Raw genomic sequence first — 142,635 nt, 5'->3', positions numbered from 1 at the left:
TTTTTTCCAGGAGGGGGAATTTGTTTTGCAGTACTTGGGATTGGATTGAGGGGTGCTCTATCACTGAGTTAAGTTGTGCAGCCTGTCCTCAAACTTGTAATCCTCCTGCCTCAGTCTGCCAAGTAGCTAGGATTACAAGACTATGCCATGATGTCCAACTATTGGCTCTTAAAGAGTCATGTTGATTTCATTCATCCAGGAAGGCTTTTCTCACCTCCATTATTTTATTCACATTGCCCAAGATTGAATCAGAGTTACAGTATCCCTCTCTGCACTCCCACTACCCCCAGAGATTCCTCCCTCTAAACTTACCTGTCCATATGGAACTTATAGGTCCATTTTTCTGTAGATACCATCTGTAAACACAAGATATGTGCCTGGTATATGTCTGGAAATATTTAAAAATGAATATTTTAAAAAATTCACTTTACTAACAAAATGAAGCAATAAGTCTATCAAAGTCTAGCACTTAAAATTGGGCAATATCTAAACAAAAATACCCTACAAGAGGAAGGGATATCTATGCTAGGTCTTACAAGATGGGTAGGGAGATGCCAAGAGGACATGGTGGCAAAGGCACTCCAAAGAGAAGAAACAAGATAGACAAAGATCCATGGGTATGAAAATATGAGAAATTGATAATGCCTTTCTTTCCATGTTTCACTAAAATACATTCAGGTTAAGCATGAAGATTTGTTCTTATGTGTCAAGCAGGATGCTCTCTCTCTCATGAACCAAAAGCACCAACCCACACTAGCTTCTACAACGAGGAAATGTATTGGCTCATGCAGCCGGAAAGTCCAGAGGTCAGAATGGATTTGTTGTTGCAGCAGCTCAATGACTCTTTCTCTTTCCATGCTCTTCTGTGTCTGGTGATGCTTTTCTATCAAGGATGGTTCCCCTCCCACTTGAAGGGAGCTGCAGATCTCCTCTTTCACACTCAGTATAAGAGAGAGTGGGCATCTACCTGCCTTCCCATCTTCCTCAACATTCCCTTTCTGAGATCCCCTCTGATTGGCCAGTGGTAAGGAAAGTGCTGGTTGCCTTAACTCAATCAGGGCCCACACCTGGGCATGGGAGGAGGTCAGCATGCCCAGTGTGCATGGATTAGGTGGAGAAGCAATGGATACTTATGTGAGAACAAGAAGTTGTCCTCCTGGTTCTCCTCGTGGTGGAAGAATGGATCTGCTGTTGGCTGAAAGGGGTAATGTTTGGGGAGGAACAGGTTTGGGAGGGAGGTCAGAATGTCAGTTTTAGTCACATTACACTTGAGGTATTCACCAGACTTCCAATTGGCCATGCCTAGTGGGCAGATTTATACACATGCTCAGTGTTAAGAATATAGGATTAGTTAAATAGGTAAACTTTGGCATCTTCAGTGTACAAATAACATCTTTAAAAGCCCCATATTCATCTGCAAAGAGATTGGCACAATGCTCTCCACATGTGAGTACCTAATAAATGTTTACTAGTAGCCATGAGTACCTCATGTAAATATTCTGCAGCATTAATAATAATGATGATCAATAAAATCAATGAATAAAAGTGTTACTTGCAAATTTATTCAAGTGATGAAGCAAAGTTATTTAAAATAATCCAATTTAAAATACATTTACTATGAAGAATTTTCATTTTATGAAAGTTGTTGGAATCAAAACAGATTCACTTTTATTCAGCTATAACCACAAAATAAATAGATGAAGCCAGCAGGCTATAACAGCGGAGTGTCATGAATGCATGCTGATAACTAGAACTGTTCACAAGAGGCTCTGCCACAATCACAACTATGCTACCTCACACGTGAGGACATCTGCCCACCACCTGTCTGCTTTGTCTGGGACATATGCCACTCTTGCTATTGATCCATGCAGCCAATAATTATTGTTTCAAAATATCTTATGGAATCCTCCTCATTTTACCTTTAAGAACTTCCCCCAGGTTCATCCTCCTGGATAACACATAATTTTATAGCTTGTGTCTTCCTCTTTCAAAGCTCTGTTATTCCCAAGTAAATATAATTTTCTCTGAAGCATCTCTCTTTGATTGTAATTTTTGGACAATTTTCATCATAATGAATTTTTTTGAAAGGCATTTTTTTCAAATGAATAATTTTTTGTCTTTTTCCATTTATTTATTTATTTTACATATACATGGCAGATAATATATTTTGAAATATTATACATACATGGAGTATATCTTATTCTAATTAGGATCCCATTCTTATGGTTGAACATGATAGGGAGTTACACGACTGTGTATTCATATCATGAACATCATAGGAAAGTAATGTCTGTCTGATTCATTCTACTGCCTTTCCTGTTTATATCTCCCCTCCCTTCCCTTCATTCTCCTCACTCAGTTTTATTTTCATTTCTTCTTCATGAAATATTTGAGTATGTTTTGTAGTGTGATCTTTCTGGTTGTGAATTCTTTTGTTTATCATGAAAGTTTTTTATTTTGTCAATTCTGAAGCTTAATTTTGATGGGTGTAATATTCTTGATTGGCATCCATTTTCTTTTAGAGCTTGGCATATATTATTCCAAGATTTCCTAGCTTTGAGGGTCTGGGTTGAGAAATCAACTATAATCTGGATTGGTTTCCCGCTGAATGTGACCTGTCATTTTTCTTTGGCAATATCTTGATGGACACTGTCTATTCTGTATGTAAGATATTTTCATAATAATGTGCCTTGTTGTGGGTCTGTTGTAATTTTGTATATCTGGGGTATTGTAAACTTCCTATATCTGATTTTCCATTTCATTCTTAAGGTTTGAGAAATTGTATAATAGTATTTCATTGGGCATTCTTTTGTTTTGTATCTCTTAGCCTTCATCTTTCCTGCTAAATCTTCAATTGTTCTTTTCATGTTACCCCATATTTCTTGGAAATTCTGTTCATAGTCTCTTAAAATCTTTTATTCATGGCCAGCTTTATTTTCAAGATTATATATTTTGTCTTCATTGCCTGAAACTCTGTCTTCCAAGTACTCTTATCTACTGATGATATTTTTCCATTGAATTTTTAATTAGGTTTATTGATTCTTTCATTTCAAGGTTTTATGTTTGATTTTCTTTTCAGAATCTCTATCTCTTTATTGAAATGATCTTACATTTTCTTTATTTTCTCTCTGATTTCACTCCTTACATCATCCTTTACCTCACAGATCAGTTTAACTATGAACATTGTAAACTCCTTCTCAAACATTTCTTTCACTGTAGTGTTGGAGGATACTGTTATTGAAGTATCTTAGTTTTGGGTGGGTGATTTGTTCCCTTGCTTTTTCATGTTGTTTGTGTGGATCTGAGGCAGTAGAGTTTCTACCCTGTGTAAGTATATTGTCCCTTAAGGTTTCCAGAACCTCACCATTTAGGAGGAGACAAAGAATAACAACAACCAATGCAAACAATATACAGCATTAAACCAAATAGTTCCTGCTATGACATCTACAATATTAGTTGTCACAATAAACAGAAATGATGTGATTAGTTATCACCCACAGTCATAATAGTAAGTTTGCAAAAGGGTTTGTAGTTTTGAATGGTGAGCAGGGAGAGAACAGAAGTGATGTAGAGTGTGATGATTATGGAGGAGGGGGAGAAAAAATAGCAGTAAAAAATTAAAGGAAGAGTGAAAGAGAGAATAATAGGGATTGGCCATTAACAGAAGAAAAGAGAAAAAGGGAAACAGATAGGTGAGAGAAAAAATATAGAAAGTAAAAATTCTAAACTTAAAAATAAAAAAAAATTCAAAACAAAACCAAAATATAGTTGGTTCCATGTTCCAAGTTGTACGTTTTCTCTCATATGTGGGAACTAGGGAGGAAAGGGAAAAGGAAGGGTTAGGGGGTGGATCTCATGAAAATTGAAGGGAAGCCAGTAGAGGAAAGAGACCAAAAAGGAGGAGAGAAAGGAGAGGGTAAATAAGTAACAATGAGTCCTGCCATTATAAAGCACCAATAAAAATACGGCAGGGAGAACAATGCCTCCTCACATTTCCCAGCCCTGAAATCTACTCTGAGGATAAAGGCAAATAAAGCCTATAAAGTGCTCATTTGTAAATTACCCTTTTCATTAATTCACAACCATTTTAATGTTGGGTTCTAAAAGTTGGGAGTAGAGCAGTGGCCCAAACAGGTGAAGTCTCTGTCCTCTTGTTAGTACATTCTAAATGGGAAAAACACAACTGCTAATAACTAGGCTGATAAATAAGGAAGATCATGATAACTTGGGTCAATTGATCTGAAGGAAACAAGGTACTGTGGACAGGGGTCTGGGACCAGCCAGTGGCTACAGTGGAAGGGCCTTAGAAATGAAAAGTAAAGACCTCACTGATGAGATGACATGTAAATTAATTGTTGAATGACAGAAAAGAGCCAACCCAGTGAAGGTCTAGAGTTCAGAGTTTTAGGCTGTAAATGCAGAAGCCCCAAGGTGGGAAGGACTTGGTCCTTGGTTGGACATCAGCATGGCCACTTATAAAGAGTGAAAAGAAAAACAGTAGAAAAGATATCCAAGAATCAGATGGACCTCAGACATCTCCTGCCAACTAGGCTCCCACAAGTCTCTTCTGGTGTCCAGCAGGCCATGCCAAAGGAAAACATAAATGCCTTTGACTTCACCACAATCTACAATTCTCTAGCACATTCCCAGACTACAGGAGCTGACTTCCAAAGCTTCAAAACATCACTAGACTGGTCATCCAGATGGCTCAGTCCTGGCTGAGTTTAGGGGAATTCTATATTCTTTTTTTTTTCATGGTTTATATAATTTTTTCAGCATTACAATTTTTATTACACATACAAAGCACAATTTCTCATATCTCTGGTTGTATACAAAGTATATTCACACCAATTTGTGTCTTCATACTTGTACTTTGGATAATAATGTCCATCACATTCCACCATCATTTCTAACCCCATGCCCCTCCTTCCCCTTCCCACCCCTCTGTCCTATCTAGAGTTCATCAATTCCTTCCATGCTCCCCCTCCCTACCCCACTATGAATCAGCCTCCTTATGTCAGAGAAAACATCTGGCATTTGTTTTTTGAGATTGGCTAACTTCACTTAGCATTACCCTCTCTAACTCCATCCATTTACCTGCAAATGCCATGATTTTATTCTCTTTTATTGCTGAGTAATATTCCATTGTGTGTATCTGCCACATTTTTTTATCCATTCATCTATTGAAGGGCATCTAGGTTGGTTCCACAGTTTAGCTATTGTGAATTGTGCTGCTATAAACATTCATGTGGCTGTGTCCCTGTAGCATGCTGTTTTTAAGTCTTTTGGGTATAGACCAAGGAATGGGATAGCTGGGTCAAATGGTGGTTCCATTCCCAATTTTCCAAGAAATCTCCATACTGCTTTCCAGATTGGCTGCACCAATTTGCAGCCCCACCAGCAATGTATGAGTGTGCCTTCTGGGAAGTCCATTTTCTACTGTGACTTATTCTACGTAAGCACCTCCCTTCCTCTACGTGATTGAGGCTCGACAGATCTTGTTGATGACTTGCTCAGCATAACAAGTTGTTCGATATCCAAGAGCTCTTGATTCCACTCTGTGCAGCCTGGATCCAGATCCCACCTCTTCGCCCATTGCCTGTATGACTTTGTAGGCAATTTATTTCTCTCTTTGAGGGGGGGGTCTCCATTTCCACATCTGTAAAGGGAGACCAGTACTCACCTGGTGTGGCTGCTATTGCACTTAAATTAGGTAATGCAACTAAAGGGTGTGGAACTCTGGCTGTATTTGGTGAGCCCCAGAGACTGTGGCTGTGCTGCTCTTCATTACTCTGGGGAAAGTTCTTTTCATTTTCTTAACAGGAGGGCGCTTAGGCCTGCCACCCCCCACCCCCCCCACAGTGTTCAAGTTATTCAGAAGTGCGACATTTGACATTGAGGCATATTTAACTTGGGGGTGAGGAGGGTACCCTCAGTGTTTGCCCTGTGGAGGCTTATCTTTCTTGTGTGTGAACTGGCCGGACTGCACACAGATGTGCAGATCTGTGGGTGAGGCATGATGGCCTCACAGGGGCTGCGACTTTCCTTCAGGTGTTCAGTCTATAGGACCTGGGAAAACGCAACAGATGTGACATTGGACTGCTGGTGTTGGCTTTGGGGGGCTCCTGAACCCAACTATTCAAATTATAATGAGACAGTACCATGATTGATGTTGTTTTTAACCATTATGATTCAGATTGTTTCCTTGCCTAGTGATAGTTGACCGGTAGTAGTGGGGAGACTGTGGGGCCATTGTGAGGGCTGACAAATCTGTCTCCAGAGTATGTGCCCAGGTGTTGCCAGTCTGCCAGAGAGAGAGAAAGAAGGCAGGTGGGGCTGAGGGGGGGGGGTGATTTTCTTAGACACTTTGCTTTGCTTTCAGCTATGTGGGGGCATTTCCTTCCAATCTAATGGAAACCGACCACCCTGGGTTATTAGGGTTTGCTGCTTGTAAACAACTTGGTGATGAAAGTCTATTTCTTAGAAAACAGAAAAACAGGACCTACTGGATGCACAGGTCCTTACAGAGCTGCAGAGGCACAAAGTTGGTGACTTTCCTCCCCCTTTCATCAAGTATTCTTCTATCTTCTCAGACTTGTGGGAAGACTGGCCGCCATTACTAATCTCGTTTTGTGTATTTGAACAGATATAAATATTAAGTACACACGGCATGTGCTATCATCACTCCTGTTTCTTGTCCAAATGATAAGGCTGGAGTATAAAAGACATCCCGGGGAACCCAGGGGAAGGGAGTGCCTGGATTCTCAGACAAGGTAAGCCACTCCTGCATTGGGGTCCCTCATTAGCTGAGAAGTGAAGAGTCTTTGCTCACTGCCCTGAGCCTGAGTGTGGTTGAATTTATTGTAGATGATGATCTTCTGGACAGTCACACTTTTCCTGCTGGGAGCAGCCACAGGTAAGAAATACCTCCCCTCCCCTGTGGGAGGGGCACAAGCCTGGGCTCTCAGCACGGGCCAAGGAAGCTCTAGCCCTGCTGGGCTTCAGAGGCTGTAGGTTGCTGCAGGTTCCAGGAAGAGGCAAGTGGGGCGACACTGCCCAGTAGGGTGGACTGGGCAGTGTGAGGGGGACCTGCTTCAGAGCATGCCCTCTGCCCTGCCTTCGTGCCCAGGGTACTGTGGCCGGAATTTTCTAGGAAAAGCATTAACCAAAGGCTCCATTGGTGTCCCTGTAGAATTCATGGGGACTGGGCCAGGCCCGTTGGTGAGCACGAGGGGCAAGAAGAGGGGTAGAGGTGGTGCATTATTGTCTGCAGTCTGCCCTGAGCAGAAGAGGGACACCTGGACCCTGGCCTTTTCTCTTTAGGAAAAGAAGTTTGCTATAAGGACATTGGGTGCTTTTCTGATTCTGAGCCTTGGGCTGGAACTGCAATCAGACCCCTGAAAATTCTCCCCTGGAGCCCTGAGAAGATCAACACCCGTTTCCTGCTCTACACCAATGAGAACCCAGACAACTTTCAGGTGAGACCGTGGTCCACTTGGCATCCCTAGGACTGAGTGAAGGGCTGCCCCACCCCATAGATCAGGAGTTCCTTATCTCTATGTCTGCTCTTTCTACCCTGCCCCCTCCCAGCCCTCAACTTTCTCCCACTTGGACCTGGTGACTCAGAGCAAGCCTCCAGTAGATGGTGGCTTGAGTGAGAGACGGGCTCAGATGTGCAGATTCTCTAGCTGGTTATGTGGTTCCGGGCTAAGCAAAGGGCTTACTGTCATCCAGCCAGACCCATGGGAAAGTAAGCCTGCAGCCACAACCCAGATCCCATGGAGGCCGGGGAGAAGGACTTGGGGAAAAGAGGTTCATGGAAGAGGTGGCTTTGTGCTAGCTGTGAAAGGCAGGGGCACAAAAACTTGCGGAGGTTGGGAGGTGGGGGAATGGGCTGAGGGCCGGATCGCAGAGCCATGAAGCACTCTGCATCTGTCACAGACGCTGCAGCTCTCTGATCCATCGACCATCGAGGCATCTAATTTTCAAACGGACAGGAAGACCCGGTTCATCATCCACGGCTTTATAGACAAGGGCGATGAGAGCTGGGTGGGAGACATGTGCAAGGTAGGAGCTGGCTTTGACCCCCGCCGGCTGCCGCTTTCCACTCACTGACTCTCCGACTCATTTTACCCAATCGCAATAGATAATTCTGATAACAGGAAACCCACGCGTATCTGTTCTCTTTGTGCACTCAAAATGCTTCTCTTCACAAACTTCAAATTCCGGTGTTTCCAGACTATTTCTGCAGCTGGAAACAGTAGCATTTGCCATGTGAACAAATAGACCCACTCTCTCGTTTCTGGTTAAGCAAGGCTCAGTGTTTTCTGTTTTCATGTTTAGTGAGTGTATTTATGTGTTTCTGCAAGTGAGGGATTAGGTTCTTTCCTTTCAAATCTTGCCCACATCTCCAGGAGTCAGAAATGTGTTGCTGGAACTATCTACTTGAGATATGGAAGACCTAAGATCGACCAAAAATGGCAGAACAGAGACAGCCACAATTACATGTGAGATAGCATCTGCTGGTCAGAAGGACAGCACCAGGAGAATCAGACAGGTTCTGCACACACGTGCACATGCACAGACACAAACACACACCTGGACATCAGTGCACACCTGGACATAGGCGCGCGCGCACACACACACACACACACAATATATCACCCTCCTTTCTTTTTACATGTACTCTGAGATTCAATCTAGCTTTCTGTCACTGAAGAATTTATCTCAGGAGTCTGCCTTCCACACATACATTAATAAAACATCAACTGATAGTGTCAACAGGAAAATCACAAACCCCCAAATCACAAACCCCCAAATCACTCACTGTGCATTTGTCCTTGGTTTACCAAGCTTTTAACTCTTGGCACCTTTCCTGTCATTAATCAGCATCTTCTCAACGTGATTTATACCCCCAATTTTCCAGGTTTTTAAAAGATTCCTCAGGGTCACTTTACAAGTAAAAGTCCCGAGAAAAAGGAAAAGAAATCTCGGCGTGTCTCTGCGTATGTGATCACACATGTTTGTAACATACGTGTGAAACAGTTCCATGTGAATTTTAAATTTATAGTTCTAAGTTGGTCATATGACTGCCTGGCAGAACTCCTGAGGATATGTCATTTCCTTTGACATCCAGGGAGCTTTTCTTTCAGAATTTTTTGATCTCTTTTAATCAGTGAAGTTCTTTATTTTTTATTTTAAAGTCTGCAGTATTTTCCCCCAGGAAATGCTGTGCCATCTTGACTGTAAAGAGGGAAGCCTCCCTCCCACTTTAACGTTCAAGAGATGTCCAGTAGGCTGAGGTGTCACCAAGAGGCGAGAGGACCCCTCAAATCCATAAGGTCATTTAGACACCAGCCACTGGAGACTGCCTTTGAGACTTTCTTTTTTTTTTAAACAGGACACTTCAGCCAGGTGCAGTGGTGCATACCTATAATCTCAGTGATTTGGGAGGCTGAGGAAGAAGGATTGCAAGTTCGAGACCAACTTTAGCAACTCAATGAAGCCCTAAGCAACTTAGAGAGACCCAGTATCAAAATAAAAAAATAAAAAGGGCTGGAGATGTGGCTCAAGTGTTGAGTGCCCCTGGGTTACATCTCCAATAACCCCAATCCCTCAAAAAACAGAACTCTTTGAAGGATGCAAGTGTTTTATCCCACCAGATAGATGTTACCTGAATTTGATTGAAGAAACAAGAAAGTGCCCAACTTTTAATTAACCTGCAAGCTAGAGAGGGAACCACTTGCCCTTCTCCTAAGGTTCACCCTGGGGGACAGCCCCTGCTGGACTGTAGGATCTCTGACAAAGTCTAGTTCATGGCAGTGCCCCATGTAGGAGAAGAGAGGGTGGCCCTTTCTGAGCCCCAGTGGAAGGGATTTCTGGGTCCCCGTGATAACACCTGGCCTCTCCCCAACACCAGAACATGTTCAAGGTGGAGGAGGTGAACTGCATCTGTGTGGACTGGAAGAAGGGCTCCCAAACCACCTACACACAGGCTGCCAACAACGCGCGCGTGGTGGGCGCCCAGGTGGCCCAGATGCTCAGCATCCTCTCGGTGAGTCAGCAGCGGGGGAAGCAGGGCTGCTGGTCTCTGTTGAGCCAAGGAGCAGCCGGGAGCTACAAAGAAGTGGTGTTTGTCTCAGGGTCTTGCTTTTGGAACTCTGACTATTGCCTCAATGTCACACCAGGGAAAGAAAAATTAACAGCTATCACTTAGAAGGCAGGGGCTTTGATTATCCTCTTCAGTTTGCGGGTAAGGAAACTGAGGCCCAGAAAGGTTAACTGGTTTGCTCCAAAAAATTATAGAGCTGATGAATAGAAGAGTTTCCGTTGGGGTTCAGACTACCAGCACCAGGGGCCATCCTTGACACAGTTAGGCTGTATTTGGGGGAAAACATGGCGTGACCAGGGAAAACCAAACAGAGCCAAAGGCCAAGTGTGCAGTTGGCAAGCTCCAAAAATGTCGGCCTGCGAATGTGGATCCTATTGATTCTGGGAAATTTCTTCTTCCATAATCATTCCAGTTGTTTCTTCCTACCCTGGTCTTTCATTGTAGCTAATTCTTTACGTCTTTCATTCTTTAAGTTAATTCAGTAATTCTTCATGATATTTTCCATACAAGGCCAAGATTCCCGTCATTTCTATCTTATAGCTAACAAGTCTACACAAGAACCAGTTGGTTCTAGCTATTTCTGCACCCCTGCAGAAATCAAAAACCGTGGTGTTTGTGCAAGAGGCATTGCAGACCAATCAATGAGAGGCATTGGGTGAATATCCTCGAGGCCAGCCTGGGCAAACACCTTAGAGGTTTATTGGCTTTGTTTGTTGCGCTCAAGATTTTTGGAGGATGGTGTCAGGAGCATAATGAGATAACCAAGACAGATGAGGTCCCAGGCCCTCCAGGAGCTTACAGGGAAGATTTGCAGTGACAGTAGTGTGAGTACTGGAGATAGGGACAGCGTGGGCTTTCTGGGAGTCCATGAGACAGGGAAGCCAGAGTGGTGTGGGGGTGTTGAGACTCCTATGTGGGGAGCTGAAGGCTATTTGATGTTGGCTGGGGCAGTTGAGCAGGAGAATGGGAAACAATGGGACTAACCAGGCCCAGAGGTCGGGGGTGGGATGTATTTGAGGGCCTGAAAACTCATCAGAGGGTTCGGTTAGAGAAGAGGCTGGAAAAATAGCTGATGAGTCAGGAAAACTCAGAGGCTCTTCATGGTGAGTTTGGGCTCAATCCCAAGGGCAGGGGGAGGCATGGCAGGATTCCAGCAGAGTAGTGTCACCATCAGGTGGGCATGTTAGAAAAACCAGAGCACAAAAACGTCCTGAAAATAAAACCGCCCCTCTCCAGACGAACTACAGCTACTCACCTTCTCAAGTCCACCTCATCGGCCACAGCCTGGGAGCCCATGTGGCGGGAGAGGCTGGGAGCAGGACCCCAGGCCTGGGCAGGATTACTGGTAAGGTCCCTGTTGAGGCCCCAGGGCTTGTCCTTGGTAGTCCCAGAATGTGGTCACAATCTGCAACCCATCTTAGAGCCACCCAGAGGGAGGGTGTCCCCTACAGCATGGCGGGGCTGGGTGGAGCCTGCGCAGATCATTTTAGGAAGTCCCCAAGAAGCTCACAGGCCATCTTGGTGGCAAGGATGGTGGTGATCCTGTTCCCCTTTGCTTCTTCTACCTCCATCCTGGCCCCTCCTCTGTACGTTCAAGTTCAGTGATAGGGGTAACTTGGCAGTGCTGGACACCCAGGAAAATGCATAATAAGGCTAGTATGAGTATTTGCAAAATATGATTTAAAGGGAACACATTATTACCCCTTTCCCCTTTTCTTTGAAATCCAGGACAGAGTAGAATCTGAAAATTGTTTTCCACTTTCTCTGCTGATAAAAAAATTCTCAGTCACAATCATTGTCAAAGCATCCTTTAAACCCTAGGAAAATCCTTGAATTATAGCCACAACAAAATATGTTCATACAATATGATAATATTAGTGCTATTATAATTTGGGCAAGCACAGATTCAGTGCCTGATTCTCCCCAGTCCTGAACACTGCACTTGACATTTCTTATTTAATTCTCAGAACTAAAGTAATGGGCCCAGGAAGCCCTATCTTTATAAGAAACATCCCCTTTTCTATCAGTAGATGGCCATGTTCATGTACATACCTTTTCAGCTGTTCTGACCAAAATTTCAAAAAACTACTAAGAAGTACAGGATCCCTGCCAAGAAGGAGATACATTCAAAAGGAAATAATAATAACTAATGTTAATATCAGCTAGTATTAATAAATATTAATAATAACTAATATTAAATTATTAAATTAATACTAAATAAATATTAAATTAATATTAACTAATATTAAACACCCATGACTACAAACAGGCACAGTGCTAAATGCTGTGTACTAATTTACTTAATCTATAACAACTATATCAAATAGATGCCGTGTTACCTTCATTGTATCAAATGGACAAACTTACACAACAAAAGGTTGGGTATTCTGCTCAAGGTCATATAACTTGCCCCCAAAATAGGAATTTGGAGCCAGGCAACCTAGCTCTAGAATCCTTGTTCAAACAAAATCTAAATTTCTTTACTCATCTGCACGCCTCTGTACTAGCCACCAGAATTCTCTTATAATGAGCGACATTGGAACTTTATGTCTCCATATTCAGTACTCAGAGCCACAACACTGCACCACCTCAGAATGTGCCACCCTTTGAGTTGGGTAGCATATAGCCTAGGCAACTGGATACTTCTGTCCTTCTGGTGCCAACAGTCAGGACTGTTGTTCTACACTGCTGCCATCTCTTTCAGGATTGGATCCCGTGGAAGCAAGTTTCGAGGGCACTCCTGAGGAGGTTCGACTTGACCCTTCGGATGCTGTCTTTGTGGATGTGATTCACACAGATGCAGCACCCTTGATCCCATTCCTGGGTGAGTCCCACAGTGCTCCTGCTGCAATCCTGTGCGACTGTGTCTGAACCACAAGAGCTCCACTTTACCAAAGATGTGTTGCTGTTCCAAACATCACAGGTTTTGGAACAAACCAAATGGTGGGTCACCTTGACTTCTTCCCCAATGGAGGAGAGAACATGCCAGGGTGCAAGAAGAATGCCTTGTCACAGATCGTGGACCTCGACGGCATCTGGTCAGGTAACATCATGGAGGGGACATAGGTAGGGGTAGTGTCAGGGAGGACATCCCTTCCCTGGGGTGAGCAGCACCTGCCACTGAAAATATAAGCAATGAAAACACTTTTTCCTTTAAGAATATACAACCCCTGCCTCTGGACCTGATTTCTGAAGAATAGAGCATATCTTTGTTAGAGTTCAGCTCTACTGTTTTCTATTTCCTTAAAGTGTTGTCATAGATGTCCTTGAATGCACAAGCAACAAAGAACTACAAAACTGTTGATTAAAGTTGTAGCTCCAAGAATCTGTGGGGAGCTGCCGAGCATGAAAAGGAAATGTTATATCAGTAAACATCCTTTGTACACCTAAGAGAATTTTCCTGCATGCTCTGTCTTGGGAGTTAGTGATATGGTTCAAACTTATCTCACCTCAATATAGTGGCCATGGAAGAATCTTCCCAGTGGCTTCCATGACAAAGCCATTAACACCATGAAGGTCACTGAAGCAGTCACAGCAAGGAGGCTGGAGGAAACCCATCTCTCCTCATTGACTAAGCACACCTGGCATGAAGGGCATCTTTCAGATACTGCTCTGACCCTCTATCTAATGAGCTCAAAGGACAATGACCAGGTGCACTTTTCATCCAAACTCATCATCCAGTGTCACTATACAGGTTAAAACTTTTAATGGTCTGACCAAATCTATTGAGTATAGATTTTTATTGAATTTGCTCAAAATGGTTTGGATGTCTTCAAAGCGTATATTAAGATAGGACATATGAGGGTTTCCATGGAAAAGAGTGGCCCAGACTCTTTTATCAGTAATAGCCAAGCAAGTCCAGACCAGGTCTGGAAAGTGTGCTGTGACATGTGTCCCTTGGCATGAGTCTCAGGGAGTAAGATGGTGTGGAGACAATGCATAGATAAAGCCACCCAAAGCCACCCAACCCTCCATTTTATTCGTGTAAGTGCTGGTTTTGTCACTTCTGGGAAGTCACATCACATCTGGATGTGTCTTTGCAGACTTCCAACCTGATCCTGGGACACAGAATGGCACAGAGGTTAGAGGGACGGCTCAAGCACCCGATGGGCTTGGGTTTCATTACAGTTCTCTCACTTACTCACGAAGCTTGTGAATCAGAGGCTGTCACCTATAGCTATATCTGTAACAGGGACAATGTTCCTAGGAAAGGTGAGGTTCCACGGACAATGCCTTTAAAGTGATCAGAGCATTGCCCAGTCACCCAAGTTCCCTCTACATGTTCACTGCCATTATGTGACTGGATTTGAACTGAAGTTCTGAAACTATGACCCTACTTTGGAACCATTCCACTTGTCAAGAACACTGTAGAATCTGTCACAGCCTGCCCCCATCCACCTGTACAGACTCTCTCCTTTTCCTCCCCAGGAACCCGGGACTTTGTGGCTTGCAATCACCTAAGAAGCTACAAGTATTACTTGGACAGCATCCTCAGCCCTGATGGGTTCACTGCGTACCCTTGCACCTCCTACAAGGCCTTCGAGTCTGTAAGCTCCTGTTCTCTGTGACCTGGGCACTGGCCCATGGTGGGCCTATGGCCTGCTTTGTTGAGGATTTGCAGTGCTTCTCACGGCATGTTTGCATTTCCCCTCGAGTTCATGGTCCTGCGGGGTGAAGGAGGGGGAAATGACTCTAGGCAGGAAGTGGCAAAGACTTAGAGCAGAAGAATCATACAGGAGAGGAAGACCCCTCAGGAGGTCAGAGAAGAGCAGACTTGGTCCACATAGTCTAGAAAGGCTCCAGCAGGAGGCCACTTTGGCTCTGACTTGCGAGATGACAGAGATTAGAAGGAAGAGGGGCCGCATTTCTAGGGAGGGCAGAGAAAGCAAAGAGGACCTTGGGAGGGGAGCCAGCCACCCACCCACAGGAAGGGAAGGTGGTGCTGGGGGCCATGTGCCAGGAGGCCACAGGGAGAGACAGAAGAAAGCACCCCCTGGAGCCTGCCTATTCTGGCTCCCCAGGGCCACTGTGGGCATCCCCCCCAGCTCCGTGTCATCACGCCTGCAGGCTGAAATTGACCAGGACCAGAGTTTTTATACCATCAAAACTGGTAAATGCTACAATCAGGACTCTTTGTCCTGGAAACCAGCTGCTAATCATTCACCAGCCTGCTCCTCTACAGAAAGTGGCTGATTGAGCCTGGGCCCAAGGCCTCAGTGCTTTTTAAAGCTCCCCAAATCAATCTGATGTGCTGGGCCTCAGGGCTGGGAATCCAGTCAGAGATGGAGGCAGTTCAGAGCTCATCTCTTCCATCCCACCTTCCTGTTACAAATGAGGACCCGGGGGCTGTAGGGAAATTGAGCATCACTCTCCCAGCTGGTCTGGTCCTAAGAAGATGAATTCTGTCTCCTCACAATAGAACAAGTGCTTCCCCTGCCCAGATCAAGGGTGCCCACAGATGGGTCACTATGCTGATAAATTTGCTGGCAAGACGAGTGCAGAGCAGCAGAAATTCTTTCTGAACACAGGCGATGCCAAGAATTTTGCACGTAAGTTGCCCTTGACTACTTGCCCAGGTAAAGAAAGTGCCGTTTCTGTTACAAATGGAGGGTTTTCCTTTAACCTGAAATATGTGTGGCTCATCTTGAACATCTTACAAAAAGATGCATCCACTCAAACTATCCCATATGAGGCCCAACTCTGGCATGAAGTGGGTGGTGGCCAATAGTATGATTGATGGGATTAAGGCAGTTGGCCTGGCTTTGCAACCAACTCCCTGAATTTTCACCACTCCACACACAGTGTACCCTCCTTTTCCTTTTTAAGATCATGTCAAACACACCTAAGCAGCAAACTCATTTGGTAGTAGCTCTTTGCCAGATTGAATGGGCCCCTTAAGAAGTCTACCTGCAATCTCCCTGACTTCCCCCATCTGTCTATGCAGCCCTGATGCCCAGAGGCTGCTTCTCCAGTGGAATGGGGATGGGGGTCCAGGATGATTTCTTTCCAAAGCATGCTGAATGGACTAGAATGTAGGGTAGAGGTCAAGTGTGTTTGTGCCACTTTCTGACAACCTGCCCTTTGATAGCTCCATAAGGTGTTGCCAAAAAAACAAAACAAAACAGATTGTGTTTTATGTAAATATAGTATTTATAATATTAAGGCAAAATTCATCCTTTTAGTGCAAGGTTCTATGCATTTTGACAAATGAGTAGATGTGTAACTACTTCAACTATCAAGACGCACATGTTCATCATTTTGTAAAAAGACACTGACTAATCAAGCCTTCTACCAGTGTAGTGATGCACAAAATACTTGCTCATATTTTAACAACAAAGTAAGCATTCAAGAACCTTGCACTTATTCCTTAACCAACAGTTATTTATGGACCACAGATATGGGCCACTAGACCCCTGGGGATGCAGGGATGAGCAGGACACTCCACTCACGAAATTTATAATTCATCAGAGAAGATGAAAACTGAGCAACTACAGTGGTGTTGGGCTTGGTGGGTTGCTGCTGTAGCATTATGGGCAGGGGAGCTAGCCCTAACCAGAGGGGAGGACAGGAGCAATGTCTCTGAGGACATAAAAGATGCAAAGGAGTTAGACAAAGGTATGTTTCTGTGTATTTATATACATATGTGTGTTCGTGTAGGGGTGTGTTTATTGTGTATCACTGTGTGTATGGAGTGTGTGTATGTTTATATTGGTAGTGTGTATTGAGTGTGTGTTTGTGTGTGTGTAACTGTATAGTTTACATGAATCTGTGTGTGTGTGTATGTGTGTGTGCAAGTGTATGTGCCCTTGGATGGTACTCTGTGCACCTACTCGGTGCTGGAGGCTTCCTGGAGCCTGGAGAATACAAAGATGAGACACAGACCTGGCTTCAAGGGCTCTGCAGGCTGCGCTCCTGAGCAACCTTCCCACATGTGGCTTGGACCCTAGTTCCTTTCCCACCTTGACCCACAGCCCTGCAACTCTAGCGTGGAGCTGTCCCGCAGAGCTTTGTGTGATGATGGGCGTGTTCTGCCCTGTGGGATCCAGAAGCCATTCACCCACCTGGCAACTTAGCACCTGAGGATGCAGCCAGTGAGCCTGAGAACTAAAAATTTAATTTAATTTTAATTTTAGTTTTCATGAAGCAGCTACCTGTGTCTAGTGGCCACCTTCCTGGGCAGAGCAGGTATGGAGGGGGCCACTACTGAATGCATGCTCCCTTTAAGGCCTAGTTTGAAGTGTGCACTAATAAATAGAATTGTTCATGCTTTCATGCCTCTGTGTAAGGATTAGGGCAGGATCTGGAATTTGGGTCACCTGTTTTGGGTGAAAAAAATCAAACCCTCGCATGCTCTGTGCAGGCTGGAGATACGGGGTTTCTGTAACACTGTCTGGAAGAACAATCACTGGTGAGGTCAAAGTGGCTTTGTTTGGAGATAAGGGAAACACTCGCCAGTATGACGTCTTCAGGTAACCCTGCTTAATGCCTCGTCTCATTCTGTGCTACACATGGCCTTCACACCTGCTCCCAAACACTGTCATCTCATTCTATATCGATGGGTTTTACTTTATGTATTGAAGTTAACCTCAGACTTCTGCTAATGATTTTTATTTTCTCTAAACACAGCATTTAGTTCTCTCTCTCTCTCAATAGGGACAAATTTAAAAAATAAAAATAATAAATTTAAATTACCCCAGAGATCCTGTTCTCTGATTAGCATAATAACACAATGTTAAATTAAGTGGCTAATTTATTACAATATAAATAATTCTTCTAGAAAAAAAAATAATATGAAGAAATTAAATCATTTTCTATAGGAAACTTTTGAAGAGAAATTAACCTGATTTGAAAAACAATCTTTAAGTAGTGGTTTGGGGCTTCTGGCATATAGTCAGGTTTTGCATTTCTCCACCCTTTATTTTTAAGCTAATTTGTAAGGAGACTTTTATTTTTATTGGTGCGTTATAGTTATACATAACTGTGGGATGCATTATGCTATATTCGTACATGCAGGTAACATAATTTGATCAATCTCATTCCCAAAGACTGTTATTAATCTGAGGTAAAGAAAAGACTTTAGCATGACTGTCCCTGGCCATTACAGTGCACTTCCATGAATAGCTTCTACTTCTCGTCTCAAGGGGGATCATCATGCCAGGCTCTACCCACTCCAAGGAGTTCGATGCAGAGCTCGATGTCGGAACGATTGAGAAAGTCAAGTTTCTTTGGAATAACCACGTGGTGAACCCGACCTTCCCCAGAGTGGGTGCAGCCAAGATCACTGTGCAAAAGGGAGAGGAGAAGACAGTGTATGTACCTTTGCCGGCTGTGTCTCAGGGTGTGCCAAGGGTCATGTCTGTGATGGAAACTCACCCCCAGAAAGTCAGGTGTGGTCTGGCCAAAAAGGCCAAGGAAATCTGCCCATCTGCAGCACTTTCTCCCCAGCAAACAACAGCTGCCAAGAGCAGGAGGCATTTCTGTTGGACGCACTGCACAGGGGTTCTTGGCACTGGATTACCTGTGGCAATTGGCAGATAGCATCCAGCCTTTGTGGAAAAATAAGAAAGTTAAATAAGGAAATCATTTCTAAAGAGTAAAAGTTTCTAAGTGTGGACTGACGAGCAGCTACATTTTGAAGAGGAGAGGACAAGTGAACTTTCAGGATAGACGAAGGAAAAAGAAATCAGTTTTAAGGAAAGATAATAGAAAGTTTTGAGCTCCAACAGGAGAGCACTGAGATGGCAGGACTTGAGGAGTGGAATCTGACCTGAGCCCCCTTGCTGTGTGCCTGCATGGGCACAGGGCCTAGACTAGAAAGAGAAGGCAGTTGATGTCCCTCTGAGAGGGACACAGAAAAGCTGACCCCAAGTCTGGCCAGCAGGACATTCCTGGTATGGCTTTGTGGTAAGGGAACCTGAGTTCTCAATTGTGATCTTGAAGCTGGGGAGTTAGATGGGGTCACCAAAGACAGGGCCCTAGGAAAGTCACTCCCCCAGGTGGGAAGGGAGAATTGGCAGATTGGCCCTGGGGTAGACACATGTGTCATCAAGATGGATGACCTCTGAGGTCCTTCCTGTCTCCACGAGGTGGGAGGACAGAGAGGCTGGCCCAGCAGGAGAGCCAGCAGAACCAGAAGTCCTCTCAGCTGGAGCACAGCAAGGAGGTGGCCAGGCCTGGCTCTTGGGGGCCCCCAGCTCAGGTAGCAGACCCAGCCCAGGGCTCCCTGTCAGTCCCAATGGAGGACACAGCTCTAAAGTCAGTTCCAGGGTCATGTTGGGTGTGTCCCATGGCCTGCATCCTACGACAGTGTGGCTAAAAGCATCAGAAGAAGGTGGCATAACTGGAATATTGAAAATGAGAGGTACTTTCAGGAAATTTCTCACAGGTAAGAAATATGAGACCAGGGCCCGGAAGCTTCCAGGTTGATAAGCAGCAGGGCCCAGCAGCTTCCAGGTTAATAAGGAAAGACCAAGGCCTATGAACTATCTATAGATGAAACAGATGGAGCTGAGTTCACCCCTGAGACCCTGCACCCATGGGCTGCCTCCTGAGCACCTCCCATAGCTGAGCCCATCCTCTGCATTGGACCTAGAGAGAATCTTTGGAGAAGCCAGATGTCAGATACCAGGCTTTTAAAATATAGAAAGTTCAGCAACAGCTTCAAACCTCACCAACTACCTTAGGGAATAAAAGAATCTCAATTAGTCAAGTTATTCGGATTATTTGGCGTTATGAAAATAGCCACCAATGTTTTCTTAAGTAGCACTAATAATTGCAAAGTTAAAGAAAATCAAGATTTGGCTCCCCTCAGATGCTTTAGTCACCTGGAGAGGGTTTCCAGGGCTACCCGGGAACCTGAAGACTAGAATTCCCTCCAGGGGCAGGAGACCAAAAGAGAAAAGTAGTTCTCCCCTTCTTCGCTTCTCCAGCCCCCTTATCCATGTCAATGGGCCTCTGTGAACGACCCCACTAGGTACCTATCCTACACCAAGCAAGTAAGAGGGGCTGAAGGCCTGAGCCTGCTCTCAAGGAATTCACAGTTCAGCTGTGGAGAAAAACCAGACTTAAGGCGCACGTGAAAGGTTACGTGACTCACCATGAGGGGCCCATGTGGAAGTGGCCCCCCCAAGGAGGAAGTGATGGGAGGAGGGGCCCACAAGGCTGGGGAGATGCAGGGGGAAGGAGAGGAAGGGCAGGGAGAGGAAGTTCCGGGAGCAGGAACAGGTGTGCACAGGGCAGGAGGCGGCCAGGCCCTGATGACAGGGCTCAAGGTGCAGGAAGCCAGGTTAAGGCTTCTAGGAAAAACAAATCCAGAAGAGAACACGGCAGTGTGTCAGGAGGACAGGAGAGGAAGGGGACAAAGCTTCAGAGCTCAGAGGTGGTGAGGCCACAGCGAGGCCCTCAGTCCTTGAATAACCGTAACTTATATCTGCCTTGTGTCGGTGTGCGTCAGAACACCTTTCACATTTATTGTCATGGGATATTGTCAGGGGATTCTCAATAGTTGCATGAGGGAGCCTCTTCTGTAAGGAGGATAGTTTCAAGTAACAAGCTGCATCTGTGATAGGAGGTGGAAGGGGCGTGGGGAACAGGAGAAAGCCAGGCCAAGGTCAAGGGAGGCCTGACATGGGACCTGCTGTAGCAAATCAGGACTGTGGCATCAGGTGGGCTGTATTTGTCTCTTGGTTCTTCCTCTTACTAAGAGCTCTCTGTGCCTCAGTTTCCTCTCCCTAAAGCAGAACTCAGGCTTAGACCTCCTCAACGTGTGGTGAAGGTGGAGTTCACACATGGGGACTGTTCAGTGTTGTTACAGCTAAGAGAATAAGGCAGTGTATGGTATCCACCCTCACCTTCAGATGGGTCCCTAGAGTGCAGTGTCCCCTTGAAACCAGGCCACTGCATTCACAGAGGCCCAGGATGAACCTGTGAGATTTAGAGAAAAAAGGGGTGCCACCTCCAGGAGCCACAGTCCTGACACCTGAAGGACCAGCCTCAGGGACATTCCAGGGTGACAGCAGACCTGGTCCTGGGCCTGGTGGGCCTCTCAGACTGGAAGCCCCAGTGTCTGGCTCCTCAAATCTGAACTGTAAACCAGCAGCAACCTTTGATGAACAACTGAGGTCCCCATGGCTTCCCCAAGGACACCCCAACATTTAACAAGCATTCATTTTTCTCCACAGGTACAACTTCTGTAGCAAAGAAACTGTGAAAGAAGATGTTCTGCTCACTCTCACGCCCTGTGAAACTCCAGACACACTGTAATCCCGTGTTAACACCAATAAAACCCTCTGCTGCCTCTGTCAGTGTACAGCGCCTGTCTCAGACGTCAGCCGCCACCTTTTGGGATTTGAACATTTAAAAATCTCATGAGCACTTCTGCGTTCTTGGGTCTCTTGCCGTTGACTTGGATCCCACACCACCATTTTCCCCACCTTCTTGGTCCCTATGCTCACTGTCTTCCTTTCCCTGATGGGATGGAGATTAGCAGCACACATAGACAGTGATGGGGGTGTCATGTCCAAGCCCAGCTGGGCCAGGCCAACAGGTAGGTTGTAGACAGGCCAAAGGATATGCCCAGAGACAGCGTGCAAGACATATGACTTATTGGGGAAAGTTTATGAGAGATCAGTGACTGCTCCAAGACAGTGGTGACAGGCTGAACAGATGGCATCCCTCTCCCCATCCCTGGACATGCTTCACCAAGCAGTGCTTCCCCTCCCTCATGACATTTTGTCCAGTGCTGGTCAGCTGGACAAGTGACATGCACCCTTTCCACAGTGCCCTCAGTTCCACACCTGTCCCATGGAGAGAAGGGATTTATATGTTGGGCTGCAGAAGCAGTGACATCATCAGCATTAGCTTGCTTAGTTAGCTGGTCTGAGCAGCATCCAAGGAGCAGCGGTCCTGGCAGTGCATGCAAAAGCACAGCTTTCTACAGATAACACCAATGTGTGCACGAGAGAAGCCAGCGTCCTTCAAGATGATCTGGACCTGGACTTTGCGGCCCAGGCTTGCTCTTATTGTTCCCTTAACCTGGCTAGGTTTGGGGGGAGAGCTGGGTGCAGTGGCGCTTGTGTGTAATCCCAGAGGCTGAGGAGGCTGAGTCAGGAGGATCACAAGTTCAAAGCCAGCCTCAGCAAAAGCTAAACAACTCGGTGAGACCCTGTTTCTAAATAAAATACAAAACAGGGCAGGGGATGTGGCTAAGGGTGAGTGCCCCTGAGCCCAATCTCCAGTATACTGCCCCAACCCCACCAAAAAAAAAAAAAAAAGCTCTCAGGGGCATGGTATTTTTCTGTCCCCCTTTCCTTTAAGAATGACACAAGGGCTCTCAGCAGGCCCACTGTCTCCACCCCTCATCTTGCAGGGAGAAGCTGAGGCACAGAGTGGGGAGTTGGTCGTATAGACTTCCAGAGTACATTAGTGTCCCTATCAGGATGAGGGCCAGGCCCTGCCTGCACTTTCCATGCTCCTCCCTGACTTAGCTGGTAACCTGGAAGGATCATGGAAAGGGATCGTGAGCACAGGTGCATAGCACACCCAGACTTCCAGGCCCCAGGGCCCTCTTCCTGTCTTCCATGTAGAGGTTGTCCCAAGGCAGGGCTGGGGCACTCAGGAGGGGTCCTGGAGCGAGTCTGAGGAAGGCACAGTGCGGGCCTCTGCTGGGGCAGGACTCCTCTGTCATCCGATTGACCAGAGCCATTGGGGAGCCCTCAGCCAGTCTCACCACAGGCCCCACCCACAGCCAGCCTGGAAGGAGATTGTGTTTTCAAAGTGGCCCCGCCTGGGCCAAGATTGTCTGGGCAGGTCACTGCCTCCCCAGCGGTACCGCTCTTGGCCTCCAGGCCCCACATTCCCCCACAGCGGTTAGAGTGAACCAGCTTCTGTTTCTCCCAGTGGTCACGTCAAGCTATCATTGAGCTTCAAATTTGAAAGTGGGTAGGCTCTGAATTGTCTCTGGACCGCAGTGCTGTGGTGAAAATGGAAGGAGTGACCGAATCAGAGAGCCCCACCGTGTAACCGAGGAAAAACCTAAACAAACCCCTAGCTTCTCTGGTGTTCAGTTACTTGCTTGTAAAAAATCACTAATGCTGGAGGTCACACCGCCCAGTAATATGTTATTAGATTCCCACCTGGGGTGTGGGTTCTGAGGATGATGTTCACCTAGGTTACTTGAAGTTACTGAGACTGCTAAGGTGGAAAGCACCAGCTCTTTGCCTGGGCCCACACCTGAGGGTGACTAACGTGGAGTGAAAATTCTGGTATCTCTGCATCTATGTGATACCTGTCTCCTTCGCCATCTTAACCTTTGGGTCAGACTATTTCTGCTCAACACTGCACAGACACTTTAGTCATTTAAGAAATGTTTGTCTGGACCTGGTAGGACAAGGCTACCTTATCCCAAACTTCCCGAGTCTCTCTCTTCCTCCTTCAAGGCTGAAGACACCAAGAAAAGAGTAAAAAAGATATTTCCAGGATTTACAGGGGCATCATGATGAGCAGATTACCAACCATCAGGTTTTGTAACATCCCCTTCCTGACTACTATAGAAGGACTTGGAAGTGTCCAGTCACCAGTCTTTTCTGCTCCTGGCCCCCTGCCTCCCCGCTTGCTTGAGGATAGAAGGAGCTTGACATCTGGACTGAGTGAAGGTGGTCATTTTCAGACATCAGTCCACCATTTTACCACTGTGCTGTCATTCCAAATCATTTTCCTTGCCACAATGACTTCCCCATTCACTTTTCAAATGGTGAGCAAACTGACGTGGGTTCAGTAACAATGTCACAGGACAAGGTGAGGGCTCAATAAGCCATGATACGGAAGGTGATAAAGATGACAGTAGTGATAGAGTCACTCAGCACTCAGCACCTTGGAACCAAGCGCACCAAGCAAGAGAGAGCAGAGTCCCAGGGTGAAGTCAGAGCTGCTGAATCCACACAGCCCTTTGCCAGTGTAAGCCAGCATCGGCCCTGAACCTACACCTGGGCAAGGGGTACCATATTAGCAAAAGAAGTCAACCAGTGCAATGTAGATTCTAGAAACACTTACACACCAGGTCTGCTCCTGCCACTTGCCAGGCACTGGGGACAGAGCTGAGGCCACCAACCCTGCCCTCAGGAGTATAAGAGGCAGGGAATTCTGCACCCAAATCAATAGCACCATACTGCTTTCTGGGCACAAAAAGCAAGGTATGTCCCCCAACAGGGTGCCCAGAGCGGGAAGGAGTAAAGGCTCCACAGAGGCAGTGGTTCCAGGGCCAGGCGTCTGAGTCTGCAGCCTGGGAGGACAGCGACGAGAAGTTCCTGGAGACCCGTACTCAGGACAAGTGGGGTCCTTGGTGAATGTGATGAAAAAGAATTTCAGCACACGCCACTGATGGGTTTATTTAGGAAAGCAGACACACTCAAGGAAGAATGTGGGTTACATCAAGGGAAAGACATCTTTTGGGGTAAAGTAAGAAATACACATTCAAGGGAGCATGCAGGCTACCTCCAAGGGGAGCGACAACTACCCCTTGGCATAGGGTGCTAGTATTTATAGAGGAACAGTAGTTAGGAACTGGACTAGAGGTGGAACCAGGGCAGAGCAATGCAATTTCACTCCAGTTGTTCTAGAACTTGGGCATTGCCTTAATGTTTCTTCTTGCAGGTCAAGGGTCAGGGGTACAGGCCAAGGTCAAGGGCTAAGGACATAGGCTGCATTGCTCACCAATGCTTGTTTTGCATTTCAAAGGTTCATGGGAGTTTCCTGAATTCCAAAGGCTCCTGGATATCTCTTTGAGCCTCAGTATACCTTTCCTTTTCTGTATCCTCTAATTTGTATCTCAGGAAGACAGCCAGGAGGAGGCAGCCCCTATAGATATCCATGCAGGAGGGCATAAGGACCATCTGAGGTGGGCAAATGGTACCCAGAAAGAATGGAGGGGTTGTGGCCGGTTGCCCCCAGGGTGACAGCCCTGCCCCCTGGTCAAGGACTGCCTGTCTCAGCTTGCTCACCAGACTAACAGGTATGGATGATGACTTGGGTAAAATGCTTTAAAATAGGGAGGAAGCTGAGAAGAGTGGGCAACTATAAAGGGACGAAGCCAGTTGAGAAGGCTCCCCAAGATGTGGGCCATGCCATGCAGCCTAGACATTGCCCTGAGCCTCAGGGTGACCCGAGGTGATCTGGGTTCCAACCACAGGTATGGAGGTTGCCATGTGCTCCAGGGGAAGAAGAAACAGCCAAAGGGACCTCAAGCTGGAACAGAGCCAGGCCTCTGCCCTCTCCTCCCCCTTCCTTTCCTGGAACATGTGTCCTTGTACCACACATACACCTGGAGAAAACCCCAGCAAGGCAAGAACAGCAGGTTCCAAGATGGCCACATGGGCCTTGACCACTAGTCAGCATGGTGATCGAGCACCCACTTCCCGGCACCACTGGGAAGACCAATCTCAGCCCCATAGATCCATGCTCCAACATGCTGACCTAGGGAGGCGGGAAGGCTGGGACTCTCTGTGGTCACTCTGGAGTAGACCTGCCATTTTGCTGTGGCCCTGGACAAATATGGTAGAGTCTCCCAAGAACCACTCCCAAGAAGCCCCTCCTCACACTTTAATTAGAGCCTACTTCCTGCGGAGACTTTCATTCTGATCAAGTAATTGGACTTTAATAATTTTGGAACTCACTTGCTATGTGCTCAGTGTCCCTGGTCTGCCGAGGGTCTTCTCTGGATGGCTTGTTCTTGCTACTCTCTCCCTTTTTAAACTTTGTGAATCGGAGAGACGTTCTCTTTGTATGTCAATAAGCTGTGGGGTTCGAGAAATCATGCTTTGATCATCTCTTTCTGTCCACCATGCGTAGCACAGATTACTCTTCAGTGTATTAACATAAAACCCGGATTTCTCAGGCCTCTCTGTTCCAGAGGGTGCAGTGCATGGTTGCTTGGCCCTGTGGTGGCACAGCACATCATGGCAGGAGCAGTGGCAGAGGAGGCCTGTTCACCTCATAGAGACCTGGAAGTGAAAAAGAGAAACAGAAAGGGGCCAGGGTCCCACATCCCAGTGAGCTCACTTCCTCCCACTGGGCCCCAGTTCCTACAGGTTCCTCACCCTCCTAACAGTGCCACAAGCTGGACACCAAACCTTCAACACATGGGCCTCTGGGGGACATTTAAGAGCCACATTACAGAGAGCACAGAAGGACACCAACACACTGCAGCCACGGGAAAATGGACAGGCCTGAGCAGCCCCCAGGCCTGAGCAGCCCCCGTGAGAATCACGCATCCGAAGACTGCGGGGAGCCACCGACGGCATTAAAACTGAGGAGGACCTTAGGAGGTCAGGAAATGCAGTGGCCCAGGAGCAGGACACGCAGGGCCTAGAGCCAGGTGCTGCCAGCCAAAGAAGGGCAAGGGCAGCAGGAATGAAGGGAGGGGACAGATGTGGGACAAGTGCAGGACAAGTGTGTTTAAACGGGCCTTCAGATGCAAGAGAAGGCGGCCCCAAGTCACCCCAGCCCTGGGCAGCTGCTGTGCCAACTGGCAGGGCTCACCAGCTGGCCCTGCTGCCTGTCGGCCATGTGGTTGGCCAGTGAGTTTTCCCACAGGTGCTGGCCTTCACTTCCTTCCCACTGTGGCTGAGCTGACCCTGCCAAGGGCACGCAAGAGGGGGCCAATGAGTGTCCCGGGGACTAGCTGGCCTGCAGTGAGCCACCCTGTGGAAGAAGCCAGGCAGCCTCTGGACTGTCCCAGAGCACCCAGTATGTCTTCCACCAACCACTGGTGACTGTGGCAGGGGTTCCCACCCCACTTTGGAGGTAGCTGAGTACAGAAACCATGTTCCTAAATCAGCTTAGAGTCCATCCGTTGCACAAGTCAGCAGATTGAGACGTGAGAGGAGAGCAGTAGCCCACTGGGAGGTCATGGAGTCCTGAGATCAAGGTCAGGCTCTTCCACGCCCCCTGTACTAAGCCTCTTCACCTTTCTGGGCCTCTGGGTTTCCAGCTGTAAAATGGGAATAAGCCAAGATCTCCATTTTTGAGCATTTTCCAAGGAGTATGGATTTGATGGATGCCATCTTTCTGAGGTCAAGTTTTGCATCACCAACACCTAGTTCCTTTCCCATGCTCAGCTCTCTCCATGGGCCCCCATACCTGTTCTTGAGATTATGCTCTCCAGATATATTTGTTCAGCCCACTTCGCATTACCTTGAGCACCAGGGCCTCTTGGGTGATTTCTTTTCCTCTTTAAAAGTGGTTTTTAAAGGATGTGCTCCTTGGGGATGATTTTCTTGAATCAAAGGGTGGCATCCTGCAGCTTCCAATATTTCCTGCTGGATCCCAGATTCGAAAATGACCTTGGAAGTAGATTACCCAAGTGAACACCTGCTTGAGGCTTGATTTTTACCAAGACAAAATGTCACTCAAGTGAGGCAGGAACCTCACTCTGCATCAGCAAAGCTCTATTCTATTTTTTAGTGAGTCCAGCCTTGGACAGTGCTTTCTTAGTGGAATAGACCTGCCTCGTGAGTCCTTCAAGAGCAGGGTGATGATGACCTGCCACTGGCATTCAGAACAGAGGTGGTGACCCAGAAATAAAAAGAAACACTTCTACCCTAAAGGAATGAACTGTAATCTCCTCCTTCTGTCTAATTCTGCCCTCTGAGTGGTGTCGACCAGATAAAGCATCTCTAGTCCCAGAGGAGAAGCTTTCTCTGGATTTCTTGATGAATCTATGGCAAGAACAGGCGAGCATGCATGACAGAGAACTTGCAGATTTTCTGAAAGCACTTAACTAAACCTTTGCAAAAGCCACAATCAAGTCACAGAATGGACTGACTGCTGTGAGGATGAGTGAGCACACCAAACATCAAACAACTAATCCAGTAAATACCAATAATACAAATAATCCTAATAAAGACGAAGTCCTCAGTAGAAATAGGGTACAGAATCAGGAAAGTGAGGTGCCCAAGCCCTAGCTAATCCCCCCAAATAGACCACAGGATCACCTGCTCTCAGGTCATGTCACACAGGGGGTCATCAAAAGGGCTGCTTACAGAGGGGTAGACAGAGCTAAGAAGCCGATAAGTAAGGTGATGCTGCATCAGGAGGCAGCTCCTTCTTCCTTGGGGCCTGAAGCATGAAGGGAGGGTGCAGTGATGGATCTGAGAAGATCTGGGGCTAAGGACTGAAGCACTTGAGAGGGCTGCAGCCCCGGGAGAGAAGTAGAGAAGTGGCCCAAACAGCACAGAGGGCGGGAGCACGGGTAAGAACTCCACCTTCTTCCTGCTCCTACCTGCTGAGTGGCCAGCGTCTCCTATTGGCTGAACCCTCCCATAAGGACAAAGCCAAGTCACCCGCAGGCAAATGGGAGATACCAGCTCACCCATCCATGGAGTCTCATCTCTCCACTCTTATAGCCAGCAATATTTAGTGATCACCTACAATATGCCAGTGCTGTGGGCTCTGGCAACATGGCAATGACTATGCAGGCCTGACCCTGCCGCCAGGCAAAGATCTAAATAAATAATCATGGAAATAAAATTATTATTTGATATTTTTGGAAGAAGAAACAATATACAAAGAGACAGGCAACTTCCAAGGCGCTACCTGAGTTTCCTGAGCAAGGGAAGGACTCACAGGTGTGTCTGGGAAGGAGGCCGATCCTGATAACACTGCACCCTGAAGGCCACAGTGAGGAAGTGGGATGTTTTCCCAAAGCTACAGGCAGTCCCAGGTACCATGATAAGGGCCTAAGTTCATTCTTCCCAATTGGCCATGTCAATTCCCTCCATAGGGTCCCTAATGTCAAGCCTTAGGCCTGACCTCCTTCCCTGCTGCTGAACACCTCCAGGGAAGCAGGTGGCATTCACTGAGGCTCAGGTGACCCCATGCAGGTTTCCTCATCACTCTATCAGTTCCTGGAGCCTTGGTTTCCTTAAGCCCATTGGAGAGAGGGAGGTTTATTCCTTAGCTTCCACCAGCTCCCCATCGTTGGGTGCAGCCTCATAATTCTGAGAAGGAGGTTTCTCACATATGCATGCAGACAGGCCTGTACTCACCCACTCACACATATGTTCTATACTTGAAACCCTCGGGAAATTGCTGGCAATCTCTGTACTTCTGAGACTGATTAAAGGGCAGCTAGGGAATGTGGAGCACCCAGCCAACAGCTGCTTGTGGAGACGGCACTGTGTAAGCGCCCTGGAAAACTATTCAGCAGCATCTGCTAAAGCCAGTGAGTGCATGTGCACCCCATGGCCCTTATAATTTCCCCGGGTATAAGTCCAAGAGTCATGAGAGCATGGGTTCCTAAAAACCTGTCCTAGACTAAAATGAGGCCTAGTGGTATCATTCATAAGAGCTCCAAACTGGAAAGAACCCACGTGTCCACAAACAGTAGAATAGATACATACATTGCAATCTCTTTCTCCAAGAATTCCAAGAATTTCTCCAAGTATTTTACAGACATATATTGGTTCTGCATAGCAATAAAGAATGACCCAGCTACTGATACGTGTAACAACATGGATGAATCTCAAAAATGTTTTGTGTGAACAGAAGCAAAGCTCTCAAGAGCACATGAGGTATCTCCATTTTACATAAAATTTGAGAACATGCAAAATTAGGGATAGGAAACAGATTACATATGGTGACAGAGCTGATGGTAGAAGAGTCATGACAGGAACTTCTGGCTATGGAAATCTTGATCTGGGGCATGTGCATATATTGTCAACGTGCATTGAACTGTACTTAGTCTGAAACTTTAAGATCTATGCACTTCCCTGTATCTGCAATAAATGCCAGTTTAAATTGTGGCAGTGCAGCACCTGGCTATTCACCCAGGCTTTCCTCTTAAGAGTGAGGGAAAGAAAACACCTCCACTTCTAATCTCCAGGTCAAAGTGCAACTGGGGCAATTCGCAAGCACTTTTAAAATAGACTATATTATTCCTAGCAAGGCTGTGTGTGAATAGCATTCGTTTTGTCCCTGTGAACATCAGTTTTCAGGGCTGTCCTCATTTTACAGACTCTGTCTAGGCTCACTGGGACCAGGGGGCTGCTCGTCACCCACCCTGTCCCTCAAGTAGCCGAGGTGCGTGTCTTCACAGACATACACTCCTGCTCAACAGTGAGTCCTCAGACTTCACCCTTTCACAGTCTGTCAACAGCAACAGGGAAGTGAGAGGAGTTTGGGGTCTCTGTTGTCTGAAGAAATTTGGTCAAGAAGCCCCCACAGCCTGATGTTCCCCTGTTATCATTTTGGAACAATCTTTTGGCAACTGAACTTGTAAAATCAGATCAATAGGGTCCTTTACCATCCCCAAAGTTGGTTTTGCTCTCCTCCAATCCTACTTCATGACCAGCCCCTCTCCCGGGTTGAGCTGGCTCTATGTGTTTATGATAACTAAGGTTCAAAGCGCCCACGTGAGCCCTATCTACCCTGCCCTGGCCTTTCCCCAGAGGAGTCCAAAGGATAAAGCCTGGTTATAAAAAGCCACGGCCAACCTGCTGGCCGTGAGTAGAAGTCACACCGTGAAGCCTGCAGGGTAAGTCACAGTGCCACATGGGCAGGTGGCAAGTGGGAATGAGTAGCATGGGCTGCCAGGGGATGGGCCCCAGAGGGTGAAGCTGCTGCTGGGGAGGACCCTGAGTCTGGAGTCCCAGGGCAGCACCACCTGACTCCCTCTGCCTTGGGAGGCCTCGGCCTCGGTTTCCCCACCCCAAAGGAAGAGCCTGTGCAGCCCCAGCCACGGAGTTTCTTTCTACTCATTCACCATCGTGGGCACATCTAGGGTTCCTGCCCTGTCTGGGCTCTTCCCTGCCAGCCTTGCACCCGTGCCCATGGGCGTGAGTGTGTCTGTGTTCTCCCATGCAGATGCTGCCCTCCTGGACCCTCGGCCTTCTCCTGCTGGCTACTGTCAGAGGTGAGGATGCTGTCACCATCCTTCTGGCCTGTGCTAGGTGTCATGGAGATGCTGAGATGAGCACCTCTGGGCTACAGAGCTCACAGGCCCTTGATAAATACTTGATGTTAGACGATACCCGATGTGGAAAAGGCCAGCTGGGCTCTTCCTGCACGAGACAGTTTGAAGGCCACTGGTTGTAGACACGTGATTCCCCAGCCTGTCTGATGATGAGGGTCCCACTCCAGAACCCTCTGAATAAGAATCTCCGAAGGAGGGCCCAGGGATATGACATACATATCCATCCAGAGCGCCTGGAGACACTGACTTCTCAAATGAAGATCAACCTTAGCCAGCCCTGGGACCCATCCTGGAGTCTCCCCGGATGGACATGACATTGCTCCTTCCCAGAACCTCATGAGTGTCCTGTTTGTGGCTCTTCCTACCCCAGGGAAAGAGGTCTGCTATGAACCCTTTGGCTGCTTTTCCAATGATGAACCTTGGGCAGGGACTCTTCAGCGGCCTTTAAAGATATTTCCCTGGTCTCCAGAAGACATTGACACCCATTTTCTTCTGCACACAAATGAAAATCCGGACAACTACCAAGTAAGAGTGGGGGTGGAATGACATCATGGGGGAGGGAGGTTGGGGCCCCACACGGTCACGTGGATTTCTAGAGCACAATTCAATTCACTGCCCTGGAACTTTCCAGAGGCTACTGCACCCCTAATGTTAGACCTAGAGCCATCTCGACTGTAGAGATCATGAATCCCAGAGTATCTGGTGAAATCATGAAGCCTAACCTAGAAACATACTCCTTCACACACACACACCACTGCATAGATCTGCAGGGCCACCCAGAAGGAGCACCCTGTTCCCTGGGAGGAAGAGTGTGTGAGCAGCATCTGCAGAGAAGCCACGTGTATCCCAGAAAAATGGGCAGTGGAGGGATAGAAGCCCCTTAGGTTTGGATGTAAGAGGGTATAAATCCTTCCTGAGGAGCAAGAAGACAATCAGAAAGGGGACGATTAACCACAAAAGAGAAAAAGTGGCATCCCTGGAGCAAACTGTAGTGCCATAAGGTCTGCCAGGTGGAAGCAGGACAGGCTTGTTCCAGATGGTCAGAAGGGACCAGGCGACAGTTTCAAGGAAGACATTGCTAAGAATTCATGCAGTTCACAGCTCTAGTCCCCGATAGAGTTTAGAGAACAGGTGTCTGTCTCTAGGTCCCTGAGGTCATTATTGTGGGATTCTACACCACAAATTCCCCACGGGGTGCCCTCAGCCTGGAATCTGTTTAGACGTGGTTGTTGTGTCACTTTGATTATGTGATCCTTCTGGTGTCTGGTCCTGGTGACTGGTGGAAGTGGGCCTGGTAAGAAAATAGAAAAAAAAAAAAGTAAGAACTCAAACTTTCTGAATTCTAGCCATAATCCCAGGTCAGGAACTCTTTCTAGTCCCATCTGGGTGTCACGGGAGTTGTGTCTGTGATCTTGGACTCTCCAGGACTGGCTGTAGCAGTCTTGGGCACACAGGTGTCTTTCTTATGTCTTGTGGTTCCACTGAGCTCCGTTGTCCTCAAGCCTTGTGCTTATGGCCAGGGTCCTTCACTTTTCTCATCCAGGGACCTCTTTGGCCACTGGGGGAAGACTAAGAACCCCTTCTCAGGACAATATTTCTAAATACATAAAATATATTGGATTACAGAGGAAATAGTTATGTTGAAAAGGACTTATCAAAACATTAAAAAATATATAAATATGGGTAGTATATATGGTATATGCTGCTTTTTTATTTCACTAATAACAAGATCTACGGGTTGATTTATTAACTATTATAATAGTGAGTCCAAATGACACTTGGGGATATATGAAACAACTTTCATGTGCTATAAAAATGTCTGTGACTTCAGTTGGGGACAGAGTCACAGGTGCTGCTAATTCCACTGTGGTTTGTTGCTTGGCCTCATGAGTCACAGAAATGTTAGATTGGGTTCAAGGTTCATGAAAATAGAAAAAAAAAGTAAGAACTTGAACTTTCTGAATTCTAGCCATAATCCCAGGTCAGGAATTCTTTCTAGTCCCATCTGGGTGTCATGGGAGCTGTGTCTGTGATCTTGGACTCTCCAGGACTGGCTGTAGCAGTCCCACAGCTTGGGAGGATTATTGTTTGAATTCATCTTTTCTACTTTTCCAGCTGATCACTGCTGACCCAGACACCATTGATGCTTCAAATTTCCGACTGGACCGCAAGACACGCTTCATTATCCACGGCTTCATAGACAAGGGGGAGGAGAACTGGCTGCCGGACACGTGCAGGGTAAGGGCCCACCTTCCTCACTTGGCCACTTCCTAGTGAGACCAGTACCCTGTACACACATTCAAACTCTGTACCCCTGATGCCCCTGAAACGAGGAAAAGAAATACTCCAGAGAGAGAGGGATCTTTCTAAAAACACCCAGGAAAACATGGTTATCTGGGTATTCATTGCCAACTTCTCATTATCCATCAATTTCTAGTCTATGAACCCTTCTGCGGCTGAAGAAACCCAGAGTCCAATCAAGAAGTCTCAGAGTGAAGGCTACACAACCACCCACGAGTCAAGTAGCCCATGCTGTGTCTTTGATGGTTGATGTAAAACCCAAGATGACATTTTAAAAAATGATTAAATTTGACCTCTAAAACACTGCTATCCCATAGAATGTTCTGTGATAACAGACATGTTCTATAGTTGTGAGGTCCACATCAAGAGCCACTTCCTACTTGTGGTATTGAGTACTCCATATGTGGCAAGGCCAACAAGGAACTGAGTTGTAAATTTTATTGGGTAGTAGTTTACTTGTACTTGATCTAGGAAGTGACCTTCTGGACCTGGCTGTGCCAATAACCATCTGAAAAATATTAAACAAGACACTTGCCCATTTCAGGCCTCAGTGTCCACATATGTTAAGCAGGGTGAGTGTGTCCAGTTCATAATGCTGCCCTGTGAGTCAACTTAGGACACAACCAACCGGTAGGAGGAATGTTAATATCTGACATCAACCTGGTACTTGATGGACCTGGATTCATATCTCTGGGGTGTGCAACTTGGAACTGTTGATAAATTGGTCAGAGTCTCTCTCTCTTTCTCTCTCCTCTCATCTTCTCCAGAAAATGTTTCAAGTGGAGGAGGTGAACTGCATCTGTGTGGATTGGAGGAGAGGGTCCCGCACCACATACACACAAGCGGTCCACAACACTCGGGTCGTGGGGGCCGAGATCGCTTACTTAGTACAAGTGCTTTCGGTAAAACCCTGTCTGGGCCGGTCCCGGGGGTGGGACAGAAGGGGGGTCGGGAAGCACTCCACTGTACCCAAGGCAGCTGGGGACCCGCAGATAGGGGCTGCAAGAGAAGTGGCCCAGGTTCTCAGTCTCTTCCTGAAATCTGGCTGCCCCCTTCCTCCCTTGCTGATTGTCCTAAAGACGCAGCACCCATCATTTCCTGGCTGCGGAGTCTGGGAAAGCTAATCTCTTCCAACCTCAGTTTCCCCTTTCGAAATACGCCCTTCCTGAAAGGCTATTCTGGGAATTGGAGAGCAGCCTGGGCTGCCCAGCAGTTCCAGCCTCGGGGAAGATGAGTCTTCCTGCTCCTGCAGCCCGCGGGCAAGGCCCTTTACACCTGCCCTGCGGCCGCTTCTGCAGGAATCCGAGAGCCGGTTCCCACCCCCTGGCGCCCGCCACCGGGCCAGGGACCCTGTTCTGCAGTGGGCGCTGGTGGTAGCCGGCGGCCAGGGGCGGCTGCAATTGGCGCGGCGGCCGCTGGTCAGCACTGTTGCCGCATGCACCGTCCGCCTGCGGGACTCAGGCTCCCTGGCTGCGGCCCCCGGCTGTCGCGCTGCCCCAGGCCGCGACCTCCAGTGGCAGGTCATTCTTCCCCAGTTCTGAGCTGGGTCTTATCACCACCCGCCCGCCACACTGGCAGGGACCTGAGTCCCCTGCCGGATCCACGCGTCCTCACGCGGTCCTGGGGTCCCCTGACGCGCTCTCCTTCCGCAGACGCAGCTGGACTACAGCCCCGAGGACGTGCATCTCATCGGTCACAGCCTGGGCGCGCACATAGCCGCGGAGGCGGGCAGGAGGCTGGGGGGCCACGTAGGCCGAATCACAGGTAGGGGTCATGTGGAACGACCTGGGTCCCAAGACCCAGGGTGTGGGCAGCGGGCAGAGAGCAGCGAGCAGCAGAAACCTCCATCCCAGGCGCTTCTCTTGGTGATGGTCACCCTTACTGGTCCTCCACTAGCCAACTCTTTTTAAGTGATGCCGCGGACTTAAATTTTAAAATGATCGTCCACGTATCAGAAAACAGATGACTGCAAATTAAAATGAATTTGTAAAACAAGAAAAATGTAAATAGTACATTAAACCAATGATTCCGGGGTTATTATTGCTAGAGTATGACAAAGTTGGGGGAAAAATTTGAGATGATTTTTTAAAAAAATATTCGTTGGTTCCACAAACAGTCCTTGAATATTTTTGCTGTGTTTGGCACAGTCAGGAAATGAAAGTAGGTAGCTGAGACTTGCCACATAGGAAGTGCTTAGTAAAGAATGAATGAGTGAGTGAGTGAGTGAGTGAGTGGACCACTACCTAGAATAAATCTACCAAGAAAGATAGACACTGACAACTATTTATTTTGGGCAGCCAAATTAGTGTGTAACTCGGGTTGTCAGTTTGATTCAACATTAGATGAGTGCCCCATTGCTCAAGGCACTGTGTGAGGCATTGAGGGAATTATGGCAGGGTGTTAGTTAATAGTTATACAGAATTTTTCAGGTTACAAAATCCTTTCCTTTATACGTTTTCCCGGGGGTTTCACAATAACCCTATAAGACAGATGTCCTTATTCCCACCTTCTGGATGAGGACAGACATTCCACCTTTAAAAGAACCAGGGCAAGAATATAGGTCACTGTGTGCCACACTTCTCCCACCCCCACCCTGGACTTCTCTTTGAATATGAACTGGGCACAGCCCCTGCTTCAGGAAAACCACATTCCGGTTCAGGAAGCAGAAAACTAAGCAGGCAAATAAAATTCAAAGCAAAATTAACAAGTTCAAAATAATACAGTGGCTAGAATGGTCTGAGAAAGGAGAGGGTGAGTTTTCCATGAGACCGTGGTGTTGGAGCTGAGTTTCAGAGCAGAAAGGTTTAAATGAAGGAAGAATGTGGGGAAGGGCACACAGAACTGGGGACAGCATGAGAAAAGGCACAAACGCTTATAAGTGTGGGGTTTCAGGGACTGGAAATAATTGGGTGAGGCCAGGGAACACACAGTCTCAGAGCAATGGCCAAATGGTAACGTGTGTGGGGAAAACAGGAAAAGAGAAATGGGGACCACAAGGGACCCACCCAGCCCTCATAAAGCCAGGCACTGGAGAATTGCAATTGTTCTTCAACAGGCAGTGTCCCCATTCCTGGCCTTTCTGCTCCAGCCTCTCTTTCCCAAGCAGACCAGGAGCTATAGACCCAGTCCCTTGATTGATAGCCACTGGGTTTTTGCCCAGACTCCTCACGCCCAGTTGGTGGGTACAAGGTGTAGATCCTGGTCTTTGTCAGAGTACAGCCTGTCCACCTTCTCCTTTTCAGGGCTGGACCCAGCAGAGCCATGTTTCCAGGGCACACCTGAGGAGGTTCGGCTGGACCCATCGGACGCCATGTTTGTGGATGTGATTCACACGGATATTGCTCCCATAGTCCCTTTCCTAGGTGAGTTCCTCAGTCTTACTTCCTGGTGACCAGCACTATGACTGAAGACATTGAGTCCAAGCAGTCCCCACCCCCAATACACACACAAACTTTTCAAAATAGTTAACTCAATCTTGAGCCATGTCCTTTCCCAATCTACCAAGATCCACAATGGAAATTGTGTTATAATTGACACTTGATTTATACCTATAAAACGCAAAATTAATTTTTGAAATTTTTTTCTTTTCTCAAAGCTTGGTTATGGCTTGTTTTATTGGAGACTAACTGTGTCTTTGTTTAATTCTTCTAAAATCAGCATCTTTTTTCCAATATTTTTATATAACCATTCATTACACTTGCCAATACAGGGTGTGTTTTTAATGGTGGTGAAGATGATGATGATCATGACGATGATGATATCATCACTTAACTAATATTTACCATGTGCTGCACTGGATGTCTTATAGTATTAGCTCATTAATTCTATAATACCCAAAGTGTAGATATTATCACTATTTCACAACTGAGGAACTGAGGAACTGAGGATCAATAAGATTAAGTAATTGCCCAAGATTAAAAGTCGTGTAAGTAGAAGTAGGCTTTGATCACAGGTCTTCGTGCCTCTGAAGCACAGCGTCTCATCATTGTACCTCGGCTCTCAAGAGAACAATATACTGTTATGTGGTCTCAATAAAGCACTTTAATGTAGAAACCAAATTTTTAAAATAAATAAAGAAATACAACTTGTACCTGATATGTGCCTATTGGTGCTTAATGGTATCAGGGAATATTGGTATTGTCCAGGGCCTCCCCAAGGCAGACAGACAGATACACATACAAATGTATGTGTGCACACTCCCCCAGAGCCCACCTCCCTGCTCATCTCACTTCCTGTTCTCTCTCTTCCTTCCCCATCCTGCCAAGCTCCCATCTCTCAGATCTTTCTGCAGAGCTGGAGGTAGTGGTAGCTCTGCTGAGGAGAGAATTTACCAGAAGGCTTTCACTCTTGTTAGAATGAGTTGAACATCTCACTTTGGCCATGATCTAACTTTTATACCACTAACCTCCCTGTTCACCTCTGCTTCAAATGTTTCAGGTTTTGGAATGAGCCAAAAGGTGGGCCATCTGGATTTCTTTCCAAATGGAGGAAGGCAAATGCCTGGATGTCAGAAAAATATCCTTTCAACCATCGTTGATATAGATGGTCTATGGGAAGGTATGTAAATGAAAGCAGCAACTGCTATATTGGGGTGAAGGCAGAATATGTGGGTCTGGCCACCATGATGCTGAATTTGCTGCCATTGTGGAATGATCGCTCTGTGCCAGGTGCTTTCACAATAATGCCAAGAGAAACTTAATTGGAGTAACTCCATTTTACAGATGCAGAAACTAGGAATCAGAAAAGTTACCTAGCTTGTCCCAAGCCACCCTATATTTAAACCCATTTTCTAACTGCAAAGCTTTGCTTTCATCCAGCCTGTGGCCCTTCCCCCAGCTGTCAGGATGCTGGGACAATAGCTGGATGGGCACGCTGGCAAATACTCCACTCTGGCTTTGGCCACTGATCCTACCTTCTGCACTTGCTTCTGGAAAAACCACAGAGCATAAGCAAAGATCTGGAAGCCTTGACTTTCTTGTTTGCGGTTATCAGGTCCTAAGCATAGAAGCAGATGAGATGATAAAAGGAGGAGGGATGTCCTCTGTGGGTTTAGGCCATGGGGCAGGGCAGGGTAGGCCAGAGGTCTGGGGGACCCCTGGTGGATCCTGGCAATCTCCTGTGTTCATCTAGGAGAGCAGAATCCCTACCCCTGACATTAGATGACCTCTCATGTCCTGACCTTTGGCTATTCCTCTTGCACCTTTCCAAAGACCAGGCTTTACTTTTCTCCCTGAAAGAGGAGGCTTTATTTTATTTTATTTTTGTCTTTATTTTTCTGAACTAGAAGTTCCCCACAGCTAAGAACTATTTCTCAGGCACCCCAGGTACTCCAGTACCCTGTTCAGGGCCCAGGCCAAAGAGGGCACTGTACACACTCTGTTAAATGGCCTTGGGTGGCATTTTAATATTCCATGTGCTTAATGTCAAAGAGCAGAGTCAATAAAGCAACATCCAGCCTCGCCTGGCAAATCAGAGGAGCTTTTGAGCTCTCAGCTCCGCACCAGGTAACTGTTAGGAAGACGCGGCCATTCCACTCTCCCTGAAGGAACCCTAGAGTCACAATAATAGCTGCCCCCTCCCAGAAATGACGAGCAGGGCACACATAATAGGAAGGAGCCCAGGTTTAATTAAAGAGGCAATTTAGAGTGAACAAGCCCATGAGTGCTAGAGTGTGCTTCTATTGTGTGGAGCTCAAGTTGCCCAGGCGCTGGGCCCTGGGAACAATTAAATCCACTTTCTCCTCTATTATGGGTCCCCGGGCAGCAATTTTGGATGAAAGAAACAATTAAGTTTAAAGCAGGTTCTGTTGTCTGTTGAGGAGCGCTGGCCTTGGCACTGGGCACTGGGGACTGGCTGGCTCTGCTGGAGGGCACTGGGCAGTGGGTGCAGCAGGGCTGGGACCTGCAAGAGTGAAGCCACCCTGGCTCAAAGGGGATGTGTCTTCCAAGGAGTGGCGCATAAAGCCCACCAGACCCCCGAGAATGGTCCCCAGGTGTGTCCATGGTCACTGCGGAGTGCTCTGTGGGAAGTTTTATACTAAGTAGCTGGAGAAATGAAAAATCAATTTTCCAAACAAGATGAGTTTGTTTGCTTGTTTTTAAAGGTGGTAAATAAAATGCCATGAAAGAATGGCAGGGTGCTCAGCATAGTGAAGACGAGGGGTGGCTTAGCCTGAGCAATTAGACACAGAAAAGGTGGGCTCAAGGGAAAGGTCAGGTGTGGTCCAGTGTCCTCACGTGGGGCCCCACATGCCACAGCTGTGTGGATGGCCTTCATGGGGACTGTGGTTATAATGGGAATGCTCTGTAATCAGTGAAGCATGGAAAGGGTTTTGTGTAAAACTCAAGATTCTTGTGAAAAATCAGAAGACCAAGCAATCAGGTCTTTAACTTGTAACAACTGGCTGGGCTACGTGGCTCCTCTGAAAGCTATTATCTTCTGTATTTGTGTCTCTCTCTCTCTCTCTCTCTCTCTCTCTCTCTCTCTTCCCCATCTTTTTCTCTCTTTATATATAAATATACATACTGTTTCTATGTCTCTTCCTCTCTCTGTCTCTGAATTTTTCTGCCCTCTCTGTCTCTGCCTGCCCACCCCCACCTGGCCCCAGCTTCCTCATTTATGTTATATTCCAGCCCCTGGAGCACTGGACAAAGGTGCCTGTTAGGACTTGTCACTCATCAACACTTGCCTGGTCCTGAGCAACCCTCCTAATATGTCCCAAAGTGCTGAGGCGTGCCCCACCCATCCATGCAACGTGGAGGCACAAGGTGTGCCTTATGGAATGGTCCACGCTTCAAAAGTGAAAGGCCTCCTCCAGCTCTCTGGCCTCTGCTTTCTCAGGAACCCGCAACTTTGCAGCTTGCAACCACCTACGAAGCTACAAGTATTATGGAAGCAGCATCCTCAATCCTGACGGCTTCCTGGGCTACCCCTGTGCTTCCTATGACGACTTCCAGAAGGTAGGCACCCAGGGCTAGGAAGATGCTGTGGCTCTGGCGTTGGTTTCACCCCTGTGACTTAGAACAGAACAAGGAGATACATGTAACTCCGCACTCATGGGCGGGAGTAATGGAAATGCCCAAGCTTCCAAAGCCTTTGTCCTATGGGGCAGGGCAGGCTGCAGGGCAGAAGTACAGCTGGCCGTGCTGGGTCCTCCCGGGGCCCCCAGCTTTTCATTTAAGACAATCTCCAATCTGCACAGAATTGAAGAAGAGCACAGGAAGACTGTTACACCTGTCACCTAGACGCACCAATTGCTAATGCTCTGTGTGCGTGTGCGTGTGCGTGTGTGTGTGCGTGTGCGTGTGTGTGTGTTCTTTGTTCCTGAATGATGGGTAAATAAATTGAAGATATTTGGACACTTTGCTCATACAAGTGTCAGCATTCATCTACTAAGAGCATCATCATCCTCCTAGAGAACAACATTCAAGAAATTTATCTTGATACACAATTTCTACTATATAACCCATATTAAACTTCTTCAGGTATCTAAACAATGTCCTCCAGAGCTGTACCTGCCTTCTTCCCTCCCTCCCTCCCTCCCTCTATCTTTCGTTGCTTCCCTTCCTCCCTGTCTTTCTCCTTTCTCACTTCCTCCCCTTCCTCAGTCTTTCTTTTCCTTCCTTTTCTTGCCTCTCATTTATTGCTTTGTCTCTGTAGACTCCTTTAATCAGGAGCAGTTTCCCATTTTTCCTGGTCTTCTGGGATGTGAACAGTCATGATAACTCCAACCCAGGGTATTTGATAAAATATCACACTCTGAAATTGTTTGATTATTTCTTTGTGATTCAACAGGCGATATTAGGTCCTTCTCAGTGAATCACAATCAAAGGCACTGCTTAACCAAACTTTGTTTGATGACGTCAATTTTGATTACCTGGTTAAGGTAGTGTCTTCCAGATTTCTGTATTATTAAAGTACTATTTCCCTTAAATAATTTATAGGAGATATTGTTTCCCAACAATAAAACCAGCAGAACTTTTGGGTTTTTATGGAAGATCTGCACCTGAATCAATTACTACATTGCAGGATGCAAAACTCTGATACTTTAAAATATTTTCTTCTCAAAGACAAAAATAAAATGTGCTTAAAGTTAGATCTTTTTTCCCTTTCAAAACAAATTTTGATCTTGGCATACTGAGATGCACTATGACCAAAAGGACCTCATGTCTGATCCCCAAGTTTGGGGAATGTTCTGAGAGCAGCCCTGGTGGGCCATGGGGTCTTCTGTAACTATTTCATGATTCCCAAATCATGAAGTAGCTCTGCACACCATGAATTTTGGGTGCAATATGAGGGCAAAGAACAGAGGCTGGTGGTGCTGTGCCATAAAGTGCTCACGTGATTTGAAGGCCTAGTTAATGAGCTCCTGGGAAGCACCACACGGGGATGAATCAGTCTGGAGAAATAACTCTTGTTAAAAAATGAAAATGGGCATGGGTCTTTGCTTCCTCTTTTCATCTGAAATAACTTGCTATCTTTCCCATTGACTTCTCCCTCAAGGATCGACTTGCATTTCCCCTTTCAGACTTTAATGTCACTACTTCTCATATATGGCTCGTCTTGAAGCAATGCTCTAGGATTCCAAGGTGCCCTGCTGGGTGCTATACAGGCCTAGCTCAGTTCTATGCACAGTCCTGAGGACGGATGCATGGATGCATGGGAACGTGGGAGCCTGGGTAGAAAGATGCCTGCTTGCATGGATTAGTGGGAGAGAAGAGTGGATGGCGACCTGGAAGCATAGAAGGGTGAATGAGAGAATGGGTAGGACGTGGATAGGTATAGGTATCAATAATTATAAGAGGAGATAGTAATAGATGAGAAAATGGATTCATGGATAGAGTGAATGAAGCAAAAACCTACTACTAACAGACAATGTTTTTCCCATTAGGATGGCTGTTTCCCTTGTCCATCTGGAGGATGTCCCAAAATGGGGCACTATGCTGACCAATTTAAGGGGAAAACCAGCGCTGTGGAACAAACTTTTTTTCTGAATACAGGAGATAGTGGTAATTTTACCCGTAAGTTTCCATTTTCCTCAGTTAAAAATTCTTGCAAAAAAATTTAAAAAGGTGTACCAGCCATATTAGTCATGGTAGCAACTGAAAGAAACCATCTTTCCCATTGACTTCTCCCTCAAGGATCGACTTGCATTCCCCCTTTCAGATTGAAAGCTGAATGCTATAATGTAAAGACAGGAGAATGGCACTTGTCTTGCATCTCATGCTCACCCCCTTAACAATAATCCCGAACAGCTTCCGAGCACAATGTGGTGAGTGACTCTGGCTAGTCACCACGTCCACCCATGCATGTGGCAGGAAGGCTGCATCCATTAACAAAAGAAGCAGTCACCATGAGACAATGTCATTTTAAGTCAAGAAGTCACTGCAGTGACAACTGTCAAACTAGTCTCCTACACACACACACACACACACACACACACACACACTGTTGAGGTGGTGATTGTTGTTTGCTCAGCTTCTCATTAAAAAGGAATAATATGGTAAAAACATCAAGATTAATTTTGTAAAAGTAATATCATATTATGCCTGAAAAGAAAAACCTTATTTTCCAAGGGAGTTTTAAATTCAAAATAATAATATAGCACTTTATAAAACACTTTTTATATGGAGTATTTCATGCAAACCTATATTTTCCATAAAGGATACTAGCTTGGCACTATCTATAAAGTCCTACGTATACCTTTAGCCCAAACACCTGATTCTCAGAATGTACCACAGTGCATAAGAATTGTTCAAAGGTGTTTACTGTAGCATTGTTTAAAAAAAAAAGATTGAGGATAAATTCTAAATGTCCACAAATTGAAAAATAACAAATTGCTATAGATTGATGCTATAGCTATTGAGAAAAAGGATATAGTTCCACGTACTGACAAGAGAAAGCCTCTAAGACCTATGAAGTGAAAAAGCAAATGGCAAAACAGCCTGGAATCCAACGTCTCAGTCAGTTCAGGTTGCCACCACAGAATATCACAGACTGGATGGTTTAGAAACAATGGAAATTAATTTCTCACAGTCCTGGAGTCTGGAAGTCTGAGATGGGCCTGCCAGTATGGTCAGGTTCTGGTGCACAGTGCCAGCTTCTTGTCTTCTCCCCCATGGTGGAAAGGAGGCGAGTGAACCTTCTGGAATCCTTTTTATAAGGGCACTAATCACATTCATGAGGGCCCCACCATCCTGATCAAATTATCTCCCAAAGGCCTTCTCTCCTAATACTATCATGTCAGGTGTTAGGGTTTCATATGGATTTTAGGGGACATAACCATTGAGTCCATTGCCTCATGAGCCAGGTGCAGTGACAGGTTGGTTTCCCTTCATTCCTGAGGGCATGTGCTTTCTTGTGCTAAACTCTAATGCTTTCTGCCTTCTGGGTCTCCACACCCCAACTAGAATCTGAATTCCTGGACCCCAATTCCACCAAAGGAAACCAAGGTGGGCCCCGTCCCTCTCACTCCTGAGGAATTCAGGGTTTGATGGATTAATTTGCTTCTGTTGGATCATTGTTTCAATAAGAAAAGTTTATTGAGCTAATTGTATTTCTTTGGACAGGTTGGAGATATAAGGTATCAGTCACACTATCTGGACAAAAGAAAGTGAGCGGGCACATCAGGATTGCTCTATATGGAAGTAAGGGAAACTCAGAACAATATGAGGTGTTCAAGTAAGTTATAGTAAAGTGAAATGGTCATACTTTTCATAATAGATTGTGCATAAAAGTTTGGGAATAAACTGATGTATAAACCCAAGTATCTATACTATAGAACCATTGAATTCTAGATCATCAGAGCTGGAAGAAAGTCTTTGCATATACCTCAATCCCATTATGTTCCATATGAGAATAGTGAGGCCCAGAGAAAGGGGATTCACTATTTAAAATAAGTCATGTGCTAACCTTTGTTGGAATGTCAATCACCTGACTTGAAATTTTCCTGGGGTCAGATCCATCTATGTGACAACTCTTCCTTCTCTAACATGCTCTGTCCCCCACACAAGAAGCCTGGGGACACCTGCTTGTTGCTGTGGTGGCCTTGGCTCTTGGATTATATTGGATACATAAGGACCTTAGTAAATAGGTGTTGAACACATGCATAACCTATGTGGTGAAATCAGCTTCTGTTTTTGCACTAACTTTTAAAACTCAGCATGTGAGTTAAACTTCTTTGACAACTTTCTATGCTACATATGACGTGTTGACAGTGTCTAGCTGAACCACATTCGTCTTTAAACAAAAGACACTGCATCAGCTGTTCTGTAGCAAACTTATAGATTATGTCTCCAAATATTTTACTTCTCTCTAGGGATGAACTAAAATAATGGAAACTTGAAATCCAGTTTTTTAAAAAGTGCATATTGCAAAAACGTGTGTTTGGGGGCAAACCCAGGATATGCATGAAGTCATCTTGTTTGCAGAAAACCAATGACAGCAACTATTATTTGGAGGAATAATAGATTTATCTTGTCCTATGTATTCATACATCCAGCTGATAAAACATTTTATCTTTGTATTTTCCAGGGGATCCCTCAAACCAGATGCAATCCACATGCGTGACATTGATGTGAAGCTCAATGTTGGAGAAATCCAGAAGGTTAAGTTCCTCTGGAACAACAATGTGATAAATCTCTTCCGGCCCACACTAGGAGCTTCCCGAATCACGGTGCAAAGTGGTGAAGATGGCACTGAGTGTGTATCTTTTATTCCATCCAAGTCTGGATATTTCTTTCTAAGTATCACTCTGTCTCTGCAATCTACCCATCTATCCAATCACCCATCTACCCATGTTTGTATGTATCTACCTGAATTTGTCTATATGTGCCTCTGTATTTTTCTGTACATCCACTTAGTTACCATCTACCCAGAATCCAGCCATCCCTTCACCTTTCCATCCATCCATCCATTAATCTATACATCTGTTCATCTCAACTCTCCATCTGTCCATCTGACTTACTTCAAAAAATCAAATACACTTTGCTTAGGCAATATTCAATTTGGCAGGAGCAAGACACTGGTGTTAAGGCATAGTTTCAAGAAATAGGCAAATAGTAGACTGATTCTTCTTAAACAATAAGGAGAACATCCTGGAAATACTTGGAGGGAGTCTCTGGTTATTTTCAGTTGGTCCTGTTGTTAATGTACATTTATTTGTTTGGAGACGATGGTGTGGGAGGGATGTGAACTGTGCTGGGAATCTGGCTCACAGAGGCGAGCTTTGTCATTCTGAAGGAATAGAATCGTACTTGGCAGGAGTTGGGAGAGGGCATAACTGCTTGGAAAATATAGAAAGAAGGGCACCTCAAAAGGGGATAATCCAGAAACAATGGGCTGCTGAGTCTGAGGGACATGTCAATGTCACTCCTCAATTGCTCTCCTTTTAAGATGAAGAAAGAGAGATTTGGAGAGTAAAGTAGCTTATCCAAGGTCACAACAGAAAAGCTAAGGCTAAATATTGGACTTCAAAATATTTCCCAAAACACATCAAGACCTTGCTCAGCAGTGTGGTTTAACTTTGCTGACTGCAGAACTGGCAATAGTCCCGGTCCCTCGGTGTGTTGTTGGAAAGTTCACACGTGACAGTTGGTGTGTTACTTTGGTGTGTCACTACCTCGTGTCCTTAAGTGCAGAACATAAGTTTGATTCATGACAAGGACCAGGACATGGGTCTTCTGATGCCATCAGTGCTCTTTCCACTGAGCCCATCGGCTCACACAGCCAGAGGGGAGCTGAGGAGTTCACGATGCCTGGCCTTGTCATGCACTGTGAAGAGATCTGGAGGTCACTGTAGTTAGGTGGGGTGGCATCGTCAAGTACAGTATAATCACACACTGGACCTCCCAAACACCGCAGCCCTCACTTCACATGAGGCTCCCTCACCACAGAGACACCCTGAGGCTGAGCCCTGAGGGAGGGTTGGCTTGGCCACATCATTCTACTTTAGCCAAAGACTCCTACCAGGGAAAGAGTAGGTTGAAAGTGCCCTGCTCCTTGTGGCTTTTGGTGATCTCCATCCTGACCATATTCCATTGCCCCAAACTCGAGAATCTTCCTTAATATTTTTTTTTTAGAGAGAGAGAGAGAGAGTGAGAGAGAGAGAGAATTTTTTTAATATTTATTTTTAGTTTTCGGCAGACACAACATCTTTCTTTGTATGTGGTGCTGAGGATCGAACCCGGGCCGCATGCATGCCAGGCGAGCATGCTACCGCTTGAGCCACATCCCCAGCCCAAACATTTTTTTTTTTAGAGAGAGAGAGAGAGATTCTTTTTTGTATATGGACACAACACAATGCCTTTTTTTTTTTTTTTAATGTGGTGCTGAGAATCGAACCTAGGTCCAGCCCGTGCTAGGCAAGCGCTCTACCGCTGAGCCACAATCCCAGCCCTTCCCTAATATTTTTTAAAACCAATATCACTGAGATATGATTTCCATACTATAAAATTCATCCATTCAAAGTGCACTAGTCAGTGACTTTTAGTATATTCAGAGTTGTACATTCATTACCACTGTCAATTTTAGGACATTTCCACACCCCCTCAAAGAAACCCATGCCCTGAGCCAACATCCCTCAGTCTGCACATCCTTCTTCCCGGCCCTAGATTTCCAATAAGCTGCTTTCTGTCCCTGTGGATTTTCCTATTCTGGACATTATGTTTAAATGCCTTTGTGATCGACTTCTGTCACTTAGCATGCTGTGTTCAAGGTTCATCTAGGTACATGTATCAGCACCTCATTCTTTCTTAGCACCAAATAATATTCTAGTGTATGGATATGGAACATTTTATTTGTCCATTTATCAGCTGGTGGACATTTGGATTGTTTCTACTTTGGAAGGATCATGGATAATCTGCCACGAATATTCACATAGGAGTTCTTGTGGAGCTGTATTTTTGTTCTCTTGGGGATAGACCTAGATGTGCTGTGTGTGGGTCCAACAACAACTCTTTTTAAAGGGATGGCCAGACGGCCATGTTTTACATCCTCAGCAGCAGTGTATAGAGGACCGTCTATGAGCTTGACAGGGAAAGTCCCCTCCAGGCTGGTGGCTGGGTCACTGCTGGCCCCTGGAACTTGTTGCCAGGCCAAAGCAGCAGGGTCAGTGACAGACGTTGGTTTGATATGACTGGTTCACTTCCGGCATGTTGAAAGCCCACAGGAAAGGAAAATGTTCATCGAACAGGTTTTTGTTGTCAGAATCACTTGGATCCTGCCTGGTGCTGCAACGCTGTCCAGCCAGAGGGAGCTGCATTTGGGGCCAGCTAAGTGCAGCATCACATCTCCACCAGCCAGACAGCCTCATGCTGTGACCATTTCCCTCCACAGGTATAATTTCTGCAGCAGCGACACTGTGCGAGAAGACGTCTTACAATCTCTTTACCCTTGCTAAAAGCACGATATGGCTCCTGTCCCTTCGTGGTAATAAATTCTCTAATGCACATCGTCTCAGGCTGAGTATTGGTTTGACATTCTCCATGTTCTGGGGTCACAGTTTGGAAACAATTACTAGGACTGGAACCAAGCTCACCACAGGCAACAAGGGTCTGGAACTTCCTACCCACCCACCTTGTTATCTGTCTTCCAGGACACGGGTGCAGCCTGTGCTAATGCATTTTATTCCCTTAAACTGTGAAATGTTCCTGTTTGGAAAGGACATTGTTGTTCCCAAGTTACCCATCTAGTTTTTAACAACCTGTGGGTGGGGTATAGACCCTGTGGCCTGTGTAACTCCAAACTATAATGATTCAGGTTAAACTCCACCTGTGACATGAAGGAAGAGGGCCTTAAAAAAAGTTAATATCCACACACATCATTCACGATGCAGAAGAGTATTCTTATGAAAGATATCTTTGACCACCCTTCCCTTCAAGTATCTCAGTTCTTCCCAGAGATAACTTAAAGGGTTTTTTTCCAGAAATATTCTCCATCTACATCACACGTCTTTGTCATCACCCACCCTTTTTGTCCAAGCACAAGTGGCAGCATACTACAATACATGCTGTCACACTGCTTGAATGTTCCACTAACAATAAACTGGGAATCCTCCTCCTAGTACAGAAACAGCCTCCTTTCTTTCCAGGGCTTTGTATATTCCACTGAGAGACACACACAGGATACACAGTGGAACCCACTGATGGACACATAAGTGTTTTCCAAATTTCCTTATTACAAATATTCATACAGTTAATAACTTTTTATGATATTTTCTACTTTATCCTATTTATCCAATAAATATTTAGGATATACATATTTTGATCAATATTGCCAAAATGGGCTGAGGCTGTGGCTCAGTTGTAGAGTGCTCACCTAGCACATGCAGAGGCCCTGGGTTCAATCCTCAGCACCACATAAAAATAAATAAATAAAGGTACTGTGCCCAACTACAATATATTTTTTTTTAATTGCCCAAATGCCCTCTATGGCAGTTTTATCAATTGTCACTCCAACAATGTGGGAGGTTGAACTATGTGAAGTTACCAACTTTGCAGCGGGGGAGGGGGAAGGAAATATATATGTGTGTGTGTGTGTGTGTGTGTGTGTATATATATATGTATATATATATGTATATATATATATATATATATATATATATATATATATATATATATATAAAAAATCAAGCATTGACAATGCCATGTGATTCATTCTAACCTGGGAGCGCTTCATGCCCTCAATAATGTGGAATGTTGTCAAATCTTTAGCCAACTTGATGGGTAAAGTGCTTTGCCTTAAATTGCAATTTTTATTTATTGTGAATAAGGGTAAACATCTTTTTAGTGTTTTATGACTCTTAATACTTATTTCTCTGTGAATTGGCCAAATTCTTTGCCAGTGTTCGGCCCTTTTTTTTAACATTATTTTTACTTTAAAGATCCCCTTTCATATTAAGAAAATTGGAATACTCTGGCATATGCAGATATTTCCCCCAATGTATCCCTCAGCCTGGGAGGAAATGGGAAGACAATGGAAGGGCCTGAGACTGGTACTTTCAAGGTCGATCCCTGGCTGGCCTGAGCCCCCAGCTGGTACTTGGAAGGTTCTACAGGTACCTGTAACCCCAGTGGCTGTCCACAGGGATCTGACTACCTGGTCAGGTCAAGCAAGACAGCCAGACCCAGTGCCCAGCTTGCTTTCTTGAGCTATATGCCAGCCTCCAGCCTGCCTGGTCTTTCTCCAAGCCTGTGCCTATTTCCTGGAGGCTTGTCACCTCCTCGGTGCAGAGCTGCAGCCATCAAAAAACAGACTGGCCTCCAGCAGAACTGCCCACTCCTTTGGGGACCCCAGATGGATAAATGAGCTGGTACCAGGTACAGAGTGTCATTCTCAGGGCCTGTGGGCATAGTGTATGGAGGATTCCTGGTGGGCCCAGGTTGGAGTAGTCACTGTTAAATTCTTGGAATCCAGAAAAGGCCTCATTTAGCAGATTCCAAGAATGTCATCATAACAGCAATGGCTGGTACATGAAGAGAACCGTAGGTGATTAATCCCCTGAGATTCAGAGAATGAGGATAAAAGGAGTTTGCAGTCCCCTTACAGGGAGGCCACCAATCCAAATCAAAATGAAAGTGCTTCATGAAGCTCAGTATCTTGGGGTTTTCAGCTAATTCTCCTCTTTCCTTTTTCTTTTCTTGGTATTTTCCAACTTATTTCTTTTGAAGCCCTATATAGCATTTAAAATCTTATGCATGAAAGAGGCCCTTGTCTGAGAACTGCTAAAAGTTCTAGATCTTAAAACAACCACAAAGTACACGACAGAGGCTCTCAGCCATGGCTATATATTAGAATCACTGTAGAGCTTTAAAAGAAAACCCCATGTGCAGGCTCCATCCTGGGCTAATCATTATGTTTGGGGTGCAGCACCAGCATTTTTAAAGTTCCTGGGAGACGTAAAGCCAAGAGTGAGAACCACTGGTACATTTTCTTCTAAGGGTTTATAATGACACTTTCTTTCCCTATTCCTGCAAAGTCCCAGGGTGTGCATAGGGCTTAAACACTCAGCTCTGCAGTCAGGCCCAGCTGGCCTTGGGTGGCAGCTTTGTCTCGTTCTACCTACACTACCTGGGCTGGCTAATTAACTCCTCTGACCTCAACACTTACTCAAGAATAACAGTAGCCCTGCACACAGGGAGACTGTTAGGATTCACTAGATAAGCCATGCAAAGCCTGTACCACAGCACCCGGCGCATAAAGAGTGACTAATCAATGAAGCAGGGAGGGCTGGCCGGCATAAGTTATTCTTAACAAAGACACCAAAGACAAAATTATAGGATAAGTGAGGACTCAAAGAAGTATTTGAGGTAGATACAATGAAAGACAAGCACTCAGAATACATAAAGAAAAGAGTGACCCAGTAGAAAAATGGACAAAGGGCAAGAGTAGGTAATCTATGCAGATGATATCTTAGTCCTTTCATGTTACTATAAGAAAATACCTAATGCTGGGTAATGTACCAAAAAAAAAAAAAAAAAAAAGAGGTTTACATGGCTCACCATTATGGTGGCCAGAAAGTCCAAATGGCATTGGGCTGACATCTGGCAATGGCCCCTTGGCTGTGTCACAACATGACAGGTAAGGGAATACATGAAGAAGCACAGGTGTGAGAGCAAAAGTGTGTGTGTGAGAGAGAGAGAGAGAGAGAGAGAGAAGCAGAAAGCCAAACTCACTTTATAACAACTCATTCTCATGAACACTGATCTGGTCCCAGGACACCTGACCCGCTCCCAGGAGATGACATTAATCTCTTCTAAAGGTGGTGCCCCAGAGCCTGCTCACCTTCCAGTAGGCCTCACCTCTTTTAAATATTTTTTTTTAGTGTTGATGGACCTTTATTTTATTCATTTATTTATATGCGGTGCTGAGAATTGAACCCAGTGCCTCACACATGTGAGACAAGCGCTCTACACTGAGCCCCAACCCCAGCCCCGAAGCTCCATCTCTTAGAGACCCATCACCTCTCAGTTACCAACACAGTGGGGGCCAGGCTTGTAGCATGAGAACCTTGGGGCACAAACCACACCCAAATCATAGAAGGAGAAAGCTAAATTACAAATGTTTGAGACTCAGCCTCACCAGAGGAATACAAACGAATCCAAGAAAATAACATTCACAGACATGGGACCATCCAAAATATAACTGTAGCAGAGAAAAAGAACAAGGTGGGATCCACTCACACTAACATGGGCAGGGCCCCAAATGTCCTCTTGAGGAGGAAGTTGAGTGTCAGGAAGGTAACCCTAGGACACAGAAATGATGATGATGTGTGTTTTTATTCACCAAAAAAAACTACTGCTCACCACATGGGTGGTTCCAATAGCAAAATGTGGCCCAGAAGTTCATAGGGACGCCTTCTAGATGACCACCATGTCATATTTCTTTTTCTTTACAAAAGAATTTGAAGTAAATACGATGAAAGATCCTTCTTTTCTAATTCTAGGTGGTTAGATGGTCAATTTTGTAGTTTTATTTTTTTAATGGAAATTTAAGAGAAAAGGGAAGAAGAGAGAAATTGATTGATTCCAGGGAAACTGGGAGGGCTGCCAGGAGTCCATAGTATAAGGAGTACAGTACTGGGGAGTTCAGGATGTGTGGCAGGAGGAAGGTGATGGGACTGCTTTTACGGCTGACTGCCCCAGGGTGGTGCTAATTCAAATACTGATTTATCTGCCTCCATTCCAAGACCCACGGCAGGCACCTCTCTCCTGCCTCTCAAAGACATGTGTCTGTCACACTATCCTCCCTCTTCACTTCCCTACAGTCTTGCCGCTTGTTTCTGGTGTCACACTGTCATCCCTGAACCAAGTGCCACTCCTGATGAGGACCTGGACAGCACCCCGCTGGACCAGCCGAGACCGCAGTTGTGTAGACGGCTTTATTTCATAGCACTCACCTTCCCAGGCCCAAGCTACATAATTCCATAAGATTTTCCTGAATCAAGACGTTAACAAGAACAAAGGTGAGATAAAAAGTCATCCATCCCATCTTTTCAGCTTCCGTAGGGGAGGGAAAGTGAATACTTTACAAAGCTATTTCATAAAATGTGATGTTAAAATGAATAACAAATTACTTTCTCTTTTACTAGCTTTTAATGCTAATAGTGCCATTTTTCCCCTGACCTTCAGAAATATGAGATGTTTTAAATGACAACATAAAAAGAGTTCTTGTTTGAAAACCCAAGCTACTTTAGACTGCATATTATTACTCATAAGTATAGTGTGGGCTGGCATCATTCATTTTAGTATTCCATTTATATCTAACTGGTATATATTTCAGTTGACATTTATTGTTCTCCTGCATACGTGTCAAATTCCTTAATGATAACTCTGACAAAGGCATGGTGCTCGGGATATATAAATTACATTCGCTACCATATAATCAGTGTTATCTATTAGAATGCTATTTGTGACAAATCATGTTCAAAATAAAAATTGTATTGATTTTTCTGTTATTTTAATATTGTGCCGCTCCCAGCAAGCCTTTGATTGAATCTTAAACACTTTAATGCTCTATTTTTGTTTGAAGCAGATCAGAGATGGAGTTTGTACTATTCACAAAGCTAACACAATTTACGAAACAACAAAATCAAATTTCAAAAAGCATCTTTATTTTCAAGCCAAGGGAATAAATTTGGTAAAACTATCGTTACGGGGGATGTGGCTTGGCAACGAAAGGCACGCACACGCGTTTAATTTCTATGCATCCATTTTCATCTAAATTAGATTTTAACTTTAATGCAGGGTATGAAAAGCCTCTCTCGGGCCTTTGTTTCTGCCTCCTCTCTCCAGCCCTTGCAGGCTTTCTCCCAGCTAATAGCTCCACATCCTGCTTTGTCCCCCTCCCTCTTGGCAGGGGGTTTGGGCAGCCTTCTCAGGGTTCTGGCTGCAGAAGATTCTGTTTCTGGGACCCTCCAAGGGGGCCTCTCCAGGGGGGCCTGCTCGACTGAGATTGCCAAACAGATAAATCACAACTAGATTCTGGCCAGCACCATGCTCTCAGCTTATTTTGTGGTTTAGAGCAGGGGCTGATGAATTAGGGCCCATGGGCCACTTATTCTTTTGATGCCCCGCCCCCAGTCCAGCTAAGAATGAATTTCACATTTTTTAGTACTTTCTTTTTTTTTCCCCATATTTTTGTTGGTGCATTATCATTATACAAAATAGTGGATTTGTTGTTGTATATCTGAACCTACACACCATGCCACAGTACAATTTGGTCAATGTGGTTCCCCAGGATCTCCCCTTTCCCTTCCTCTCCATCCCCTGACCCCTGTCCCCTCTATTTTCATGAGATCCCTATCTCCACCTTTATTTTCCTTTTTTTCCTCTCTAGCTTCCACACATGACAGAAAACATATGATGACCATTGACTTTCTGCATGTTTGACTTATGTCACTTAACATATCGCTCAAGTTTCATTCATTTTCCTGCAAATGACATAATTGCATTCTTTATAGCTCTGAATACCATATTTTCTTTTCCCATTCATCTATTGATGGACACCTAGGTTAGTTCCATAACTTGGCTATTGTGAATTGTGCTGCTACTGTAAACAGAGGCATGCCTGTGTCACTACAGTCTGCCGACTAGACTCATTCTTCAGGATAAATACCGAGGAGTGGCATAGCTGGGTCATGCGGTGGTTCTGTTTCTAGTCTTTTGAGGAACTGCCGTACTGACTTCCACATTGGCTGAACTAACTCCACAATTCCACCAATAGTATAAAAATGTTCCTTTTCTCCGTGTCCTTTCCAGCGTTTATTGTTTGTATTCTCCATGGTTGCCATTCTGATTGGAATGAGATGTAATTGCAGTGAACTTTTGATTTGCATTTCCCTAATTGCTAACGACATTGAACTTTCTCATATAGCTGTTGGCCATTGAATTTCTTCTTTTGAGAAGTGTCTGTTTAGCTCATTTGCTCATTTGTTGATTAGGTTGGTGTTTTTTTGTTGTTGTTGTTGTTTTGGTTTTTTGGTGGGGGGAGGTGTGTTTTGAATTCTTCATATATTTTGGATCTTAACCTTCTGTCAGAGGAGTAGCTAGCAATATTTTCTTCCATTCCATAAGTTCTCCCTTCACACCCTTGTTTCCTTTGCTGTGTAGAAGCTTTTTAATTTGATGTTGTCCTACTGATTAATTCTTGATATTATTTTCTGAGCTTTAGGAATTCTGTTAAGGAAGTCATTGCCTGAGCCTATATGTTGGAGTATTAACCCTACATTTCTACCAGTTGCAAAGTCTAATTCCTAGGTCTTTGATACATTTTGAGTTGATTTTTGTGCAGGGTGACAGATAGGGATTTAGTTTCATTTTACTGCATAGGGATAACCAGGTTTCCCAGCACCATTGTTTAAAAGGCTGTCTTTTCTCCAATGGTTGTATTTGGTGACTTTGTCAAGAATCAAATGACAGTGTCTGTGCAGGTTGATCTCTGTGACTTCAATTCTCTTCCACTAGTCTATTTGTTTTTCTGCCAGACCATGCAGTTTGGGTTACTACAGATCTGCAATACAGTTTGAAGTCAGGTATTGTGTTGCCTCCCCCATTGCTCTTTTGGCTCAGAATTGCTTTAGCTATTCCAGGTCTTTTATTCTTTCAAATGAATTTTAGTACTGTTTTTCCTAGTTCTGTTAAGAATGCCATTGGTATTTTGATGGGGATTTCATTGAATCTTTAGATTATTTTCAGCAATATAGCCATTTTAACAATGTTGATTCTGTCTATCCGTAAACATGGGAGATCTTTCCCTCTTCTAGTATCTTCTTCCATTTCTTTCTTCAGAGTTCTATAATTTTCACTGTAGAGATCTTTCACCTCCTTGGTTAAATTTAGTCCTAGGGTTTTTAAAAATTTTTTAAATTTGTTTTAATTAGTTATGCATGCCAGTAGAATGCATTTATGCCCTTTGATAATGCCATTATTTAATTCTTCTTTAAAGTTGAATACTATTCTATTGAATATATATACCACATTTTCTTTATCCATTCATCTATTGAAGGACACCTAGGTTGGTTCCATAGTTTAGCTATTGTGAATTGAGCTGCTATAAATATTGACATGGCCACATCACTGTAGTATGCTGATTTTAAGATCTTTGGGTATAAATTAAGGAGTGGGATATCTAGGTCAAATGGTGGTTCCTTTCTGAGTTTTCTGAGGAGTCTCCATACTGCTTTCCAGAGTGGTTGCACCAATTTGCAGTCCCACCAGCAATTTATGAGTGTAACTTTTACTCCACATCCTTGCCAACATTTATTTTTTGTCTGTGTTCTTGATGATTGCCATTCTGACTGGAGTGAGATGAAATTTTAGAGTAGTTTTAATTTGCATTTCTCTAATTGCTAGAGATGTTGTACATTTTTTCATATATTTTTTGATCAATTGTATTTCTTCTTCTGTGGAGTGTCTGTTCAGTTCCTTAGCCCATTTATTGATTGGGTTATTTGTTGTTGTTGTTTTGTTTTGGTGTTAAGTTTTTTAAGTTCTTTATATAGCTAAGAGACTAATGATTTATCCAAGGTACATGTGGCAAAGATTTTCTCCCAATCTGTATGCTTTGTCTTCACATTATTTTTTTTTTCTTTTGCTGAGAAGAAGCTTTTTAGTTTAAATTCATCCATTTATTGATTCTTGATTTCACTTCTTGTGCTTCAGGGGTATGGTTAAGGAAGTAACAAAATGAAATTAAACCTCTATCTCTCACCCTACACAAGACTCAAAGTAGATCAAAGACTTAGGCACTAGGAACAGAGACTCTGCACCTACTAGAAGAAAAAGTAGGCCCAAATCTTCACCATGTCAGCCTAGGATCTGCCTTCCTTAGCTAGGAAGTCCTAGAGTTTTTATAGGTTTTTTTTCCTTCCTTTGTGAGTGCATGTATTTGTTTTTGTTTTTGAGGATATTATGAATGGGCTTATTTCCAGCGAATTCATTATTGGTGTACAGGAAAGCTATTTATTTTTATGTGGATTTTTTATTCTGCTACTTTTCTGAATTTTTATATTAGTTCTAACAATCTTCTGGTGAAACATCATATTATCTGCAAACAGTAGTACTCTGACTTCTTACTTTTCTCATTTAATCTCTTTAATTTTCTTCTCTTGACTATTTGCTTTGGCTAGAATTTCAAGTACTATATTGAATAAGAATAGGTAAAGTGAAAATCCTTATCTTCTTGATTTTAGAGAAAATACTTTCAGTTTTTCTCTAGTGACTATGATGTTGGCTTTTGGGTTGTCATACATAGCCTAGTTTCTTCAGTGTTTTTATAATGAATTGGTGCTAAATTTTATCAAAGGCTTCCTCTGCATCTATTGGGATAACTATGTGATTTTTGCCCTTAATTCTATTAATGTGATGGACTACATTTATTGATTTGCATATGTTGAACCATCCCTGCATCCCTGCAATGCAATCAACTTGGCCATGATGTATAATCTTAATGTGTTGGATATAATTTGCTAATATTTTATTAAGAATTTTGGCATCTATGTTAATCAGGGATACTGGTCTTTCCTTGATGATTTAATGGTTCCTTAAAAATGCAAAAGAGAAGTAATGTTTTATGACATATGATAAATGAAAAATTTCAGTGTATATCAATAAAGTTTTATTGGAACACAGCAGTCACTCATTTGTTAACATATTGTCTACAGCTGTTTCCTGTTGAAATGGCAGACTTTTTGTAGTTGTGACAGAGTTCGGGTGTCCCCATGAAGCCTAAAATATTTCCTACCTGGTGCTTTATAGAAAATGTTTTCAATCCTGCCTTAGAAGAAAGGTCTAGATGACTTATGTCCTGTTAATGTGGGGGAGGGAGTGGCACCTTCAAGAGGGAAAGATGGGAGAGCATTCAGATAAAACATTGCATTTGTGAAAATCAATCTCATAGAAGCGTTTTTTTGGACACACTGGCTAAAAAGTTCTCAAAGTGTGAGTGAGTAGGAAAAAATGAGGAGAAAAGAACAATGAAAGGAAACAAGTCAACCCTATCTTCACAAAACTGAAGATGTGGAAAATGTGTATGAGAATTGTAAAATTACCAGAAATACCCTTAGACAGATAGGTTGACAAATACTTAAAATGCTCACAAAAACTGGAGTGAGTTTCACCAGTAGAAGTGGTTTCAGGACAACTGACATTGGACAGAGGCTGTTACAGGGGACGGACACCAGGTTCTGAAGCCAGGGTATGGCTGTAGGGGGCGCTGAGGGACCAGGGAGTTTTCTTGTGTGACCTTCAGGATAGTGCCTATCAAATGAGGGCTGAAGGATGACCCCAGGCCATGGAGTGCCTGGTGCCCCCTCCAGATGGTGCCCACACTGGTCAAGAGAGGCAAGGTACCCATTCCCTCTCAGCCTTTGGAGAACCACAAATCTGATTCGAATCTAAATGTGCACATCTGGCTTTGTTGGAAACACAGCTGCCCACTTGCATGGAGGGTGGGGCTGCTCCTCTTTTTTCTGTCAAGGAGGCCTGCTTTGGGAAATGTGATGGAGGCTGCTGTGCCTGACTCTCTCCTACCTGCCCTGTCAGCTGAAGAGGCTGAGAGGACAGACAGGTGGACAGATAGGGACTCTGCTTGTCACCCCACGACAGCTCACACTTGCCCAGTGCTCACCTTAGGGAAAACTCAGGACATTTTCAGAAGAAGTAATTTGTTTACGGAAGCCAGAGGCCTTCTGGGAAGGAAGGAATCAAGACCTCAACTCTTGCAACTCTTTGGATGGGCCAGGGGCTGAGGGACAGGCGTAAGAGCAGGGGAGAGAGATGAGGGAGTCCAGTCTCGTGCTGAACTGGACCTTATAGCTCTTGACCTTGCTGTTGTTATCCTCCTTAGTGCTTTTAGCTGCGGTTAACCGACATAGGCCTGCAAGTGTTCTGCCTGCAAAATACCATGCTAAGTCCTTTGTGCAGGTTATTTCACTTAATTCTCCAAATTTCTAGCAGAAAACTGAGACTAGGAGCAGCTAAGTTTCCTGCCTCACATCACTCAGCAGTTATATGGCACCAACAGGCATGTGGACCCCTGAAGCTCAGCTTGCAACACCCTCAACCCTGAGGGGCTACCTCCCTCACATTACATTTTTACCTTCTTCTTGACTAGACTCTCATCTGTTTTCTTTCTGTATTGATTCCGTGTGAAAGCATGATTCATTTAGGAGTAGCTCATTTTACTGTGACCACGAGCCAAGGATCCACAGGCCGAGGCAGTATGGCATGAAGCTTGGGTGTACTGACCTGGTCTCCGACAGCCAGGTCTGGGTGATTCCATGACCCTGAGCATCTTTTTTCATCATCTGCTTTTTTTTTTTTTTTTTTTTTTTTTGACAGTGCTAGGGATGGAACCCAGGGCCTCATGCGTGCTACCCAAGTTGTCTACCACTGAGCTACAAACCCAGCCCCATGGCTGCCGATTTTCTTAATCCTTATAACCTAAACTGTTGGGTAGGCTGTTTTGTTATCTTATTTTACCAAATAGGAATTTGATGCTCAGAGAGGTTAAGGGAACTATCAGAGTCATACAGTCTGAAAAATTCAAGAAGAGATATGAACATTGAGAGTCTACCTCCTGCCCATACCTTTCAACAACGTTGAAGCTCAGATCAAGATCCTGATCATTAGAGCCAGCGGATCACCATGGTGGGATGGGGAGCAGGACGGAGAAACTTGGTGTCTCCTCCCACTGGCCTCTGGGGGACCTGTCAATTCTTGCCCAGAAAGAAAAAGAAGCTACCCCTAATGGAGCCACGGAGGTTAAACTGTCCTGACAAAAGACCCAGTTTGCCAAGGGAGTTTTGTCTTCCCAGGTAATGGAATTGTTTTTAATGGCAAGAATGAGCTCATTACAGATGCAGCTTGTGCTAATAATGATAATTTGCTGAGCATTAAAATCACCTCTCTGCATCTCCCCCGGCCGACAGTTGATGCTCTAGAAATTATAGGCTAGGGAGAAACAGAAAGGAGAAAGTCTAAGGGAAAAAATTGCAATGGAGAGCTACTTCAACAAAAGGACTCTCAGTTCTGCACACTGAACTTGGAGATCTGAATCGCGAACTTGTGGAAGGGAGACGTGCAGAATTTTTGAATTGCCTTTATTCACTTTTGCTACCTCTGTCACTGGGTGGTTTGGGGTTCTGTTTTGGTTTTATAGCTAAAGCCATTTTTTAAAAGTTGTGTCAAATGAATTCGTCACTTAAATATTGGTATGTAATACGATCCATGGATGAGAAAACTTGGGACAGTTTAAGAGCCACATCAGCCCTGCCACCTCCTTACTTTCCTTGAAAATACTGCAACAGACTTGACCCCCAAGTGGCCATCTGCAAACTGGGTTTGGGAAAAGGGGACAGACAGACATGCCTCCCATGTGGCTCATTTCTGAGGTGGGCAGAGATGCAGCCTGCATAGGAAGGGATCTGTCTCCTGGTGTCCTCTCTGGGGCTTTGAGGTCCCTCCTTCAGGGTTTAGGAAAACTGGGAAAAATCTCAACTATTCACATAGATTTGCCCCTGCCCTTTGAAGAAAGTGCTAGCTGTCTTCTATTGAAATGTGATTTTTAAAATTTAATTTCCAAAGTATTTAAGTATCTTTTTCAACAGTTCAAATAAGGATTTTAAAGATGATATTATTTCTTAGTTATGAATGCAATATCTGGAGGCTGTGGAAAATCAGAGAAAACACAAAGAAGAAAATAAAAGCAAACAGTAGCACCATCTACTAAATGACCATTGTGAATATTATGGGTTAGCTCCCCCCTTTATTAAATAAAAGACATGGTGTGTGTGTGTGTGTGTGTGTGTGTGTGTGTGTGTGTGACGTAGGTTCACAGCTACTGCACATCTTAGGACCTTCCTTTTTCAAGAGCTGTATCGTATATTTCCACAACAGTATTTTCCCTTCACATAATCTTTGACATAGTAGCTCCTACTGCATCCCAAGCCCACAGGGATGGGGGTGGTGGTTATGTTTTGTGAGGCCATTACTGTTTACAACACCCTTAGGCACTTCTTTGTTCAAGACTGTTCAGTTCTGAGGCCCTGTGGCCATCTGATGAACCTGTGGACCTGAAATATGTAAGATTACAAAGGAAATATCACCAAAATATTCAAGAGAGCAAATCTGGGTGAAATAGCTACATGTCTTTTTTTTAATTTTTAATTTGTTTTAATTAGTTATAATTGACAGTAGAATGCATTTATGCACTTTGATACATCATACATAGATGGGCTATAATCCCTCATTTTTCTGAGTGTACATGTTGCAGAATCACATTTTATATATATATATATATATATATATATATATATATATATATATATATATATATATGTGTGTGTGTGTGTGTGTTATATATATACATAAAGTAATAATGTCTGTTTCATTCTACTATTCTTTTCTCCACATCCCCTCCCCTCCCCTCCTTTCACTTCCCTCTACCTAAACTAAGGTAACCCTATTCTTCTCTAGTGCCCTCCTATTGTGAATTACCATCCACATATTAGAGAAAACATTGGGCCTCTGTTTTGTTTTTTTTTTTTTTTTTGGCTTATTTCACTTAACATATTTTCCAACTCCATCCATTTACCAGCAAATGCCTTAATTTCATTCTTCTTTAAAGTTGAGTAATATTCCACTGAATATATACGCCACATTTTCTTTATCCATTCATCTATTGAAGGACTCCGAGGTTGGTTCCATAGTTTAACTATTTCGAATTGAGCTGTTATAAACATTGATGTGGCTGAGTCACTGAGTATGCTGATTTTAAGTCCTTTGGGTATAAACCGCTGAGTGGGATAGTTGGGTCAAATGGTGGTTCCATACTGCTTTCCCTAATGGTCGTACCAATTTGCAATCCCATCAGCAATGTATGAATGTACGTTTTCCCCCACATCTTCACCAACATTTATTGTTGCCTGCATTCTTGATGACTGCCATTCTCACTGGAGTGAGATGAAATCTTAGTGTCGTTTTGATTTTCTTCACTGCATGTTAACATGAGAGTAGATTCCGAGGCTCTAGTAACTAATCGTGGAGTGAGGGGAGCATTAGCATGACTTCTAGCTGTTTACCACACCTTCGTATGGTACCACCAAAGGTCCACCATTTCTATGGGGCTGAGGTGACAGAGTACCTGGCTGTGGTGTGTCCTTTACCTTCACAAATGAAGGAAACACTTGGAGATCTGTAAAACGAAGAGAGAACTTTTTCTTATCAAGATTTTTCCATCCTCTTGACCTCTATCCATGGAAGCTCAGAGCCCAGGGAGCCCTGGCAAAAACTCTTGCCTTGGGGAGCAGTTCCAGAAGCAGCTTGCTTGCTGCATCTCCGGCTCTGAGCATTTTTAAAATATTTATTTTAAGATGTCAATGACCTTTATTTATTTATTTATTTATATGCAGTGCTGAGAATCAAACCCAGTGCCTCACACATGCTAGGCGAGTGCACCACCACAGAGCACAACCCCAGCCCCATTTTTTAGCTTTTTGATGCTGATGGCCTCCTTAGACCCACAGCTGCTTCAGATTTCAGGGAACTGAAGGCTGCCAAGTGGAGTCAGGGAGAGACCTGTCAGTGACAGGCAGCAGTGACCAGTGCTATGGGTTGAACTCTGTTCCTCAAAAGAAGGAAGTCTTCTTGAAGTCTTGGTCCCAGTACCTCGGAATGTGACTGGTTTACAAATAAAGTCATTGCAGGTGAAATTAGTTTAGGTGAAGACAGACTGGAGAAGGGATCTCCTAATCCCATGTGACCTTCTAAGAAGTGGCCACATGACAACACAGACACACCCAAAGAGAACACCCTGTACGGGAGGGCTGAGATGGGAGTCACATGGCATGCGCTGCCACCACCCCCCAGAGGAGGAAGAGGCAAGGACCGACTTCCCTTCCAGTGTCAGAGGTAGAGGGGGCCCTGCTAACAGTCTGGATTTGGAAATTCTGGCCTCCACAACTGTGAGGCAATAAAGCTACCAGTTGGCTCTACTTTTCTTAGGACAGTCCTGGAAAACTGATGTAGCTGTATCTGCCAGTTGGGGCCTCAAGGGGACTAGGATTCTAAGAAAGCAGGGTTGGCTGCAGGCCAGAGTTGGGGATATACCACACCAGGACCCAGCATGGCTGACGTGGTAACAGCGCTGGACTGAGGCTTCAAAGTAGAGCCTGGCCCAGCTACACGAGGTTCCCTTAGGGTTTAGGAAGAGAAGGCCCCACCCTGGCCATTCTCAAGGTCAATGCAACCTGAGAAAAACCCACAAAGACCTTTAGCACACTGAGCAGTCTCCTCTTTATTCCCGACAGCCACGCTGCAGCTCAGGGTGCAGGCCCAGGGAACTGTGCTCTTACACTGTCCTATTGCCCACTAGGTGTGGATGAGGCACCGGCCTGTGCAACACTGGCAGGCTTCTGCCACTCCCCTCGGCTCCACCTGTCCCTGGAGGTCTAAGCCACATGCTTCTAGACCTCTGCATTCTTTGGTAAGGGCCGTGGCCCTAGATAAATCTTCGTGTTGCCTGGAGTACTTAGCCTCTGAGGCGAGTCACATGTCACCGGAGCTCTGGGGTCTTGGCTCCAGGGTTTTCCAAAGGTAGGGCAGCTTCCACCTGGAAGAGAAACCCTCCACAGGAGCGGCAGGCAGGCAGCCAGCTCCGCAGACGAACACACCAGTGCCTTCTAGAACACGGTAGGAAGGAAAGAAAGCACCCTCGCTCACCTGCGATGGAGAAGTCTGGGTTTGGGGGTGTCAGCTCTTCGTGCTGCAAAACTTTTGGAGAAGGAGCATCAGTTTGTGTGCGGCTAATTCCACACAGTCTAAAGTAAGAACAAAAGTCACAAAGTTACTCCTTTTAACAATAAAAATAAGAATAACACACACAGGTCCTGGGGGGGAGTCGTGTGTTCATTTCTAATCCTTACAATTTATCCTAACGGTTAGGATTGTTGTCCCCTTTCCAAAAGAGAAAACTGAGGCCACAGGAGCCACCATATGCAGTGCCCATGGCATCACCTCCATCTCCCTCCCTCCATCAGCACCTGGAGTCTCTTAGGTCACTGCTGGACAGATAGCCGCTGGGGAGAGCTGAGCTCAGGCGGGAGTGTGGCTGCCTACCAAGAAGGCCCTACAGACCAACAAGACAACTTCTACACACCCCCCCAGACCCACGGCGGTCCTAGTGCAGGGGGCGCTCTTGTCTCTGGGTCTTGCAGCCAGTGGTTTGACCCCCCTACACACTTACTCCTCGTATGATTTCAGACGTGCTCTCTTGGCCTGCTCCACAATGTCCTTGAAGTCCTTGTAGCAGTTTCTGGCCATGACAGTGTACCTCGTGGCACAACCTAGTTCAGTGACCTTGGCTCTGGGGAGGTAGCCTGCCCAGCCAGGGATCGGGGGCTCATGGAGAGGTTTCTTCATGTTCTTGCATTCTGTAGAGAGACAGTATTCTTCTGAAGGCTCAGGGGAGTTCTGCAGAGGGCAGTGTTCTCAAGCCAGCTGGCACCCCAACAGTTAGCCCAGGGGAACTCTTGGGCCAGGTATTGTGGGAGGGGCTTTACAAATAGTTTCTCGTTTAATTCTCTCCCAAACCATCCAGGTTAGCACCACTGTTACCTCCAGCATAGGAAGGAGGAGACGGAGGCCTGCAACGAGGTTCAGAGAGACCTGGCCAGAGTCACATAGTCAGGAGGCGTAGGGCAGGACTCAAAGCTGGCTCTATGTTCAAAGTCCTGGCTCTGAGACAGATCTGCTTCCTTCTCAGATTGACGGGGAAGCTTCAGGCACCCCCGTGTGATGCTTTAAATAAGGCAGGGAATTGACAGCAGCACCAGCTTAGGAGGCTGCTTTCAGACTTGTACCAAGAACCTGCTTCAGGTCTTGACTGTGATCCTAGCTTGCTGGGTGACCTTGGGTAAATTTACCATCCCCATAGTCTCCAATGAGGCCCCTGAATTGGAGGACATCCCAGGGAGCATCTAGTCGATCCTTCCCTATTTTAAAAGAAGATATTGAAGCCCAGAGAAGGGAAGTAAGTTGTCTTGGGTCACACAGCAAGTAGCCACAGAGGTGGGCTAAATCCCAAACTTAGGCAGAGATTTTTGGTAAGGTTTGGAAGATTTTTAAAGCACAGCAAACGTGTAAATTATCATTTGTTCTTGAAAAATTTTTGAACAATTATAGCAAAAAGAATAAAAGCAATCAGTTCCTTGCTTTTACTATAGGCTTTTAGGCCTTAAAATAATCTAGGTCAAATCGTTGCTGCGATTCCTGTCATATGATCCCATCACAGTGGTCTCCATTGTTGATGTTGGGTGAGAAACCCCTTCCTCCTGAACTGGCACCCGGAGGAGGAGGAATCAGACCCAGGGCTGACCTCAGCACCCCTGCTATGACCTCAGCCAGTGACCCCAGCCCTGGAAGCCTCCCTTCTCCTGTCTCTTAGATGGGAATGACAGTCGTGACCTCACAAAGTCCTGCGGTTGGGGACCACTGTTCCCAGGACAGAGAAACAACCAGAAGTGTGTTGTGACTGGCCCAGGGCCTCTTAGTGCTCAGGCCAGCACCCTCTGGCCTGACCAGGACTGTGTCCCTCTCCCAGGAAGGGTGTTCTCCCTCGTGTGAAGAGACTGAGCCTGTCCTTTGGAGCCCTGGGGACTTGGGGCTGTGCTGGGTACTGTGCTCTCTGTGGCCTCTGGGATGTGTGCTTGGGGCCAGTCGGAGGGGCAGCTGGTTTGGGGGGCCCATACCCAGACTCAAGGGGTGGTACTTCCGAGTGTACTCGTGCAGAGCCCGCAGGACCGTGTCCTCGGAGCAGATGGGCTTCAGTTTGGGGGCAGCGTCCACTGAACGGTGAAGCGCCTCCTGCCGGTCTATGTATCGCTGCCTTTGCTCCTGGAAGTCTTCCAGGCAGTGGTCCATGTGGTCCTCGCCGGAGGTCCCCTGGCAGCTGAGGTAGGGCACAAAACCTGCAAGAGCCAGGCAAAGGGCAGCCTTGAGCCAGGCCAGCCGGCGGGGATTGCAGAACCTGCCAGGTCGCCCCAGCTCAGCCCACCGCTGGGCAGGTCCCCGCCTACAGCGCTGCGTTTTTCCAAAGGCCATTAATACAAGCAGTGCTCTTGTTTCCACTGAGACGGGCCCTCCCAAGGCCACCCAAAATGACCTTGGAGCTGGGAAGTGAAGGCCCAGTTCAACAAAGGCAATGACAGTCATATTCTTTTATAGCAAAGCCCCTGACGTCAGCCAGAAAGCAAATGCGGAAAGCATTTAATGGTCCAAAATGATAGTCTGAGGAGTAATTGAAATTATTCCTCTTTTTAGAGAGAAAGCTTATTTCCTTGACACTTCCCAAATGCAATTTGGGATCTTTCATGCTGGACCGTAGGGAAATTGCAGGCTTATTAAAAGCATAGACCTATTATACAAAAAGGTAAACTCATTATCTGCAAGACCCACCCCAAGAACAATTTTTCACCGTTGCCCACAAAACAACATATAATCATTACAATGAGTATGGGTAAAACACAAGTATTTATTTAAACTGGATGCTGAATCCCAAGTATTATAATATTGTCACAATAAAACCATTTTTAAAGAGAACAAATGAGAAAAACTGGTTAAGAACTTGGTTTTAAACCACAAAGTAAATAAATAAATATCTCTCAGTATCAGAGCCCAATGTTTTTGCCTTTGTCCCTAGGGAAAGAAATCCTGGCATTGGGGTTGAAAGCAGCCCCTTCCCAACCCTTTCCCCCTACTACAAACCACCTCCAGAAGAATCTCATTAATTGACCTTGATAATGAGAAACTCCTTCACCCACCAACCCTGGGGCAATGAAAAGTACTCCAAGGTCACAGGGAAGATCACAGAAGTCCAGGAGCCTAGCCTTGGTGGCTTGCCTACCTCAGGGACTACCTTGGATCTGCATAGGTTTTACGTGTGTTCACATGCATATGCACACCACCACACCACACACACACACACACACACACACACACAGAGGAATATAAGCTATTTTTATTGAGTCTAGCTAAGAACTCAGGTATTTAAAAGAGCAAATGTCATGACAACAATCATAGGGTGGTCTCTGCAGTGGTGTGCACTGGACCCCCAAATAGACACATCCAAGTCCTAACCCCTGTGAGCCTCACCTTCCTGGGACATAGGGTCTTTGCAGATGCAATTAGGGATCCAGAAATGAGATCATCATAGATTTAGGATGGACTGTGAATCCAGTGACTGGCATCTTATAAGTGAAAGGAGAGGATACAGGAGACACTAACTTAGAGGCAGAGGAAACATCCACATGAAGAGTCCCTTGAAAATGGAGGCAGAGATATGAGAGATGCTGCCACAAGCCAGGGGACATCTGTGGCCACCGGAAGCTGGAAGGGGCAAAGGAAGGACCTGCCCCCTAGAGAGAGACATGGCCCTGCTCAAAACACCTTGATTTCAAATTTCTAGCCCGTAGGACCAGGAGAGAATAAGCTGCTGTTGTTTTAAACCATCCAGTTTATGGTAATTTGTGGAAGAAGCCCTAAGAAATGAAGACATCTATTTTACTTGAATTTTTTTCTTGCTTGGAAGCTAAGTCATTACAGTCACATGGATGGTGTCAAGCAGAGACTTGAACCATCTCTCAGTTTGTCAGCCCCAAAGGCTGGGCAACTGTGGACTGAATGTTCCCTAAGCACCCCTTCCTCCTGAGAACAGCTATGTGTAAAGGCTGAGGGCCCATGGGGACCACTGGGATCGTCACCCATGGGGATGTGACAGATTAAGTTCTCAGGAGCCCAGGAGCCTGAGGAGTAAAAGCCTTTGGGAAGGGTGACCAACTGTCCTAGTTTTCCAAGGACTAAGGGGTTCCTGGACACAGGACTAGCACTACCATGATTCCAAGAAAACCAGGGCAGTTGACTGCTTCCATTTGGGGGACACAGGGAGACATGGAAGGATGAAAGCCCTTGTGGGAGACTAGAAAGACCAGCTTGGGGAAGGTCAGGGCCCCCACTAAGGTATGTGTCTATCCTCACAGCATTGTGTGTCCATCCTGCTCTAAATTTGTTCAATGGACATGAAGTGCTTCCCATATGGGTCATGTCCCACAGGGTGTAGCCTAAGTTCTTTCTCTCCATCCATCAGAGCCATCTGTCAGCCATCTGCAGCCCTGGGCACTCTCAATGGGTCTTACAGCCTGGAGCCAGTCTGCCTGAGAGGCACGGACAGGGGGCCGAGGCAAGAACAAGGACCAGTGCCACAGTTCCCCTGAGTGCTGCCACTTACCACTGTAGCCTGGTGTGACCGGAGGACGTCTAATGAAGGTCTTGGAAGTCTCCATGATTTCACTGTCTGTTCATGAAGGGAAGAAGGAATAAACTGGTCATCCTTAAGTCTCTGCCTCAAGTACCTACTGTGCCTGTGCCAGATCCCTTGGGAGCAAAGAATGGCTTTGCCAGGGGCTGGGACGCAGAGGCGGCACCGCCATCTTTCTCCAAGCTGGCAGACAGAGCTGGCTTCAGTTACCAACAACGACCTGGTTCCAAGGGGCATCGCTTTTCATGCTACCTTTAGATAACATTGCAAATCACAAGTGTCTCCCTTCCCAAGGAGGCCCCTCCCTCCACCCCCCTGTCCACCCAACAGTCATGAATGATACACACACTGTGGTCATGAAACGTGACAGAGGTTGGGAATGTAAAGATGAACAGGACTCAGGAGCCCTCATATAGGGCTCATGAACCTCGGGGGAGGAAAGAGATGAGGCACCCACCCTCCAGAGCTAGTTCTTTATGGAGATGGAATATGGGTGCAGTGGTAATGTCTGCCACCACCCCCTTCAGCTCCACACCATTGGGCAATGTCTGGAGACATTTTTTTGTTGCCACAGCTTGGGAGATGGGACACTCCTCATATCTAGTGGCCAGGACGCTGCCAAACATCCTTCAAGAAACAAGAAAGCTCCCTGAAACAATCGCCTGTCAATTATGGCTCATAGAGATCAGAAAGTCCCAAAAGGCTGGCATGGAGTCGAAGGGGAATACAGGGTGGTGGGGGGTTTGTGGCAGTACCAGTTTATGTGCCTGTTGTCTGTGAATCAAGATTTCTTCCCCCCTCCAGGTCGCCAGTGGTTTCCCCCAAAGGCCCAAGGTCTGCATCTCGACGCTGTGGATGCTGCCATGCCCTATTCTGCCCACAGGTTCATCTCTACAGCAATGCCCTTGAGGTCAGGAGAAGGGGCTTTCAGGTGGACGGGGGCCATGATCCTGGGTTCCTCAGCGGTGATGGGAGAGGCAGTAGCGACCCAGCCCCATCAGGTTGACAGCAGTGAAGACCGAGCTGACCCAATCACGGCAGTCTATGCCTGGGAGGAGGGACTGGCCGTGAAGCGATGCCCAGTGCACACTGTCCACCTGCTACCAAAATTTTTCTCCAAGCTTTACATGTGCCGACTCACCAAATCCTCTCCTCAGCCCTGTGACACACATGTGGCCCTCCTATTCTACCCATTTCCAAACGAGGATGGAAAAGGCACGCCCATTTCTAGAACACTGGCTCTGCAGACAAGGTGGAAGGGAGCCGCATTCTTGTTGAATCCCTGCAGTGTCCCTCAGGGTAACACCTATTGGGGTTCCCATGTGAAAGACGATTTTCAAAAGGCACAGAGAGGTCAAGTAACATGTGCGAGGACCCTGGAGTGAAAGCAGACATGAAGGATGAACTCCAAACTCTCAGGGGCAAGACGTGTCGTCCAAAAGTGTTGTGCTTGGATAGGGCCCAGCGTCCAGCCTGCCTGGAGGAGGTGGGCAGTGAGGAGCTTAGAGAGGAGGGGCCCTGAATGAGGGGCAGAGGAGGGGGCTGGAAATGGATGACACCGACACCAACCCTTCCCTGCCACCTCCTTCCCACCCCAACCCCTGCTCTCACCTGGGCGGACTTGGACCTGGGCCATGTACTGGGCCAGGCCTCGGTTGTCCTGGGCCTTGGGCCATCCAGGCCTCTGCCTCATTCTCCAGGCCTCCCGTCCCATCTCCTGGGCTCCCGCTGAGGACTCCTGGCCTCCACCAGCCTCTGATCTCCAAGCCTCCCACAGCCTTTGTGAGCTCACACCTGGGCGGGGCAGGGGGTGGAGCCTCAGGCCCCAGAGCCTGCCCCTCCCCCCTCCCCTGGGGATCCCCCTCCTCATCCCCCTCCTCATCCCCCAGCACCAGAGATGAGGTGGGCCCAGTGGACCCATTTAGTCCAGCCTTGAGTATGAAACAGATCTTCACCCAAAAATACCTGCCCTTGGAGCCCTGCACAGAGCCTGGTCCCCCACGGGAGGGTACCGCTCGGGGGTCAGAGCCGCCATTCTCCCACTGAGAGACAGTGGGAAGTGGGCGGAGGAACGGGCCCCCTTCACTTGTGGGTAAGGGCCAGTCGTGGCTGTGTGAGGAACCTGTGGGCAGGAGGAAGCCTGAGGAGGAGGCGAGGCCTTGTGACCCCAGTGGCCTAGTAACAGGTGCCTGGCTGGGCTTAGCCCAGCCCTTGCCCACTTCTGTCTCTAGGAGGGGCTGGACTTTTCAGCCGCCCGGTGCAAGGAAAGGAGCAATTTTCCAAAATGAAGGCATGCCTGGGAAGTCGAGTCACCCCTTTCTAGCCGCAATTTATGGGAGTGAAGAGAGATGGAACCTTCATCTCATTGGATTGAAATCCACCAAGATGCTGCCCAATGACCCAGACAGGGAAAGGATGGCCAAAGCCCCGCTGCCTAGTGGCACTACTGCTCTCCCAGTACCTGTCTGAAGTTGGTTCGGGACACCTCCCAGCCTTCTCCACCTCACTCTCCTGGAAAGTGAACTTCAGGTGGAGGCAGGTGGAGCCAACCACCAATTTTAACCTTCTTGTGATCCTAGGACCCCCCACCTCTGGCCATCTAGAATCTTCTAGAGGCAACTCAGAGAGTGATCCAGGTGTGGATTCTGGAGGCATCCCAAGGCTCTAGATGAAGCCAGTTTCACCTGCTAGGGTGCCAGTGAGCACGGCACTGTCCCAGGCCTTCTGTGTTCTTTAGTGACTTTCATTTGGGTGCAGTGAAGTTGCCCATGGCCACTCTGCATACGGACCTACTCTCTGGCTAGACTACTTTCTTCCTGTTTGGAAGAAAACAGGGTTCTGTGGACATGAAAGGAGCCTTGGTTCCCAGGAAAGGAAGGGCCAGTCATGTTGGAATGACTGTTAATAAAGCTTATTGCCATCTAGGAAAGACCTGGAAATCATCCTGGAGATGGGGTGGAGAGGGCAACAGTAATGACCCATCTAGAATTCCACATACAAAACCAAAGTGCGGGAAAAAAAAATCCTGGGCCATATGAGATCCAGAGTTTTACTTTATTAGACATCAGTGAAGATAAGAGAGTTTGCAGACACAGTCCTGTCCAGTTGTGAACTGCTGCGAAATTCTGTGAAGTTTGGATCTATCTTGTAGTGAACAAGACCCTGAATGGCTGAGATAGTAGAACAGTGTTCCGTAATTCAAGCAGATGAGAGGTGTTAGTGACAGGATGGCCAACAACTTTTATACTAGTCATCCACTTAAGTCATTTCCCAGCATCCATAGGCAGCTTACTCACGGCGATTACATCTCTACAATGTGAAGTTTGATCTTGGACTATTAATGCATTTGACTCCTGTTTATATTGGTGCATGCGATTCTTTGCTACCCTGGCAATTAACCAGACCTGGACTCTAAAAGCTAAACTTGGTCTAAATAACATTCTAAGGGTGGGGCAGGCTCTGTAATCTGGACTCAGCCAACACTCTACAAATATACCCTTGTGATTCCTCCTCTTTCATATCATGTCTGTAAGTTGTCTGTCATTCATTAATGCCTGCTGCATGCAGAAAAGGCAGTGACAAAGGACATCAACAACTCTGCTTCCAAGAAAGGTGACTATCAAATAATATGCCAGGAGCAACTGAGTAATCGGTCAGGACCACAGGCCTTCTAGAAACCTTCTAAGATTAGGAAATGTGTCCAAGTGTACTTATCCAGTGCTGTTACTCTAAAATATTTCAATAGGGGGAAGGGATGGATTTGGGAGTCTTGTCTAAGGAGTTGGATTACTAGGGCTGCATCTCTGGGGCCAGAAGAAAGTCCAGCAAAATTGTCACCCCTTCTCTATCATCAATTTGCCAACACTGTAGATTTCTATCAGTTCATTGAAGAGAACTGGTAGACAAGGAGACATCCTTAATTCAAGGCAGGAAGAGCTCTGCGTTAGCAGCAAACAAGGGACTTGCCTCATCCTTACCCAATAGAAAAGCTTGGTTTATGTACCACTTGGTTCCTGCCTTTGACCCTGGTGTACTGAAAACATCCACACATGGACCACACTTTGTCCTCAGAGTCACTACTTTGCCCCACAAGTACAGGTTGACAACCCAACAGAATGCAAAGAGTTTTCATAGGTTTTTCTGCACAGTCATATTTGGTTACCAAACCAGAATGTTCAGCTCTCAAAGTCTGGACAGGAGAATTGATACATTATGCTCCTTTAAATATAGCTTCTGAATCTTTGGAAAGAATGTGCATGTGGAAGTTGGCGAAAACTGAAGAAGCTGTTGATCCAAGTGGTCCGGGTGTTCAGAGTATTAGCTGATCCTAGGGCACCTCTGCCTAATGCTCAGTCTTGCACACATAATCCATCACTTGGTATCGGCGCAAATCAGTGGTTAGTGAGAGCAATTAAGAAATGAAAATATGAAATATTAAGGGCAGTGATATCAACAAAAATCAAAGAACATTTTCCTTTTTTAAAATAAGAAAAACATATTGTAGAAACAAAGATTCTGTACAAGATTTCAACACTGTATGTACATAAAATTATATTACTCATAACTAAATGGAAGAGTCTTATTTGCAGACTGTGGCTGGTAACACCAAAGAGGGACACACAACATTAAGCTTTTGAAGCAGAGCAGGCAGCAGGAGACCCCGAGAAACACACCTTGGTGCCGGGCTATGAAATCCCACGACTCAAGTTATGGAACTGGCCTTCTCCATCCAGTTCTGTGGCTTATTCGTGTTTCACTTTCTAGCAGGGAAATCTGCAGCAGGCGAAGTGAAAAAGAAGATGGGCTAAAAAGAAACCCGAAGTGCTGCTGCTCACAATCTGCATATTGGCCGTGGTGATGGTTTGTGAATCCAACTTGCATTCAAAGCGCATTCCCTCGTTCTCCGTTCGCTATGCATGCCTCCAGTGACTTGAAATCGGAATGACTTCCAGCAGGTGGAAAAGACTGCTTTGAACAGATCAGAAGGACTGTGATTCAGATCCTTGAGTCTCTGTCCTCAGTTGGCTCCTGAATGTTGGCGAAAACTGACTTTGGGTGGTGGGGGAAGGAAAAATGCAGACCCACTGGCTGCCTTTCATGACATCTTTTCCCTGCCGGACCACCTTGTGAGAATTTAAAGGGCCATCCTAGGTGACGGAGCCCCAACCCCACTTACCAAGAGGACAAGGCATGGGGTCCGCCCTCTTCCCTAAGAAAACTCCAAAGGGAAGAACAGAGGGCTCAGGCTGTGGCCTGTGCTTCAGCTTTGACAAACTAAAGTTAGGAATTCTCAAATTCCAGCTGAACCCCAATCACTTCTGGTATACACTACAAATGCAGATTCTGGACCCCTTCAAATTAGCTTCTGCTTAAAAGGGATGGGGTCCAGGAACCTGCTCTAAGCGAGCACCCAGGCGATTCTGACGCAGGCAAGCCACAGACCTGCTTTGGAGAACAACTGGCTTGGTAAGTGGATGGAAATGGAGAATATCATGCCAAGTGAAATTAGCCAAACCCAGAAGCTCAAAAGGTCAGATGTTTTCTCTCATATGCAGAAGCTAGAGTGAAATAAAAGAAAGGGGGGGGGGAGAATAGGATAACATAAGAAACCATCAAATGCAAATTAATAGATGAATGAAAGGAAGTTAGTAGAGGAAGGAAATGGGGAGGGGGAGGGAGGACAAGAGGGAAAAGAGGGGATCATGAACCATTCAATATCCATGCATGTATGAGTTTGTCTGGATGAACCCAATGATCATAAAGCTCTAATAAAAAAGAGAGAGAGAAAAGAAAACAACCGGCTCAATTCAAGTCTAGATCTACACATGAATTTAGATGGATTTGAAAAAACTGGAGATTTTTAATGAAGCATCTCATAGAACAGATTCTCCTTTGACATTTCACCAATGTATTCCTTTCACAAGATGGAAATGAATGGTCAGAACTCTCAGGGGGATGGAGACCGAGCAGGAAGGATAGGGGCTAATTTAAAGTTTGGATGCTTTTCAAGGTTAAGGGCTGTTCTGGAGTCGGGGACTAGGAGATGTGAACAAAGCAATGGCAGCCTCATGTTCTCACAGTGAATTCCTCCATGATTAACTAAAATTACTTTTGAACTCAGAAATCAGGATTTGGCATTCTGTGAGTTAGATGACAACATATGTAGTAGTTTCCCCTCATCCATGGTTTCAGTTACCATGGTCAACTGTGGTCCAAAAATATAGTAGAGTACAATGAGATATTTTGAGAGAGACCACATTCGTATAAATTGTGTTACAGTTGGTTTGTACAATTTCCTTATTTTGTTATTACTATTATTCTCTTACTGTGTCAAATTGATAATTTGAACTTTATCACAGATATGGAGATATAGGGGAAATGTATATATAGTGTGTACATATATATATATAGGGTTTGGTACTATGGGGCAGGTTCATGTCTCTACTGGGGATCTTGGAATGTATCCCCCACAGATGAGGGGTGAATACTGTGATTTGGTGTAAGGCAGCAACTCTTCAATATCCTTTTCCATCAAAGCAAGTTTTTACCTGCTGAAAAGCTGAGGTGTCAGCATTCCTACTCCCCAAAATCCTAGTGGGGTAGCCAAGGCTATAGTTATTTTTCCCCAAACCTCCTTGGAATTTAAATTATCTCAGAACCTAAAATAGCGCCCAGTGTAGGCAGTCTTCTCCCACCAGCTGACGGCGCTCCAAGTTCCCTCTGAGTCACCGCTGTTCATTCCAGGATGAGAAGAAACTGACTGCAGATGGGTGGCATTTTATATTGACTGCTATCCAAAAAGAAAAAGAAAAAAACCTAAAAAGAAAAGATCTCAGACGAAGATTTTCTCCTGACTCAAAGATCTCATTTCAAATCTAGAAAGAAGGCAATAGGGCATTCTAAGTTCTACTTGGCAGAGATCTGTTCAAAGCAAGGCTCCACCACTGCTGCAGACTGTACCGGTCCCCTTGTCGGGTGGTTGGTGCACCACTTTGGTACCTGTGAAAACTAGCTGCGCTTCTAGGATCCTTGAATTTCCTGTTCCTAGACCTCAATCGTAATTTCTGACCGCTTTTCTGACTCCAGTGTACCCTCCAAAAATCCCTAGTTATTTCTCACCCTGGTTGTTCTCCTGCTAAAGTTCAGGTGGGCAATGGCAAGGGTCAAGGTCAAGGTCAAGGTCAGGACAGTCAAGGATAAGGTCAGCAGATGCAGATGAGCTGGTCCTAGGGGCGGGCGGCAGGGAAGGATGGTTAGTAATTTAAGAAGTCGATCCCCACTTTGACACTCTTTGAGGTGGCTATGTCGATGGCTGTGGCCTTGATCTCGGTGTCCCCGAACTGCATGAGGGTCTGGATTTCCCTCCTGGCAGGCACTGCTGTGCCGCTGGTCCCCGTGAGATCCAGGCGGAGCGTGCCACACTTCTTCACCCCTGGGTCAGTGATGAAGCTGACGGTGTCATGCTCAGAGCTGTAGATGTTGATGACAATGACCAGCTGAGAGGGCTTGGCCGGGGTATAGCTACGTTTGACCAGCTCTCCCAGGGCCACTGACTGGTCGGCAGAGATGAACTTGTCAAACACGTCGGTGCACCAGCGAGTGCCGTCCTTCACCAGCAGCTTCTCGGGTGGGTGCTTACCCTCCACGTAGCGGTTCAGCACGCCCACCCCGTAGGTGAGCGGGGACCTGCGTACCTTGATGACCGCAGGGTCCAGGCCGAAGAGGACGGCGCCCTTGAGGATGGTGAGGCCCACGTCCTGGGGGATGATGATCCGGCACTTGTCACCAAAGGCAGCATGCACTGCCTGCTGCAGGAGGGGCGCCTCGGCAAAGCCACCCACCAGGAAGAGGAACTTGACGGTGCAAACCTCCGGCTTCTGAAACAGGTCCCCTGAAAGGGAAGAAGATGGAGGAAGGTCACACCAGCAAAAGCCAGCAAGCAAGGGAGAAGCAGGCTGCTCGTCTCTGGGAAGAGATGAAACCACCTGGGCCCCAGGGACCCTGGCTTGGTCTGAGCCATTGAGTTCTTATCAAGTTGGTCTTCTTAGAAAAGGAGTTTTCACACCAGTGTGCTCAGCTGTAAAGGCCAGAGCAGCTGCTGAGTAGAAGCCCATTTGAACAGAGAGGTGGTGAACATTTTAAGTGGAACTTTCTATGGAGAAAGGAATCTCTCCAAAACGGATCACTGCCACGGTGGAGTAGGCCAGGGCCAGCTATTAGAGCCAGGATTCTCTGACTTGCATAAAAATCTCATCCCATCTTTAGAGGTTCAGACTTGGAAGGTCGTGGGGGTAGGAAGAAGATGGGAGGTTTGGATCCTGGAAAAGGTCCCCAGTGAGTCAATGAGTGTCCCTGGGTGAAAGCCACCAACTCTGCAGGTTGACAGCATGGCCAGGTTCTGGTGGCCCTCTTGGTTCTCACTACAGTTCCTTCTCCCCTAGTAGGTAGGATTCCTAATCTGTCCTGGTCACACAAACAGGATGCGCTCCCTGGAGTGGCTGTTGGATGACAGGGCTTCAGAGCTCCCAGCTCTCTGACCTCTGGGACCAAACTGAAAGCCCAGGACAGGTTCTCAGCTACTTTGCAGTAGGAGAGGGATCCACAGCCTGTGTCCAGTAACCTCCCCCAGTTCTGTGGCTCCCAGACCCAGATCCCCTGCCAACCCGACTGCATGGTACTGGTTGGTGATGCTGGACAAGCCCCATGGATACTTACGGAGGTGCTCAATGATGCTGTCTATGGTTGGCTTAAAAAGGGCATTCATGGCATCTGGACTCATCCTCAGCATACCCTGGGAGGACCACTTCACAAAATCCACGCTGTGGGAAGGTGACACAGATGGGAACAAGAGTGAGTGCCTGCAGGTGCCAGGGCTGCTCTGCTCTGGCATGTGCCCTGGCAGAACATTGGTCACATCATGGGGCAGAAATGAGTTTCAAAGTCAAAAGCACCCTTGGAAACCCCCTCAACTTTCAGGGCCCGGACCATCAGAACCTCAAGAACTGACATAACCTCTTATATTTCTCTTTGCTTCCAACCTTCCCCTGAGATGATGGAGGCCAAAGTCTAGTGCAAGAAGGAAGGAGGTGCTTGCCCTCTGGACGACAGCATGCTAAGGGCCCACGAGATGCCTTCTCTGTGCTACATAAGCTACAAGTGTGTGTGCTGAGGCGTATCTCCTCAGCCCTCCAGGTAGCTGTCCCATGGCATGGACGTACAACACGTCCAGAAGCAGAAGTGTGGAACAGCAGGAGCTCTGGAGGGGGGAAGCCAGGTGGCTGGGCTCCAGGCTGGCTCCACGGCTTAGTAGCTATGGGACTTCAGGCACTTTGGCCTCTGTTTTCTCTGAGCCTGGTCTTCTCTGGAAGTCAAGGATAATGGCACTTGCCTCACCCCCTCACAGGGCAGGTTATGAAAATCAAGGTTTCTTCTCTCCTGTTCAGACTGGGCAACCAAACTACAAAGGGCAGAACTTTGTCCCTGTTGGAGTATTCCAGCTACACTAACTAAAGAGTTGACAATTCAAATGATAACCCAGTGGTCACCCAGTGAATCAACAGACCCAGGTAATGCTCATCAGTCCCCTGATAGGATGCAATAGGAAATACCACCACCACTAAGTAGATTTGCCAGAAATCCAAACTTGAATCCAATTAAACCACTAAGTCTATCTGTAAGCAAAAACATACCAGGGGCAGAATGAAAAGCTCTGGGACACCAAGTGCATGCAGTGAGCAAAACCCAGATTGTAGGAAACTCTCAAGCACAATCAACCAGTTTTGTCATCTGATAAAAAAAGGGGGGGGGACCCATACACCAGGTGAGACTTGAGAGGTTCATTAGGATGCTGATGCAAATTGGAAAACCTTTAGGAGACAGTTGGAAAAACTGTTGATGATAACTGGATATTTGATATCGAAGAATTATTAACTTTAGGTGTGATGATGTCATGGTTACAATTCAAAATTTATCTCCTTTAGAACCATATGTTGACATATTTATGGATTTGATGACAACCTATCTGAGATTTGCTTTAAAATAACAGGGAGAGGGTCGTGAGATGTAGACTGAGTGGGAGCCAACAATCCTGAAGCTGGGTGATGGAGTTTCATTTTCCATTATGGGAAGGTATCTAAGGGAGGTTGTTAGGGTCTGTAAACAAGTGGGGATGGCGCCTGGCATTTTGCCAGAGGGTTTGTGAGGTGGCACCAGCGAGCCATTAAGTGTGGAGATTCCTTATTGGTTGACTGCTGTATCTAGTTTATGTTAATTAAGATAAGCTGTGTGGAATGTATATATACCCCTCCTGTCCTACAATAAACGGCTCCCACTCCTGCTGTATCAATGGACACAAGTTGCTCGTCACCCCCCAGTTATTTTGCTGCAGCTGGGCTGCGGCAGGAGGTGATGGATATGTAAGTTTCTTTGACTGTAGTAATCATTCCCCTGTGGATATGGAGATATATTTATATATATATATATATCAAAAAAAACTATATTTATTAAAACCTATGATTTTGTCTTTTTTTAAAATTCAGCTTAAAACCATCTTTCTAATACATTTATTTTACAACAAATACTTGCTTGTAGCCAAGGGTCTCAGAGAAGCAGGAAACTCAGATTCCCATGGGATTTATTCAACAAATATTATATTGAGTCCCTACTATGTACCAGCTTTTCTTCTAGACACTGGGATTTCAACAGTAACCCAAACTAAACTTCCCTGTTATCATAAAGCTGATATTCTTTAGAAAACATAATAACTAGCACAAAGGTGACACTTTTCAGGTCTCAAATAATGTGCTTAGTACCTAATATTTATGAATGGGTTTTATCCTCACACAACACTAGGAGGTAAGCAGAACTCTTATCCCCACTTTCCAGATTAAAAAAAAAAAAAACCCTGAGTAGTAGAGAAATCAAGTCATTTGCCCAAGATAGCAAATGTGTGGGACTGGAACTCACCACCCTCCCACCTCTGACCAACACAATCCACCCGAGACCGTCCCAAGCCATAGGTAGCCAGCTCACTTGCTCTTCCTCAAGGCGTGTTCCACGCTGTGCCCACGGAACTTCTTGTAGTAGTCGATGAAGGAGAAGGGCAGGGTGATGTTGAGAGGGTTGGTTCTGTCTGGAGCAGCTGCTCTCTTTCGAGACTCAAAGGCAATCATTAAGTCGACCCAGGCTGCAGGACGCTTGATTTTGAACTGTTCGATAAAATCCTCTCCAAATATCTTACACAGAAGTTTCTCAAATTCATAATCTACTCCCAAGGATCCATAGGGCCCACCTGGGTCAGGAATGAAATGGGAGCCCATGATGTCAAAAACCATCAGAAACCAAATCCAAACTCTGAGAAAAAAGCCCACACTGTGTCCTCTGATGCACAAAGAAATGCAAAGTTGGACCCCCTCAGCCAGCGGACTGCAGAACCCTTAAGTTCTCACTCCATATGCAGAGATTATTTTTTTCCCACAGAAATCATCAGCAGTCTGTCTAAAATCCATTATGTTTCAAATAAGATCAATACATTTAATTAAATAGGAGCAAGAACATGCTTTGGTTTGGTGCCCTTGGTCCAAATGAGATGTTGTGAGACCTCCTAGAAAGCTGGCCTTAGCTCTTAAATCATAGGTGACATCACAACTTTCAGAAACCAGCTCCCTTGGCCAGACTCACCTAATGCTAAAAGTCAAGTTGGAGGTGGTTTGGGCTTCAAAGAACATTTAACTGCATTTTCCTATTGGTGGAGATGTGAATGTCCTGCACCCCCTGTGGTCCCACAGGCTGGTGACAGCAAGAGAAAGAAGCACTGTGAGGAGTCTGAAATGAGTGAAATGGAACCATCTGGGAAGGGCTCATGGGTGAGAAAACCAGCCATGCTGTGGCTCACCTGTTGCTTTATACAGTTCCTTTAGGTGTCCCTCGGGTAGCCGTATCTGATGGACTGTCAGGTCTACAGTGCCTCCGCCACTGTCCACAACCACATACTTGTCACCTGGTACAGACACAGCCATTCTTTACATAGAACCACTTGTCAACCCGTTCTGAAACAAGCTGGTGGATGATAACTTGGTCTACCCAGCTAAGCACCACCGGCACTGCTGCCTAGCACATGGTTTTGCTAATTAGCAGCCTAGCAAGTTATTCAGAGGGCCATCGAAGCATGGATGATGAAGAACCCAGAAGAGGGCTCTGGATGACCAAAGCATGCATGTCACACCGTGCCACATACCAGGCACATACCATTACCTGCTGTTTAACACCAGACTTACTCCAGGACGAGGGAGTTCTAGTTCCTACCTTTCTTGGGAAGAGTCTGCATGATTTTACAACATGCAAAACTATAGCTCCCAAAAGGGCTCCACCTGGGTGAGTGGCCTTCCAAACCCACTGAGTTTGAACATTTTCCCACAGTGCAGAAGGAACAAATGGGAATGCAAAAACAGCAGCACACACACACACAAATGATAAATACATAAAATTTAGCAAGGGCAAAGGGTATTCGAGAATACTACCTTCCTCCAGCTCCGACCATATTTCTCCTATGACATTCTCCACCAAAAAGGTCCGACTCTGACGATTACGCCGTACATGTTCCTTAGCTAGCAGCCAATAGAAAGAAAAGGACGATGGGTAAGGAAGCATGAAAATGCAGACAGTCATCTGCAGTTGGCAGAGATAACAGCACGAGGAGGAGGCTCAGGAATGGCACGTCTACTTATAGGTGATCAAAACAATTAATAAACACAGCATTCGGAATCACAAAGCCAGTTCCTCTAAGAGAAGGTGGTTCTTTACACCAGCCTTCATCTCTTCATCTCCTGGCCAGCTTTGGCCTGTGCCTAGCTGAAATCTCACCCTGATGACTTTCCCTTCCTCTGGTGACATTTTTTGGGGACTGGGTTAATAAAATCAATGTCCCAGCTTTACTGCCCCAGGGAGGAAGCCCTGAGCCAATTAGGCTGCAGTGAGCTCAGTTAAACAACTTCACATCAAGGAACTTTGTCCAATACAAAGGAAAGTGGGGTATGTCATCTGGATCCCAGGTAAATGAATTGAGCCCTTTCCTGACACTGTTGAAGCCAGTATGCTTTTCAGCCACAAGGTGGCGCTTCAGCCACAAGGTGGCATCTGAACTCTGCCTGTCCTGGCACTTGCTCACGAATCCTGGGGACAACCTCTGCTTGAGTCCACAGTGTGGCTTGGGCTGCTGGGGTATGAGAAGGATAGAGTACAAACCACTGTCCTATGTTCAGATGAGGAAACCAGGTCAGGCGAGGTGAAGGAACTTGCAACTCTTGTCTTGCAGCTCAAAATGAACCCACAGACCCTGTCACACTCATGATTTACAGGGACATTTGATTAAGCAGAATAGAGATGTTAGAAATGAGAAAGACACTGTGAAAGGACACAGCCAAGGTGGGAGTTGGGGCAAATCACTTAACTCCTCTGAGCTGCAGTTTCCTCATCCATAAAGAGGGGATGTTGATAGTTGGCCTCAGTTCCTTGTTGGCATATAGTAGGTGATAATGAAGGCAAAGCACCTACTATGAAACCTGGTGCTCATCAAACGACAACTACCATAACTGAGTTAGACCAGGAAGAAGGCTCTGCCACCCATCCCCACCACCATGTTGTTGTTTGGATGTTTTTTTTAGTCCCTGAGCTGGTGCTGCTGTCTTTGGATTGCCCTTGGTTGCTGGTTACCCAATACAGCACCCTTGGCCCGCAATCCTCTTTCTGCAAGGAGCACAGTGTTTGCAAAACAGTTTCTGTGGGGATCAGAACTTCAGATGCCCCGTCAGCTCTGCCGACTCCAAGTGCTCAAGGCCTAGGTTGGATTGGAGTGGGAAGTGTCCCAGGAGGGCCCCCAAACTCAGGGCTTCTTTCCTGTTCCTTGGGATGAACCTCTGTTACAGACCTTGCAGTGGGCATCTGCTGTCTGAGACAGTCTAGATGACACATATGATGGCCTTCATGAAAACAGCCAAGTGAGGCGAACAGAACACGTACTGAGCTCTCAAAAAATTATCCTATTTCTTTCAGGCAGATTAAGCCCATTATTTGTGTGTATGTGTGTGTGTGGCGGGGGAGACAACGGTGTCCTTTATTGATCTCATCCTTACAATAAAATAGCACCAATGGCAAACCTTGCGTTCAGGGAGCCGTGTGTCAGCTCTACTCCTCGGGGCCTAACTGGACCCCCTTCACAAGGGAGCCTCCAAGCACCTCGGGCATCCTGATTAAGTGCTCTGCTGCAGCACCCCCTCCTTCTGGGAGAGGCTTCCCAGTTGTAAAGCAAGGCTGACACCAGATCCCCTGCCTTAGGGCCCCTCGGAAGTGTGGTGTCCAAAAATTTGAGGATTTCAAAATCTAGAAAGCCCTCTGAGCACACAGAGACAGCAGCACATTCCACGAGCCACAGGACACAGACACAGAGCCCTGTGGGGGAGATGTGATTTGTTAAAGAAGAAGAAACACAAAACTGAGCTCTTGGGGAATGCTATGATCAAAAATCAGATTCCCCCCAAAATGTGTTCTATTCACAGAGTACATAAGAAGAGCTATGCCAGAATCAGCTGATCCTGACATGAATTTCTTTTCATGAACAACTGAGAATTTACATGTAAGATATAAGCTCAGTCTCTCCCCCTTTTTCCAATGAAAACAATAAAGAAGGAAACCTAAACATGTACATGATGTCCCAAGTATGTAAGTGCTACCGTGTTTGACTTAGTGAGCTGTAAGGCCAGCCTCGACTTTCCCTCGACAGCATGACTAGGGGTAATCCAGGCCTAGGATTTAAAGTGAAGCCTGTTTCATTATTTCTGGGGAAATTGGCTCTAAGGCACTATCACACAGCCCTAGCAGGCTGTGGCAGTAGCCTGATGACAAACAGACCTACTACAGCCTCCTGGCTGAGGTTTATAGACTCCTAACTCCAGGGATTCCAATGCAAAGAGGTGACCCCCCCAGGGCACTTGCCCCTGTGAAGAGGAAGAGGAGCAGCCTGGAAAAGACCCCCATATGCAGGGGCAGGAATGTGTATCTTCTCAGAGTCAGCAGAGGCCAGGGCCTTGGGACAAGATGCAGGCTTCTGTGGTCCTCATCTGGGAATAAAGCAGAGCCTACAACTCTGGAGCCCAGGAATCCACTGGCACCCATGCTCATGTGGTGCTTTGTCCCTGACCTAGTCTGTCTGCAAACGCTGAAGCCCTGAGAGACCCATAGAGCCCTGGACACCAGAGAAAACAGTTCTGGGGACCAAGATTGTGACCCACTTGGATGCAGGTAACTAGTTGAAAAATAACTATTAAAAAGGAAACTTCCTCCAAATACTCACCCTGAGCCTCCCCAAGTGGGTGTTCCTCCCACAGCTAAGTGAGCATCGCCTGGGTCAGGAGGTCAGCCCATTCCATCTGTATTCTAACCTCCGCTAAGACACACAATGAGCTCATCACCCAGAAAGCAGCCCCACTGAGTGAGTCAGAAATAAATGGACAGTCTTAACGGAGGAAATAATAACAGGAAACTGGGATTAGAGGGAGAATCAGCTAGTAGGCAAGAAAGATCCAGGGCTAGAAAGCTGAGGCTTGGGGGTGTGGCTCAGTGGTAGAAAGTTTGCCTAGAGAGCATGAGGCCCGGGTTTGATGAACAACTCTCTGGCTACCTTCAGGTCCTTGACGAAGCCCCTCCAGGCACTTATGGGTGATATGCCAGGTGACCATTGCTTAGTCCTCCAAGAGGCCAGGAAGGGAGGCTGACACAAAGAGGCTTAAAGCCAGCCTCCTCCTAAGGTATCTTGATCCTTCCTTATGGCATTAAGTGCCTCCAACATCATCAGAGGTAGAGAAACACCCGGGGGCGGGGGGAGGGAGGGAGAGAGAGAGCAGAGGTACCCTGTGCAAACCCCGCTCCTACTGTGTCACTGGCGCTGTACCCATTGACCGCCGCCTTGCCGCTCAGCTCAATCATCTGGTGCAGACGCAGCTTCCGGCAGTAGATGGAGGCGGCCTCAGGCTCCAAGGCAATGATGAGCTGCTCCGAGTTCTCAGGAGAGGCCAGGCCTGCCTGGAAGACAGAAGCTGAGGCTAGGACCAGGGCTCCCTGGGCAGGCTGGCTCAGAGACACCATGCCGCCCACAGGAGGGACAGAGCACACATGGTTCCTGTCACCACTGTGCTGCTTTGTTGATGTCTCCTTGGTCTGACACTCCCAAGGAAGGGACACCCACGCTCTGCATGTTTGGGACAGTCCCACGCAGACTTTGGCATACTGAGCCCCAAACACTTCAGGGTGGCTAAAGAAATTGTACAAGCACCCTCAAGAAACACAAGGCTCTGGCCATGGGACCTCTTGCACTTGGGCCTTGATTGACCCAGAGTTGAGAAGTACCAGGGAGGAGGCGGGGTGTCTCTGGGCTGTAGGATGCAGATGGGGTTCTATACCAAGTGGGAAAGACAGAGTTACAAAAGTCTCCAAACTTTGAAAATCATCCCAGGTCAGAGGCAGGTGATCTGTTCCCGGGTTATGGTGGGCAGTACAGCAGACCCCACCTTGTAGACCTCAGCTAGGCGAGCATCTGACTTGTACAGGCATCTGATCTGCTCTCTGCGGAGCACTGGGAGGCTCCTGCCATTTGCCTGCTTGGGGAAATGTATAAGCAGTCGCTCGTGGTTGAGGAAGCCCCTCCTGGAACCCCAAGGAGTCCCTCATTTTCTAAATATGGGAAGTCATCCCAAGTATCTTATCAAAGCCTTTATTCTTTTCATAGTTTATATCACATATACATGTCAAATATAGTCGTGAAAATTTGGTCCCCAAATTCTCATCTGTGGTCTCCATCTGCATTTGGGATCCTGGCCTCCAGGAGGCAGAAATGCTTCAGTTCTGTGACACGTGACCCGTCCCAGTCAAGCCCCTTCCAGGTCCTAAGAAGGGCCAGCCATGAAGCCCCAGGACCACCTTTCTGAAGGTGCTCAGAGAAATGGGCCTGGGCCGGTAACCAGATCCCTGCCCCTCCTACGGCCCTGAGCTGGAACAGGAGGTCCACAGTGGAGGCTGTTCAGGTGCACGGGGTTTCCTTGGCCACCAACAGGAGGGACAGGGCACACATGGTTCCCATTACCACTGTGCTGCTTTGTTGGTGTTTCCAAGGACACCTGCCCTCGTGCCACATCCACTTGGGAGGAAGCCCCTTTCTGCAACCCTCTTCTACACCAGACCCTCAAGGTTTAGTGGATTCTTCTCATGGACCAGGCATGGAAGTTTTCCTAACGTCGTGCCTGCACGAAAAACCTCTCCTCAGGAGGAGCTGGCCTAGAGCCATGGTTATAGGGGCTTAGGAGGGTCCATCAAGAGCAAGGAACAAGCAGATTCAGGGAGAACATCAGAAATGTGACAGGCCTTCGGAGACTCTGACCACCTCCTTCACTGAACGTACAAAGACCAAGGCCCAGAGCAGTAGGGACACCAGCTGTCCCAGTATGCCCAGAATAAAAGGGATTTCCTGGGACATGAGACTTTCAGTGTTAAAACAGCACAGTCCTGCTGGAAGGTGTCCAACCCTTAAATGGTGGCACCAGCGCAGGCTGGGGTCTTGAGTAATATTAATCAGCATTTTGTTGTGATAAAAAACTAAACAAGAACAACTTAAAGGAGGAAAGATTTATCTTGGTTCCAGAGGTTTTACTCCATGGTCAGTCAGCTCTGTTGCACTGAGTCTGAGGGGGGATGAACAGTAAGGCAGAAGGGTGTGGTGGAGGGAAGCTGTTAGCTCATGGCAGCCCAGCAGCAGAGGTGGGAAGTCGAGGCCAGGGACATGATATAGTCTTCAAGGACACCCCCCCCCCCAGTGACCCATGCTCTTCCTGCCTACAGTTTCCACCAGCACCCAGTAGTCCATTCAAATTATTAGTCCACCAAATGAGGTCATCATCCAATCACTTCCCAAAATCCCCACCTCTGAATCCCCTGGGGACCCAGTATTCAACCCCTGAGCTTTGGGGCATTCCAGATGCAACCCATAACATGAGACCTGCAGACTAGGCTCTTTAAATTGCTACTGGCTCTCCTGCTCTTAGTGCCTCTAGTTACAGGTCCCCAGCCAGCCCTGGCACTGTGACAAAACTCTCCCGTGCCCCTCACACTCCCTCCTCGACGTTTCTGAGGCACCGTGTTTCACCAATGACTCTGGGACAGTATCAGATGACTCACTGCCTGAATGGGCTGTCAGAAGTTCTCCATTACAACTACACCCACAAGGAAATGTCGTCGATGGTGTCCTAAGGAGGTATTACCAGTAGGTTGGTGACAGAAAATCACTCCGTAAATATCAATGTCTCACAAGTGGCAGAGCCCCTTCTGGAAGTCAGGCTTTATAAAACCAGATGGGAGCCACACCTAAGTCCTACACCATCCACAGGGAGCCTCCAACCCCTGCTGCTCAGGATCCACATAGGAAGACGGAGGCCCATCAGCCTGGTCCAGTGGTGGAAGAGGCCAGGGCCACCCTTACGTGACACTGGTCAACAGGCCACTGACTAAGGCATGAAGAGATTTTTCCATTATTTGTTGAAGCAATTAAAAGTCTCCATTCTCCAGCTTCACCTTCTCCCAGGGTCACATTAGACATCCTTTTAGCACAAAGATGGTTGAAAGTTAAGGGGCCCAAGGAAACAGGGTGTGGGTCACACATGTGCAGTGCCACCAATAAACCTTGAATTCTTGGGTCTCAGGGTCCCAGAAGAAGAAATCCAAAATAAGACCAGAAGGAACCCTTCTAAGGGACAGCTCATGCCTTGAAGTTTCCATTCTTGCATCTGGTGCATCAAGGGCCTCCTGGAAGAGCAGGAGGCCAGCTTCCCAGCACGGACGGGGAATAGGGAAGATCGGCTGCCAAGGAACAGCTGGGCCTGCATGGATCACAGTCTCTGGCTAAGTTGAGACTAGAAAATAAACTAGGCAGCGGGGCAGTGAGGACTGTGGGGACAGAGCCCCATGGTGCAGCCCAGAGACTCAGTGTTAAAAGACCCAGGCAAAGACCCTGCTGACTCAAAGGCCACATTACTGTTAGTCTGTCTGGGATATCAACCTAGAGAGGGCCTGCGCTGTGACAGAAGGGGACAGGAGGTAGAAGGAGCTACATGTGAACTCCTGGTTCCTCTGCCTGCCCTGCTCCTGAGATTCCAAGCGGGAACTCCGTCCGACTTAGATGGGAAAAATCTTTCCATGGAAAATCAAATCAAGAAGTCCAGAGGCATGAAGTGCCTCGAGTGAAATGACACAACAGGAGGGTGTCTGGGTGTGCAGGTGACAACCCAGCAGGGCAGTTGGGACGCTCCCATATCCTAATATCAAAAAGAGATACCAAGCTAACCCCAGTCTGCCCCAAACAGCACTGCATGGACCTGCAGGGGGCACCTTTCATCTGTCCTGTCCCTTCCCAGCTGGTCTGGCCTGGCTTCCATGGCAATAGTTGTGACACATTTCCTTACAGGGGTTCCTCACTGCATCTGGGAGAAGATACAGACAAGGGGTAAAGAGGAGCCCACTCCAGAGGGGAGCAAGCAGCAAGATCAGAAAGGGGCTGTTCAGTGTCTGGGTGACCAAACAAAGCAAGCACCTCCCTGTCACACTTCCCAGCAGAGGGACCTTGTTCCCACCAACAAACTCCTGCAGTGCCACAGAGGAGAGCTGCAGGGTGGGGGCGGGGCAGGCAGCTGGTTCTGCACAAATTCCATCTCCCCAGGAGGAGTCCCAGACTCACTTAAGATTCCAAGAACAGGAGGGAATGGGCCAGACTCTGAAAACTTTTGTTTCTTGCAGCCACTCACAACCGCGGCCCTCTGGAGACCCCGTGGCTCTGTTTGCCTGAGATCAGGCCAGGTCAGCTGGAGCAGAACATGCTCTTCACTGATTCTGCCTTTGGAACTGGTACCACACTGCTCCTCGTCCACTGTGAGGTATCCCTCCACAGGGGCCCTGGCCGCACACTTCACAGATTCTGTCTCCACCTACGCAGACAGTGCCTTTTCTAAGGGCATCGGTCAGGTCTCCTCGCCCTGTAGCACATAGTAGGTGCTCAGAAGGCAGCTGAAAAGGCAATGAATCGACCAGCCCTCTAGCCAGCCTCTCTTCTGCACTTTTCTGACCCTTACCTCTGCTGAACACACACGTTCCACAGGCACAACCTGGGAATTCTACAAAGTGCCTGAACCGGGAGCCTGCTACCTGCTACCCCCACTGACTCCTCCGGGAATCTGGGCCAGCAAGAGCAGCCTCCTCATAGTAGCTTTGCAGAGCCTTGCTTTGTGATCAAGAGCTCCACTCAGCAGGGGAAGGCCCTGGGGAGCCCGCGGAAGTGGGTGTTTACCCCGACTGCTCAGCTCCACAGCCCTCCTCCTCTGCAATCTGCCAGGAAGATCCGCCAAGAGACTGTGTCCATAGCTGAGAAAAACGGCCAGAACTGGTAAGTGCTCTGCTGGCCTGTCATCAGGCTAAAGAGGGCTACAGCTGCACCACCAGTGGGTGTGACGCACTTCTGTCCCCTGGTAGGACTGTTTCTCATGCAGCTTGTTCAGACTGGGAGGCAAATGCAAGCTGCGTCTCCATGTTAGATGAGATCATTGTACATATGGGAACATCATTTATTTAACAGGTTTCTGGAACCTTCTACAGTTAGACATTTTAGGCAAGATGCCTTTAGAAAAATCTAGATCAGTCCAGTAGAACTCTTTCCTGGTTCCAGATCTTTCCCAAAGGCCTTGGAAGGGGGATCGGCTGTTCTTTCCACTACCATCTTGTCACCAATGCTCTCCAAAAGTCTATACAGATCCTGAGTCTGTGGATTATAAAAGATTGAGGTTTGACTCATTTCTTCAAGAAGCACTGAGACCAGACAAGTCCGGGGAGTCCCATAGATGAAATATACCTGCGTGCATGGCTCTGCAGGCCTCATGGGCAAAGATGTGACTCACTATCCAGACCAGAGGATAGTGAGCAGAGGGCCATCCCAGGTCTACTCTGCCCCTCTTTCCCCTCCACCTGGCAGGTGGGAGGTGAAGCCCAGCCCTATGTAACTGTGTCATGAACCTGGGAAGCCTCCATAAGCCTGAAAGATCTCCACATTGCCCACCCAAGCAGAGTGGAGGTGCCTAGTCCCCCAGCTGCCCTGACAGCCCTCCCATCCTACCTCATTCTTCAGGTTCTCATGCATGAAGTCAGTCTGGTGGGATGCTCTGTGGGCAGATGGATGCCCTTTGAACATGCTCAGTAGTCGCTGGGCTGAGGACTATGGGTTTTGTTCAGGTGTTGTCTTAGCCAGGTTCTCCAGAGAGACAAAACCAGGAGGATGTAGAGATACATACAAAGAGACTGATTGGGGGCTGGGATTGTGGCTCAGCGGTAGAGCACTTGCTTAGCAGTGCAAGGCCCTGGGTTCGATCCAAAGTACCCCATAAAAATAAAATAAAAATATTGTGTCCAACTACAACTAAAAAATAAATATTAAAAAAAAAAAAGACTGGAAGGATTTGGCTCACAGTTATAGTCTGACAAGTCCCAATATCTGCAGTCAGCAAGCTGGAGCCCCAGGGGATCCAATGGCGTAGATCCTATATCCAGAGGCCACAGATTGGAGGCCCAGGAAGAGCCACATTTCAGTTTCAGTCCACAGGCAGGGAAAAAACCCAGCGTCCCAGCTCAAACACATGCAGAAGGCTTTTTTCCCCACTCAGTGGAGGGTCAGTCCTCTGCCCTACTCATTCCTTCAGTGGGTTGGAGGACACCTAGCCACGCAAGGGAGGGTCATCTGCTCTATTCAGTCTAGCCATTTAAATGTCAAATTCATCTAAAACACCCTCCTAGAAACCCCCAGAATATAATTTTAGCCAGAGAGCTGAGCATTTCACTGGCCTAGTCAAGCTGACCCATAAAATTCACTCTCACGGTATAGGTATAGTATCTTTTTCATCTATATAATAATGGCGGGGTGGTAGAGCATGGAGTGATGTAGCAAGCCTGACTTGGTTCTACCCTGGAACTCTTCAGAAGACAAGCTGAAGAGACCACCTATAAGTCCACAAAACAACCCTAATGCACTCCCTGTAGCCCCAAACTGCTCCTCCACGAGCAACCTGAACACAGGGACCTGTCTAGGCAGGAGATGAACCAAAGGCCTGCCACAGTCCAGGCACACAGAGGCCTGTAGGTGTGTCTAATGAATAAACTGATGATTTGGCAAGAATGACCTCTGCCATCTTTAAATCCACTGGGCCACTGTAAACTGCACACAAGTATCAAAGCAAAATCATAAAGAGTTAAAGCCTAAACAGCAAGAATACTGGCCCAGAAAATGTCCCCCAGTATGGAAAAGTCAGGCCCTGCCTACAGGGTGCCTCTGGGCTTCAGAAAGCAAGTTCACAATGCTGGACAGCTGTCCCTGATGGGAGCTGCTGGCCCTTTTCTTTCTGAGGGACCATTTTTATTCCGAAGCCCTCCCGGGGCCTGGTTTCCTCCTCAGGCTCTCCAGTGTGGGCCTCACCCATTCAGAGAGGTCATCCTAGGATGACCTGCCCTGGTGAACTGACCAGGAACTGCCCCTCTTTTTTCTTAATCAGGCTAAAAATACAATTTGACCCTTTATCAGGTCACAAACTTGTTGCTCAAGTTTTCCTGTGGCCTGGGAAATGTGAGTCAAAGCCCTGAATCCTGAATCTCCTTCCCGAGGAAAGCTCTGAGCACTGGGCGGCATCTTCACAACGGCCGTGTCCCACTGCCCCATCTTTGGTGAGGGCTTTTGTGAACAGCTAGATGGCTCCTTCCCCCTTTCCATATTAAAGAAATGGCCTTTTTCTGGAACCTCCACCCTTTTCTCTCATGCCTACGAAAACAAATCTATTTTTGGCAGATTCATTCAGGGAGCCAGATTCCCAAAGGAAGGGAAGAGGAGGAAGCAGCCGGGAAAGGGGAGCGCGTGCGGGAGGGGTGCTCCCCACCCTTGACGGTTGGCAAGGATGTTCTGGATGCTGCGAGGAGTAGGCCCCTGAGTGTCCAACCCAGGGTGCCACACTAGGGCTCCACGACCGCTTCACTATGCTCAGACTCTGTGGGGGTTTTGAATAGAAAGGTTCATACACATGGCCACAAACCACGTCAGAATATCCCCCTGCGAAATGTGGTCAGGATGTCTCCTAAGAGGTGTGATGGAGGCTCAGGGACACCTGCTGCCTTGGTGATGGGTACCAGCTGGGCCTGAGGTTGAAGACTCAGAAAACTGACTCTTAGGATGTAGAGAGTTGTCCCAGGCCCCGGGACCCTTCAAGTCCCTTCCCATAGCCTCCTCTCTGTCCCCTTGGAGGCCTGTGAATACTGGGTGATACCTGAGCAGGGCTACAGTCACCACCATGAGCATCCTGGGTCCTTCTGCTGCAGTCCCACCTGCCCGGCCCCCGCCCTCACCTGGTAAGCAGCTTGTCTCATGAACTGCTTGGCTGGCTGTTTCCAGATAGCAGGCACCGTGATGACCCATCTGACATCCGAGTTCTCAAATTCCGAACCCGCCTGGTCACTCAGCTCCTAAAGTCAGGGAGACACATGCCATGGGTTAGGTGGCAGTGTGGGTCCGAGAGCACACCTCCAGAGGCTTCATTGAGAATCCAGCTCCCACCAGGGACTTCCCAGGAATCTAGCCTCTGCAACTTTCCAGGGTCAGTGGGGCAAGAGTCTGTTTTTTTTGAATATTCAGCAAGAAGAGAGCTCACTGAATGTCACTCAGAAATGAGGGAGGTGGTCAGAGGGAAATCCCTTTGGTCACTTCTTAGTCTTTGGACATTGGACAAATGACAACCTCCCAGGCCTCAGTTCTCGTGTCTATACAAGGGTGATAATAATACTTATGGGTTGTTGGAGGATTGAGAACTGCACTTACTGAGGGCTTACTATGTGTCAGTCCCTTTGAGCACTTTGAGGGCCTTATTTCTGCAAGAACCCACATAGGAAGGGATACTAACTGTGCACCTTTCCTGGATGGGAATGCTGAGACTTGGACAAACTCAATTCCTGTGACCACTGCACAGCTAGAAAGTGGCAGAGCCAAAATTTAGACCCAGACCCAGGTCTACCTTGACTCTAAAGGCCAAGGTCTTAACTAAATTGTCACATGTCATCTCATGTCTAGAACAGCAGCGCTGGACCCACAGGAGCACTACTGGTGGCAGCCTCTATTGAGGGTGTCATCTACCTTCTGCAAGCCCAGCATATGAGAGGAACTTTCCTGTCCAAACAGGAAGGGTGCGAATGACATGACCTAACTAAGGACCACGCGGCCTTCTACTTTCAGTTAAGGTTATTTTGCATCAGGGGGACCCATGAAGATAAATGGTATGGCCAAAGCATCAGAGATTTTTCCACCTGGCCACCACAGATAAGTCGCTGTTGGAGATCTCAGACTCGTATTCTCATCTGCAAAATGGGGAGAATAAAACAAACCCGCAGCAAAACTGAGAAAAGTTTGTGGAATGCCTGGCCTGAAGACAGCCTCTGATCAATGCTAGATCCTTCCTTCCTTCCCCTTCCCACTGCCACATTTACCAGACCAATCTGAGATCAAACCTAAACACACACTAAGGCACTTCTGTATCAAAGTCAGCTCTGGGGACACAAGATTAACAGGCTGGTTTAAAAAAAAAAAAAAGAAAGAAAGAAATTACTTTTCCTGAGGGTGTCTGATATTCCCTATTGTTTCGAATAGTTATCCCTGTTTGACCCACTGAACTCACTTCCTCTTTGATCAGTAAACAATTTTTTTGCTGTTTACTGAAAAGTCCTAATTTTAAAAATTGTGGTAAAAATATATGTGCCATAATATTTACCATCTTAACCATTTTTAAGTGTACTGACTAGTAGTGTTAAGTACATTCAGTAAACATGATTTTTAAAACACCCCTGCCCTTGGTCAACATAAAACAGCCATTTTTTTATGATTACGTTTTGTTTCTTTGCAGGACCTCGTGGGGCTTTGAAAAGCAGGGGAGCCGGCTGATGTGTTGGACCAGTCACCACGCAGGCCAATTTAAACTCTTTGCACAGGAAAAGGGCTCAGAACATGAGGGATGGGCTTCTCTGGGCTGTCTGGGAGGCTGAGAGGAGCCCTTTGCTCCACAGTGGCTGGGGAGAGCGTGGACAGCAAAGGCAGGCAGGCTGGGGGTGTGGCTCAGTGATGGAGCACTTGCCTAGCAGGCACAAAGCCCTGGGTTCAATTCCCAGCACTGCCGCCCTCCTCCATAAAAAAAAGCAAAGCAAAGACACCAACATGGAGGATCTTATTATGTCAGGTTCCTTCACCAGCTGCTCTCCTTCATGACAGCAGGATTCGTAACCAGACTGCTTGGTGGAAGTGCTTTCTCAGGCTCTCCACGTAGGCAGATTCATTCTACTAGAGTTCATTCTGGTCAGGCATGCCAGTCCCCTCCCTAACCAGCAACGTCTGAGGCTGCACCCTGCTGTTCTGAATCCAGAGCCTGCGCTCTCTCCCTCCAGGCTGCGCCTCTTCCTCGCAGGCAGGTGCATCAACCTGGAGATGGAGCCTAACATGCTCTGACAGGCATCAACCGCCACCCTACCTTCAGCGCCTGCTCCTTAAAGTACTGCAGGGCGTAAGCGAAGATTTCAAGGGCTTTGACTTTCTTGCCATTTGCTGCTGTCAGGTCTGTATCCATGGTGAGGTCCTGGTGGAGGGAAAAGGAATGAAACAATAATGAGACAAAGGAGAGATACACCTCTGACTTTGGGAACTGATGCTTGGAGATCTGGACAATCCTGGCGAGCCATGTATATGTTTCCCCATTTGACAAGGTAGACTAGGATGGTGTGGTCCCCCAAAGGGGCCTGGCAGCACTGTCCCTTTACTGTGTAAGAGGCTCCGGTTGTTTCCTATAGGCCCCAACGTCCCTCCCTCCCTCTTTATCCCTGGACCATCTGGGGGTTTCAGGGCAATAGCAGAGGCTGGGAAGAGAAAATGGGCAGCAGACACCACCACGCCTGGTGCGATTTACATACTATTTCCATATGTGGTCACACATGGTCACCCTCAGAGGCCCCTAGTGGAGGCCTAATTCATGTCAACTCACTGCCACGCATGACTTTCTAAACAGACATGAAGCTCTCACTCCCTGATTAGCTGCCAACCAAGCTACCAAAATAGAAGAGCTCCTATTTTAAGGTCTGCCCTGTCTAATCCACTGGGAGCGCAATATGGCTGCCTGCAGTTCTCTGCCAGAAGCCAAAGCAGCTGCTGCACACAGTCCTTGGATGGAGACTGCTCCATGGAGCCCAGATGCCAGGTGGACAGAGGTTATTTTAAAAATGATGAGAAAAGCGTCTGTGGGGCTGTGGGGCAGAGGATGGGCAGAGAGTGGAGCAAAAACCAGGAGGAAGCCCCGGGCCAATAGGCTCATTAATGCCAGGAAACAATCCGGGGACCTCTGGATTGATGTAGGCTGGGTGACTATGCTCTGCTTTTGAAGAGAGAAGCAGCAGCGGGTACAAAACTGTCCTGGTGTTGACGTCTGCACGTTCTTGTCCCACCTGCCACCTCCCTCTCTTGGTGCTTAGCAAAGATAACCCAGCCTTTGGCCCCCAGGCTCAGGAAGGCCAGAGCACCAGGAAGCCACAGCTCTGAACTTAAAAAAAAAAAAAATGAACTTGAAGTCAACAGTACACTGCCTCCGGCTGTACAGTCCCTGACATTCAGCATCAAATCCCATCAGGAGAAATGGGAGGAGTCACTTCCAGCCAGAGTCCATCTGCATCAGATGGAGACCCACGGTAAGGTGCTCACAGAACCTTGGAAGGCAGGGTGCTGGCTGCTGAGTCTCCCATTGACATTTGTTTTGACAGCTGCAAACATTTGCCTGCTGACAAAGGAAAGTGGTGCTAATGGGAGGAGCCCCGGACTAGGCCCTACCCTGTCCAGGGCACTGTTCTGAGAGATTTCTGCATCTTCATTCCTTTAATCCTTACAATTCCCCCACGAGCACGAAGGTGCTGTCATCGTCTCCATTTTACAGATGAAGTTGAATGAGGCACAGGCAGGTTAAGTAACTTGTATTAAACCTCTTGAAGGTACGAGAGGCAGCAGTTAAACCCAGGCTGCCTGGACCTGGGGTCCGGGGTCTCAAACCTTATCACTCTCTGCATCTCCAAGTCCTGGGAGTTGAAGAGAGTTTATGGGATGAAAATGCTCAAATTGAAAACAACTCCAGCTTCCTATTAAGCTTCGAGCTCCAACGTCCATTACCGAACTGGCTTTCTGGGAACAGAAGTGAGGCCACAGCCTGGCATGTGAGCCTCCTGTTATTGGGAGTTGGTGTCCTGAGCTCCTCCTTCCCCACACTGAGGGTTGATTTGTCAGCTGTTACTGGTTGTTTCTTCCAAACTGATTAGTTAATAGCCACTGCCATGAACCCCAGATGTTCTCAGCCCCTGAGGTGCCCTCTGAGGTGCTCCCTGTGGTGCTCCCTGTGCAGAGAGGAGCTCCTGATCTCCCAACAACCCAACCACTGAAGGGGGGACTCCTGGGACAGAAGGGGGGCCAGCATCCTGTACCCAACCTACAGCCAGGGTTCCCTCTGACTGACCAGTTTCCAAGACAAATGAGTAGTTCAATATTCTGAATGTCTCTCTGACCAATGGACACCAGAAAGCAATGTGTCCCACAAAAAGTGTCATGTGTTCAAGGTAAATGGACCTTAATTTCTGTTGTGGAGAAACCTGAGGGCCTCTGGGCTGGGACACATCCCACCCCCCAGGGCTGGCTCCTGAGGAGAACTCTCTCACCCCTGTGGTGTGCAGCTTCATCTTGAACTTCTCCAGATACAGCCACTGCTTGGCCTCGGTGGGATCCAGGTCATGGTAGAAGTCCCTGGCAGCGTATCCAAAGCTGTGGAACTTCCTCTCAGGGGTCAACAAGATGGTGGTCGGGGTCTTCTGGTTGGACACCCCAGGATCGCCTCCCTCCCATCGCCTGCCACCAAGGAAAGGCAGAGGTTATGAGGCCTTTGAAAATCCCAGTTCAGGCAGCACTGAGTAAGCACCCACTGTATGCATAGCTGTCATAGATGTGAAGGTGTAGGTACACTCTGGTCCAGGTGCCTGGCCAGTGGCCAGAGACAGGATTTCAGTTAGAAGGGGAAGGGGCAATTGCCACGTTCCTGCTCAATAACACGTTCTAATTTACCCTCTCACTCAGCACTTATTGAGGAGCTACTCTGTGCCACGTGCTGGTGACACAGGGACAGAAAATTTATGTTCTGCCTTCCAATAACTCAGGTAGGTAGGTAATTTGTTTTGGATTTTGCAGGGGTTGGGGGTTAATCTGTAAGCACTCAACAGCATCCGGTTGGCTTGAATCCTCTTTGAAAAAAATATATAAATGCCAGCCCTCTTAGATGGAAATGAGGGGACCAGAGAAGTGGTCTGAGGAGATCAGAGAAGGAACAAGTGCCCATGTGGCCATGTGGCCAGGAAAGTGTGCAGGACTCAGGGGGATGGGAGAAGCTAAGGAAGATTGGATCTCAAAGGGAAGAAGGACCGTCCTGGCTGCTGGCGGTGAACAGGTCAGGAGTGGGCAACGTGTATAAATGAGAAGAGCGACTGTGTAGCTGGAAAAGTGAGAAATGAGACTGGGAAAGTGGTGGCCCCGGGCTGGGGAGGACCCTAAGGACTTAGGAAAATCCGTGAATAATGGGGAGCTACCAAAGGTCTTAGATCAGAGTGTGACAGCATCAGAGCTGCTGTTCACGAGGGCAAACTGAACTAAAGAGGGCGGACAGGCAGCCAGCGGGCAGATGCAGAGTGAGACCTGGCCTGGAAGCCACAGGAAGAGAGAGGTCGGGGCAGAGGAGTGCCAAACCCGCCCAGAGGGAGAAGTGAGCCAACTGGGCATGGCCGTGAGCAGGAGCCCGGGCACCCTTGAGTCCGCAAGCTCAGGAGCCCAGAGGAGAGGGCACAGACAAGAGCTGAGAGCCAGGCCAGGGGAGCTGGAGGGAAGGGCAGGGTGTTGAACTCCTGGAGGGAGGGGTGGAGAATAAAACCCCAGAGTTCATGGGAGAGATACTGGCAGGAAATGAAGCTCACAGATCAGTGACAGCCAGGGTGACAAGAAGGGATGGGAACATCGAGGAGGGAAAGGGCCACTAAGGCGGAGCCAGAAGAAAGGCGGAAGACAGACTCAGGTGGTGGAGCAGAGCAGGAGTAGGCTGAACCCCAGAGAAGCTTCCTTCCTCTGTCACCAGAAAGAAAGGAGAGACAGGGAAGTGGGATGGAGAGGGCAAGTGACTCACGCTTCCTCTCTTCACTGCACAGAAGCCAGGGCTGCCAGGACCCAGGCAGCTTGCTCCCTTCCACGCGACCCTGGGAGCAGCCTCAGGTGGAGACTCAGCACAGAGGGGAAATGGGGCGCTCCCCTGGCCCCCTGGGGAGGTGGCTACCCCCCTGGCTGAGCTTAAACCTGCTCCCTGCACGGGACCACTGAGCATCAGTTGGGCCACGGTGCCCAGATGGAGTGCCGACCTCCAGCGAGATTTGCTGCTCCGATGGCTCTGGAACCATCCCTGGCCAGTTTCCCAGCCAAGCTCCATCAGGATGCAGCCTTCCACTCCAGGAGCCAAAGTCCCCGAGGTGACTGCATGGAGACTCGGGGATGATTCTCATGCCAAGCAGCAGCTCTATACGCCACTTTTCACAAATGGACTTGTCATTACTATCAACAGTGACATTTTCAGTAATGACCCCGTGAGCTTTTCCCTTCAAATTTTGATTCCTTCATTCCTATTTAAATGCAAAATATTACATTCCTCATTCCTACCTTTATCGGTCTGTATCATGGTTATGTTAATATGTTCTGACTGAAATAAAATTCGAGCAGAACCAACCTCCTCCAAGGACTCTACAATAACAAAGATGCGTCTCTAAAGGCCTGAGCCACAGTGATGGTCCTCAGTGCTCCTTCAGGCAAATAAAATGCCTTTTCACTCTTTCTTTTCTATTTTCACTGCCTGACTCTCCTGTGGAAATAACATTTGGAAGCAGACAAACATTGATTGGCATTATTTTCCATCTGGGAAAGCAGCACAGATCCTGCCAGAGATGGAATCCTAGGGGCCGCTGAGCGCTATGTGGTCTAGTAGAACTGGCTTTTCATTATTTCCTAATGAGATGACACCCAGGCACCCAAGAGCCTCTGGAGTTTTTTATAAGGACAGGGCCTCAGGCTGAACCACATCAGAGAATGATAAGCCAAACCTAGTAGGCTAGTGTTTTACACTGCATGTCATAAAACCACCTAAAAATCTTACTCTGGGGGTGATGCATAAATTTCACAATTAACCAGTTAAAGGAAAATCAAAACCATTTATAATGAAACTCAAACCCTCTCCTAGATGGAAAATTAGGATGATAAATCCCAGGCTTCCAAAGTTTTGAGGGGCCACAGAGTCTACAAGAGGGTCAAAGATTACCACTGAGAGAGCCAACATTGGTGCCAGGACAAACCAGAGTCCTAGTGGACATTGGTTTCCAGGGTTGGGTGGTGTGAGGGCTGCCGGGTTGCTCCGTGCATCATGGAGGGCAGGGTGGGGGTGATCTGGCACAGAGTGTCCAGGAGGCCAGGGTTACTCTGCCTTTAGGGCCACTTGGCTGAGATTCACCCCTCCTATTTCCTCCCGGGCCTGTGCCTTCAGCTCTTGTGATACTGTCACCTGAAAGAGCTGGTACTTCTCTGCATGCTGAGTACTTGATAGGAAATCTCATTTGCAGGAGGCAAATTCACAGGCGCCATTGCTATTGCCATTTCACAGATAGATAAGGAACCTGAGGTTTAGCTGGTTCAATCCAACATCTGGCTGAGCCAGCACCTGGACCTCCTCCATCACAGAGGCTGTGTAGGTCAGCTCCTCTCAACAGGCCATACCCTAGAGTCACCTGGCCAGGCTTCAAGCACAGTGCACGGTCCCTCCCTGACCAACTACATCAGTATTAAACCAATGCTTCGGAGACAGGCACTGGAGGCCTGTGGGTCAGAAATGGCTTGCTCAAAGTGGGGCAGTGGATCTGGGCTAGAATCCAGGGTCCTCCTCCTAAGTGCCATTCACCTGCCCATTGACTGCCCTGCCCCTGGTGCCGCTCAAGCCTGCCCCACCCACAGCACTCACCTCATCACGTGAATGCATTCTGGCTCCTTGGTGAAGCTGTAGGCATAGCCGCTGGATGTGGTCCCAAAGTCGATGGCCACCACCACAAGAAACGTCTGCTGTTCCGAGACGTTGGGGTCGGCATCATTCTGTAGATACAAGTGAGGCTCTGTGCCCGGGCCAGGCCTGGCTTTGGGGAGGGCAGTTCCACCCAGCCCAGCTGTGAACTCACTGCGGGCAGAAGGGCTTCCACATTCCTGCTCAAGTCTGCCACGTGGCAGCCCTGGGGACAGGGCAGGCCAGCCTCAGCCCCACTTGAGTGGTTTGGGGAGACAGAGGTGCCCGAGTGGGGACAGGACACCTGGGCAGGGCACTGCTTGCAGCTCATCAACCCTGCATGACTGGGGCTAATTATGGAAGTACTACCATGGAGCAGAAGCCCAGTAGCTCTCTGGTTTGACACGGTCTCCCCCACTGCCCTCCACGTTCCTGTGCAGACCTCCAGTGACCACCCCGAGCACTCTGCCAGCTGTGCCCTTCATGCCTCCCAGTGATCTCTCCATCTGTGCCAGCATTTCATGCACCTGAACAGGCTGGGCACACCCAGGACCCTACCTGATCCTGCAAAATGCCAACCACGTGACCCTGCCATGCCCATGCCTTCATCTGTCAGAGCCTTTCCTCATCTGTCAAGTCATTTGGGCAGATGTTCTTTTTTTTTTTAAAAGCAATGTAGACTTTCTTTCTTTTAACTCCCACACAACTCCAAATTATAAAAGCCAGCACATTTCAAAGCTGGTGTGTTGGTTGAAGCAGGAGGTGAGAACAATACCCACCTAACCACTGGCCCTACCCTCCTCTCCACCAACCTGAAGCTTCTACAAGGAACCCTCAGTGTGCAGAGTTTGGAAACCACAGGACCTGGCCACAGGTGACCAACCTCACCATTGCTAGGAATGAGGGACTTTCCAGGATGCAGGACTTTGTGCAACAGGGGGACAGTTCCAGGAAACCAGGACAGGTTGACACCCACTACCAAGCTCCAAAGCTCTTCTCAGCAGGGTCCTTGTGAGCTGTGCAGCTCATGCAAAGCCACGCTTTCCTCAGGTGCTTGACTGCACTGGCTGCGTGGATGCCCCTCTTTACAGCAGCCCCACAAGGACCACCCTTAAAGTGCAGGGCAGGGTGGGAGCAATGGCTAGTGCGAAACCCTGCTCCCATGTTCTCTCCTGGGCAAACTGTTGCAGAAGCAATACCTCAGCCTCAGGCTTGGTGGGGTTGGGTGGCACGGTGAGAAGCAGGCAGGGAACGGCAGAGGGCAAAGCCACTGCGTTTCACTGATTCGCTTCCTTCCCGGCAGGTGCCTGTGGTGGCTGGAACTGGCCTTTAAAGAGCTGCGCCCAGCCTGCCTGCTGGTGCCACTCCCCCAGGCCCTCAGCTCTGGAAGCATGGGCCACAGGTGGAAAGCCTTTCTAGGCCCCGAGTGGGGAAGGCGCTTGGCAGGGCTCCCATGGCCAGTACCTGGGATTTGATCTCCACCCAGTGAACATGCGGGGCTGCCCAGGGGCCTGAACAGTGAGAGCAGATGCAGAAGGAAAAGGTAGCCAGCTCACACGCACGGGCGCATGCACACATGCACACACTTCTTACCACGATATGGGAAGGGGACAGAGGCGTTATTCCTGTGTCCCCAAGACTCCGGGCTGGAGATGAATATGCAGAGGTGGGGGCCGTTTCTGAAAGGAAAGATAAAGTCCTCCCTTAGACGTGGCACAGGCTGGCCCGGGGACAGGAGTGAGGCCCGCATGGTTTTGCTCCTCAGGCTCTGGGCTGCTTGAAAGCAGGGCCCGACCCCAGCCAGGAAGGCAGGGGTTCCAAGTCCACACCAGCACCCCTTTGGGTTTGGTATTAGAACTTGACCCAGTGAGATGTCCCTGTCCCTTTTCTCCCAGTGACTACCAGGCTTCTCACTGTGCCACCCAACCCCACCAAGCAGGAGATGCTGTTAAGTCCTCCAAAGGCTGGACACTGCACCTATGAATCCCAGGAGCCACACGGGGCTTGGCATGTCCCCCTCCATTTAATGCAGAGCCTAATACCTGATAGGAGGGCTCGAGGTGACTTGGAAAGGCATGGCTGCTTCTGAGGGAGCACAGGAGCGGCTCTATCTGCCCCTTCTGCAGAATCACTTTGCATTAATCTCAGGCTCCTGCAAAATCTCTTTCAATTGGGTTGGAACTCAAACAGTATCATTACAGTGAGTACCCAACAGCCCAGGGACAGAGCAATGGTGAGAGCGAATGTGAGACCTGGAGTCTGCACAGCTGCCTCCCCTCTCTGCAAGCTCATGATCGCTCTCCTCCCCATGAGGCTCAGCTCCAGCTCTGTGAGAGCCACGAGACGACAGAGGCAAAAGGCTGAATAGATATTTCTCAGAGAAGACATACAAATGGTCAGGAGGCTTATGAAAACATGCTGAATGTCATTACTCATTGGATAAATAATGCAAATCAAAACTACAATGAGATACCACTCCACACCCGCTAAGTTGACAATTCTTTAAGGACAAGTGTAGGAAAACATGTGAAAAAAAAAAATGGAACTCTATGCATTGCTAGTGAGAATGTAAAATGGTACAGCGTGGAAAACGGTTTGGTGGTTTCTTAAAAAGTCAAATATAGAAGTACTATAATTCAGTGATCCTACCCCTAGGTATCTCCCCAAAGTAATTGAAAACAGGGACTCAAAGAGGTACTTATGTGTGTATGTTCACTACAGCAATATTTACAATAATCAGAAGATAGAAACAACCCAAGTGTCTATGAAGAGATAAATGGATAAATAAAAGGTGGTATGTGCATACAAAGGAATAGTATTCGGCTACAAAAAAGGAATGACATTCTTATACATGCTACAACATGAATGAACCAGAAAACATGCTAAGTGAAATACGCTGGACACAAAAGGACAAATACTATATAATTTCACTTATGTTTAATATCTGTGATAGACAAATTTGTAAAGACAGAAAGTAGAGTAGAGGTTACCAGAACCGGAGGGAGGAAAAATGGAGAGGTATTGCTTAATGAGCACAAAGGTACTGATTGGGGTGATGAAAAGTTTTAGAAATAAATAGCAGTGAAGGTTGCACAACATTGAGAATATCATTCCTGCCACTGAACTGTACAGTTAAAAATGGTCAAAATGGTAAGTTTTGTTACATATACTTTATCATAGTAAAAAATGTTTTTTTTTTCAAACAAGAAAAACAATTTGCTCCTCTGGGAGGGAAAGCCATTTCCCATTTCTATTAGCTTCCATGGCCCAGGGATCTCAAAAGAGCATGGAGAAGTCAGCTCTTTTCCTCCACCAGCCTGCTAACTCCACCATCTTCGCTGATCTCCCAGCACAAGGGTCCCACCTTCCATAAAAGCTGGGTGAACGCTGCCTCTCCACTTAGGGTCCCAGCTGGGTGATCCTTCCACCTGTTCATGACAGTTCCTTCCTGCCCAAGGCCCCTCAGACAGCCCTTGGAGAGATGCCATCCAGGCCCAGGAGCTGCCCTCTCTCCACCTGCTACCTGGAAGGCCTGCGGCCATGCGTCCACATTTGCACAGAAGGTCTTGGAAGAAACCAAATGTCTAATGGCCCAGAAAATCTGGTGTTGGCAATTAGCAAACAAGCTATTATCCACCGGCAGGCCCTCCACCCTGCTGCAGCTCGGTTCTAATTATCCTGTCACTCAGCCCTTCTCCAAGCTGGTCTGGGTCACCCCACTGACTTGCAAAATAGCGTGGGTCCAGCCACACACTGAACATGTGCCTCGGGCCCCCAGGGGACTCCAGGGGACTTTGAGGGCAAGAATCAAGGATTTTTGTTGTTGCTGCTCTTCTCCCCATATCTCCCTCCCCCACTGCATCCGGGGGAGTACTAAACAAATCATTTGACTTGCTGATTACTCGCCAGGCCTGGAGGCAGCTGAACTTCGTGGACTTCTTTCATCAGAAATTAAAATTCATCTACATTATTCAATGATTTAAAACTGATCTGCTGAGAAGGAATGGAGGAGAAAGGTTTTCATAGATACTTGTGTTACTGGGCACATCCACATCTGCACATAGTCCAAGCTAAAGATAATTATCAGTTAATGCCTACCGACCCAGCACAGCAATATACAAAGGCGGCAGAGACACATTTGTTTTCAGCTTATATCTCTACTTTGCCATTTAAAATGTCAAAGTGGTAGAGAAAACTTCAAGGTGAAAATCCAACCTTATCCCCTGAAGAGCAACAGTGGAAAGTTTATTAATCCTGGTGTGCTAATGATCCCAACAAGGCTTGAGATCTTGCATGCCTTAGGACTAAGCCTGAGAAGGTCAGTGGAGTGTGATCTATTCATCTCTGGCTACCTGAGCTAACAGAGGACGGGCATCACACGCCCCCTTCAGTCCTGCACAGCCATTACCCACAGTAAGAAAGTCCAGGTACCATTACTGTGGCCCTGTTCACTCTGCCTCTGTAAAGCTAGTACAATAACATCTGCCCCAGGCTACTTCCACCTATGCAAGTTCCCAGTATACACAGGTCAACTGGGGCACACTGGGAACATACGAGAAGCCAAAAGCTCAACCTGAATACAGGTTTTTATATTGCAGGTTTGCAAGAAAGAAAGGAAGCAGAAGAAAAGAAATTTCAGGCCCCAGCTGCAGAAACAGGGAAGAGAGACTGCTAAAAGGCAGATGAAAGGAAAATGCTTTATCAGGAAATGTGGTCAAGGGCAGAGCCCAAGGATCCGGGACACTGAAGAATACCTACTCCACCACTCCAGGTAGAGTGCATAAAGACCACCCAGAGCTCCTTCCTTGTCAAGCACTGAGTTACCCCGACATCCACAACACAGAGTGAGTCTATGGTTTCACAGAATTAGAAATATGCTGACGGTTTCAAGAGTGCAAATCATTAGCCACAAAACTAAGTTAAGCGGAAGGGAAGCAACCCCGGAACTTTCTAATAACTAGAAATGAATTGTCAGGTCTCCTTTGCTATTAGATAATTTAATACCACTTCAGTCTCATAGTGTGCAGATGATCTCTTTAAGGTTAATGAATATAAAAATAAGTTGATCAGGGCTGGGGCTGTAGCTCAGTGGTAGAGCACCTGCCTAGCATGCATGAGGCACTGGGTCCAATCCTCAGCACCACATAAAAATAAACAAATAAAATAAAGGGGGCATTCTGTCCATCTACAACTACAAAAAAAAATTTTTTTTCAAAAAACAAGTTGATCAAAGTGTTCACAGGTTTGCTCATAAACCTTGAACCCTCCTGTCCTAACACATTCATTTTAAAAATGAATTTTAAAATGTCATTTTTAAACTATGTCATCTTAAAACTAACATTTGCAGCAAAAGAAAAAAGAAAAAAAGAGGATATAAATAAATAAATAAATATTTTGAAGCAATGCACAGGATAAATAAATAAAAGAATCACTCGAACAAGTGTCCTACCACGGGGCTTCTTAGAACCCCAAACCAGGCATTTGAGGGGGACGTAGTTTAACTTGGTAATTGAATCCTCCTCACTTGCTTTAATGGAACAAGAATGAAAACGTAGGCTTCATCTGGGTTCCTGCTATAAAATGCAAGACATGTACTATTCAAACACATTTTTATTTGCTTCCAGCTCTAATGGCTTTAATCAAAGCAGACGTTCTTAAAATAAAAAAATAGCCTTGCTAAGAGAACCTCAAAGACAGCCATAATTCACAAACTCGCTGCTCTCCTCCTCCAGAGACATTAGTCAGCAAATGGCCGTGAGCAGCATCGTAGGCTTTGAGATACACAGATCGATCCTGCTCCATAAATGCAACATTCTTTAAAGATGAAGACAGAACCATTGGGCTGGCTTTATTCTACGGAGCTCCAGACTTATGTGAAAGTGACAGGTGGTCTCAACAATAGCGACAGGCTCGACTCTCCAAAGGGTCTTTCTCGACAGCTTTCAGATTTATGTATCTATCAAATAAATACCCATTTCTAAAGGATTTTTAAGGTCTGGTCCTTATTTTAAAAATTACACACACACATTTTTTCCTCATTTTTCTTCCCCTGCAGGCTATAAGAGGACAGGCATTTGCCTCACTGTCTAAAATCAGGCTGATTGAGAAAAAGCCCTCTCTATTTCTCTCCTGATGCACCCTCCTCCCAGTGCCATCTCTGAAAATTGATCAGTTCAAGGTCATGTGTAGGTTACTTGCAAATGTCTTTTAAGAAGGAAAATAAAAAATCTTTTATGACCCTCTAACAGGCGTCATGGCTAGCTGAACTAATGCATTATTACCGTAAGCTGAGCCTCCATTTCAGTAAATAATTTATGGGCTTTATTTTTTTAATCACCATGGTTGATGTCCAGAGTAAATGGAAATTTTATTGGCATGAACAGGAGACCCTCTCACTATGAAGAACACTGAGTGTAAAATAACCACTCTCCAAATGCTAAATAATAATTACGGAAATGAGTACTCACCATGGCAGAAACCACAACACCAGGCTCAGTCTGAATGGGGGCGCTGCATCAGATCCCCGACACCAGGCGGCACCTTCTAGTTACCCTTCCTGCCTCCTGGACAGTCCAGGAGATGAGATGCCCCAGCAGGAGAACAGGGGCAGCTGGGTTTCCCCAGATAGTGAATCCTGAGTCACTGCTATCCCAGATGGTCAATGGGCAGTTAGTTCACTTTCTCTCTCTTTACCACAGGTTCATACACTGATTTGTGGGCCTCCCACTTGGGCCTCTATGTGTCCAGGCAATTGCTGGGAGAGGTAAGGAAACACTACCTAGATGAATAGTTTTCAAGAATTATATTCAGCAACCTTGCAGCTCCTGCCCAGCTGCACCCAGTGTCTGGTAGGGCTCTACCAAATCACCCCACACATGGTTCCAAGATGTCCACTGGCCTCCCTCCCACAGTCTCTGCTCAGTGGGGCAAGGCAATGTCTTACTTCATCTCTGACCCTCAATGTCAACTGGATGAATGGAAGAAGGAACAGTGGACACTGCATGGATGGACGGGGGAATGGGGAGATGGATGCTTCTATGTGGGACCAAAAGTGAACTCAGTAGATATCCAGACTGGAAGGGTGTAAGGATGGCCTTAGGCCTGAGCCTAAGCAACTCCATTTTAAAACTCCAGTTTGAAACCTGCAGTCTCACCAGGCACGCCTACGGAGCCCTCCAATATGATCGTCAGGCATAGTCCTGACATAAACAAGTCACTTCTCCTGACAAGCTCAGAGTGAAGTCTCTGGCTTGTTGTCCTCACCCCGTTAAGGGGGAAAGGTGAGAAAATCAGGGTGGAGACCCCACCCTGATTTTACACCAGGGTAAATGACGTCACTGAGAGACCTAGTGGCAGCTGATAGGGATTGAAAGGGTGGTGAGCAGCCCACAAATTTAGTATAAATTATGGGGCAAATGAACAGACAGACATTCAGCCAGCCAACAGTGATGCCCTCCTGCTGAGGGCCTGATGAGGACCTGGACTGACATCCCAACTCTTCTCATCGTTTGCTGATCCTCTGCATCTTCCTCACTGCTCTCAGACTCCACACCACATCTTGACCCTGGTGAGAACCAAACTTCTCCCTACAACCCTCTCCTCAACAGCTCCACCCCAGGAGAAGCCTGCCATGGTCCCTGACCTGACCGCTGTGGTCTGAGTGAGTGTGCATCTGCTGGACTTAGAGCCTAAGGCTTGAGACTTTTGATCTGACACTTGAACTTAGCATGCAGAGGGAATGTCTGTCATGAGCCTGTCATGATTAGGTGTGTTTGCAGTGCTTAGGATTAACCTAGAATTGTTTGCTGTGAATTGATTATGTCTATTGCAGTGCCTAGCATTAAGGATAGTCATTTTCTTGATTAAGAACCTATAGAGTGAAACTGTATTGAATGATTTGAGTAAATACAGCATTGACAAAGGCAGAAGTGCGTGGACATTCTTTATTTGCCATCATGACAAAGGGCCAGTGAGGTGTTTCTCAGAGTGGGTAGCCACACCCGGGTTGGGACACTGGCAACGCACATTGTGAGTTACCTCTGATAATTGGGATCAGCTTCCAAATCTCCTGGATCTGCCTCCCTCCTCAGACACCCCTTTTGCCAGGGAACAGCATGGCTCCCAGACAGGAGATTGCCATACTCCCTCCGTTCTTATCCCATCCCAAGCCCTGACATTCCTATTTCCTCACACCTCCCATGTTCACTGTCCTTTGCAAAGTCACCACCGTAGCCATGCTCCAGATCCTCCCAAACTGGACCAGGGCTCCTGCTCTGTCTCCCTGCCCTGGGCCTGCCCTGCCCCAAGCCACAGTCACCCTGTAGTCAGAGCGTCCTGGTCAAAGCACTAAGTCTGCTCACATTCTCAGCTTTGTCAGAGGTCTCCCTGATGACCATTCCACCCTGGGTAAAATCCAGGCCTTCACTCCTCACCTCCATCCATCTGTGGCCTCCTCTCTCCATTTCATCCTTGGCCAGACCAAACCTGCCCTCAGGCCCTAGAACATCTGTGCCTGACCAGCCTCCAGGGCTCTGCACACACTGGCCCCTTTCTGGAAGAGTGCCCGCCCTGGCTTCCACAGGCGGCCAACTCCACCTTGTCCTCTAGGACTCCACCTCCAAAGGCCGACCACCTCTGAGAGAGGAGAGGCTTCGCAATTCCATGGTACAAGCAGACGGGAAAATGTTAATCAGTGCCTGGCGATCCACTGGCAAAGCCCAGATGAAGGAAATTCCACAATAGCCACATTTCTCCAAGAAATTACCACCAGGGAAATAAACAGAGAAGGAGGGGAACCTACAGACCAGGGGTTCTCAAACTTTGATGTGCATCAGATCCCCCATGGGCTTGTTCATGAGAATGATTCTGGTCTCACCCCTAGAGTTCCTGAGCCAGTAGGCCTCAGGCTGGATAATTTGCCTCTGGCATTAGCTCCCAGGCCCCTCCACTCTGCCCTGAGACCAACTGCTACAGCTTAAAGCGACCTCAAACACTTCAACCCCAGTAACTGCCCTGTGTGGACATTCATTGGATCCCAATTCAAAAATCAAAACCTTTTTCCATTTATGAGATAATGGGAAATGCTAACATGGGCTGGATCTTGATGATATTAAGGGATTTATTCTTAGTAGCAGAGCTATATCATTTTTAAGTCTTTGTCCCCTGGGAATACATTCTGAAATGTTCACAGATGAACTGATCACAGATGAAACGATCTGTCTAGGATTTGCATCAAACCAATGGAAGGGGAAGGGCAGAGATGAACAAGACTGGCCACAGTTAATAATGATTAAAACTCGTGGCAGATTCATGGGGGTTTGACACACTAATTTCTCTACTTTTGTATGTTTTAAATTTTCCATAATAACTTTTAACATGCAGAACATGGAAGACTGGGGAGAGCAAGACAAGGATTTTCTTCCTTTCCTCCGCCGTCTATGGAGCACCTGGCCCAGCCACAGTAGGCTCCACCCAGACTTCTCAAGTCAGTGAGTTTATTTAAATCCAAACACACGGCCTTTGAAGGTCTGGGGAGGCTTGGGACCTGGTCTTAGAGCAGCTGAGGGGTGTACTGCGCTGGCTCCTCTGAGGCCAAGGCGATTGAGCTTCAGCAGTGCCCCTGCCCACAGAGACAGAGTAGCCACCAGCTGGGCACTCACCCACCAGGATGGTCTCCAGCCAGCTCAGAGACAGGTTCTTCCTGGTAATCAGCCCACAGCTCTTAGACTTTGTCACCCCGCTGCAAACCTGGGCCTCAGAGGAGGCATGGGGTTGTTCCTGACCCCCTGTTGGAGGTCCTTCCAAATCTGAGAAACAGAGGAGCTGCCCCAGCAGAGAAGCAGGGTCACTTTAAGGACCAGACATGCTCATTTTGCTTTGTCCTTCAGTCAAGCTGGGATCCGTACCAAACAGGTGGGGTAATGAGTCTCGGTGACAGCCCTGACATCTTTCTGTGATTCTCACCCCAGAGAAGAAGGGCAAGCTGAAACACTGATGTCAGATGTCACCATGTGACCCTCTGTACCATAAGAGCAGGCCCTGAGTCCTCCTGAAAGGTGGATATGGGTGGATATGGGTGCAAATTCCCAGCATGCAGCATGGTATCCTTCACTCTCAGCCTTGAGTTGGCCTTGGCCTTGGGGTGGCAGGGGTGGCAGAGGTGGCAGGCGGGGCCATCAGCTTGGGATAGAGGCCCAAGGGATATGTCTTCTAAGAACCAAGGAAGCCGTGGAACAGGAGCAAAGCCCAAGTGGGATCCTTGGCTGCTGTTCTTGGAGAAGCACAAGGAAAACAAAATGGCTGCAGACAATGACCAAAAATATTGTCATAGCAGATGGAGGGGACAGAGGTACAGAGTCTGTGAGCCTCGAGATGCTGCTTCTCCTTGGGCCCCTTCTCCCTCTGTGAAGTGAATCCCAGGGCCGCCACTGCCATGCCTCAAGAGCAGAGGAGACCCTGCCTGAGAAGCCCTCTGAAATCACAGCCCACCAACCACTTTCTGAATTCTTCCACGGATCAGATATTTACATCTATTTTTTTACTTTAGGTTCTTTTTCAAGGTTATTCAAACTCAAATTATTAATTTGAAGTTATTAGGAATTACAGATCCAGCAGTCTATCAGGAAAGCTCTCGTAGTCTGCTCTCACTGAAAGTGGACTGTGTGCCAGGCTGAGAGCTGCGCAGGAGTCTCTCATGAAATCCTGCCTCATGGGGTTGCTGTGCGGTGCTGCGTCATTCCCATTCTATGCATGAGAAAAATGAAGCCTAGAGGGTTCACACTGTCACTCGGGGTCCCCCAGCTGGACTTGCCGCTCTCTGACTCAGAACCTGACCCCTGCACCAAGCCAAACGCAGGCCCACACGCAAGTTCCATTTCTCTTAATAGATAGAAGCACAAAATAGATGTGAGTTTAGGGAGCTGGGAATTCCAAGGTCTAGTGGCCAACACTGGGCAAGGTCCTGCTTGCTATGTCATCCCATGATAGAGGGCGGAAGGGCAAGAGAGCACAAGCGAGCAAGGCAGGAAGGGGCAGAACCCCTCCTTTTATCAAGAGCCCACTCCTGCAGGAGCTCACCCACTCCTGCATGAGACCCATCACCTCCTAAAGGGCCCACTTCTCAACACTGTTGCATTGGGGATACGTTTCCAACACCTGCAATTTGAGACACACATTCTAATCACAGTAGATGTGAATATAAATCTCCATTTCTCAAATAAGCAGATACTGTAGGGAAGTCAGGAGGTCACAGGCACAGGGCATTCCCCAGGCCCCGTAGTCTCTCCTGCTGTCTCCAGGCTCAACTGACCATGTGGCTCATTCTTCCTTGGGCTGCAAAGCTGAACAGGGGTCTCTATTTAAAAAGCCTATAATCCTTCAAAATCCAAACACTGAGGTAGGGCAGGGGGTATATTGATAACATAGAGGTCAGAGATACAAGTTCAGAGTCAGGAAAGCCCAAACTCAAATCCCAGCCTGGCCACTTGCTGGATACATGCCCTGGAGTGAGTTACTTAACTTCTTGTTCTGACCTAGAAAACGGTACTGGTGGAGGTGGGTGTTCCTTAAGGAATAAATGAAACAAACCCTATGAAACCTGGTGCATGGCAAGTGCCCAATAAATTATTATTTTGTTACTTATTATAATCATTACCATCATCATCATCTTCAATCATCATCATCAAATCAGTCCATCTTCTACTGCGATAAGGACCATACCTTTCACCCTAAGACCGGCAGAGCCCTGGCTTAAGTACACAGTCAGCACATGCATTTCCTTTACCTTTTGCTCCTCTGGGCTTGTGAATCTCACCAGACAGAAACTTGGCAAGTGAAACCTTCAGGGAAAATCTCAGTGATGGGAAGCATAAGGGCCACTGGTGCCGGGGTGAGGGGACCTGTCTGGCCCGACTTCCCACTCAGGCTGTCTGCTCAGGGGCACTTTCTAGACAACCAAAGAGAACTTGGGAAGCCACGTGACCATGACTTCAGCTTTCTGTCTTCTACAAGGAAGGCCAGTTTCACATTTTAAAACTGAGCAGGTCAATGTACAAAACTCTTCCGCACTCCAAGGAAAAGATTTCACCTGTCTGGGCCTCTGGAAACCCCAGGCTTTTAATTCCCCAATTTATGGTGAACCACCTCAGGACAGATCAGCCTGCAGAGGCCATGGTACAGTGCTGCAGCTGTTCTGAGGCCAAGGAAAGCTGCTGTGCCATTCCAGGCCAGTTGGTCTCACACTGAGAAGAATCCTTCACCTCCCAAATGCTCACCTTCTTTCCCTAGGGAGGGGGGAGTGGTCAGAATGTGAGGGCAGGGAGATGGTACAGTTGGATTCACCTTCCTTCCACTGAACCCTCTAATGACAGAGAGTTGCACCACTTCCAGATAGGAAGCTCACCTTATCCCACCATGTGCCCTGTGCCTGGGGAAATGGAGCACAAACTTTCAACTCTGCCATCGCCTGCAGAGTTCCTTAATGGAAGCAATGTCCCAGGACAGCTGAGCAGTTTGTGCACTGCACAGATACACACCCTGGGGAAGATCTCCCAAGCAGGGATGCATGCATCCAAAGACAGGAGCACCATGTTCTTATACACAGGTGCCATGCTAAGGCATGAATGGAAGGGCTACATCACCTAGTGGACACCTCTTTTGAATTTTTTTGCACCCAAAATGGGTCTTGCTCTAATCCACATAAAAGCACAAAGGTGGCCATGACACTTAATAGCAACAACAGCAGCAATAAAGGAAATTCCTATTAAAATACGAAGCGCCCTATCCCTACAAGAGTTCAAGCAGAGGTAAGATTTATCTGAGCTACAGAAGGGTAACAGAGGGCCAAAAGAACTCAGGAAGTGGGGTGGGAACTAGCCTTTATGGATTGGTGTAAGGCTCACTAAGTGCCTGCCGTGCGCCCGAGTGCAGAGGCCACGGCTGCCATTAGGCACAGGGACTTTGGACCTGAGAACACTGGGCCAACCCCAGCTGCTCATTCACCAGCCTTAGTGGATATGCAATGTCCACCCCAAATCATTCCTCCCTTCTTAATTAGAACAAAAGTTTAGTTAAGAAGGGAGAAAGCAATACCTCCCCAGACCTAGGCTGATGTGTCCAGTATAAGTCAGTCATGGTGAACCCCATCCCTTGACAAGACAGCCAAGAACAGGTGTGTGATCCACACACAGGGGAAGTCTGGCAGGCTCCCGGGAAAGAGACATCCTGCTTCTTAAGTGGGCTCCCTGGGAAGAGGGTGGACACACAGGACACGAAGCCAGTACACAGGAGTGGCCACCACTGGATAAACCTCCATGAGCTGCCGAGTCCCCTCACCTCGGAGCCTGCTGTACCTCTGGACTCCTCATTTGGGGAATAATTAATTTTCCTTTTGCATGAACAAGACTAAGTCAGGTTTTCCACACTTTGCCAAATAAAAACTGGCTCCAGGCTATGTAATCTTGAACAAGCTACTAACGTCCTCTGTAGCTTGGTTTTCCTTATGTATTAAGTTGGGATAATAATAACGCACACCCCCCAGGATTCGTGAGCATTAAACAAGAACAAAGCAGACAAAGGTTTTAACAAGTGCAGCTATTATTACTTACAGTGTCTCGTTTTTATCCCTACAAACAGCCCACGGAGATAGGAAATAGGTAGTTATTTGCCCCATTTAACAGCAGAAAAAAACAAGGAAGAGAAAGGTAAAAATCGCACAGCCAGCAGGTCCCTTTCTCAGTGGCTGAGCCCCTTCCCCGGGCCACATCCCAGCCCTGAGGTTCAGACTCCATGGCTAACTGGAGTCTTCCCCACCTGCAAGGAGCAGCAAAAACAGGGAGCAGAAATGGGAGCGACTGCTAATAGGCAGTGGGCTCTTTACAAGGTGATGAAAACGTTCTGGAATTTAACAGCCGTGATGATTGCACCACCTTGCAAATACTAAAAACCACTGAATTATACACCTCGAATGAAACAGGAATTACATCTCAATTTTAAAACTTAAAGAGCTTAGAAACAGCCTGGTAGGAAAACCGTTCCCTGCCCTGCCTGCCTCAGGAGCACAGCCCTGGGTCCTGGGAGCAACATCCCCAGCCCCTCCCCACCCCTGCCACCTGGGCAGGCTCCTTCCTTCTCCAGGGTGAACCTAGCCGGGGAGTCCACAGTGTGGGGTCAGCACGGAGGCAGCAGCTGGCATGGCCTCTCCCCAGCACCCCGTGCCCTGTCGACATAATAACATGGGCACCGAGCAGGGACAACACCATCTTGCCTTTACTTTCACTTTTTTCTTAGATATTCTGAAGCCACTGGTCCAAGAACAGCTGGCTACCCCCAAAGTCCAGGCATCCTGATGCTGGCAGAGGGACCGAGCTCCGCCCACTCGCCCACACCCTGCTGGTAAGATAAGCAGCGTCCAGGTCTTCTGGAACAAGAGTAGAAGACACCTAAAAACCTGCAGAAGTCACAGCCCCAGCATTAAAGGAGGGCCCTTGCTGTCACCATTGCGAGGGCCAGAACTGTGTCCTCCAGAAGGTGAAGGAAAAGAGAAGACAAATGTCAGAGGGCCCAAAAAGTCCCTTGGCTCCCTAAGCCAGGACAGGCCCCTGTGGCCTGGGGAGGAGTCCTGGAGAAGCTGCCCAGGGCAGAGGGACACCCAGAGCCACTGCCCTGTGGAAACAGTCCACCCTGAAGTGGGCAGCACCTTCCCGTGTGGCAGCCAGCTTGCAGGTTGGGAGGAAGGAGAGCAGATCCCTTCACAGACATGCTAAGACCATTTAAGCTTAAAATCCCTAATTGCTTCTTACTTTTTAAATACAAGACCTTCAGTGGGAGATTTACGTTCTTACGAAGAAAGAATTAGTAAACTGGGTCCAGTTATTGATTAACATTAGATTTTGCTAAGTTAAGCACTCATGGCAAAATTTCAAAAATAACTACTCTCCAAGGGAGTGGAAATAGAATATCTTAACTTCCAGAGCCGTAAAGGAAGGTAAAACAAATGGAGATTTCACTGAATGAACAGTTGATTCCCTCAGGGCTGGATTTGCTCAAGTCTTATCCCAAGAAATACAAAGCCATAGAAGGGTGCTTTCTAGGGAATGGGGTTTACCTCCAGGCCTCTCCACAGAGCAGGGGGAGGGACCCAAGCCACGGGACCCAGAGGGCCACCCCCCACCCCACACACACACCGAGCATCCCCTGGCTCACATAACGCCAAGCAGGGTGACGAGGCTGGCAGAGGTCCCCTCTTTTACACTATACCCAACTCAGCTCCTGCCCAGAGAAGGCAAACATCGGCCACCAAATTTTGTAAGCTTTTGAATTTGAACTTAAAGCAAACCAGTGTCACTTAAAACAAAACAAAAACTCTGGTGTGAACAACTAACAGCAGGAACAGAGCAAACAATCCCCACACTCCTAACCCCACCCTCCTCCCCACTCCTGCCCTGGACCATACTAAAATGCAAATGTGAGTCCCTCCAAATTCTTTACTGAGCTGCGGTGGGGACAGCAGGTCTCAGAGTCCTTAGAAATGCCAGGAAATAACATGGGCTTAAGGGGCCCTGGGGAGATCAGTCGATAGCTTAAAATATTCAGAATTATTATGGGTGTCACATGGTACATGCATGTCATGTACACATGAGAGATTCAGCACACACGGCCTCCCAGGACCCCTTGTCCAGCCCCTGCACTCCAGTAACGCAGTGCTTGGGTCCAGGGAACAGGACTTTGCACATTCACAGCCATGCAAGATGGCCAGTGGCCCGAGCCCAGGCTTAGGGAGGAGGCTATGGGTACCCGGGTGGTCTGTCTCTGGTTTTTCATTACTGCGGGCCTGTCCCTCCCAGGATGCAGGCCTGCCCACTTGATTAGGCCTGAAGGACGGCCTCTCTGACTTCACTGTTATCTTTAACAGCTCTGTCTGCAACTCAATTAATCAGCTGGCCTCTCCTCTGCAGAGTGGAATGCTCCAGACCATCACAGAGGGACCATGCTGACTCCCTGCAGGCACACCCCACTGAGCCCGGAATGTCTGAGTCCAGGGCACTGGCCATGGGAGGTGTCCACAGGAAGGCCTCAGACTAGGAAAAGCGGGGGCTAGTGGCAGGGACACCCACACAGGCCCCACTCTTTCAACCTTTAACTTCCTGGCCTCTCTCCCTCTCCACAGACCTAGCCTTGGAGGGTCCTGAATAGTGTGGTCACAAAGCTCAGAGTCTTGTGGGTTAGTGAACAAGAAGGTTCTGGAAACTCAACAGGCAGTGGAGAAACAAGCCACGCATCACGGTCATTTCAATCATGAGCCTCTGACCACGCATTTTCAGGGAGTAATTTCAAATGAAATATTGCAAGTAAAAGCCCTGTGGACTGGGGCTGTGTGAGGCACTGGGTTCGATTCTCAGCACCGCATATAAATAAATGAATAAAATAAAGGTTCATCAACATCTAAAAAGATATTTTTTTAAAAAAAGCACTGTAAACTTTTGTTCTGCCGTAAACTCACTATGACACTGGGGTGAGGGTCTAAGAGGTCTGAGGGCAGAGGACACAGAGGGAGGCGGGTGGGGAAGGGAGCTTCTGGGAGGTGATGCTTGACTGGCGGCTGCAAGGGCTGCTGTGCTGAGTGAGCAAGATGGGAAGGGGACAGCTGTGGGGGCGGGGAGGGCAGAGCAAGGCAGAATCTTCCCAGAGGGCCCTACACCCTCTGCCTCCAGACTGTCCCCAGGGTCTCCTCAGAACCACCAATTTCATCACGTCCTTCCCAGCCTTAAGCTGGAGCTCTCGACTTCATATCAGATCCAATATTTTAACCAATGGGGAGCCTCCATTAGCCCCTGGCCACTACCCCTGTCATTACTGCCCCTCATACAATCCCCTGGACCAGCTGGGTTGTGCTCTCTGCCATCTGGGAAGCCATCTGCCATCCTCCAGCGTGTCTTGTGCACAGACTCCAGGGAGAAAGGCGCTGCTGTCCTTCCTGTGGGAGGAGCTGACCCTCATGGCTGACCTCCAAGCAGACATGGCCCTGAGCCGCTCTTCCAGGGGCGAAGGACGTGTCTGAGGACCCAGAGTTAGCTGGAAGATACCAAGAGGGATACCAAGTTCTGTCCTCGCCAACTCTAAAGCAGACAGACCCTGTGCCAGACCTCAGTTTCTACAACTACAACTGTCCCATTCACAGGTTGCTGTGGGTCCCCAAGGGAAGACCTGTGAGAAAGACAAAGATAGACAAAGTATGGCACACCCTTGCAAGGGACTGCTACTCACAACCAAAATGGAGCCACTCAAAGCACCAGGGAGAATATGAGACCCTGGAAAACAAGGTACACATTCCCCACAACTCCACTCACAGGAAGTTCAAGAACAGGCAAAACTAGTCCAAGGGGTAGGTAGGTACTGGAAAGAGGCACAGAGAACTTTCTGGGGGGGTCCAATTTCCTGTATTTTGACTGGCATGGTTACAATGCATGGATTCCTATAGCTGTTATAATAAATTACGCCAATGTGGGGACTTAAAACCAGACAAATGTATTCTCTGACAATTCTGGAGGTCAGACGTCTGAAATGGGTCTCGCTGGGCTAAAGTCAAGGTGTCAACAGGGCCAGGTCCATCTGGAGGCTCCAGGGAGGATCCATACCCTGCCTAGAGGACATCTGCATTTCTTAGCTCATGTCCCTCCTCCAACTTCCAACCCGGCTGCCTCCCATTCTCCTGCTTTCTTTCATTTCTAAGGACACTGTGATTACACGGATTACCCCGGCCACCAGATACTACAGGATGATCTCCTCATCTCCAGGTTCTTCACCTAATCACACCTACAAAGTCCTGCCATGGTAACATGTTAGGAATGTGTTCCTGTGGGGGAAGGCATGGACACTGTCTTGGTCTGCTCAGGATACTGTAAGAAAATACCAGAAACTGGGTAACTGATAAACAACAGAACTTAATTTTTCAGTCCTAAAAACTGAGAAATCCAAGATCAAGGCATGGGCAAATTCAGTGATTGGGGGGTATTGGAGATGGCACCTTCTCACAGTGACCGCACATAGTGGATGGGGAAGGGCAATTCTCTGGGGCCTCTTTCATAAGGGAGCCAATCCCATTCATGAGGGTTCTTCCCTCAGGACCTAATCACTCCCAAAGGCCTCACCTCCTGAGACCATCTCCCTGGTGACTAGGTTTCAACATATGAACTTGGGGTAACACAAACATTCAGACCAGAGCAGATATCTTTGGGGGTCCATTATTCCACTCACCACACATAGGTATATCCATATGTAAAAATCCATGAGCTGTTTGCTAAACTTTGTAACCCTATGGAACATATACTGGACCAATAATAATAATGAAGACTAACAATTAAGGTTCCTAACCTGGGCTGCTGAGGCCATGTCCCTTACTCAGCTTTGTCCTTTGCCCACCCTCTCACTGTGTCCTCGCTCCACCCTGCACCATTACCCTGCTTTCAGAAACTGACGTGTAACGAGGGATAAAACCTCCCTCGAAGCCATCAAGAGGCAAAGCTGACTTGAATCCAGGTCTGATGATTCCAAGCCCGAGTTCCACCTGCTCTCAGGGATCACCAAAGTCTCCTGCACAGGAGTCAGGCAGGTGACCCAAAGACAGAGGCATTGCTTTTGATGCCTCTCTGTTACTGGGTTGTCCATACAGAACCTTTCCCTTTGCTCTGCCTTAAGAAAAACAGCAATACAATTGAGATGAAGAAGGGAAAAAAATCAGCTCAATGGCAGGAACAGTACAGTGTGAAGAAGACCTCGCAAACCGGACAGCCCGGGCCGCTGCAGGGACTGCAGCGCTATAGCTCAACAAAACAGCCAGAAAGCCAGACTTCGTGTGAACTCTCTCATATTTTTAATTATAGGCAATGTATCCAATTTATCCAAGATAATGGATGAGCAAACATGTGTTTCCAGGCCGCCAGCTTGCCACCATGAGCAAGGTACACTGCCTCCTCCTTCTATCCAGCTGTACCACCAGCAGGCAGCAGCCTCACCCCAACAGCTCTGCCCTCTGCAGGACATGGGGCACCAGCATTAGCACCAGCTAATAGGAAGCAAAGCTGCCCCGTGACAAGGGACTTGGAGCAGCTGGAATGAGGCTTCCTGCCCGCTGCAAACACACATTGCAGATGGGAGCAGAGGCCCTGGCGGGTAGGGAGCATCTCCGCCTGCTCCGCTATAGAACCCAGCTGCTCCCACCCACTGCCAACACACCTCCGAGGAGAGGGGCTGGGCCTTCCAGACTCATCTGTCATTTTTCCTAATGCCCGGCTGAGGGCCTCTGACCACAACCCAATATCTGAGCCAGGGTCACTTCTGCCCAGGCATGAGCCTTGCTCTGCTGAGCCATCTTTGACGGAGCAGCCCCAGTTGAGGCACCACAGCACCCACCCTGAACCCAAGGAAGAGAGCTAGGGCCACTTTCAGGTCTACTTCTGTGCCTTCTACTGAGCCTGGGGAAGTGTCCAGGCCTTTCTCCTCCTTGGAAGGACCACCTGGGTCTTAGGAGTGGCTTTTTGTGGTTTGAGATAAGGCCACAAGGAAATGTCCCCAAAACTATCCAGGACAAGGATGAACTATCCATGCTTGGGCTCAGAACATCAGGTTGCCACCACCCACTCTCTCCCTGTGGGGCCATACCAAGAAGATTTGGCTGCTTTTCTTGGCTCCATCTTCAGATTAGGAAACAGAAATGAAAGTTCAGGAAGGTTCAGGGCCTGTCCATGCACCCATCACCGGTAAACAGAAGGGTTGAGGCTTGCACCCAGGACTTGAGCTGGTCCCCGGTACAACATAGCTTCCCAAAGAGAACACATGTCAGGGACCCTTCCAGAAGGGGCTCTGGAACTGCCTCACCCCACCCAGCCCACCCAGGTCCCAGGAGCTACACTTTATGGGTGTTGCTTCTGGCTTCAACTCTTGACTTCCCAAATGGGACAGAGTGGGGAGAACCCTGGACCTCACACACAGCTCCCCTGCTGACCTCCAGCTTTCCAACTGGCAGTGACCTTGGCTTTAATCATTGACATGGGTGAGAGTTATGATGTTCAGTTGCCAAATCTGGGAGCAAGCCTGGAGCTGGGAATGGCAGGGCGCCACTGGAGCTGGGATGGTCACGTGGCCCCAACAGGTTCCGAGCCATGAGAGGAGGGGGAAATGGGTAGAGGAGGGGCGTCTTGAATTTTGTACACAGATTCAGAGATGGAAGCAGATTTACAAATTCTCTCGTAGAAAGACACCAGTTGTGAGCTGGAGCCTGGGCGAGGTGTGGTGTAGGAGGAGGGTCCTGGGAAGGGAGTCGGGCTGCTACCTTGAGGCAAAAAACTCTCGAGTTTTCTGTGAGTCACAGCAGAGCTGTCATCCACGGCAGGGCCGCTGGGTCTTTGGCTTCTGAGTTTGTGTTGAATGTTCACTGAAGGCCCAATGAGTGCAGCACTGGGGCAGAATCCATGTCGTGACCAGCGTGTCCTCATGGGTTCACATCTGAATGCACCAAAGGAGTCCCAAGGGAAACCAACCAGAAGCTTCCGACTTCTGTCTCTCTCTTCCTGGGTCTGCCTCTCTCTCCCTCCACCTCCACCGCTATCACTCCCTCTCCCTTCCCACGCGCACTCCCAGCAGCCTCTCCTGGGATAGATCCGGCAGGACCCCGCAAGCAACAAGCAGAACTAGGTACTTGCTGGGCCTCTGGTACCACTGCCCACCGTCTTCCAATGACACCCCAAAAGGCTGATCTCCTAGGGCAGACAATCCTCTACTTCCCACAGTCCCTGCTACGGTTTGAATGTCCCCCCAAAGTTCAGGTATTAGAATCTTAATCCTCAAATTCATATGCTTATATTTGCAGGTGGCGCCTTTGAGAAGAAATCAGAGTAAGATGAGGTCACAAGGGTGGGGCCCTCCATAGCATTAGTGGCTAGGAAGAGAGATCGGAGCTAGCACACTTGCTGTCTGACCCTGTGCTACGCTCTACCAGGTTATGCTGCAGTAAGAAGGCCCTCATCAGATGCTGAGCAGATGGCAGCACTAGGTTCTTGGGCTTCCCAACCTCTAAAACCAGGAACCAAATAAACCTCTATTCTTTCTACACTACCTGGTCTCAGGCATTTTATTACAGCAACAGAAAATGGACTAACAAATTCACCTTTTGGGGTGCCCTCACAAACCACCAGGCCCAAATGAGATGCTGTAACCCCACAATCCCCTTCTCAGCCTCCTGGCCATCCCTAATATCCCACAGAGACATTCAGAGCCTTGGCTTGCCCTGAGGAAACAGCATGACCTTATTGCCAGCAGGTGTGCTCATCAGCTGGTTGTCACTTTCTAGGATTCTGTTTCTTCATCTGGAACATGAAGAGGTGGCTCACAAAACACTGACAAGACTCTGATAATCTCACTCTGATAATCTAAGTCACACTAACTGGAGTGCTAATGACATTTAAAGACCCAAGCCTGCACAGCCACTGCCACCCAGATCTCCACTAATTCAGTGGTCCAAAGATGCCTCAATTTACCAAGCGGCAAAATCTCCCTCCTCCCCCAAATTTATGGACCTGACTAAGTATCATCATGTTTTTATTTTGCCAAGAGCAGACATGAGGATATTAGTGATATTAATATTATTAAATCCATCATCTATCTGCTGCCATATTCAGTTCAGAAAAGAAAGGGAAAGTAGGATCATACTAACTACCTACTGCTACTAAAATATTTTTTCACTCCAAAGTTTAGTGGCTCAAATAATTGCATATATGCACAGAATTCCACAATTTGGGATTTTCTCATCTGGAGTCAATTTATGCAGCTAAAGTCAACTGAAGGTTTGACAGGCACTAGGTGGTCCAAAGCGGCCTCACTCGGGTCTGATGCTCGGCTGGATGGTCCAGCAGGGGCCTCGGCTACCCTCTGTAGTTTCTCCAGCAGGACAACCTGGATTTCCTAAATAACAGAGTTACGAGTGGGCAAGTCCCAACACATTGACAGATGTTGCTATAGTTTGGATGCTGAATGTCCCCCAAAGGACTATGTGTTAAAGTCTTGGTCCCCAGGGTACTGAGAGGTGGTAGAATCTTCAGGAGGTTGGGCCTAGTGGGAGGTCCCATAGGAGGTGAAGAGTTTGCTGGGCCACATACTCTCCATCATGGCCCTCTGGTCTGGTCACCACCACCAAAGGCCTAAAAGCAGCAAATCTGCGGATTATAGACTAAGCCTCTGAAACCATGTGCCCAAATAACTTTTTTCTTTATAAGTTACTTTTCTCAGGTACAGGGATGGAAAGCAGACTAACAGTCAATGCAGTCTTCTGCTGGTTTTCTTTGCTGACATGCTATTGGCCAGAACAAGTCACATGGCTAAGCCCCAGTCCAGGTGGGAGAAGGTGTGAGTACCTGGAGACAGGACTTACTGGCTGCTAATGTACCACTCTCCCACCAGAGCAGCGTGCTCCCAGAAAGTCTGAGATGGAATAAATTTAGCTTCATGAAAACCTACTACCCGGTGCTCTGGGTGACTTCCTCACAGGCCACTGTAGGTTTCATTGATCACAGACGATCACTTACTGACCCAAAGGCTGGCATTTGGGAGATGAGGCACTTAGCAATTATCACATTCTTTCCAACAGAGCTAGAAGTGGTCTTGGCCCCCTCAGCACTGTGCTAGAGATGGCTGGCTCCCTGTGGGTCAGAGATGGCACACACAACTCAAAGCTCATTGCTACTGCTTACCTAGCTAAGGACTTCATCTGCAGAACAGGAGTTACCCTTGACAAGAGGACACTGGGGAAATAACGCTAGCCCAAAGGAACCTGGCACCAAATCACGTCTGTGTGACTAAAAGACACTCATTCCAGTGGTGGAACTCCCAGAGCTGAGGCAGTGGCAGGTGCAGGGAGCCCTCCCCAGTCCTCAAGCCACGTCCTTCTGGGTGGGGCTCACTTTGCCATCTCTCATGGGCTAGGCAATTCTGACACAAGGTCCCCAAACATCCATGCCCAGGTGGCCACATGCAAGCAGGGCCATGCACCCTCACTTTGGGCCAAGCCTCACTAGCCCTGGCTTTCTGGGTGCTTCACACAAACATGGGCTGTTCTCAGCTCTCAGGCCAGTGGGTTCTCAGCCTCTGCCTGGCAAAACTGCCCAGCCAGGGCCTGACCAAGTTCACCTGAATGTTCTAGCTTCCCTTCTGCAGAACTGACGAGGAGCAGGCTGGGAAGGCCCACGGAATCCCACTCCCAACACTTGACTATAAAAACCTTAGGGCAGGGCTGGGGCTGTAGCTCAGTGGCAGAGCGCTTGCCTTGCACGTGTGAGGCGCTGGGTTGGATCCTCAGCACCACATAAAAAAATAAACAAATAAAATAAAGGCATGCTGCACATCTACAACTACCAAAAAAAAAAAAAAAAAAAAAAAAAAACAGGGCACAGGCTGGGATCCTTCCACTGGGTAGACTTCGGAGGTTCCTTCCTGGTCCAGGCCTTGGGATCCCCCACAATCTGAGTTGGGGTCCTCCACAGACAAGAAAAATCCTGTGTGCAAAATTCCCTGGATGATGAAATTCTCCCAGGTTGGAAATATTCTATATATTGATGTCATGGTGGTTGCATAACTACAAGCCTTTGTCACAACTCATGCAATTATAAGCCTAAAAAGCATGAGCTTCAACTTATGTAATTTATACCTCCATACATTTGACTTTAAAAATTTTCCCCAGCAGAGAACCCCCCCCCCATATTTAGCCAGTTCCACTCTCTAATATGCCCCTCCTGAGCTCCTCGTGTGCCCAGTGGGGCTTTACATAATAACGACAATGCCCCTGTTCTGTGGTCAGGGCAGGTTCTTTATATACTTTATATCATCTGATGCTCAGGACCATCCTGTGCTAATGACATGTTTCAGATGAGGTCACAGGTCAGAGAGGTTGAGTCACTTGCTCAGGCCAAAGTCAGATGACCAGCAGTGTGAGAGTCAGGACTCCACCAGGACTTTCTAATTCCACTAAGCTTATTTCCCCCCACTAAGCACCCACCCCATACTAGCTGCCAGGCATGGTGTGTTGGGTGCTTTTTTACACTTAATTGAAGTCCAGAGAGGTCAAACGACTTGACTGAATTCACAGTTAGGAAGAAGTGACACCAGAATTTGAATCAAGCACTGATGGATTCCGAAACCTACTCTGCCTTAGTATCCTCAAGACAGGCCTGGGGTCCCTCCTACCCCATTCCATCAGCTAGGTCTTCTCCTCAGGGACTGCCTGACCCTGGATGACTTCCTACCCTAACCTTGACACACCCCCCCCCACCTATCCCAGCAGGAGTCCTGGCCAAGACTACCAGGCCAACCCGAAGGAATGGACTGTCACTAATCTTCAAGACATCTTGCCAAGGCAAGATGATGTATTCAGTATCAGCAGATGAATGAGGGTCCCCTGCAGCTATGCTCTAACTGCTGGCCCAGGGAAACTACAGGGATCTCATGCCCATGGTCTCCTCAAATGAGGCCAGCTGGCCAGTGCCACATGGACAGACCATGGCCCAGCAGGCTCCAGGAGAACATGCATAGGTCTGTACCTTAACACAGACCAAAGGGCCAGTTACCCAGTGCAGCATGAAACACTTAGAGCAAACTTTCCAACAGGTTGCCCACTCATTCTCTAGGCATGGGTGGCCCTTGACTAGGAGCTACCTACTACACGTAGCTCACTCAGCTACTGTAACTACTTTTAGGAGACAATCACCTCTGATGGTCGGACAATGCACCCCTTTAATTCCCCCCCTCCTGCATTAACAAGGTGACTCTATCCTCTGGCCAGGATAACTGTTCCAGGGTCAGGTTCCTAATCATCCCTAAGCCTAGGGGCATCCTCTGGGAATCTGGACTGGGGAGGGAAAGACAGGAAAACAGACAGATTGGCAGGCCTTCTGGAACTGGAATTTGTCATTTCCACATTAGTACCGTCTGTGGCCGCACTGGCCCTGAAGATGGCGTGCACATCAAGTGGGTGACAGGCTAGGCAATGCAGAAGCAAGGGAGGGGGAGGAGAACTGTCAGGCTCCCGACACTTGTCACCACCCAAATCCTGCACTCCAGCAGCCACCCCAGGATGCTCACTTGAAGTTACCATTTTTACTTCCTCTGGCTAGTATCTGCCACCAAAAACCCTAATGAATGGCTGTTTAGCTGACACTGTGCAAAGGACAATGCACAGAAACACAGGCAACCACCAAGGTTAAGTCCAAGGTCAAGTGAGGGACTGTACAAGAATGCATACAGGAAAGCTCTGCCTGGGCTCCACCATGAAGGTCTCTTTGATTCATAACAATTTGATTTCACACCTCATGTCTCTGGGTTAAGCTCTACTTCTTCGACAATGTTTTTAAATGTAACTTCTGCAGGGAGGGACAAGTCATTAACTTATTAGCAGCAAAGAGGTCTTGTTGGATCCTCACGCCATCTCTGACTGATTGAAGTCAGTGGCTACTGGATTCTGAGCCATCTCTGGGTTCAGCTGGGAGGCAGGTAGAGGAAATCAGCAGGCTGGATTCTTATCTGGGCTCTGCCAAGTGGTCTGAGGCTCTCTGTTCCCTCCCTGAGTTCAATTTGCCAACCTGTAAAGTGAGAGGACGGGGCCACGCCTGGTGTCTGACAACCCAGGTTCACCTGCCGCCATGAGCTCTGTTTTCTGACAATAACTTTGGAAACGGGACTCCTGACTTTCGTGCTGGTTTCTGTCTCGACCGATAGAGAGATGGTCCCTCATGAACAATGAGAAAAGGAAAAGGAAGGAACTGACAGGAGAAATTTAGCCTTTAGCCCAAGAAAACCTCAGGGAAAACAAAAAGAGGCTGGCCAGAGGCCTCAGTCAGCAGGCTCCGCCCACATGCCTGCATCTCTGGGTCCCAAAAGGAACCAGGAATCTGTGCACAGGGACCACTGTTCCTGGTCACAGAGAAATCAGGGAGACCACTGGCTGATTTACACAAACCAGGAGGGAACAAGGGAGGTCATTTTGCCAGTTTAGAGGAGACAAAGGATACTGGCCGGACCCACTTCCCTCTGAGGTCTTGGGGTGCTGGCTGGGTGGGTGGATCAGCAGCTCCATCCTGCAGAACTTGCCACCTTCCTGGAGCCTCAGTTTCTGGTATTAAAACTAGAAAGTGGTAGGCAAAGCTACCCCAAATGCTTGCAAACACCTGGGAAGTAAAGCAGTCGGCAAGGTTCATTCCAGATACTCAGATGTGAGATGAAGATGAGAAAAGTGACCAGAGGCTCTTGCTGTCAGCTGAGCCATGCAAGGCCCCACTCCTGGACTGAGCAAATGTACCCATCCCACTCGTCCCACATTACAGGTAAATACAAGCAGCTCTACTATGATGCATATGTTTTCCTGAAAATCTTCACGTCTACAAAACCACACACTCCCAATAACAGGATTCACGGGGGAAACTGAGATGGTGTACATTGCTGAACACCTAAGGAACCTCATTACCAGAACTGTTCCCAAAACCAACACAGCTCTAAAGAAATCCCGGCACAGTCAAGCCGAGACCAGCCAGGAGCTCCAGTGCCTCCTTGGAGATGAAAGGCCTGGGGGTCTTGCTTCTTATGAGAACATTCTTATCAGAGCTAAAACCCATGCAGAGCCTTGCCTGCACCCACTACTTTCTCATAAAGCAGGTCCCTACAGCTCCTTCACGTGGCCTCAGCCTCCTCAAGACCTTAAGGGCAAGGACATCACAAAAGCAGCTGTGATGTGTGCTAAAGGCAAGTGTATCTGTAACTTTTCAGCTTTTTACTTATTTTTTATTTTTCAGTTCTTCATATGTTACTCTTTAACCATGAGAAAGCGCACCCTGCTCTACAAAAACACAAAGGTGCTGGGAAAAACGGCAAAGAAGCCGACACAACTTTCACCCACACCAACACCATTCACCTGCCTGGGAAACGCACGTTACAGCACAACAATTTTAACTGTAAAATGAACCTGTGGACTCGCAGGTCTTCGGAAGATAGAAGATTTAACCAGCAAGCTGCTGTTTTAAAACGTGATAGCAATTGTTAAGGCTAACTCTTTGAACAGTTTAGTTAAGCTGACTCTGTTAGATTAAACACAGTCATAGATCCCTTGCAGGGCTTCCCACTGAGAGCTGGAGTCCACTTCTCCACCTTTGTATCTGACCAGTCCTGCTGACTTGTACTGGCCACTGGAATGTAGCAGAAGTGATTTTACATGCCTTCCCAGCAAGGCCTCAGAGATCTTGGAACTTTCTCTCTCTCACCCCCTTGCTGCCTGAGACCACCATATCAAAAAAGCTCCCGCGGCTCCCAGAGGCCAAAAGCCCCGCCCATGGCCCACACCAACCCCCATGCCTGTGAGTGAGACCATCTTGGGACTGTCCAGCCCAGCAGAGCCGCCAGATGGTTACAGGCACAAGCAAGACCAGCAAAAGAACCACCCAACAGAGACATGCCCACAAAATTATGAGCAAATGAAATGATTATTTTTAAGTCATTAGATATTGGGATGGTTTGTTACATAGCAAGAGCAAATGGAATGCAAAGCTTTTTGTAGATATTTTCCTAATTCTTTATTTATTTATTTATTAGTTGATGATAGACCTTTATGTATTTATTTGTGGTGCTGAGAATTGAACCCAGTGCCTCATGCATGCTAGGCAAGCACTCTTCCACTGAGCCACAACCCCCGCCCCTAATTCTTTAATACTTTGATAGTTTTCCCTGCTTGGGAGCCAAGAAGTCTTCATTCTCATCTCAATGATGCCGTGGACCCCTGGGAAAACACTAAACCAGTTGGGAGAGTAGCAGTGTCTCCTAGGACCCCACTGAATGGGATAAAGTCAAGGATTGATCAACAATCCAAACTTCAGACCAGGCAACATGTAGCAGGTGCAGGAGGAACTGCCCAGGTAAGACACTGTGGAGGAAGCATCGCCAACATTCCAACAGCTCCCAAGGGAGGCAGGAGCCTCTCTAGCTAACACTCCTAAATCCAGGCAGACCCCAATCTTTCTGGCTATGCTGGGCTCAACAGTAGCACCCTCCAGATGTCCATGTCCTAATTCCCAAACCTATGATTCTGTTATTTTCCATGACAAAAGAGATCTTGCAGGCATGGTTGAACTAAGGATCTTGAGATGGAGAGATTACCCTGAATCACACATGCAGGACTTATAAGAGGTTCTTACTTATATCAGGGGCCTGGGGAGGCAGGAGGGGAAGGGGCAGAGTCAGAGAGGAGGGAGGAAGCAGAGAGGGAAGAAGGGGCCATGAGAGGTAAGGACATAGTTGGGATACAGCTCTGCCCACACCTTGATTTTAGCTTGGTGAGACCTGTTTGGGGCCTATTTCTGACCTTCAGGAATGTAAGCTAATAAACTTATATTTTTTTAAGCAACTACATTGGTGTTAATCTTTTCAACAGCAACAGGAGTCTAATACATTGAATAAACCCTCCTCCCTTCCAAGAATAAACTTGATGTTCATTCATAATTATAGCAACAGCTAATAACATAATAGTTAGCACTAATTTAGTGTCTACTTCACGCCCAGTTCTGTGGTAAGTGCTTTTCTCAAATGAATCCATTTCATCCTCACAAAAGCCAGTGAAGAAGACATGATTACAATTCATATTTTACAGATGAGAAGATGGAACCTTTAAGAGGTTAAGTAACTGACCAAGGTTGCAGAGCAGGTAGAAGACACAACTCAGATTTGAAGCCAGGCAATCTGGCCCCGGAGCCCACATGGGATCATTAAACCTCCCAAATCAGCCTCATGAAGACAATATAGAATAACACTTACCGTAAGCTCTCCTCATACCAGCTCTTGCTAAGCACTTCATATTGATCCTCTCACTTAATTCCAGCACCCCAATGCAGCAGGGATTTTTCATCAGCCTTGATTACACAGGAGAAAGTGAGGTGCAGCAGTGTTAAACCCAGAGGCTAAACACATCTGAACCCACAGCGTCTGAGCCCAAAGTCCAAGTTTAACCAAACCCTCCTGCCTGCCTTGCCCCACTTGAGGCCCACATGGCTGAGAAGAAGACAAAGAAAAGTAGCTCAACCCCACGGTACAGCTTTCAAATGGAGATATTTAGAACATGAAAGGAGGCGCTATTAATAATTTCACTGGGACAAGAGGCATACACTAGAACTATCCCAGCAAACAGGACACAAGCATTCTTAAAGATAAGGGCACTAAAATCAAGGCCCAAACTCTGCAGCTCAGGGTTTCCCAGAAGGGGTTTCTGTGGAGCAGCTGCCAGCCCCAGGGGACATCTGTAGCTTCCAGGTCACAGTCAAGGCTGGTGGAAGAAGGATGGTCCCAGGAGCTCAGAGCAGCATCTACAAGGGGCTCTGCACTGCAGGCAGAGTGTGCCTGGGGGTGGGGATAAAGTCCATCTGAGGACAGAGGTCAAGCAGCACTGGATACAGGCCAAGGACCTTGAACCTCACTGGCTGCCCTAATCAGAAAACTCAGGGAGAGCTCGGAGCTGTGGCAAAGGGCCAAGTGATGGGGGCCAACAGTCTAAGATGCACAGCTTTCCGCCAAGGTCTTAGACCTGCTGGACAAAAGGGCTGTGGTTCTTGTCTTCCCCTAACTGGCTGTGGGTTCTCAAGCTAGCCCCTTTCCCATCTGAGCCTTCTGAACAAAATGCATCCACAGATAATGGCCCCACCCACCTCCATGGGATTCATAGTTTAAATAACAATTGCAGATAGTGGCAATGATGACCCATATGCAAGGAAATGTGCTCAGCACTTAGCCTGGGATATGGGAGTAAGTAAATAAAATCCACTCGGAAATGTGTACTATGATTATTCCCACTTTACAGATGAGGAAACTGAGGAGGGGAAAAGGAGCAGGTAAGTAACTTGTCCAGAATCCCAGAGCTAGGGTCGGAATCCAAGCTAACTGACTCTGTAAATTCTGATACAACATTCTTTCTTCTCTATCCAATCTCCCCAAAGCAGTATACACTGGTGCAGGGTCCCTGTGAAGATGATCCCATGTCCCTGGTGGACAGGATGTGGCTGTGGTGGCACATGGGCTACCAGTACATCTCATCCTGGTTCCTCCTGACTTTAGGATTCAATGGTGAACTCTGAAAACACACATTCCCAGTCCCATGTTTCTGGAGGGTCAAATCAGAGTAGGTCAGGAAGGAAAATTACGATGTGTCCCCTACGACCTAAAGCTTTTCTCTTTCTGTTCAAGTCTGATTCCATCAAAGAGAACATGTCAGTGTGGTGTTTCCTCCTAACCCTCTCTAGAAACTTCTAGGCTCCCTTTGGACCCAGAGTGCAGCCTCCACTCAAAGCTTCCTATTGGTAAAAGCATCCCCTAGAAGTGCAATAACCTCAATTGAGCCCCCATGCATTTATTCCTGGGCTACCCCCTATTTATGGCGAGGGACACAGGTTTTCTACTTATGGAATTGATAAAAATAGTCTTTCTAAAATAAATTCATTTTTTTAAAAACAGTATATTGATTTTTAAAAGAATCAGTTAATCACTTTGGGGGGAGATCCATACACCAAGTGAATCAGGAAGGTGATTCTCAAGTGGCTGAAGTTTGGAAACCAAAGTCTTCTGAGAATGTGACATGACATGCCTATAACCGACAACCCTGAGCTCTGCTCTTGATCATCCCTAGCAGTCGTGTTTCCTGGGGAATGAACATAACTTCTCTGAGCCTCAGTTTCCCCTGGTGAATAATCACCTACTTTGTGGTATAATGCTGAAGATTAAATAAGATGACACAGAGTCAGGTGTGGCCGTACTCACCTGTAATCCCAGCTACTCAGGAGGCTGAGGCAGGAGGAAGACTTGAGCCCAGGAGTTCAAAATCAGCCTGAGCAACATAGTGAGACCCCATCTCACAATATATACATATATATGATACAGGTACAGAGCTGAAGCTTAAGAAAGCTTTGCTGACTCAGACATCCCTGAGCCAGGAAATGACCAGTCTGCCACTCCCTGCCTCTCCACCCTACCTTCAGGAGCTGTGCCCATGTTTGACACTGGATGTGTGGGACTCCCTAACTGGTAAAACTGACTGTCCACTGGATCACAGTCAGGGCATCAGGACTTTGTAGAAGTTCTCCAGGTGATCCCAAAAGGAGACCCACTCAGGTAACTGAACCCAGCAAGGGACATCCTCTGGCCAAAGAGAACAGCTCCAACATGCATGCCCCCAGCCCCCTAAGTGGCCGTTGAGCTGCCATCACTCCACCACCCTCTGCCCCACTGTGGGATCTGCAGGTGTGGGAGGCATGCCCGGGGATACTTAAACCAATTCCAAGGGGTTTGCTTCAGAGAGTGAAATACTGTAGGTCTAAAGGAATTGGGATCTGAACATGTCCCCATGTAGCCCCAAGTCTGAGAAAACTCAGAGCACAATCTGCCCTTCTCCTAAAGCCTCCCAGCAAGCAGACCAGCTTGACCCACCACCAAGCCATGCAAATGAACAGCAGTCCTGTGGGCACAGAAGCAGAGGCAAGGAGGCCACTCTCACTTCCTCCTATGGGCAGGCTGATGATGGCAAAGCCATTTCCTCTCATCTATTGTCTTGGCTGGGCAGGACAGACCTGGGCAGGTTTCGTGCACCCCATTCACAGGCTAGGAAATGAAAGTCTAGCTGGAGTTTTGGCACTCTAGGCCACTCTGGTTCTCTACCCGCCATACGTGTGACAGAACATCTGGCAGAACAGGACAGAGTCATCCTCAATACCAAGAATGTAGCAAGGGTCTGCAGGCCTGGCCTTTGTGGGCCAGTTTCCTTGCTGAGTTCTGCCTCCTCCTCTCTGGGTATCTCCTGGGCCTACCCTGTTCTCTCCTGGGACATCCAGCCCCAGCCCAGGCCTATGTGCCCACAGGGGGCAGGGGCTCCCTCCCTGCCACATGCTACTCATTCATTAAAAGCCCCTGATTCCTCTGCCACTCTAATTATGCACAGCAGTAATAAAAGAGCTCTCTCCCTTACCAAAGAGGCCTATTTATAAGACAAGAGAGCATTTCGCCCCCACAAGATTGAGTCGTCACTCAAAGCCTTGTTGGAATCAAAGCCACATCTCTTCAGAGTCCCCCCTCCTCCCTCCAGCCTGGCCCACTTCTGCGCATCCAAGTTTCTAGAAGTGCCACTGTGGAGGAGGCAGGATGTAGATGCCATTGCCTACTGCTGTGTTTTCTCCTCTTGCTGACTGACAGTCATTCAACACAGTAAGACATCGATTGAGTACCTACTATGTGCCCTAAGAATATGGAAATGAAAGACACATTCCATGACCTTGTCAAGAGAAAAGGCACTGAGGGAAACAAGCTTTTGGGGTCCATGACTGACTTGTATCCTGACTCCAGCATTTACTGTCTGGGCAAGTCACAACATTTCTCTAAGTCCTCAATTGTCCCAGTGGCAAAATGGGGTAATGATGATACCAGCCTCACAGGGTTGGTGGAAAAGTCAATGGGAGACATGCAAAAAAGGGCACATCACAGACACATGATGAACACCAGGGCATCACCAATGGCTAAGTACCAAAGGTTCTGGGACTACACAGGTAGAGTTCACCTGGACACATGGATCCAGTAAGACTTCCTGAGAAGTGATTACCTGATCTGAGATCTGAAGGATGAATAGGAGTTTGATTGACAAAGAGAGATGTCCCCGACAGGGTGAACTGTATGCACTGAGGGTCAAAGGAGATCATAGGGGTCTGGGCCAAGGGAGATCCTAGGGCTCTGGGAAACACAAGACTCTGTATGGGAAGGGCATGTACAGGGGACATAGCTACAGAGGCAGGTGCAGGCACAGAAATGGATCACATCCCCAGAACCCTAACACAGAGCATCACCTTGACCTTCTCTTGGTTCCTTTGGGGGCCATAGACAACACCTTTCCACTTCCACCTGTAGTTTGGCAGCCATACTTTGTATTAGTCACGGGCTCACTTAATTAGACACTCATCACAATTTCCTGAGGGCCTATGATGTGCCATGCATGTGCTAGGAGAAGCTGCTGGCTTGACCACCCGGGCCCAAGGCCAGTCCCTACTCTTCCCCAGCCCCTTTCCAACTGTGCATCCCTAAATCTGTCAGCATTCTCCTCAGACCCCCTCTCCCCTGCCCAGAGAGTCATTCATTCAACAAGTGTGGTCAAGGCTAAATGAGACAACTCAGTATTCCCAGGTTTTGGCATACACAGAATCCTTGATATATGTCAATGACCAAAATGTCTATTTTCACTGAACGCCAAGTTGGTAAGAAACAGAAACCCACCAGTGAAGCCTAATAAAACACCTCAAGACACACCCTGACCCCGGGAACCTGCCTTCCCGCCACTGGTTTCCTCAACCCCCATTCCCAGAGAAAATGAATGGCTGTCCACTGTTCCAGCCTGCCCTAAGTCCGTCACCAGAGGAGCTATCCACTCTGTGCCACTTTCCCCACTCAATTCATCTTGTTCTTCTGGGACTCCATGTGCCAACATCTCAGGACATGAAGAAGACGTGGGACTGAGGATCACTTCAGCTTCCACTGTGTACACTCCAGAGACTAAAGGCTATCCTTCCGAGTTTGAAAATTAACTAACTAATTTAAATATGCTATTAAGGAAATTTGCAAACATGTCAAAATGAATAGTAAGGAACCATCATCTACTCAGTACCCAGCTTCAACAACTACCAACATACTGCCATTTTTGTTTCATGGGCACTTGCTCCCCACCCCAGCATTCCCAGCACCTCCACAACCAGGGGTCCCACTGTACAAGAGTCCCAACATAGTTTAATGCCTGTGGGATTCATTCTTTTGTACCAGTAGCATCCTTGAAATAACCTGAAACACAACCACTTCACGTACCAGATAGGATGGCAAGCACTGACCATATCCAGCCCTGGAATCAGATAGTCTGCATCCCAATCAACACTTCTAGATGTGGGACCTCAGACAGGTCATTAAATCTTTGTTTAAATATCCCACCAGTAAAGAAAATGCTGGTAACAGGAGTTAAGAGGCTTTAAAAAATAAAATAATGTATGTTCATTGCCCAGCACACAACATGAAATGAGGAAACCTTAAAAATAGATGTGGAAGGGGACAGACTCTGCTCCTATGAGATACTATTAATATCTCCCATTTTGCAGATAAAGAGATGGCACCCTAGAGAAGCACAGTGAGCTGCTAGGGGAAGCCTGCTCTTCCAGTTGCTGTGTCCTAAACCCGTGCACCTGAACTCACTAGAAGCAAAGAAACACTCTAAAGGAATCCGGTGAGTGGTGGCAGGTGACCCAGCACACCTCTGTTTCCCTGTCCTGGGTGGGGATGTCTACCAGTTGGGTGTGTGTGTATGTGTGTGTGTGTGTGTAGAGTAGGAGTGCTGAATGATTCTATAAGACAAAACGGTATCGAGAAGTGGGTGCACAACTGTGCTTGCAATTCTGATTTGACAAATCCTATGCCCAACCTTGTTTGATTCAACCACCCACACTTTATCTCAGCCTGAGAGACAAGAAACTAGCTCACTAACTCTCAAGCTTTAGCAATTCTGACACCCCTTAGGATCATCCTAAATTTTGTTTTCCAATTTAAAGAAAAAAAGGTGGAGGAAAAATGAGCCCATCCAGCTGCTGAGGGGTGTTCAGACAAAGACAGCTGTCAGACCCTTGCCGGAGCCTGACCGCTGAGGAAGGTCGAGGGAGAGGGACAGATTCTGGGTGCTTGGTGTTTGGTCACTGCCTGGGCTCTGCACCTCCCTCCCAGGAGTGAGTCAAGTCAGGATCCCCCAGCCCCCACCCGCACTCCCCCATCACTGCAGTGCGTGTGGGGAGGCACCTCCCAGATCCGCAGGAACAATGGGCTGGGGAGGGGGTAGGTGCATCTCCGAGTGCAGTAGAGGGCGGGGGCCACGGCCACCGACCGAGAGCGCAATTTCAATGGTGGGTGTACTATTGGTGCTCTTGCTGGCCTCAGTTTCCCCGACTTTGGGGTCCAGGCAAAGCTGGGCGAGCCTTTCCTGGCTGGATTTCCCTTACGTCCGGGCATTTTAATTTCGTCCTCCCAAGACGGCTTGCCTGGAGCTCCAGGGAAAGCCGCTGGGCCGCGCTCCTTTTGGGCGATTGCTCCCGCCAAGGCCCTGCAGGTCAGGGACGCCCAGCGTCTCTGGCGCCCAACTTTCCCCACTTGGGACTCACAGGAAGACCGGAATCCTGGCCAGCCCGTTCCCACCGCGGGCGAAGGTTGATTTACTGCCCTGGGCTCAAAGAGCTGCTCCTCCACTTCCTCCGGCCTCTTTCTCCAGTTCTCTCTGGCTCTCCCTCCTTCCATCTGTGCCCGAATCACTCCCCAAAGAGAGCGGCCCTGGCACCTTGGCAAAATACAAACGTCCTTCCTCCGCACTGTCCCCACCCTACCTCTGGCGAGGAGGGGACTGTCAAGCCCCTGCCGCTTCGCCCTTTCCAAGCCCAGGGAATCCTTGGAGATGGGTGGGGAGGGGATGGGATAACCTAAGGCGGGAGCTACTGCTCCCGCTCCAGGCGCGTGGGTCCCGCCGCGCAGGGTGGAGTAAGGCGACAGGTCCGAATCTCCGACCTCCCCTAGGATCCCACCCTCGCCTCGCTGAGTCACGGAAATGACCCTCTGGGGATACCCGACCACCCAGCAGCCGGCCATTTACCGGGCCAGCGCTGGCATCCCCAGCACGGTGCACAGGGATGGACAGAAGGGCGGTTCTTATCCGAACTCGTAATCGGCCCCGCCGGAGGCGCCACCCAGAGGCGGGGACAGAAGGGGTGCCCCAGCGGGGGCTGCAGTCCTCGTCGCAGTGTCCGCACCCTAGCCGGAACAGAGCACGTGACCCGCGGGCCACCTCCAGTTCCCGGAGCCCTCTTCCCTCCTAGGTGCTGACCCTGGCCTCTCCCTCCCGCGAGGGCAGGTTGGGGCCAGGGCACCCACTTTTCCATCGTCCACGAGGAGGTTGTGGGGCGCCGGTCAGAGCGTGCCTCATCCCTCCCCTACACTGCCAGCCGCAGCCGCAGGACCCGCGCCCTGAGCTCACCTCGGGGCCCGGTGTCGCTGCCGCCGGCCTCCTTGTCCGCCATGGTCGCTCAACCCTGGCCCGCGAGGGGAGCCTCCGGCGCAGCGCTGATCGGTGTCTGTGCGGGTTCCTGTCCGCGTCCTCGGCAGCGCTCGGGCCGGGTCTGAGCCTCTTGGCAGCGGGAGCACTGCTCTGACGCGGCCGCCGCAGCCCGGGCTCCTCCCCGCGCTCCTCCCCGGCCCGCCCCGCGCCCCGCCCCGCCCCGCCGAGGCTAGGCGGCCGGGAAAGGCTGGGAGGCCGGCGCCGCGAGGGGCCCCGCCCGAGGGCTCCGCGCCCCACCCGCCCAGAGTCGCCCCTCCAAGGCCGGGCCCCCTCCCCTCTCTTCGCTTTGGAGACCCATCGCTCGCCTCCGCGTTGGCGATGGGGGCGATGGATGGTGGCGATGGATGGTGTTGCGCGCGGAGCTCAGCGGCTCGCCCATTTGGCCGAACGCAAGGCGTGCGCAAGGTACCCGGCTTGGCGAGCAGCTGGGGACTACTGTCGGAGACCCTGGGACCCTCTTTAGAAGGCACCACGTATCGAAGCCCGAAGCCTACCACACAAAACCTGTCCTCCCGAGGATGCTGCATCCAGTCTCCACCAGTTTATTCCCCACCCCCATCCCGTCCTCAGTCCCAGAGAAGCAGTTCAGGACAAGCGCGGTCCCGGCGCGACCCGGAGCCAGGCTGCGGACCCAGGACCAGTGCAGCAAGCGAGCCCAGGACACCGCCTCGGGCGTTCCCCTCCCGGCCGCCTGCGGGACTCCATGGCAACTGGAGACCCAGGGAGGTGCTTGCAGCTGAGGCCGAGTCGCGCCTTCCATATATGGGAGCCGGCCCTGGCCCCGTTAGAAGTCTGAGAAAAACGACATTAATAATGCAGGGCTTCCATGGTGAATGATTCATGTTCTCTGTCCTCTGGCTTTGCACACAGGTGCCACCGGCACCTGTTAAGGCATGGTTAGGCAGCCGCTGTGTCGTCCGTGCCACTACCCTATCTTGGCAAGCAGGGCAGTGATGTCCACAGTCACTGGGTCTTTCCCTGAGCCAGCACTACAATAAGTACTCAAGTTCATATCTCCTTTCTCCTCATAACTGAAACATTTTGCAGATAAGGAAAGCGAGGCTTGGCAGGTTTATGTGATCTCAATATCGGACACACAAGCAGGTGAATGGGGTAGCTGGGACGCCTACACAGGTGGCAACTACCAGCTATTCCCTAACTTCCTGAGATGGACAGACGGTATCTGGCAAAAGCCACCCAGGGAGGTTCGTCTTGCAGCCAGGTTATGCTAATGGAGTGGGTACAGGGCTGGTGGGAGAGCCCAGACACTGGGCTCTGCTCAGAAGATGAAACTTGGTCTGGGGACACACAGCTCAATGGTACACTGTCTGCCTAGCATTCACCAGGCCCTGGGCTCAATCCTCAGCACCAAGCACCAAAAAAAAAAAAAAAGAAAGATAGATAAAAAGAAAAGAAAAAGAAAAAAGAAACATCTTCTATTTGTTGCATTAATAGTCCTAAATATCAGGGCTAGAGTTGTGGCTCAATGGTGGAGCACTTGCCTGGCATGTGTGAAACCCTGGATTTGATCTTCAGCACCAAATAAATAAATAAAAAAGATCCATTGACAACTAAAAAAAAAAAAGTTCTAAATACCCACTGTATGTAAGTCCATAGTCAAGTTGTATAACCAATCTGAGCTTTAATAGCCCCATCATTGAAATGGGTATAACAGGAGAATCTATTCAAAAGACTGAAGAGGATTAGATGGTATGCTTAGGTTGGGATCTAGCACATGGTAAGCAGTTCAAAACACATTACATCGAGGAACCTTTTTAATGACAGACCATGGTCAGCTGTGCAGGGCAGTGGAGGAGGTACATGGAAGGCACTCCCAGGGTGGACGGTGAATTCCCACAGAGCACACTTTCTCTACCAAGACTGCTTGCTGGTTGAGGTAATACCTGCCATGTCAGGAAGAACCCACAGCGGGCTCCCAGTGAGGGTCCTGGAGACCAGGAGTCTATGGCACCCAAATGCAGACAGCAGGAAGGGTGGAGGCAGTTATGCTGGGCACAGACTGGCCCAGCAGGCTGAGAACAAAGAGACAAAGAGGGGGAAGGACTGGCCCTGGCCCTTCATTCACACTCCACAGCGGCCTCCGGGTTCTGCTCCTATGTCCCCACTGAGAAAATCTGGCTGCGCTGAGTCTACATGAGTTGGAATGTAAGAGGGCAGGGACAGCCACATACACTCTGTCCACTGAGTACCAGTGTCCCATGGACATATGTCTGGACATGGTTGCCCGACAGAGCTGGCTATTCAACATGGTCTGATTGAGTCTTTCTTGTGTCAAATTCTTGCTGAGCTCCCCCCTCCCCCTCCCCACACAGGAAAAAGCTTTCACTCTTTGGTGACATACTGAACACCTTTGACACCCACAGCCCCAAACTTCCTCATCCATAGTGTCTCCCAGGAAGCCTTCCTCCCCACCCTTCCTTGTCAGGTTTACAAGCTGCTTCTGTTTCTTATCTCCTTCACTTCCCTCCCTTAGCAGTCTGCATCTGGGCCTCCTTGGGGTCCCAGTCCTGTGCACCCATCCCCAGGCTCCTGTGGTACTCTGCACACCCACACATCTCTGTTGAGCTCCATCCTCCAATCTCAGCACTCAGGAGGTTCCTCTGTCCATCTGTAGGGATGCCCACCTCTACACCCAGGGCTAGACCTTCCCCTAGGACTCCAGACCTACTGGGCAACTCCCAAGGGTATTACCCAGGGTGCTCATACTAGAAGAAAGCCCAGGCCATCCTCTCCTGCCCTCTCTCCTGGGGGTGGCATCTCTGTAAAGGTGGCACCACCCACCAGGGGCCAGGTCAGACACCTGGGCATCCACTAACTCTCCTCCCTCAGGTTTATCCAAGTTCAGTCAATCCCCAAGTCAAGTGTGGCCCTATGGCTTCTGAAACTTTCTCTCCATCCTCCCTAACCCCTTTGTCCAGGTCCCCAGCTCCTATGACCTGCAGCAGCCTTCTCAGTGGTCTCCTCTTCTGCCCCTGTGACTACTCCCTGTGACTCTGTCCTGCCCTGCTGTAGCTCCCCATCATGGATCCGGTCCCTGCCTCTCTTTTGCTGAGATTTCAAAGATATGGAAGTGTGTTGGATGCCTGGATTACAGTTTCCCTCATCCCACCCCCCCCACCAGCAACCTTTCCTGGCATGGACCTCCCAACTTCAGGAAGCCCTCTCCGCACCCCTGGGCTGGCCAGTGTGCCCCTCTCCAGCACCTGCATGGGACCCCGTCCCTCCTCATCAGGAACCTGGCCTGGCATCAGGACATTGGCCTTGGCAGCCTGTCAGAACCAGCAGGAACCATGCAGCACTCCCCCATCTGTTTCCTGCTGTGGAAAGGCCTTGGGCTCCATCTGCCCTCAGCAGCAACCCAGTCGCAGTGATGTGAGGGCACATGAAGAGGATGGGAGATGACACGAAGGCCCCAGTGCTGGGGGCAGAGAGCAGGCGGCTTTGATATTCAGGGGAGCATAAAAGCAGTGTATGCTCTGCCTCATGTTTGCCTTTAAAATCCATCATGGAGGGCTGGGGTTGTGGCTCAGTAGTAGAGTGCTCGCCTAGCATGTGTGAGGCACTGCGTTCAATCCTCAGCACCATGTAAAAATGAAATAAAAACATTGTGTTTCCACCTACAACTAAAAAATAAATATATATAAAAAAATTCATCATGGAAATGAAGACACACCCTGGTGAGTATAGGGTCCCCTGACCAGGAGCTCTCGATCTCTCACCTAATTCTCCTGGTAGTCCTTGGCTGTTTTCACAGGACAGGAAAGGGAAGGAGCCAAAGGCTGAGGTCACACAACATCAAGAAGGGCTCCCACCTTCTTCCCTTGATCCTGTAGTTTCTTCCCCAAGAGCTGACCGAGTGAGGTCACATCACTTTTCTGCTACCAGGTCCTACAGGAATTGGTCTCCTGATGCTTCCATGACTAAATGCCCCCACCCAAATGCACACAGACATCCCTGATTTGAATATAGCAAATCTGATCCCATGTCCCAGGAGGGAACCACAGACCTCCCTAAGCTATGGCCTTGCCCTAATGGAAATCTAGCCAGAAGCCCAGACTACAGCCCAACTAGAGCAGCACCTGGCATAGGAGCCTGTTATCCACTCTTCCCCTAAGGTCTCATTGTGGACATCACTTCCCCCAGGACACCACCTGGCCCTCCAAGACAGCAAGAGACCCCTCCTCTGTCCTCTGTGCCCAATCCCCAGTGCAATCCTGCACTTATCACAACAACTCTGAGGTCAGGGTCACTATTAACTACATTGTACAGATAACAAAACGAAAGCCCTAAAAGATCCCTGAGCCCAGAAGCTGCAGAGCTTTGAGACTAGAACTCAGGTCTTTCCAACTTCAAGTTGCCCATCCCCTCTCCAGATGCGAACTCCTCAAGAGGACATCAGCTGTATCCACAGCCAGACCCTCAACAGTGCCTGGCACAGAGCTCCAAATAGTCAAGGAAACAGCACCCTCAACACAGGTCTTTCCCATTCTCTCCACACTCCTCTTTGCCAGCCTGCCCACAGACACTTCTCACCAATGACATCCCCTCCCCCACCATACCAACTCATGTGCAGAGAAGCCAGAGCCCAGAGGCAGGCCCAGCTAACTCCACCAGGCAGCCTGGACATCCTGTCACCAGGCAGCGGGGACCTGGGAACCCAGGAATACACCTCGCTGAATCTGTTTCTTCACCTGTAGAAAGGGCATGATGGCTACAGGGAGGATCATTGTGGGAGACACAGATGTAGAACCTTCAGCTGAGGGCTAGACTACATACAGCCTACAGTGTTATATAATTTTCATATTTGGACCACAAAATGCCTTTTCCCTGTAAAGGTTACAGAATGGATTGAGGCAAAATGTCCTTGCCTGATGAGAACATGCAGAAGATTTGGACAGGGTAAGTCACTTTTTTTTTTTTTAATGTTTATCAAAGTATTTTTTTTAAGTTTAAGAAACACTAAGACTAATTCAAATCTGAACTTTTACATAGGAAGCGTCCAGAAAAAAAAAAAAAAAAAAGCTGCTTTGGAGTTTATGATATGCCTCTAGAATTATGTCTAAAAACAATATCATAAAAGCAACTCCTTTGTAACTCGGATGTCCAAGGAAACAAATTACAGGAAAAGTCTGGGCATGTGTCACACTCCTTGTCCTCTGACCTTCAGCACATTCTGAAAATCCAACCTCAGAACCAAATCCCGGTGGCCAGTGTATACATCCTTTCCTCCTGGTCTCCCACCCCATCTGGTGTGAGTCAGCTCTCCATTAACATTCCAAAACACCCTTCACATATACAACATGTGCTGCCACATGACCCTTCCAGGGCAAAAATTCAAGGACCAGAGGAAATTATTTCTCTAAATATCACAATCACTTGGGCCTGCAATGTAAACTTTTGAAATGCCTGCTCAGGTGATAGAGGGTTATCCAAATATTTTTCAGCAGTATTTCAAACAGCAGAGGGATCTGTGGTTACTTTCTCAGCAGCCTTCTCAGAACTGCTCAGACCCTGGCCCTGCAGAATTCCTCGTTCACAATAAAATGGGGCATTCTAAAAGCCACAACTCAAGGAAGAGAGAGCAAATGAGAGACAAGGTTGAGAGAAGGAAAACTGAGATGATTGCATGGCTGGGAGAGCTTCCACCAGGGCTGCCAGGACCCAAGATGACTACAGCCAAAGGTTTCAGGCATGAAGCACAGCTACTGTGACCCTCTCCAGCTCACAGTCCATGCCTGGCTTGCAATGGGTGCTCAGTAAGAGTTTGTGGAAGAAATAAACAGATGGTCCAGTACACAAATAATGGAATGAAAACCAGAAGCCAGAGAAGCTAAATCTCTTGTTCAAAATTGTCTAGGGTCAAGTTGTAGCCCTCCACTTCCCAGCTTAGCTTGAATCTCATTGACCCTCTCTTGAAGTGCCAAATGGGAGAATGCTCACGCCCAGAGGAAGCACTCAGCTGCAGTCACCAAGGAGTAAGTGGCAGAGAAACAATTTGTCCCTCAGCAGTCTGCTTTTAGTAGAGTGTCCTGGTCTATCCTCCTGCACTGAGGAATCTGTGCAGGGCTGTGTCTCCAACATCTGGCACAGCACCTGGAAGGGCCCCAAGGAACGTGTCAAATAAGCAAATGAGCCCACTGGAAGAGAGACTGACAGTTTACAAAGCACCCTCACATCGCCTCTTGCTCAAATCTTACCATCCTACTGCAGCACAGGGAGGGAAGCATCCTTATTCCCAAATTTTTTAAGATGAAAAAACAGCAGACCCAGTGAGATCAAGAGCAAGCTGGGCTTGCAGTCATGATTCTAAAGAGCTGCTTTGAACCATTTGTTTCTTTCAAACCTTGTGCTTTATTTAAAAGTTGCATTATATTTTGCCTTCTATTACACTCTATGTCTACGTTTTCTAAGCAAAAACTAACATCTCAAATTGCTATCGATTGCTTATAGAATGTTTTACTGTGAAAAATTTCAAGCATTCACAAAAGCAGAGATATTGCTATCATGAGCCCCCAGGTACCATCACCCAAATTACTTAATTTTAAAAAACCAACTTGTTATGGTTTAGTTATGAGGTGTCCCCCAAAGCTCCTGTGTTACTGCGGAAGGTGAAATTACTACATTATGAGAGCTGTAACCTAATCAGTGGATTAATCCACTTTCTGGATTCATAATTTGAATGGACTAACTGGGTGGTAACTGTAGGCAGGTAGAGCGTGGGTAGAAAAAGTGGGTCACTGGGGCATGCCTTGAGGATTGGTCCTGTTGGCTCCTCCTCCTTCTCCTCCCCCTCTCTGTTTCTGGCTGCCATGGCTTGAGCCTCACTTTGGGCTCAGAGCAATGGAGTTGGTAGTTCATGGACTGAAACTTCTGAAATCATGAGCCAAAATAAACCTTTCCTCCTCTAGGTTGTTCCAGTTCAGGTATTTTGGTCACAGCAATGAAAAGCCGACTAAGACACAACTTCTTAAGTAAATTGACTCCCAGGAAGAAATCACAGCAGCTGCCATTCACACTTTACATGCAAACACGATCATTTAATTGTCACGGTCCTCCAAGAAGTGCGTACCTCTACTACAGCGGGGGCAGAGCTGAGAGTCACCCTAGGCAGTCTGCTTCACCACCATGGGGCTGGGCCAAAAGCCTTGGAGGCAAAGGTTCTAAGACAAGGCAACAGGATGGGTGCAGGTCCTCTTTCTTTTAAGCCTAAAGCTTGCATAAAACTGCTTGGTTTCTAGAAGCAGCCCACTCCCCATCAGCCAAGCACATGGATCCTCTCCCTCACCATTCTCTCTCACCCTCTTCTCCATCAGACTCGGGCAGAAACATAAAGTCCACCCAGACACAGACCCAGCCCTCCAGGAGCATGGAGCCTTAGTAAAACGGAGAGACGGATGTAACCAAAATCCCTAGCAGAGTTGGTGAGCATCCTAGCATGTGAAATTTACAAGGATATTGCTCCAGGGCTTGCCCACCTTCTGTCTCCTCCATCAGGAAGCAAGGGCAG

The 142,635-nt window shown here is 47.8% G+C and overlaps 4 protein-coding genes across 10 annotated transcripts; 2 read left to right on the top strand and 2 right to left on the bottom strand.

Moving 5' to 3' along the window:
• Nucleotides 1-6,867: 6,867 nt before the first annotated feature.
• Nucleotides 6,868-21,373, top strand: Pnliprp1 (pancreatic lipase related protein 1). Its single transcript, XM_027930304.2, has 12 exons — nt 6,868-6,916; nt 7,324-7,478; nt 7,942-8,067; nt 9,920-10,054; nt 11,348-11,456; nt 12,816-12,935; nt 13,035-13,154; nt 14,540-14,658; nt 15,531-15,660; nt 17,472-17,580; nt 18,253-18,420; nt 21,292-21,373. The coding sequence occupies exons 1-12, from the start codon at nt 6,868-6,870 to the stop codon at nt 21,371-21,373; spliced, it is 1,422 nt and encodes a 473-aa protein (XP_027786105.1).
• A 9,594-nt stretch (nt 21,374-30,967) lies between these two features.
• Nucleotides 30,968-47,775, top strand: LOC114088611 (pancreatic lipase-related protein 2). Of its 3 annotated transcripts, XM_027930307.2 has the most exons (13): nt 30,968-31,016; nt 31,447-31,601; nt 33,192-33,314; nt 34,145-34,279; nt 35,030-35,141; nt 36,620-36,739; nt 37,815-37,934; nt 40,218-40,336; nt 42,268-42,397; nt 43,946-44,057; nt 44,910-45,061; nt 45,424-45,436; nt 47,712. In XM_027930307.2, coding segments are annotated over exons 1-13 (1,341 nt in total). The 3 variants fall into 3 exon arrangements, with proteins under 3 accessions (XP_027786108.2, XP_027786107.2, XP_027786106.2); XM_027930306.2 differs by lacking the exon at nt 45,424-45,436 and having other exon boundaries at nt 44,910-45,077; nt 47,712-47,775; XM_027930305.2 differs by lacking the exon at nt 45,424-45,436 and having other exon boundaries at nt 31,447-31,607; nt 44,910-45,077; nt 47,712-47,775.
• Nucleotides 47,776-63,613: 15,838 nt separating this feature from the next.
• Nucleotides 63,614-67,710, bottom strand: Spmip5 (sperm microtubule inner protein 5). Its single transcript, XM_027929945.2, has 3 exons — nt 67,656-67,710; nt 65,122-65,340; nt 63,614-63,804 (listed from the first exon to the last, which is right to left on the bottom strand). The coding sequence occupies exons 1-3, from the start codon at nt 67,708-67,710 to the stop codon at nt 63,614-63,616; spliced, it is 465 nt and encodes a 154-aa protein (XP_027785746.2).
• A 3,010-nt stretch (nt 67,711-70,720) lies between these two features.
• Hspa12a (heat shock protein family A (Hsp70) member 12A) lies at nt 70,721-135,173 on the bottom strand. 5 transcript variants are annotated; one of them, XM_071610875.1, is made up of 13 exons: nt 135,027-135,173; nt 127,769-127,863; nt 100,529-100,614; nt 98,900-99,027; nt 95,526-95,712; nt 93,311-93,415; nt 91,149-91,265; nt 83,588-83,759; nt 80,204-80,290; nt 79,579-79,683; nt 78,717-78,975; nt 76,401-76,504; nt 70,721-75,576 (listed from the first exon to the last, which is right to left on the bottom strand). In XM_071610875.1, the coding sequence occupies exons 2-13, from the start codon at nt 127,857-127,859 to the stop codon at nt 74,939-74,941; spliced, it is 2,079 nt and encodes a 692-aa protein (XP_071466976.1). In that variant the 5' UTR covers nt 127,860-127,863; nt 135,027-135,173; the 3' UTR covers nt 70,721-74,938. The 5 variants fall into 5 exon arrangements, with proteins under 5 accessions (XP_071466976.1, XP_027786103.1, XP_071466977.1 ...); XM_027930302.2 differs by lacking the exon at nt 127,769-127,863; XM_071610876.1 differs by lacking the exons at nt 127,769-127,863; nt 135,027-135,173 and adding an exon at nt 102,459-102,644.
• Nucleotides 135,174-142,635: the final 7,462 nt, after the last annotated feature.

Source organism: Marmota flaviventris, chromosome 4 (genome assembly GCF_047511675.1).
Source record: "Marmota flaviventris isolate mMarFla1 chromosome 4, mMarFla1.hap1, whole genome shotgun sequence".
Taxonomy (NCBI): Eukaryota; Metazoa; Chordata; class Mammalia; order Rodentia; family Sciuridae; genus Marmota; species Marmota flaviventris.
The sequence above is the reverse complement of the archived record's forward strand: the minus strand, read 5'-3'. Positions and strand labels throughout refer to the sequence as shown.

Bases quoted from the DNA above. Each gene is read 5' to 3' on its own strand.
- Spmip5 (XM_027929945.2), bottom strand. From the start codon at position 67,710: ATGGAGACTTCCAAGACCTTCATTAGACGTCCTCCGGTCACACCAGGC. The intron at 65,341-67,655 runs GTAAGTGGCAGC...TGGCTCTTGCAG, and splicing joins GGTCACACCAGGCTACAGTG to GTTTTGTGCCCTACCTCAGC. The intron at 63,805-65,121 runs GTATGGGCCCCC...GTCTCTCTACAG, and splicing joins GTACCACCCCTTGAGTCTGG to AATGCAAGAACATGAAGAAA.
- Hspa12a (XM_071610873.1), bottom strand. From the start codon at position 102,477: ATGGCCGCAGGCCTTCCAGGTAGCAGGTGGAGAGAGGGCAGCTCCTGG. The intron at 100,615-102,299 runs GTGGGACCCTTG...CTTTCCTTTCAG, and splicing joins TCACCCAGCTTTTATGGAAG to AAACGGCCCCCACCTCTGCA. The intron at 76,505-78,716 runs GTGAGCTGGCTA...ACCTTCCCACAG, and splicing joins CACGCCTTGAGGAAGAGCAA to CGTGGATTTTGTGAAGTGGT.
- Pnliprp1 (XM_027930304.2), top strand. From the start codon at position 6,868: ATGATGATCTTCTGGACAGTCACACTTTTCCTGCTGGGAGCAGCCACA. The intron at 8,068-9,919 runs GTAGGAGCTGGC...CCCCAACACCAG, and splicing joins GGGTGGGAGACATGTGCAAG to AACATGTTCAAGGTGGAGGA. The intron at 18,421-21,291 runs GTATGTACCTTT...TTTTCTCCACAG, and splicing joins AAGGGAGAGGAGAAGACAGT to GTACAACTTCTGTAGCAAAG.
- LOC114088611 (XM_027930305.2), top strand. From the start codon at position 30,968: ATGCTGCCCTCCTGGACCCTCGGCCTTCTCCTGCTGGCTACTGTCAGA. The intron at 37,935-40,217 runs GTATGTAAATGA...CTGCTTTCTCAG, and splicing joins TATAGATGGTCTATGGGAAG to GAACCCGCAACTTTGCAGCT. The intron at 40,337-42,267 runs GTAGGCACCCAG...TTTTCCCATTAG, and splicing joins CCTATGACGACTTCCAGAAG to GATGGCTGTTTCCCTTGTCC.